Source organism: Dryobates pubescens, chromosome 42, assembly GCF_014839835.1.
Source record: "Dryobates pubescens isolate bDryPub1 chromosome 42, bDryPub1.pri, whole genome shotgun sequence".
Classification (NCBI taxonomy): domain Eukaryota; kingdom Metazoa; phylum Chordata; class Aves; order Piciformes; family Picidae; genus Dryobates; species Dryobates pubescens.
The window spans coordinates 1450587-1590672 of record NC_071653.1 but is presented as its reverse complement, the minus strand read 5'-3'; the positions used below and the strand labels follow the sequence as shown (position 1 = coordinate 1590672).

Here is a 140086-nt window from a genome sequence, read left to right as displayed (position 1 = left end):
CAGAGACATCACACAGACAGAAACTGAACTGATTGCTGTGGTGGTGTTCCAGAACTGTGACAAATATTGTGGTGCAGGCCCAGCTGGACAGAGCAGTTGTGTGCAGGATCACCGCTGCCAGGGGACTGTGAAAGGAGGGGGAGGGACTTGCTCTCTCTGGGCCTGGATCCTCAATGCCATCAAGAGACGACCTGCCCTGGGCCCCAGTTAGATGGGCAGCTATGGAACAGGGCATTGGGTATCTGAGACAGATGGCTGTGCTGGAAATAATTTATGGGGATGGCCAGCTCCCCTCGGACCCAGATGAGGTGCCCATGAGACTGCCCTTGGTAAAGAAACTCACCCAGAGTGCCCCTCACAAACATGCTCCCACATTAGGAGGGATACTCCTGACTGGACAGGATGGAAGTCCTAAAATTGTCTGTGAGTGTGCCAATGATTTAAGGGAATATGAGGACAGTGTCAATCAGAAACCCCTGATCTCAGCCATAGAAACTATGGCTAAAGACATTGTCAAAGAGATGAAGGCCTCCATGTCTGAACTGAGAAAGGGGAGCAATGCCTCCTTTGCCCCTTCTCCTTCAGAATGGGTCCAGGTTTCAGCAATCAGGAACAGGTGACATTCCCCCAGGAAATCAGCCCAAGCCAATCAGGGGATGTCAAGGGGGTCTCTGTGGAGGATTCTCTGTGACCATGGAGAAGACATGGACACCTGGCATGGCCAACCCACCTCTGCCCTCTGGAACAGGGTGCAGGAACTGCAAGGTGGGCACACTGGGGATAACTCATCCAGGAGAAGGGCTGCCCCAGTTTCCTGGAGGGGTCCCTCTCACTCAAGAGACACTTCCCCTAGCAACACAGGACCCTGTGACAAGTGTGGGCATCGCTGCCAGCATTAGCGGCGCCCTACCTCCAGCCAGGTGGAGGCCAGGGACAACAGAGTGTCCTGGGATGTCTATGTGAAATGGTCTGGCACTTCAGAAGCCCTGAAGTACCCAGCTCTGGTGGACACAGGGGCCCAATGCACCCTGATACCATCGAGCTACAAAGGGGCTGAGCCCATAAGGATTCAGGGAGTCACAGGGGGCTCACAAGACCTGACTGTACTGCAGGCTGAGAGAAGCCTGACTCGGAATGAATGGGGAAAGCACAACCTAGTGACTGGTCCAGATGCACCTTGCATTCTTGGCATTGACTTTATGCAGGAGGGATGCTTCAAGGACCTTAGGGGGCACAAATGGGCATTTGGGGTGGCAGCTGTGGAGACTGCAGGCAAAGAACAGCTGTCCACCATGCCTGAGCTGTCGGATGACACCTCTGTAGTGGGCAGCCATAAGAGGCAGGATTTGAAGTTCCCCCTTGCCTCTCACATAGTACATCACAGGCAATCCAGGACCAACAGAAACTCTCTGCACCCCATACACCAACTGATTGGATGACTGGAGAGCCAGAGGGTGATCAGCAAGGCTCACTCCCCCTCCAACAGCCCAATATGGCCAGTGTGGAAGGCAAATGGGGAGTGGAGACTGACCGTGGACTACCATGGCCTGAATGAAGTGACTCCTCCCATCAGTGCTGCCGTGCTGGACATGCTGGAGCTGCAGTACGAGCTGGAATTGAAGGCGGCCAAGTGGTATGCCACAAGTGACATTGCTAATGCCTTTTGCTCCATTCCCATTGCAGAAGAATGCAGGCCACAGTTTGCTTTCACCTGGAGGGGAGGACAGTACCAATGGAATGGGTTGCCTCAGGGCTGGGTCCATAGCTCAAGCATCTGCCATGAGGTGATCCAGACTGCCTTAGAGAAAGGTGGAGCCCCTGAGAACCTGCAGTTCATCGATGACATCATTGTATGGGGTGAGACAAAAGAGGAAGTTTACCAGATAGGTAGGAGGATAACTAATATCCTGTTGGAGGCTGGCTTTGCCATCAAGAGAAGCAAGGTGAAAGGGCCTGCCAGGGAGATCCAGTTCCTGGGTGTTCAATGGCAAGATGGCGGTTGGCACATCCCTCAGGAGGTGGTGAAGGGGAAGCCACTAGAGTGCAGCCTACGAACAAGAAAGAGACACAGTCCTTTTTGGGGCTTGTGGGCTTCTGGAAAATGCACATCCCTGGGTACAGTCAAATTGTGAAGCCTCTCTTCCCTGTAACAAGGAAGAGAAATGATTTTGTGTGGGGACCTGAGCAGCAGGTGGCATTCGAGCAGATCAAACAAGAGGTGGTCCAGGCTATGGCTCTGGGATCTGTTCCAACTGGAGCAGAGATCAAGAATATGCTGTACACTGCGGCCGGTGAGAATGGTCCTACGTGGAGCTTGTGGCAGAAGGCTCCTGGTGAAGCCAGGGGCAGGCCCCTAGGTTTCTGGAGGAAGGGCTACAAAGGCTCTGAGGCCAACTACACCATAACAGAGAAGGAAATCCTAGCTGCCTATGAGGGTGTCTGGGCTGCCTCTGAGGTAATTGGGACTGAGTCGCCTCTGTTTCTAGCTCCAAGGCTTCCAGTCCTGACCTGGATGTTCAAAGGGAGAAGCTCAACCCCACATCATGCCACAGATGCTACCTGGAGTAAGTGGATACATAGAATACATAGAATACATAGAATAAACCAGGTTGGAAGAGACCTTCAAGATCACCGCGTCCAACCCATCAACCTCCTCCCTTTCTCCTTATCCCCATTTCTTTCCTGTATTTTTCCCCTTCCCTTATCTCTCCCTATACTTTCCCCTTCCCTTATCTCTCCCTATACTTTCCCCTTGCCTTTTTCTCTCGATTGGGAAAGAGGAGGGGGAGAACAAGGGGAGGGATTCTCAGCCTTGCCCCCATCTGAGCTCTTCAATCCCAGTTAATACATAGAATACATAGAATACATAGAATAAACCAGGTTGGAAGAGACCTTCAAGATCATCGTGTCCAACCCATCAACCAATCCAACACCGCCCAAACAACTAACCCACGGCACCAAGCACCCTGTCAAGTCTTCTCCTAAAAACCTCCAGTGATGGCGACTCCACCACCTCCCCAGGCAGCCCATTCCAATGTGCAATCACTCTTTCTGTATAGAACTTTTTTCTAACATCCAGCCTGAACCTCCCCTGGCGCAGCCTGAGACTGTGTCCTCTTGTTCTGGTACTGGCCGCCTGGGAGAAGAGACCAACATCCGTCTGTCTACAACCTCCCTTCAGGTAGTTGTAGAGAGTAATAAGGTCACCCCTGAGTCTCCTCTTCTCCAGGCTAAGCAATCAGGATGGCCCTGATAACTCAGCGAGCGCGGATGGGGAGTTCAAATGCCCTGGCATAGTGGAAGTGTTCCCCAACTGGCCAGAGGGTGCTGACTTGGGAATGCCACCAGAGCAGACAGTGAGCCATGCTGAGGAGGCTCCCCCATATAATGATCTCCCTGACCATGAGAAGGGCTATGCTCTATTTACAGATGGGTCCTGCCGGCTTGTAGGCAGCAAGCGGAGATGGAAAGCAGCTGTCTGGAGCCCAACAAGGCAAGTGGCAGAAGCAACGGATGGAGAAGGTGAATCCAGTCAGTATGCAGAGGGAAAAGCTGTCCAGCTGGCCCTGGATGTGGCAGAAGGAAAGAACTGGCCAGTGCTGTACCTCTACACTGACTCCTGGATGGTAGCCAATGCCTTGTGGGGGTGGCTGAAGGAATGGAGGAGGAATGGGTGTCAGAGAAAAGGGAAGCCTGTTTGGGCTGCTCAGCTGTGGCAAGACATCGCTGCCCGCCTGGACAGGCTGCCAATAAAGGTATGGCACATGGATGCACACATCCCCAAGAGCAGAGCCACAGAGGAGCACCAGCACAACCACCAAGCAGATCTGGCTGCTAAAAGCTCCCAAATAGACTTGGCCTGGGAACACAAGGGTGAGCTGTTCTTAGCTCGCTGGGCCCAGGACACTTCTGTCCACCAAGGGAGAGATGCCACATCCCAGTGGGTCGGGGACAGATCAGTGGACATCTCTCTGGAGGCCATCTCACAGGTTATCCATGAGTGTGACATTGTGCTGCCATCAAGCAGGCCAAGCGCATGAAGCCTCTGTGGTACGGGGGGAGATGGTGGAAACAGAAGTACGGAGAGGCCTGGCAGGTCGACTCCATCACCCTTCCTGGGTCTCACAGTGGCAAACAGCACGGACTGACCATGGTAGAGGCAAGTACAGGGGGGGCTGGAAACCTAACCAGCACCTCATGTCACTGCTCGCAACACCATCCTGGGCCTAGAGAGACATGTCCTGTGGAGACACTGCATCCCTGGGAGGATTGAATCAGACAATGGAACCCACTTCAGGAACCATCTCCTAAGGGACTGGGCAAAGGAACATGGGTTTGAGTGGATTTACCACATCCCATACCAGCACCAGCTGCAGGGAAGGTCGAGCGCTACACTGGCTTGCTAAAGACCACCCTAAAAGCCATGGGGGGTGGAACCTTCAGGAACTGGGAAAAGCACCTAGCTCCAGCCACTTGGTTAGTGACCAGCAGAGGAGCTGTGAACCCAGCTGGTCCTGCCCAGTCTGACCTGCTGCCCACAGTGGATGGAGATGGAGCTCCTGTGATTGCTGAGAAGAACCTGCTGGGGAAGTCAGTCTGGGTTTTCCCTGCTGCTGGTGGGGGCAAACCAACCCCAGGGGTGGTCTCTGCTGAGGGGCCTGGTCACACCTCCTGGGTCATGTTAGAAACTGGGGACATTCAGTGTATCCCACAGCGGAACGTGACTGTGGCTGAGAGGGGATGGACTCATACACACAAATGTAACATAGTCACTGTGTAATAGTTACAAGCTGTTCTAAGTTTTTTCTCTCCTAGTTTAATACCAGCCTAGCATCCAGGACTCAACATGAACACACCACACACCAATCCAGAGAGCTCCTGTATCATCTCACCTGCACCTGTTCCTGATGCCCCACACGAAAGACTGTTCCTGTTTCCCTACAGCAATGGACTGTTCCCGAGTTTCCTTTCCCTTTCAAAGACAGACTGATTCCTGATTCTTCTCCACATTCCTGCCCAATTCAAGCACCACCTACACTGACCAACACCAGAGAGGGAGAGACTGCCCTGAGGGAGAGAGAGCCAGGATAACGAGGGACTTGCATTGAGGATTTGAGTACCACATGTCAGGATTGGATAAAGGGGCTGTGACAAGAGAGTGGAAGTGGAACAGAGGAGTGGACTGTGATGGGTTATGCCCATCCTGGAAGCAGGGAGGGGAGGTCTTGTGAGAGCCTTGCTCTCCCGGGGTAGGTGTTTTCCCTCTGGGAAACTGAGTTAGTCTATTCTACTCCCCCTCCCTGTCCAGCAAGCCTATAAACAGGAAGACACTGCAGCCATTTGCTCCCTTTTACTTCTGCCTCACAGGGATGAAAGAGAGTTGCTGCTGGCTTTCTGGTTTCGTGTGGTCAGGCCTGGTCCTCCTCCTCCCCCCTGCCATATCCACGCTTCTTCAAAGGACTTCAAAGGACTGGTTTTGTATATGTATTTTTTCCCCATCCATCCTTGTTCCTTACCCTTGTGAACCCTTCCTGTTATTGTTATATATATATGTATGTATATTGTTTAAAGAAAATTTTTACCTCTTTACTTCCAAACTGACTCCAAATTATTTCTCGCTGGATTTGCTCCTTCCCTTTTTTTTCTCTCTATTGGGAAAGTGGAGGGGGGGAGTGGGGGAGGAAATCTCAGCCTTGCCCCCCATCTGAGCTCTTAAATCCCAGTTAAGGCTCAAACCACCACACTGGTGCAAAACCAGCACACTTCCCATGCAGGAAGAAAGCTGACAGACACCAATGTCCTGTTCAAATGAAGGGAAATCTGTGGAATGCTTCTCTAAGACTATGTAGAGATAGGAGGAAGCAGGCCAGGGACAGCCCAGGTTGTTCCTGCAGGTGTGAGCAGAACAGGAAGAACAACCAAGAGAGCAGGTAAAAGGCAACTGAGAGGAAGAGCCTCCCAAGCCCACTGCCAGGGGACACTGTCAGGTATGGCTGGGAGAAGCCAGGCAGAGATGAGTAGGAACTAGCATGGATGTGGAGTAGCTAACTGCACAGGAACTGTGTAAAACTTGTGTTCAGATGCAGAGATTAGGAGGGGAAGCCTCTCCTGTGCCCAGCACTGTGCCCAGCACTGTACAGAAAGGATTAAAGAATACCTCCTGCACAGCCTTAGCTGCTGAGTGTTTCCAGTTCTCTGAATCACTTCTTCCTGTTGTTTTTTTGGAGCACTTTGAGTTCCTCCTTCCATCAGCTGGGCAGGAGATGTTCTCCTCACCTTTCACTACCTGTGCTGGAATCTCTTGGGTTTGTCACACGACATTGGTTTGGTCACCAGCTGTGTTGAGACTTTTCCCTTCACCTTCTAATCAACAGAGAGAGTTCAAGTGTGCAAACTGAGAACAAGTGAGAAAGAAAGGTTCTGGTACAGTTTGTTTGTCAGGAAATAAAGGTGGGTGAGAAAACCATCAAGGGTGTCCTTGGTGGCCATAAAAGGTAATTTGAGGAGGGGGATTGGGAGACCCCAGACTGTTTGCTCAGGCACAGACACACAAATCTCTCACTGAACCATGCCCCATGAAGATGTAACAGGGAGGAGGAATAATTGCATGAGGCAGGGGTGAGTTGGTCACAGCTCAGGTCCAAACAGCTATGAGAACTCTTCCCTGGGGCTCCTGGGTTCTGGAGCCATCCCCAGTGTGCCCAGTGCTGAGAACACAGAGATGCTGCTGCTTGTGCTCAGCGGTGACTAAGGAGTGATTCGATTACAGCATCCTCCTTACCCCTCCCAGTCAAACTGGGACTGGCTGATGATAAACTCAGTCCCCTGGGCCCCTCCCAGGACAGATTGGACCCTGTTCCAGTACAAGCTGGATTCCCTGGCCCCATTCCAATACAACCTGGTCCCCACCCAGCACACACTTGATCTTTGTGACTCTTCCCAGCACAGCCTGAGCCACCTGTCAGTACGACCTGGATCTCCTGAGCCTCCCAGCACAGATGTGGTCTCGACCCAGTACCAGCAGCATCATCTCAGCATCTCCCAGTGCAGTCTGGGTCTCATCCCTGTGCCAAGTGCATCCCCTAGAATCTCTGATTCCATTCCAGTAGCGCCTAGGCCCCATTCCAGTGCACACAGGACACCCTGCTGCTATCCCATTTCACACTGAGTTCTCCTCCCTACACAAACTGAATCTCTTTGAGCCCTCTCAGTACACACTGGGCTTTGTTCCAGCACAAAGTGAATCCCCAGGTACCCTCCCAGAACAGAAAAAGCCTCATTCCAGCACAAACTGGATCATCTTGCTCCACCCCAGGGGATGGGACCCTTTCCAGCACAAAGTGCATTCCCTGGTCCCCTCCCAGTACCTACTGTGTCCCTCCACCTGTGAACTGGACACTCTGACGCCATCTCAGCACAGACTGGGCCACATCCCAGTACAAACTGCATACCCTGAGTCCCTCCCAGTACAAATCAGGCTCCATCCAAATACTAACTGGGGTCCCTGATCCCATCCCAGTATCGACTGGGCTCCATTCCACTCCAAGCAGGGTGCCTTAAACACCTTTAAGTACAGCTTGGCCTTGTCCCAGTATAAAATGCTTCTCTTGATGCTACTCCAGTACAATTTTAGACCTGTTCCAGAATAAACTGCTTCCAATGGCATCACCAAGTACAGACAAGGGATTATCCCAGTGAAACCTGCATCTGCTGATTTCCTCCCAGCACAGAAATGGTTATGTCCTAGAGCAAAGTCAAAGCCTCGACACCCTCACAGTTCCAAATGCAGCGCTCCCAGTGCAAATCAGTGAACAGGACTCCTTCCTAGTACAGATTGTGCCCACTCCCAGGAAAGGCTACACCACCTGAAGCCCTCCAACCATTCATCAGGCAATCCTCCCAGTACAACCTGTATCCCCTTGCCCACTCCATGACAGACTGAGCCCCATGCCAGAACAAACTGGTTCCCTGTTGGTTTGGAACTGGAGGTTCAGGTGTGTCCCAGCCCCAGGCAGAAAGGCACCACAGGGTCTGGGAGGAACCACTCAAAATAAACTGGGATGGAGCAAACCCTCCACACAGTGAAGAAGGCCAACTGCAGCTGGGCTGTGGCAGGAGTGTGGCCACCGAGACACAGGAGTTGTCCTCCCTGTGGACTCAGCACTGCTGTGGTCACATCTGGATGCTTAGTGTCTGGATGCAGCATTCTCCAGTCCAGAAGAGCAGGGAGGAACTGGGGAGGAAGCAGAGGAGATCTGCCAGTATGGGGGTTGACACCTCTGTGGAGAGGCTGAGGGACCTGGGCTGCTTCAGCCTGCTGAATGGAGGCTGAGGGCACAGCCATAGCAGTGTGCACATGGCTGAAGGGTGGTTTCAGAGAGGATGGAGCTCTTCTGGGGAGAGGGAAGAGACCAAACCCTCCACCCAGTGCAGCTTGGAAGGTTCAGGCTGGAGATGAGGCCAAAGAAATGTCCCTCAAAAGGCAGAGCTGCTATGCATGAGGCCATCCAGAGGGGTCAGGAAATGGCAGGGAGAGCTGAGACAGCTCAGGGAAGGGATGGAAATGGCAGGGGGAGAGCTGGGAGGGGAAGCAAGATCTGTGTCAGCAGCCTGAAGGGAAAGAACTGCAGGCATGGGACAGTGTAGGAGAGACTGCAGTAGGGATGGCCAAGGGCTCTGGCAAGCCTAAGAGGACCAACAGGACCAAGGTCTTTGTGCCCTTGACTCTGGCAGTCGCCTCTGCCACCAAGGCCTGACAGGAGAAACTTGACTTTGAGGCTTTGAGGTTCTACTATTCCAAGGGCAGTGGTCAGGGCTTGGCCTTTCTGCTTCACAGACCAAAGGCACTTTGCCTTTGTCTCCCTGCAATCCTGGCCTCTAACAAGCTGCTCTAACGGGTCCCTGGGGAGCCTTTGTCAGTAACAAGCCTCAGTGAGGCCAATCAGTGCTTCAAGGTACTTTGGAGTTTGCTTCTGCCTTGGACTTCTTGAGAGGGTTCTTGGCAGTACCTTGGCAGAGTCTCCTGGCAGTACCTAAGGATGATGTAATCAGCCCCAAATACTCCATGGGGCTCATTAAATACTGTTGAGCCTCTCATTATTGCCAAGGTTTCTGCAGCTAATTGGAGAGGTTTTTATTGCACAAAGTATCTGATCAAAAGTATTTTTAAAGGTACATTTCATTCCTTTTCAGCAGGAGTTGTCTCTTTGCAAGCAAACCACAGCAATCCTGTCAAGGTCCTACCCTGGTCACTGCTCATCCTCACTCCCCACTGCCCCCAGCAGAGCCCAGAGCCACAGGTGAGGGACAGGCTCTGCCTTGCCAGGGGCTGGGGCTCAGGGCTTGGCCCTTTGGATCAGTGAAACCCCTCCAGGTATCCTCAGCAGCAGAGCCACCTTGAGCTGCTTGTCCTGACCTGTCAGCACTGCCTCAGTCCTCTGCTCTCACCACAGCCTGGAGATGCTTCAGTGCCTCCAGTGATGCTTCCCTTGCATCCACTGTCTCCTTCTGTTCTAACTAGACCCTGGGGACTCTTTCCCAGTATGCTTCACTGGGACCCATTAATTGTAGAAGAAACTTCAGAGTTCAAATCTGACTTTGAATTCTGGAGATGTTTCATCAGCTTCCTCTCAGTCCCTGAGGTTTACAGGGCACCTAAAGGTACCATAGGAGTTATTAAAAGGCCTTGGGCTGGTCCTCTGCTGCCCTATTGGGCCGGACTCCTGGGCTGGAAGTAGCTGCTGGCAAGCAGGCAGCACTTCAGAGAGACAGCTCTGGCCAGGAGCAGCTCCTCTGCACAGCACAGCAGGGCTGGGGACACTGCTAGAGGATCTCAGGGAGATGAGGAAGGCAGAGAGAGCTTCAAGGTGGGAAGGACTGGGAGGGTGACTGAAAGCTCACTAGAGAAGTCACTGCACTCACAGACATGGTGAGGCTGTGGGTGCAGGACACTGCAGCTGTAGCTCCTGGAGGCATCTCCATCTCAGCAGCTGATGCTCAGCTGAAGGCTCCTGGAGTGTGCACACAGAAGGAGGACCAAAGCCCTTAATTTCCATCCTGTGAGCAGCAGTCAGCAGAGCTGGGGAAGGAGAAGGCTTCACCCCCAGCCCCTCTGCCTTTCTCTCTTCCCTTCTCTCTCTGTGCAGCACTGCAGGCCTGCTCCCTGTTTCTCCACCTCTCCATGGGTGTGGTGGTTTTAGGCTATGCCTTTAAAATTCAGTTACAGATTTCGAGCAGAAAAGTAGAACCAAAATAAATAGATTACTCTTGGGTGTGAAAAGGAAAAGAAAATATTATTCTAAACAAATTCATTGGATAAATATCTGGAATCAGAGGAGCTGTACCATAACAATTCTCTCTCTTCTCTTCTGATCTCAGCTGTTTAGCTTTGCTCAGGATAGATCAACTTCTTTGGCTGCCCTTGGCTAAGTCTAACCCACTGCTTTTTTTCTCTCTCCTCTCCTCCTTTCTCTCTTGGAACAGGGGGATAGGGGTTAGGGGCAGTGAAACAGCAGTGAAACAGCTGTGAAACAGCTTCCCTGGGTCCCCTGGGGGACCAGGGGGATTTTGTATTGTTTCTTAATTGTAAATACCTGTCTAATATTGTCCCTCCTGTATGTTCTGTACCTGTTCATTGCATTCCATTGTAGAGTGTAGCTCTTGCTTGTCAATACAGCTTCATTTGCTTCTAACTGAGCTGCTCTGGCAAAGCTAATGCTTGGGGCGAAATTTCAACCCACCACAATGGGACTCTTGTTCCCTGGGATTGGGCTGTTGGTCACTTTCTGCTCTGACACAAGAGGAATCTTCATGGCAATTCTGGGTCCCTGCTGCATTTGAAGTTGTCATGAACTCTGCCGTGGGTTGGTAGTGATGGGCAATGAGCTGATCCAGTCCTTCTGCAGCTCAGGGAGGGAAGTTATGATGAAGCTGAGAGAAGTGTTCCCTAACTTCTCACTGCCTTTCCCTCCTTGGACAGGTCTCCATGGCCACAGGCAGCAGATGGCCAACAGCAGCTCCATCACCCACTTCCTCCTCCTGCCATTCCCAGGCACAACACAGCTGCAGCTTCTGCACTTCTGTCTCTTCCTGGCCATCTACCTGGCTGCCCTGCTGGGCAATGGCCTCATCATCACCACCATAGCCTGGGACCACCACCTCCACACCCCCATGTACTTCTTCCTCCTCAACCTCGCCCTCCTTGACCTGGGTGCCATCTCCACCACTGTGCCAAAATCCATGGACAATTCCCTTTGGGACACAAAGGACATCTCCTATGCAGGATGTGCAGCCCAGGTCTTCCTCTTTGCCTTTTTCTTTTCAGCAGAGTATTTTCTCCTCACCACCATGTCCTACGATCGCTATGTTGCCATCTGCAGACCCCTGCACTATGAGACCCTCCTGGGCAGCAGAGTTTGTGTCCACATGGCAGCAGCTGCCTGGGCCTGTGGGGTTATCACTGCTCTGCTGCACACAGCCAATACATTTTCCCTGCCCCTCTGCCAGGGCAATACTCTGCACCAGTTCTTCTGTGAAATCCCCCAGATCCTCAAGCTCTCCTGCTCCACATTCTACATCAGGGAACTTTGGCTTATTTTGTTCAGTGTCTGTTTATACTTTGTCTGTTTTGTGTTGATTGTGGTGTCCTATGTGCAGATCTTCAGGGCAGTGCTGAGGATCCCCTCTCAACAGGGACGCCACAAAGCTTTTGCCACCTGCCTCCCTCACCTGGCTGTGGTCTCCCTGGTTACAAGCACTGGCATGTTTGCCTACCTGAAACCTTCTTCTATCTCCTTCCCATCCCTAGATGTGGTAGTGTCAGTTCTGTACTCAGTGGTGCCTCCAGCAGTGAACCCTTTCATTTACAGCCTGAGGAACCAGGAGCTCAAGGCTGCCCTGAGCCAACTGATCCCTGGATGCCTTCAGAAGCAATAACCTCTTTGTCTTCTCCTGCAGAGCAGTTCTGATGTCACTCAGTGCAGGCCCAGACTGGCTGCTGGAATTCTGGCTGCTGCTGGGGCTGTTCCCCTCGTGAGAAAGTTGTTCCCACACAAATGTCTTTCTTCAGAGTATTTCTGATTCAGTGTTGTCCTTTCTGGTGTGACCCAGAGGCTGCAGACATAAGGAACTGTGCTCCCTGAGTGTTCAACAATAAAGTACCCTGATTCTCTGAGTTCCTTCTTCCTGAGTTGCTTCTCTGAGTTCCTTCCTCCAAGGCTTCTGTGGAGCTGCAGGGCAGTGCCTGTGAGCAGAGGTGGAGGGGCAGAGTCGTAGCAAAGCAGCAGTGCCAAGGAGTCCCAGAGCTTGGGCTGTCCTCAGCTGCTCTTTCTGCCCTTCCACCCTCTCCTGCTGGGGCAAGGCCTGAGTGCTCTGGCAGCTTGGGCACTGTGCTGCTGTGTGGCAGTGCTGGCACTGCAGGCAGGAACACGCCAGGGCAGCTTGTGGGAGAGAGCTGTGCTCCAGAGCAGCACTGCCATCAAAACAGGAGGTCTCCTCATGCCTTCATCCCCCAATCCCCTTCCATTACACACTGCACCTACTCAGAGTCCATACTGGATACTCTGACCCCCTTCCAGTATAGACTCTGTCCAAACATGCTTCCTTTAACCCCTCCCAGTACAGATACGGCCTCATCCCAGTACAAAGTGGATCCTACTGTCCTCTAGCTCTGCAGCCTGGGTCACATACCAGCACGGAATGTATCCCCTGGCTCCCTTCCCAGTACTGAATGCATCCATCCCAGTACAAACTGCATACCCTCATGCCCTCCCAGTACAGTCTGGGTCCTGTCCCAATCCAAACAGGATCCCTTTAATCCCTCCAGGTACACATTAGGCCTTGTCCCAATTAAATCTGGATCCCCTTGTGCACTGCCAGTACCTCCTGGACCCTGTTCCATTACAAGCAGAATTCTCGGGCCCCATTCCAGTACTATCTGGTCCCTGCACAGCACAACTTGGGATGCTTTTAATCCTTCCCAGTACAGACCTGCTCACATCTCAGTACAAACTGCATCTCCTGAACCCGTCCCAGGACAAACTACATCACTTTGCCATCTCCCAGAGAGTTTCCTATACCATTAAAAGTGCATCCCTTGCACCCCTTCCCAGTCCCAGGTACACCCAGCACAGCACAAAGTGGATATCCTGATCCCAGTGCAGCTGTGGCCTGATCCTGGTCCAAATGGGATCCCATTGCCATCTCCCCGCACAGTCTGAGTCTCATCCCATGTATTGGGTTGGACTGAGCTGGAGTTAATTTTCCTCACAGGTTTATTTCAGCAGTAGCTGATTTCACAGCAGTGTTTTGGCTACTGTTGAGCAAGTATCCAGGCTGTGTCCTTTCAACCTTTCCCTGCCCCAAGAGTACATTGAGGGGAGGGCAAGACCTTGGGAGGGGACACAGCTGAGCCAGCTGTCTCAGACTGGCCAAAGAGGTATTCCATAACATATGAGGTCAGCTCAGGTGTAAGAATGAAGTGAAAGAAGGAAGTGTGGGGATTCATCCATGGCGTTTATCCTCCCAAGGAACCACCAAGCTTAGAGAGCCCTCTGCCTGAGGCCAACCATCGTCCTGCTTCTGGGCAGTAGAGACTAACAGCTCTCTCTCTGCTTTGTGCTTCTGCACAGTCTATTGCTGTTTGCTTATCAGTGTTATTAAAATTGCTCCTGTCCTATTCCTGGCTTCTGGTATATTTTTTCCCCCTTTTCCCCCTGTGTACTTGTAGAAGTTTGGGCCAGGTGCCCCCTGCCATATTCACATGAGAAACACTTGCTGTGTCCCAAGGGAGTCCAGCCCAGTGGGTGGACACAGGAAGCCAGGTATTTAATTCCGTAATGCCCTGCTCCCCTATAAGACCTCAACGGGGGACCCTTTTTCATTTTTCAGTGACTGTCCAATTCCTTCCTGGTAGGCATAACACTTCCTTCCTGGGGCTTTCTAGACTACTCCCTCAGGAGGGAGCTGATCCCTTGAGGATTGAATTCAGCAGAGGAAAAGGGCCTGCACTATAATGTTTTGTGATGTGTGTAGCTTGTCTTCTTCCTTGACTTCCCTGGGAAGTGAGAGGAGTCCTTTCTCCCACTCTGAAAACCAATTTTCAGTTTCCTTGAAAGAAGTGGAGGAAAGTAGTCAAGGTCTGGCTGGGCCTTCCACAGAAAGATGCATGCTTGGAGAATCTCCTTTCTCCACTTAAGGCATCTTGTGAGTGTAGTGAACCCAGCCTCTGATAAGCCTTAATCTCATCCTATAAGACATTAAGGCTCTCTGTATGTCATGGAGTCTAATCCCATGCTCTGTGTTTCCTGAGCACACCATGCAAGGGATGAGCAGTCTCCAGCAGCCCAAGGTACCCAACAGCTGTTGTAATTCTTTCTGTTTGGCATTTGCCCTTTTCCAACAGCTGACAGTGTCTCATCAGCTACTGCAGCTGCACCAGATGTGCACCAGGCTCCAAGGGTGGTGAAGGCACATTATGCCCAGAGTTATGTCCCAGACATTGAAGCTTGTCCTAGAGTGTGTGGACACATTGCCCTCCTATCATGAGGGGAACCAAGGACAAGGCATTAGCCAGGCAGTGCAGCCCCTGCACACACCCATGGTGTGGGATGCTGGTGCTGATACATTGTGTTCTCTCTCCTTGCTTGAGACTGAGCTCATGCCATAACCTTTGTTATTAAGCCTGCAGCCCTGCAGGCCTGTTGAGCCTTAGCCCTGAGAGTATCTCCAGAGACCAGCACTGAGAGCCTGAGAAGCTACAGTATTGTGTTGCCTCAGCAGTCGGAAGAGAGGGATGTGCCTTCAAGAGGACTGGACCCCCGAGGGTAAGATCTGTGCAGTTGCCAGAGAAGGGACTTAGCTGAGTCCAGCAGTGCAAACATCTGCCTCAGCCTGAAGCAGTAGACTGAGGAGCTGCACAACTCTGCGTGCCAGCTCAGAAAGCAGGACCAGAGCTGCCCACGTGACCCTGCCATTTGCAGGATGAGTACAGGAGCTGCCACTTCTGCTGCTCCATGCCCTATGAACCCCAGGGGAATCCAGAGCACTGTTCATCCCCTGTGCTCCAGAACCAGGACCTCTCTCATAGGTTCCTGCCCACTCCTTTGAGACAAGCAAAGGGGAAGTCGCCGCTCCGCACAGCCACGTCTCTTCCCCGGGGCTGTCCTCACCGGCCCCAGTGGTCATTGCCATGAGGGCTGACCCCATCCCAGGACCAGCCCCACTGGCCCAGCCAGGCTGACCCTGCAGAACCACTCTGCTGTCCAGAGGGAGCTGCCTGAGTCCTGTGAAGGGAGCCTGCCTACCGGCAAGCCTACGTTCCATCCCCTCTCAGCTGTCATGGGAGGGAGAAGGTTTCCTCCACTGTCACTGTCCAGACCAACCCAGGAGCCAGCCCCAGAGACAGCAGCCTGCTGGAACCTAACCTTGCTACAAGCAAAGGACACAGTGTATCTTCCACCTGCTTTCCACTCACTGACGTTCAGTTCAAAGCACCTGTGTCTAGCAGCACATTTCTAGTTCCAGCCTCTGATACATTGTAATACCTCTGTATAGAGTTAAGCAGCTGCCAGAGTCTCATCAAGTCGCACCTGGTGGACTAGTGGCAGAACGCAGCCTGAGTTATATTAACAGAAATTAATTCTGTAAATCTCCTAATTGGGTCCAGATTGTAAATACTAAACCACTTCTGGGATGTATTTCACAATCATGCACTAGAATATGGATATAAAATAGTGATTCATTTGTTATTCATAATTTAAATAATAAAATTAGTATTTATGTAATTAATATTTCATACTCATAAATCAATAACCCCTTCATCACACAGGGCCACATTTGCTTCTGAGGAAAGAAGGTGTAAAAGAGGAGATTTCAGTTCAATCTGCTGGAAAAGGTACTCCTGGGGGTCACATTTGGCCTGACAGTGCTGGGGTCGGTGTATTGCTGTGTCCCCTGGTGTGGCAATCATAGCTATGAGCAGTGCGAGCAACCTGGCAGTGTAGGCTTAGAGCCTGACATGGTGGTAGCCCATGCTCAGCATAAGTGCAGAAGTAGCTAGCAGTGCAGCAAAACAGTGCTGTGCCTGCAGCATGTAACTAAAGCAGGGCACTGGTAGCTATAAACACAAAGAGTTATCTGGGAATAACAGGACACACACCTGCATCAACAACCTCACGTGGCATTAGTAGTGTGACCAATAATCTATAACAGTAGGATGTGTGGTCACTCGTGGGGAACCAATGAAGCTATGCCAACAATGCTCTCCCAGTCTATATAAGCTGTAGAGGTTCCCTTAATAAACAAACAATACTAGATCACATTGGTTGTTCGTGTTGACTCCATTCTCCATTGCCGACAAATCTCCTCCTGGTAACGTTGGCCATGGATCCAATCTGTCCAAGTCCCTCTGCAGAGCCTCCCTACCCTCATGCAGATCAACTCTGCCACCTAACTTGGTGTCATCTGCTGACTCACTGCTGATACACTCTGTGTCTTCATCAAGGTCATCAATAAAGATGTTCAACAGAAGTGCTCCCAACACTGAGCCCTGAGGAACACCACTTGTGACCTGCCACCAGCTGGACTGAACTCCACTGAGCACCACTCTTTGGGCCTTTCACCCAGCCAGGGCTGTATCCAGCAGAGCATTGCTCATCCAAGCCAGGAGCAGCCACTTTGCCCAGGAGAATTCTGTGCAGAGCAGTGCCAAAGTCTTTTGGAAAGTCTAGGGAGACAATACCCACAGCCTTGCCCTCATCCAACAGTCACTCATCCTGTCAGAGAAGGAGATCAGGTGGGTCAGGCAGGACCTGCCCTTCCTAAACCCATGCTGACTGGGCCTGATCCCCTGCTTGTCCTCTCCAGGTCATGTAATGGTGCTGGAGATGCTCTGCTCCATGCCCTGCCCTGCTACCCAGTTCGCACTGCCAGCTCTATAGTTTCCTGGATCCTCCTTTCTTCCTTTCTTGGAGCTGGGTGTCACATTTGCTCCTCTCCAATACCCTGGGACCACCCCAGTGAGCCAGGACTCCAGGTCAATAATTGTGGTGGTGAGAGAAGGTTCAGTCCTCCCTCCCCCACAAAGAAAGAAACCACAGCTGACTCAGTCGGAGAAGCAGAGATGAATGAAAGCTATACTTACAAGCTGGATGAAATGCAGTGAATATATACACAATATACAGTATTTACAATATGTACAGAAATACACAGCAAAGAAAGTAATACAGAACAAAACTCCATCCTCTAGACAGAGGAGGGTTCCTCCCCCATATCCCCTCTCTCCCCCTACCTCCCTTTTTTCCCAAAAGGGTTAGAGAGAAAAGGTCATTATTAAGGAGGAATTCTGTTAGCTCAAAGCACATGCAAGAATTAGTTTTTTTTTCTTACCTGTTATCAAGGTTAGCTCCCGCAGCTGTTGCTCAGAAGCAGACAGGCTGAAAAGGCAGAACAGACTGGAACTCAAACTGAACTAAAACTTGCATTTTACCAATGAAATTCATTTAGACCTATCTTTGTTTTCAAAATATTCAGCCAGAGTGTTCCAGCAACTGTCCCTTTCTTAAAGGCACAGCAGTGTGCCCAGGCAGCTAAGAGGGCCAATGGCATCCTGGCCTGCATCAGGAACACTGTGGCCAGCAGGAGCAGGGAGGTCATTCTGCCCCTGTACACTGCACTGGTTAGGCCGCACCTCGAGTACTGTGTCCAGTTCTGGGCCCCTCAGTTTAGGAAGGAGGTTGACTTGCTGGAACGAGTCCAGAGAAGAGCAACAAAGTTGGTGAGGGGTTTGGAACACAAGCCCTACGAGGAGAGGCTGAGGGAGCTGGGGTTGCTTAGCCTGGAGAAGAGGAGACTCAGGGGTGACCTTATTACTCTACAACTACCTGAAGGGGGGTTGTAGACAGACGGATGTTGGTCTCTTCTCCCAGGTGGCCAGTACCAGAACAAGAGGACACAGTCTCAGGCTGCGCCGGGGAGGTTCAGGCTAGATGTTAGGAAAAAGTTCTATACAGAAAGAGTGATTGCACATTGGAATGGGCTGCCTGGGGAGGTGGTGGAGTCGCCATCACTGGAGGTTTTCAGAAGACTTGATGGGGTGCTTGGTGCCGTGGGTTAGTTGTTTGGGCGGTGTTGGATTGGTTGATGGGTTGGACGCGATGATCTTGAAGGTCTCTTCCAACCTGGTTTATTCTATGTTATTCTGTTTATTCTGAAATGGTCACGGATATCCTCTGTGATGAGCAAGACTGGACAGCTGGTAACAATGGCTGGGGAGAAGGCTGAGCTACACAACCACAACCACATTTTGCTTCAGTCTTCACTGGCAGCTTCTCTCCTCACATTTCCTCAGCTGTCGGACCTCAAGATGGGCACCGTGGGTCAAAGCCTGTAGAATCCTGATCTAAATCCCTGCATTGATTGTAACCAGCTGTTGGGGTTTGACTTGTGAAGTGCTGCTAGGAAATCCCACAGCCTGAGTTCATGATTCACCAGAACTGGTGAAGGAATTTCAAACTCCTGCTGCTGCTGCTGCCTTCAAGCTCTACAGGAGCCACAGTGCCTTGGGAAAGCACTGCCCCTGAAATCCCTGCACCCAAACTCTGAGTCACAAACCAGGGACCAAGTCTGGCACTAGGATTGGATTTAACCCCAGACAGGCTTCCCTCTCAAGTTGTTGAGAGAGTGAGGGAGTCCATTCAGAGCCTTGTGAGTCAACAGAAGAGCTTCCTTGAGGCCTTTCTTGCCAGGCTCCATGTAAAATCCTTCCAGCCCCAAGGAGATTTTCCTTTCACAATCTTTCTAATCCTCCCCCAAACTGATTTTCCTCTGCAGGATTCTCCCATGGTGAACATGAGAGAGTGACCCTTGACACCAAACTGAACCTGCTGACATCTCTGTTCCCTTTGCTGAATTCCATCCAATTCATTCCAGTGTCTCAGATTCTCCTCCTGCCTCAGCAGAGCTCATTGCTGCTTTCCTCTTCTGAGGGAGGTGCCTTTGGGATCGGAGTGGATTTGCCCAAGCCATTGCCATTCATGGCCAGGAATGGCAACAATTTCCTTTGTGTGGGGGTGCAGGGGCCTAGGGGAGATGCAACCTCCCCCATGGTGTAGGGAGGTAGCTGCAGCCCTGTGGAGAAGGGGTTGGGGATATTGGAATCAAAGAATCCTGGAATGGTTTGGATTGGCAGGGATGGAACAGAGCATCGAGTCCAACAGCCTGACCATGGCCAGGGACATCTCCCACTAGGGTGGGTTGCTGAAATTCATGACTTTGGAGACTTCCAGGGATGGACATCCCCTTCTCTGGGCAACCTGTTCCAGTGCCCTGCCACCCTCCTTGCAAACCATTTCTTCCTTCTATCCAATCTCAGTCTCCTCTTTCAGTTCAAAACTACTGCCCCTTGTCCACCCACTAGACCACTTGGTCAAAAGTCTCTTTCTTGTCCTATGGCCACACATCTCCATCTGCAAAGACCTTGGAGAGTGCCCAGAGATCTCCCAAGATGTACTTGGGAGGCCTCAGGCACATGACCAGTAGAGAGAGACTGAAGGCCATGGGCTCAATGGTGTGAAGAGTGAGGAGAGGAGCAGAGTAGCCTGAGAGTGCTTGGGGAGTGGTTTGAGACATGGAGAAGCTTTTCTGCACAGTGACAAAGTGCAAGAGAAAGAAACAAAGCCACAAAGTGCAGCTGGGGAGGTCCAGACAGAACATGAGGAGAAAGAAATGTCACTGCAAGACATCTCCCAGCAGGAGCCTGGAGCACTCCAAGGCTTGGAGTTTCAAGGAACACCCAGGGAGGATGGAGAGAGAGCAGCACAGGAAGGGGCCAGCAAGGTGTAGCTGCTGGGTGGGTGACTACAGCCTGCAGGGAAAGAGGCTCAGCTGCTGCAGCAGCAGAGGACAGCCTGAGGGGCAGATGACAAAGGGCTGTGCAAGAGCTGAAAGGCTCCTGGCACAACCAAGCTCTTCCTGCCTTTGGTTCTGGCTGTGGTCTGTGCCAATGATGCCTCTGAGGAGACAACTCCTCCTTCCAGCCCTGGGGCCTCCTTGCCTCCTTGTCCATCCTCAGGAGCCTGGGAGGGGTTGTGCCATAGTCCTGCCCTTGATATTGGTCCTCTCCACATCTCACTGCTGCAGGAAGCATCCTGAGGGGTGAGTGAGGGACAGGATCTGCCTGTCCAGGAGCCAGGGCTCAGGGCTTGACCCTTTGCATTAATGAAACACCTCCAGGTTTGCTCAGCATCAGAGACATCTTCCTCTGCTTGTCCTGACCTCTCAGCACTGCCTCCAGTTCTCTGCTCCAACCACAGTCTGCAGACACTTTCCCAGCAGTGTCCTCACTGGGACCCATCAACAAGAGAAGAAACTTCAGAGTTTGAAAGTGACTTCAACTTCTGGAGAGGTTTCATCATCTCCTTCTCAGTCTCTGATGTTTACCTGGCACCAAAGCCACCAGAGGGTCATTAAAATGCCCTTGGGTTGGTCCTCTGCTGCTCAGCTGGGCTGAGCTCTGTGGCTGGATGGAGCTGCTGGAAAACAGGCAGCAGAGAAAAGAGACAGCTGTGCCCAGGAGCAGCTCCTCTGCTCTGCACAGCAGGGCTGAGGGCACTGCCAGTGTATCTCAGCAAGATGAGGAAGCCAGAGAGAGCTTCGAGGTGTCCAGGAGGGTGACTGAGAGCTGACAGGAGAAGTCACTGCAGTCACTGACATGGTGAGTCTGTGGGGGCAGGGCAGTGCAGGTGCAGCTCCTGGAGGCATCTCCTAAAGCTGGCAGAGCCACAGCTGGTGGGGGCTGGAAGGAAATCTTCCTGTGCAGAGGCTCTTTTCAGGCTTTTCTGAAGAGCTGTGGAGCCCTGGGGTGCAGGCAGGGATGGTCAGAGCAGTCCTTCAAAGCAGGGTCCCTGCAGCCCAGGGGCTGTGTGCTGGGGCAGGGACTGTGCTGCCTGCCAGGCTCAGCTCTCAGCCTGCCCAGGGAGCTCCACACACTGCTGTGGGGATGTTGCAGTTTGAGCTGGGTGCCCCCCTGGTGTGTTCACTTCCTGTGTCCAGAAGTCCAGCCCAGAGGGATGGACACAGGAAATTGTGTGTATTTCCTACCATAATTCTTTGCACCACTATAAGATCCAGTGCGGGGTCTAGCACGTTCTCTTTTCTTCCTCCTCCGCCAGCCGGTAACTGGGGGAGATGTCTCCTGGCTTTGGGCCTGGCTAGGCCCAAGGCCACGGGGGGATGGGCAGTCTCAGGCCTGGCCAGCTGAGACTAGCCCAGCAGAGGGAGGGGGAAGAAGGAGCCCTGAGGGTCTCGGGTGTACCCTCAGGTGGGAATGGGATGCCTCTGGGTTTGCTTTGGGATCTTTCTTTGTCACTGCGCTTTGGGTTTTCTGCAACATTCACTGCTTTCTATTTAAACTTTCATCACTTTTGCAATCTGTTTGTCTGAGTGTTTTTATTCCTGCCCGTGGTGGGGAGAGAGGGGGCTGCCTCAACCCAGCACATTCTTGGTAGCAGAAGATGGTTGTTGTGGAGAGGGGGTCTGCCTCTAAACCCACCACAGGGGAGAAGCTGTGACTGGCAGGGCAGGGCAGGGCAGGGCAGGGCAGGGTCCTTCTGCTGTGGGGAGGAAGCTGCATTGGCCAGAGCTGCTCACAGTCCTGGCTCATGCCTGGGCATTTCTGAGGAGGCTTTCCAGAAGAGCATCAAGGCAGCATTTTGCTGGAAGGGAAGGAGTCTTGGCTTTGAATGTTGATCCCCTTGGTGTGCTGGGAGGGCAGTGTGAGACTAGAGTTTATTTCAGTGCTGTTCATAAGACTCTGAGGTCTCATTAGCCTTTGTCTGAGTCCTGCACACCCAGAGCTGCCCCTGGGCAGTGTCCTGCTGCTGCAAGGGGTCTGCAGGGCAGATCTGAGCACACAGCAGGTGGGATGGGCTCTGTCAGCAGAGACAGGGAGTAGAGCTGGGCACAGAGAAGCAGCTCCTGACAGGGACAGCTGCAGGCATCAGGGACTTGGGCAGCTGGGGGAGAGGGATCTGCTGGCAGAGATGCCCTGGCAAGGGGGATCAGGCACCTCTGTGCCATTCTCTGCACTGCAGACGCATTTCCCAATGCAACTTTTTGCTCTCCTTGTGGTGAAGAGGGAGGTTATTAATTTATTAATTATGAAAATTATGAATTATGAAAATTATTATTTTTATTAATATTATAAAATTGTCAATAACTGATGAATCACCAACTTATATACATGTTCTAGTGCACGTTCGTGAAATATATCCCATAACTGGCTTAGTATTATGATTAGAACTTATTTGAGCTAATTACAAACTATTTCTGTATTTATATGCAAGAAGGGTGCAGTTCCGCCGCTTGGCCACTAGATGGCGACTCGACGGGACGTGCGCGGCTTCTGGTCAAGCTCAGACGGAGCTCTGTCCTGTGTGCCGCCGGTTCAAGACTGGGGTCTTGCAGAGCTGGCTCGCACGGAAGGACGGGCTAGCAGGGCCGGTCCGGAGACGAGCTGTTCCTTGGAATTGATCCGTACCACACGGCGGGACGGCGATCGCCGGCAGGCGTGCCCGGGGGACGCGGTGGTACGCGGGTCTGCAGGGGCGGCCCCGGGAGTGAGGAATGCCGGAGGGGCGGGCCTGACAGAGGTCGGCCCAGCTCGGCAAGTTCTCAGGCAGCGGTTTCTCGTCTGCTGGGCTTAAAGCAACAGCAGGATACCCGGAGCGGTCCGGGGGGGGGAGTTCAGTGCAGTGTAAGCACGAATGCTGCTGAGTAATCCCTGGAGTTTCAGGGCTCGGAGCAGCACGTCACACTCTTCTCTCCACTATAGTGGGGGTTAAGCAATTGAGCGGACGACCTGGCACGGTCAAGTCGCTTCTTCCCCGATAATTAGGCAGATCTTACCCTCGGGGGTTGATCCAGTCAATGCAGTAGTGACGGGGGGGGGGGGGTTCCTCTCCTGGTTGGTGTGACTGGCTGTAGCAACGCTGGCTCCTTAGCTCAGCGTGGTGTCCTTCCTCTTGTGGAAATAATTCCTCCAGTCACTTCTCACATGCAGGTGCTTTGATATTCGTGCATGTATGTAACAGAAGCTAAACAATAAACTCAATTGCAGAGGCAGCGGCTCGGACTTAACCCTCGAGCTAGCACAGAGACAGAAATGGAGGAGGAAGGCAGGAAGGCAGGAAAAGCACTTGTTTACTCACTGGGGTAATATTTATAGAATACCTCGAGGCCAGGTTTGACCAATGGGCATTCTCATAAACAACTGTCTTCAGCCTATGGGAAAGCATGAAGCTAGAATTCTTCCATATTTGGAGAATGCACGAGCACAGCATGCACCAGATGCGTGCTAGCCTGGCTTTTGTCTTCCTCCTGAGGGAGGGGAAGCTTGCCCACATGCTGGGGCAAGATTCAATGTCTCGGCACAATGTGCCTTCACCACACTCCTCTTCTACCCAGCAGAGACAGTGCCCTCAAAGCTATGGGCTCCAGGTCAGGAGTCACAACCTTGGCAGCTGACATTCAGCTGAAGGCTCCTGGAGTGTGCACACAGAAGGAGGACAAAAGCTCTTCAGTTCCATCCTGTAAGCTGCAGAGAGCAGAGCTGGGGAAGGAGAAGGCTTCACCCCAAGCCCCTCTGCCTTTCTCTGTTCCCTTCACTGTCTCTGCAGCACTGCAGGCCTGCTCCCTGTTGCTCCACCTCTCCATGGGACTCTCATTCCCTGGGATTGGGCTGTTGGTCACTTTCTGTTCTGACACCAGAGGAATCTTCATGGCAATTCTGGGTCCCTGCTGCAGTTGAAGCTGTGATGAACTCTACCATGGGTTGGTAGTGATGGGACTTAGCTGAAACAATCCTCATGCAGCTGAGGGAGGAAGGTTGCAATAAGGCTGAGGAAAGTGTGCCCTAACTTGTCATTGCCTTTCCCTTCTTGGACAGGTCTCCATGGCCACAGGCAGCAGATGGCCAACAGCAGCTCCATCACCCACTTCCTCCTCCTGCCATTCCCAGGCACAACACAGCTGCAGCTCCTGCACTTCTGCCTCTTCCTGGCCATCTACCTGGCTGCCCTGCTGGGCAATGGCCTCATCATCACCACCATAGCCTGGGACCACCACCTCCACACCCCCATGTACTTCTTCCTCCTCAACCTCTCCCTCCTTGACATGGGTACCATCTCCACCACTGTTCCCAAATCCATGGACAATTCCCTGAGGGACACCAGGGACATCTCCTATGCAGGATGTGCTCTCCAGGTCTTCTTTTTCATATTCCTAATGTCAGTAGAGTATTTTCTCCTCACCACCATGTCCTACGATCGCTACGTTGCCATCTGCAGACTCCTGCACTATGAGACCCTCCTGGGCAGCAGAGTTTGTCTCCACCTGGCAGCAGCTGCCTGGGCCTCTGGCGCTCTCAATGCTGTGCTGTACACAGCCGATACATTTTCCCTACCCCTGTGCCAGGGCAATGCTCTGGACCAGTTCTTCTGTGAAGTGCCCCAGATCCTCAAGCTCTCCTGCTCCACATCCTACCTCAGGGAACTTTGGCTTCTTGTGGTAGGTTCCTCTTTATTCTTTTTCTGCTTTGTGTTCATTGTGGTGTCCTATGTGCAGATCTTCAGGGCATTGCTGAGGATCCCCTCTCAGCAGGGACGCCACAAAGCCTTTGCCACCTGCCTCCCTCACCTGGCTGTGGTCTCCCTCTTTCTCAGCACTGCCTTCTTTGCCAACCTCAAACCCTCCTCCATCTCCTCCCCATCCCTAGATGTGGTAGTGTCAGTTCTGTACTCAGTGGTGCCTCCAGCAGTGAACCCTTTCATTTACAGCCTGAGGAACCAGGAGCTCAAGGCTGCCCTGAGCCAACTGATCCCTGGATGCCTTCAGAAGCAATAACCTCTTTGTCTTCTCCTGCAGAGCAGTTCTGAGGTCACTCAGTGCAGGCCCAGCCTGGCTGCTCGAGTTCTGGCTGCTGCTGGTGGTGTTTCCCTTGTGAGAATGTTGTTCCCACACAAATGTCTTTCTTCAGACCATTTCTGGTTCAGTGTTGTCCTGTCTGCTGTGACCCAGAGGCTGCAGACATGAGCAGCTGTGCTCCCTCTGTGTTCAACACAATAAAGGATCCTGCAGAGAGTTGTTTCTCTGAGTTCCTTCCTCCGAGGCTTCTGTGGAGCTGCAGGGCAGTGCCTGTGTGCAGAGGTGGAGGGGCAGAGTCCCAGCACAGCAGCAGTGCCAGGCAGCCTCAGAGCTTGGGCTGTCCTCCGCTGCTCTTTCTGCCTTTCCACCCTCTCCTGCTGAGCCTCTGTGCTGGGGCAAGGCCTGAGTGCTCTGGCAGCTTGGGCACTGTGCTGCTGTGTGGCAGTGCTGGGACTGCAGGCAGGGAGAGGCCAGGGCTGCTTGTGGGAGAGAGCTGTGCTCCAGAGCAGCACTGCCATCAGAACAGGAGTTCTCCTCATGCCTTTGAACCCCAACCCCTTCTCATAACAGACTGCACCTACTCAGAGTTCAAACTGGTTTCCCTGACCCGCTTCTACTAGACTCTCAGTCTTAATATTGTCCCTTTAACCCCTCCCAGTACAGATGTGGCCTCATCCCAGTCCAAGCTAGCACATATTGACTTCTCCCCCTACAGTCTGGATCCCTTCCTCTACAGTCAACCCACCACAGTCCTATCACAGCACAGAATGTATCCCCTGGCTCCCTTCCCAGTACCATCTGCATCCATTCCAGTACAAACTGCACACCCTCATGCCCTCCCAGTACAGTCTGGGCCCTGTCCCAGTGCAAACAGGATCCCTTTCATCCCTCCAGGTACATATTAGTCATTGTCTCAATAAAAACTTGATCCCCTTATGCCCTCCCAGTAGATGCTGGACCCTGTTCCAGTACAAGCTGCATTCTCTGACCACAGTCTAGGACATTCTGGGCCCTGTGCAGCACAATCTGGGTTCCTTTTAACCCTTCCCAGTACAGACCTGGTCACATCTCAGTACAAACTGCATCTCCTGAACCCTTCCAATCTCAGATGTGGTCTTATCCCAGGACAAACTGCATCACTTTGCCATCTCCCAGAGAGTTTCCTGTGCCAGTACAAAGTGCATCCCTTGGACCCCTTCCCAGTCCCAGCTGCACCCAGCACAGCACAAAGTGGATATCCTGATCCCAGTGCAGCTGTGGCCTGATCCTACTTCAAGTGGGATCCCACTGCCATCTCCCCACACAGTCTGAGTCTCATCCCATGTATTGGGTTGGACTGAGCTGGAGTTAATTTTCCTCACAGCATCTTTCTAGTGCTGTGGGGGTTTTTTTCAGCAGTAGTTGATAGCACAGCAGTGTTTTGGCTACTGTTGAGCAAGTATCCAGTCTGTGTCCTTTCAACCTTTCCCTGCCCCAAGAGTATATTGAGGGGAGGGCAAGACCTTGGGAGGGGACATGCCTGAGCCAGGTGACTCAGACTGGCCAAAGAGGTATTCCATACCATATGAGGTCAGCTCAGGTATAAGAATGAAGTGAAAGAAGGAGGTGTGGGGATTCATCCATGGCATTTATCCTCCCAAGTAACCACCAAGCTTAGTGAGCCCTGCTGCCTGAGGCTGACCATCGTCCTGCTGCTGGGCAGTAGAGACTAACAGCTCTCTCTCTGCTTTTTGCTTCTGCACAGTCTATTGCTGTTTGCTTATTAGTGTTATTAAAATTGCTCCTATCCTATTCCTGGCTTCTGGTATTTTTTTTTCCCCTTCTCCCCCTGTGTACTTGTAGCAGTTTGGGCCAGGTGTCCCCTGCCATATTCACATGAGAAACACTTCCTGTGTCCCAAGGGAGTCCAGCCCAGTGGGTGGACACAGGAAGCCAGGTATCTCATCCCATCATGCCCTGCTCCCCTATAAGACCTCAGTGAGGGTCCTGCACTTCCTCTTTTCTTCCCCTCACTGCTACCTGGTAATGTAGGGGAGGTTTGTCCCAGCCTTTTGGGCCCAAGGCTGGGGGGAAGGGCAATCTCAGATCTGGCCAGCTGAGATTAGCCTAACAGTGAAGGGAGGGGGGGAGAAAGAGCTCTGGGCGGTTTTGGGTGTGCCCTCAGGTGGGGATGGGATATTTCTGGGTGTGCTTTGGGATTTCTTTTGTCACTGTGCTTCTGGTTCTCTGTAAACATTCACTGCTTTTCCATTTAAACTTTCCACCACTTTTGCAATCCGTTTGTCTGATTCTCACTTTTGCCCATGGTGGGGAGGGGGTCTGCCTCAACCCATCACAGCACTTAAGAGGGGGAGTGATAGAGTGGCTTGGGTGGGCATCAGGTCTCCAGGCCAGGGCCAAACTACCAGTCTTTTAAATGGTATCAGAGGATGGTTGCTGCAGGTACTCTGCAGATCGGACTGGAGAAGATGGAAAAGTTAAAATGGAAATCTGGGCATTGTTGGTTTTGGTATTTGGGGCTGAAGTTTCCTTGCTGGGGCAACTGTGTGAGCTTCTTATGGATTGCAGGGGGGTACCTGGTGTGTAGCTGATGGCACAAAATCCTTCCTGTTGTTTTAGGCAGCAAGGGGTGGTTTCTGCAGCCATTGGCACAGGGGAAATGCTTAAGAATGCAGGACCTGCCCCTTCCCCCCTTTGCATTCTGCAGAGCGGCAGAAGCGGCAGGGAGTGAAGTGGGGGAGGGGCAGCAGCAAGCAGACCAGAGTCACAGAATCACAGAATCACCAAGGTTGGAAGAAACCTCAAAGACCATCAGGTCCAACCTGTCACCACAGACCTCATGAGTAAGCCATGGCACCAAGTGCCATGTCCAATCCCCTCTTGAACACCTCCAGGGATGGGGACTTGTGGTGGGTTGAAAGGAAAGGCTCTGCTTTCCCTCCGCCACTGAGAAAGAAATGGCGGCTAAAACTCAGTCAGAGAAAAAAAAAGCAGACACATATATTTACAAGCGTGTATAGGAAGCAGATTATATGTAACACCACAAATATGGGTATTTTGCAATATATACAGGAATATATAGCAAATGAACTCAACCAAAAACCAGACCCCCAACAGAGGGGGCTTCCCCCTGTGCCCCCTTCCCCCCCCACCTCCCTTCTCCCCCCAAAGAGGTAGAAAAGGAGACAAGGGCAGTTAGTAGGACAGGGAAAAAAACAGAGGCCTGGTACAGGAGAGTTAGTTCTTTTCTCTTAGTTGGCCAGAAGCCCAGAAGCAGTCCAGCTGAAAGGGACAGCGAAGAAAGGAAGACTGAGAGAAAGTCTCAGCTGTGCTGGGTCCAAGACCTTAATTAGCCAATGAAAGTCGTTTAGAATACCAAAATATTTTATAAACATTTAGCCAGTGTGCCCTTTCCTTAAAGGCACAGCCTCAAACGGTCACAGTCCACCCCTTCTAAACAATTTCATTGGTCGTTCGCACTGTCCATCCAATCGGAAACAATATTTACAGTTTGTGAGTAAAGTTCACAGTCCGTTCCGGCTATACTCAGATGTAGATGATTCAGGAGTCCAAAAAGTCAGGAAATAAGAAAATGGAAACAGCTTGTCTCTCTGCAGATGAAGTGAAGAAAAGGGAAACAGGAACACAAGGACTCTCAGTTGACTCAGGGCTCTCAGGGTTCTCAGGGTTCGTGCACTGTAGATTCCTCAGGGATTCTTCCTTTGGACGCGATGTAGCTGTACAACAGTCTGAAATTAAACTCTTTCAGCTAAAGTTAAATCTCTTTGTGGAATACACTGAATTTCACCATTCTCTTGCATTACCCAATAAGTGTGACCTGGACCTTCTGCTGAAACCACCCCTCAGACAGGTTTAGCCTCTCCTGAGGGCGAAAATACCCAAACAGTTTTACCTAACAGATTCTTTTCTCTAACAACAGGAACTCCATCACCTTCTACTTTCTGTAGCAGATCTGAATGTGCAGGTCCAGCTCGGTTCACTGAACCTCTACTATTCACCAGCCAGGTTGCTTGTGCTAAATGCTTTTCCCAGTTTTTCAAAGATCCACCTCCCATGGCTTTGAGAGTGGTCTTCAACAAACCGTTGTAGCGTTCAATCTTCCCTGCAGCTGGTGCATAGTAAGGAATATGGAATATCCACTCAATACCGTGCTCTTTTGCCCAGCTCTTTACAAAGTTGTTCTTGAAATGAGTTCCGTTGTCTAACTCAATCCTCTCTGGAGTTCTGTGTCTCCACAGGATCTGTCTCTCCAGACCCAGAATGGTGTTGCGTGCAGTTGCATGTGGAACTGCATAAGTTTCCAGCCATCCAGTGTTCGCCTCTACCATAGTAAGCACGTACTGCTTACCAGAACGAGAACGTGGTAGAGTGATGTAGTCAATCTGCCAGGCTTCACCATACCTGTACTTGGACCATCTGTCACCATACCACAAGGGCTTAATTTGCTTTGCCTGCTTAATAGCAGCACAAATGTCACAGTCATGGACAACTTGTGTGATGGCATCCATGGAAATGTCTATGGATCTGTCACGAGCCCTTTGGTAGGTTGCATATATGCCTTACAGTATACAGTATCACAGTATCACCAAGGTTGGAAGAAACCTCAAAGATCATTAAGTCCAACCTGTCACCACAGACCTCATGGCTAGACCATGGCACCAAGTGCCACATCCAATCTCCTCTTGAACACCTCCAGGGATGGTGACTCCACAACCTCCCTGGGCAGCACATTCCAATGACAAATGACTCTCTCAGTGAAGAACTTTCTCCTCACCTCGAGCTTAAACATCTCCTGATGCAGCTTGGGACTGTGTCCTCTTGTTCTGGTGCTGGTTGCTTGACATAAGAGACCAACTCCCTCCTGGCTACAATCCCCCTTCAGGTAGTTGTAGACAGCAATGAGGTCTCCCCTGAGCCTCCTCTTCTCCAGGCTAAGCAACCCCAGCTCCCTCAGCCTCTCTTCACAGGGCTGTGCTCAAGGCCTCTCCCCAGCCTTGTTGCCCTTCTCTGGACACGTTCAAGTGTCTCGATGTCCTTCTTAAACTGAGGGGCCCAGAACTGGACACAGGACTCAAGGTGTGGCCTAACCAGTGCAGAGTACAGGGACACAATAACTTCCCTGCTCCTGCTGGCCACACTATTCCTAATGCAGGCCAAGATGCCATTGGCCTTCTTGGCCACCTGGGCACACTGCTGGCTCATGTTTAGGCAGCTGTCAATCATCACGCCCAGTGCTCCTGTTTGGCAGCTCTCCAGCCACTCTGACCCCAGCCTGTAGCTCTGCATGGGGTTGCCATGGCCAAAGTGCAACACCTGGCACTTGGACTTGTTGAATGCCATCCTGTTGGATTCTGCCCACCTGTCCAGTTGGTCGAGGTCCCTCTGCAGAGCCTTTCCACCCTCTAGCTGACCAACATTTGCTCCCAACTTGGTGTCAGCTGCAAACTTGCTGATGACTGACTCAACCCCCTCATCCAGATCATCAGTGAAGATATTAAAGAGGATGGGGCCCAGCACTGATCCTTGGGGACGCCACTGGTGACTGGCCGCCAGCTGGATGTGGCACCATTCACCAGCACTCTCTGGGCTCAGCCCTCCAGCCAGTTCCTAACCCAGCACAGAGTGTTGCTGTCCAAGCCATGGGCTGACAGCTTGGCTGGGAGTTTGCTGTGGGGGACGGTGTCAAAGGCCTTGCTGAAGTCCAGGTAGACGACATCCACAGGCCTCCCCACATCCACCAGGCAGTCACCTGATCATAGAAGGAGATCAGGCTGTTCAGGCAGGACCTGCCCTTCCTAAATCCATGTTGGCTGGGCCTGAGCCCTTGGCCATCCTTCAGGTGCGCAGTTATTGCCACCAGGATAATCTGTTCCATCACTTTCCCTGGCACTGAGGTCAGGCTGACTGGCCTGGAGTTTCCAGGTTCCTCCATCCATCCCTTCTTGTGGATGGGGACCACACTGGCCAGTTTCCAGTCATCTGGGACCTCTCCAGTGAGCCAGAACTGGAGGAAAATGATGGAGAGCGGCTTGGCCAGCTCATCTGCCAGCTCTCTCAGCACCCTAGGATGGATCCCATCCGGTCCCATGGACTTGTGAGTGTCCAAGTGGCTCAGCAGGTCCCAAATTAATTCCTCATGGATTTAAAGGATGATGGGGTTCAGATTGCAGTATGGGAGGCTCCCTGTTCCAGTTGCTGCTTCTGGGTTCTGGGGTTTTTTGGGTGTTGGCTGCTCCGCTGGGATGGCAGAGGGACAGGGTGGGACAGGGGAGCAGCTCCCTGCTTTGGGCTTTTGCCTTGCTTGCTGCTGCTTGCTGCTGCTTTCCACTGTGCCTTTTCTGCAGACAGGCTGAGGTCACTGTACTTTTGTATTCTGATGATCTGATTTGCTCAGGAAACTCTTCTCTCATTTGTTTCTGTATCAACACAAAGAGGTTTTGTGTGGTGTTCTTTCCACTCAGTTCTGAGTGTGTACAGAGAGCCAGAAGAGCAGTGACAAAAGAGATCCCAAAACAAACCCAGGAATATCCCATCCCCATCTGAGGGTACACCCAGGACACCCAGGGCTCCTTCCCTACCCACTGCTAGGCTAGTCTCAGCTGGCCACATCTGAGACTGCCCATCCCCCCGTGGCCTTGGGTCTAGGCAGGCCCATGGCCGGGAGACATCTCCCGTAGTTACCAGGTGACAGCAAGGAAAGAAAGAGCAAGTGCCAGACCCCATGCTGGATCTTATAGCAGTGCAGAGAATTATGGTAGGGATACCTAGTTTCCTGTGTCCACCCCCTGGGCAGGACTGCTGCACACAGGAAGCAACCCACGTAGCAGAGGGCACCCAGCCCAAACTGCTACAGCCGGGCACCGACCAACCCCTCCCCCACTGCTGTTCCAATCAGTTTCCATTCTAAATCCTAGAACTCATTTGGTTCGTCTGAAGTGCCCAGGCACAAACGTTCTGTAGAGGTGGTTCCACCAACCCAATCCTGCTGCCTGTGAATGGAAACTGAATCCCCTGCTGCAGAGTTTGGATATCAATAGACTGCCAATATATCTATTCATTGATCTCCTTGCAGCTCATTCCTGAGGGCACATCTACAACACTCCTGTAGGGACAAAGAAGCCTACAAGGAAAGCAGCTGATCCTGCAAAGGACCAGGAGGGATCAGGGTCCCCATGGGAACAAGAGAAAGAGCCTGGGCTGCTGGCTTGGTTCTTATCTCTGGCTTTGGAAGATGGCCAAGGACAAACAGTGGATGAAGCAAACAGCAGGCCCCAGAAAGGCAAAGGAACTCTCTCCTCCTCTGTCCAAGCCTGTGTTTCAGCTCTGAAGGAACTGTCCCAGGAGTTCCATCAGCTCCAGAAGAAGCTTTTATTCCCCACCTGTACAGTCCTGTGTTTCAGCCATGAGGATCAGCTGCTCCCCTGTCCAAGGGAGAGCATCTGGGAGGCACACACCACAGCACACCCTCTGCTTTACTTGTGTGACCATGGGGAGGATGTGAGGAAGTGGAAGGGAAAACCCAATCCAGTCCTGGCTGCAGGAGTCTGTGACTTACAGGGAATTGTCCCCCCAGAGATGCTGCCTTAGTTTCCAGAGGGAAATGGCCTAAGAAGAGCAGGGAAGCTGAAACTGCTTCTGGTCCTGCTGAAGGGACTCCCAAAGCATCTTCACAAGATGCAAGGGACCCCAGGCAGAAGTAGAGGGACTCTGCCTCCAACCAGATGGAGTAGAGAGACAAATTGGTTTGTTGGACCACACAGAAGCAATGGCCTGGCAAGTTGAACCCATGAGAGGATAAAGCTTTAGTAGATACAGGTGCTCTGTGTGCTCTGACACCATCAAACCACGAGGGGTGGAACCCATCTCTGTTTCTGGTGTGGCAGGAGGATCCCCACACCTGGATGTGTTGGAAGCTGAGTACTGGGATGCAAGCCACAGGTTGCTTTCACTTGGAGTCATGGAAGGAGTCACTGGTCTCGATTGCCCCAGAGCTGGAAACACAGCCCCAGCATTTGCAGCATTTGGACTGGGCATGGACTGATCCAGACTGTGCTGGAACAGAGTGGAGCTGCAGAGCACCTGCAGTGAGCAGCCCTCTGGGTCCTGCAAAGCCACCTCCTGTGGAGTGAGAATGTGAGGTGTGCTGCTGATTGCTGCTGGGCATGGTGCAGATGGCACAGAATGAGGGCTTGGGAATACCAAAGGTTAAGTTGAAAATTTGCTGCCATTACTCCACACCATCCTTCCTCATGCCACCTTCACAGGGACAGTGCTGGCTGGAGCAAAGTACTACAGGGCCTGAAGTTCAGATTGCAACATGAGAGGCTTCCTGTTCTGCTTGCTGCTGTTGGGTTCTGGCTCTCAGGTGCTGGCTCTTTACTGAGGGGGAGGGCTGCAGGGGTTTAACTCCTGGCTGCTGCTGCTCACTGCTGTGCTGCTTTCTGCAAACAGCCTCAGGTCAGTGTGCATTATGGGATCTCCTTTGGATTCAACTCTTTTGATCTTATCTCAAGTCCTTATCTTGACCCAGAGGGTTTTTTGATTCCTGTGTGTGTTATTTTTCTCTCCCTTCTGTTTTTGGGGGGGAACAGGCAGCTTAACCTCTTCTCAGCTCTTCAACCTGTTCCAGCCCCAGAGTGGAAAGCCAACAGAAGCTTTTTGAGTTCTTCCAAAGTTCTCCATGAGCTTCCCCCTACACCCTCCAAAGATCCCAAAAGTCAGTCCTAGGACCATCCAAATAGCAAACACCTAAGATCACCTGAAAGCCCCTGAAGAATGCCTCTGAGATGCCCCTCAGGACTCCTCTGAGAACCTCATTTTCTCCTCCTTGAGCTGGGCACACAGCTCCACCCCATCCCTTGGGAGCAAATGCCCTCAAAATTTGGGCACTGAGGCAGGGATATCTGAAATAAAAGCAAACTGACAGGATTTGGGTAACTTTGGGGGTTTATTGACACAATTGGTCAATGGACAGAGGATTTCTTACCCCAGGGAGACACAAAGCATTGGGGAAGAACCGGACAGACCCTGGCAAAGCCCTGCCCATCTCCATTGGGAGCTCCAGCTGTGCTGACTCAGCAATGTAATTGTTCTCATTAGTAATAACTGGTGTTCAGAAGGGCAGGAGGTGTTGGTTGCTGCTGGGAAAAAGGGATGATTTTGGTGCTGGAAAGGCCCTCTCAGAAGGGTCATGATTACCCAACAGATTCTAGGTGGATGTGCACGCCCCCCCCCCCCAGTGCAGGCTGCTCTCTGGTGTGGGTGCAGTGGTGGTTGTTGAGGCCTCTTTTCTGGGTGAAGCTCTTACTGCAAGCAGCACAAGTTAAAGGCTTCTCACCGGTATGGGTGCGGCGGTGAGCAGTGAGATTGCCCCTCTGGCTGAAGCTCTTACCACAGTCAGCACAGGTGAAAGGTTTCTCACCGGTGTGGGTGTGGTGGTGGTCAATGAGAGTGCCCCTACGGCTGTAGGCCTTACCCCACACAGCACAGCGGAAAGACTTCTTGCCAGTGTGCCCGCGACGGTGCTCAGTGAGAGTGCTCTTGTTGGTGAAGCTCTTGCTGCAATCGGCACAGCTGTAGGGCTTCTCACCGCTGTGGATGAGCTGGTGCCAGATTAATTCAGTGCTCCTGGTTAAGGTCTTGCCTCACTCAGCACAGGGGTACAGCTGCTCTCCAGTGTGGATGCGGTGGTGGATTGTGAAATAGGAGCTGTGTTTGAAGCTCTTGCCGCAGTCCCTGCAGCTGAAGGCCTTCTCACTGGTGTGGGTGAGGTGGTGGTGCCTAAGATGAGAGAGCTCCCTGAACCGCTTGCCACAGCTGTCACAAAAGGGCCTCTCTCCAGTGTGGGTGAGGCAGTGCCGGGTGATACGATAGCGCTGGGTGAAGCTCTGGCCACAGTCAGCACAGGTGAATGGTTTGTCTCCAGTGTGGGTGCGGCGGTGCTGGATGAGCTTTGAGTTCCAGCTGAACCTCTTGCCACAGTCACCACAGACGAAGGGCCGGGTGCCAGGTTGGGGGCAGCGGTGCTTCACTGCCTCTGAGCTACCTGGGAAGCTCTGCCCATACTCAGGGCAATGATTCAGCTGTTTCGGTGACACTGAGGGACCTCCTCTGGCTTCATCCTCCTCCATACATTCCTCCCATTGGCCCTGGTCACCTTCATCATCATGGTTATCCTCCTCTACATAGTCATCATTCTTCACAACATCATCTGTTGCAGAATGGCTTGCAAAGGCATTGTTCTATGGAACAATGGTTTGAACAGAGTATGTAGGCCGGACTCCATCTTGTTATTTACTGCTCACAGTAAGCTAGTGTGTTGATGCAGCCAGGCCACCGTGGCCTTGTAGCTGTGCTTGCAGCTGCCTGCAAAGGATAACAGGATACCAAAGCAAGGTCACTACGCCCTTACAGGCGATAACAAGTAAAGAAGAATGTAAAACAGAATTCTTGTGATTATCTCATCAGGATGGGAAAGCAGGATGTTTAACTGCAGAAGGTGGGGTTGTCAGCTAGGCTACTGTATATAAGAAGTGTCTGATGCTCCATAAAGTTGGATTTCGTGGATCATATTGATCGTTGTCGACCCCTTCTTGCGGCAAGTGGCGCCTGAACAAGGGACCCCACAGAGAGGGTTCGACCCCACAGAGAGGGTCACGCAGACTCACAGAGAAGTCTGCAGAATCATTCCTTGAGGACGGAGTGTACGTTCGTGAGCGAGGAGGCAAGAAGTACCGGCCCGGGATAGCAGTACCGGAGGCTGCTCGTTGACCCACAGAGAGGCAGCGAGCTCGTTGACCCACAGAGAGGCAGCGAGAAGACAGCCTAGGAGCCGAAGACGTTGTAACCTGGAACTGCTTGGGAACTGTGCGCACAGGTACTAATGTATAATGGATAGGCAGGCAACGTATGATTTACTTAAGTGCTTTTTAGAAAAGCGAAATATTAAAGGCATTGATTTAGGGAAAGAATTGGAGCCTTTGTTGGAATGTGCTGAGAAGTTGGGGTATTTTAAAGATCCCAACGATGTTTTTGATAGACTACGGTGGAAGGAATTAGGACAAGATTTATGGATGAAAAGTGTAGATGATGATAAGGCTGCTAAGAAGAACAGTAAGCCATGGAGAGCGGTTATGGTAACACTCGATCAGCATGCTGCAGAACAAAAAGCTGCTATTCAGGCACGGCAAAAAATTACAACCAAATGGGGAAGAGGAGCAAGGGGCAGAGTCGGCAGGCCGACAGCAAACTCGGGCGGGCCGGCATCGGCGGCCCTGAGGAAAGGAGCGGCTGACACTGACGGGTAACAGCTCGCGGCAGTGAAGTTTGCGGACGTCGGTGAATACGGGAAAAGAGGCAGCGCTCTCCTTATTTCAATGCTTTTTAGAAAAGCGTAAGGCGCAGATATCGCCAGAAGTAATTCCTGGGCTTGTGGCCCATGGATCCGCTTTTAGGGTATTTCCCGAGCGGAGATAGTTATTTTGATGAAACTTGTTTGGACTATGGAAACAGACTGTGGGACTGGGTCACTATCAAGCTGCAAAAGCCGTGGCGAGAATGCATAAACTGTATTAAAAAACGAGATGCAGCCCTAGGTCTATCTGAGTTGCAGCCGGACGATGTGTTTCAAAGTATCGGCCGATCGACCGGGGCCGCCCCCGATACATCTTCGGCAGCCACACCGCGTTTTGCCAGCTGCCACCACATCGCGTTTGCACCCAGCGGGGAGGGAGCCGAGAGGGGGCAGCTCGGTGCGTTCGATCTCGTTCATCAACACCTTCCTCTGATATCGCCAGCGAGGGCTCGGATTCGGAGACAACAACACCGCCAGCGAGGAGTTCAAGCAGCGTCGACTTTGTTTTACGGCCCCTCTGAGAAACAGCAGAGCGCTTGGGGGCTCGCGGTGACGGCGTTCTTACCACCGCACCCCGCCCGCGATGGCTCCGACCAAGGCAGTACCGACTGACGCACCACTGATACCGGCACTGACAGCAGCGGCAGCCCAGCGGCGGCCGCTTGCCCGGCCCCCGCCCCTTTCCCCCGCAGAGGCTCGCACCAGCAACCCCCCTTCCCAGTGGCTTTAGCCGCAAGTCTGCTCTGATTTAAAGCGACAGTGCTTAATTTTCTCATTCCTGATTGTAATGTCTTTCAGAGATTTGCTATTTAGAGTTTTGCTAAGCTTTTGTAATAAGAATGGTGAACGGTACGCATTTGGTACTTGTGGGTGGTTAATACATAGCGATTGTGCTAAGGTATGAAGATTTGTTATTTAGAGTTTTGCTAAGTTTTGTAATAAGAATAATGAATAGTAAGCATTTGGTATTCACAGGTACTTAGTACATAGTAATTGTAGCAAGGTATACCTACTTAGTAATGAGTTCAAATTATAAGATTTCTTTTCGGTTCGAACCTTCTTAGTTGTGTGCCTTGGCATTTCAAAGGAGCTCCATGTAATATTGTAATAATGTTAAGGTTTGTAGTGAATAGGTATTCATTTTCTAAGGTATTCTTTAGCTAATGTAAGGTTTTTAGATTTCTTTCTTAGACATAGACTACAAAAAAAAAAAAGAAGGAAAAAAAAAGAAAAAAAAAGGGTGTGGAAAAAAAAAAGGTAACAAGTGCAAAGAAAAAAAAATTTTTTTTAAATGGTAAACAAAAGGGTGACAAGTGCAAAGAAAAAAGTTTGAACATACAAAATGTAACAAAGGTATAAGAACACTGGATACAAAAATAGAGTACTAAATAACAGAATAACAGAATAGAGTACTGAATAACAGAGTAATAAACAAGAGCAACAATAAAATTAAAATATTAAAACAAAATATGATAAACTAAAAAATCATAGGGATTGCTGACAAAATAGCTGTTAACAAAAATGTAAGAATTGCTAGTAATAAATAAAAGATAAGGATTATCAAGACTACTAGGTTAAAACAAAAACTCTGTAAAAAGAAGACGTCAAGAAAGTTAAAATGCACAATAATAATAAAAGGAATTAATAGAAAAGCAGGTTACAAATATAATAAAAAGGCAAAAATACAAATAAAAATAGAAAATAGATTAAATGAACTAAACATGCAAAAAAAAAACACCAACAATTGAAGAATATAAGATCAAACAAAACAAAGGATTAAATACTGGATTAGAAAAAAAAGGGGTTAAAAATTAAAGGTGATTAGAATAACAAATTAAAATGCAGATTAAAAACTGCAGCAAAATGCAAATAATAATTAGGAAGGTAAACAAGAAATAAATTTTAAAAACAGATGACAAGTAGGTCGCCTCAAGCCTTCTTTCCTGCTACCTGTGATCATCGCAATAAACAACAGCAGAGGAATCAAGACCGTGAGGACACAGCATTGCCCATGAAGCTGAACATCGATCATCTGGGATCACAAACGGCATTCAGAAGAATGTACCGTGGCATCATGTGAATTAGGACTGAATATTATGGTTGTTTGATAACTTTGTCTTCTCTCTTGTTAACTAAGTGTGCCCCTGAATGCAGACATCCTAGGGGATAAAGTTTCATCTTTACATTTCGCCAGACAAAAATTGAACCAAAACAAAATTAAAAAAAAAAAAAAAAAAAGGGGGGGGGGGAATAGAGAGAATCCCCCCATAGCAGAAAAAAAATTAGCTCATGGTAACCCTAGAGATGCTGTAACCCTAGAAACATCAACCCTAGAAGTGCTGTAACCCTCTCACCACAAGACACACAGCACAACTGTCATGAAAATGACAATCAGCAAACCTGCTTAGCACTGACCTCAACGACTGTCACGATGACCCAAGATGTCAACAGAAAGCATCTAACTTCTAACCGAGTGTTGTGACTGCTTAACTGTTGTGTGAATGTTGAGAGATCAGAATTACTAGGATGAGCAAAAACACATTATTTTGTATAATTTTATATTGGGCAAGCAATGAAGCTCTTTATGCTCTTGCTGTTTGTCTACAAGATTTCTGTCTGTGAAGCTAGAGCCTGGCCAGATCTACCTTTACAGATTAAAGAAATCTTGCTGCCATTAAGCAGTTGATGATTTTTGACCATCCTGGAGAAAATAAAAATGCAACATACCCCTAAAGCAGATTGCAAAAGATAGTGCTAAGGATTGCATTTGTGTCTTAATCTCTATGTGCAATGTGTTCAGGCATAATCAAGTCTTCTCTGTCTAAAAGTGAAATGTTAAGACTGGAACTATTAAGACCGAAGTTCTTCTTTACAATGTCTGTTATCTTTGACCATGTGTTATGCCAATGCTGTTAGAACATTCTAACTAGTTCAACTTAAGCACCGTGCCTTGTATGGGTGACATGGGCCAACGTGACAGGCAGTAACAAATTTTGTTTGAGCTTGTAGACAGTGGGTTATACAATTGATAAAAGAAGTTTTAAGGTTTTTAGGTTTTATTGTATTAATTTTGATTATTGTTAAGCCTGATTGTATTATGTAAAGTGTTCAAAGAATAACCCTTAAGGCCTTATTTGTAAAAAATAAAAATGGGGGAATTGTTGCAGAATGGCTTGCAAAGACATGGTTCTATGGAACAATGGTTTGAACAGAGTATCTAGGCTGGACTTCATCTTGTTATTTACTGCTCACAGTAAGCTAGTGTGTTGATGCAGCCAGGCCACCGTGGCCTTGTAGCTGTGCTTGCAGCTGCCTGCAAAGGATAACAGGACACCAAAGCAAGGTCACTACGCCCTTACAGGCGATAACAAGTAAAGAAGAATGTAAAACAGAATTCTTGTGATTATCTCATCAGGATGTGAAAGCAGGATGTTTAACTGCAGAAGGCGGGGTTGTCAGCTAGGCTACTGTATATAAGAAGTGTCTGATGCTCAATAAAGTTGGATTTCGTGGATCATATTGATCGTTGTCGACCCCTTCTTGCGGCAATCATCCTCCATCTTCTCCTCTTTTTCCTCCACTTCTGCCTTGGGACTGCACTTTGGCTGCTCCAACTTGTTCTCTGGGTGCCGCTTCTCCTCCCAGCTTTTGTCTGGGTCCTTCTGTGAGGCCATACTGTGGGAGGGAGGGGTCACAGCTCTGCAATAGGGAAGATGGAAGCACCTGAGCCCAGGACCTCAAACCCTCAGATCCTGCCTGAGTCATGACAGTCCCTGATTCCCAACACCCAGCTGGAGGAGAGAATGCAGAGGGGACTTCAAACCTTCAGTTTCTGCCACAGTCTGGGCACAGACCTCTAATACCTGTGCTGAGACCCCCAGGTTCCTGTGATCAGTACCCTAAGCTACCCTACAACTTACAAGTGGTCTTGTCCCACTCTCCTTGAGCCTGGTGGCATTGGCAGGGTGGTTCCTGGCCCAGGCCCTGTCCTTTGATCTCCCCTGGCTCAGGCAATGGAGTCAGCAGCACTGACCAAGGAACACCAAACCACCCCCAACCTTCTCCCACCACCCTCCAGATCCCAACCCCCAAACATCACCTCCTGCTCACAACTCACCCCCAGCAGCCTGGAGCATTCCTCAACTCCCACAACACCTGAAGTGCCTCAGAGCTCCTGGAGAGGTGAAATATGTTGGACAGGAGGAGGTGGAGGAGGTTGGGAGCTGCCCTGGGGACCTAGGATCCTGCTGTTAACCCACTCTGGGTTTCTTACCTGTTGGGCTGCTCCAAAGGACAGATCTGCAAACTGCTATTCAGCAAACAGGGGCAGGGATAATGCAGAGAGGACTCAGCCTCTCAGCTCAGAGGAGAGCACTGACCTGCAAGGGAGGGCTCAGCACTGCCCAGGACCAGGCAGCACAGCTCAGCCTTGCTGGGGGCAGCTCCCAAGCCCAGCAGCACAGCCACAGCACACAGCCAGGGCTGATCAAGATGCGAGGCCTCAACAACTGCAGACTCAGCTCCTTGCCCAGCACACAACCCCCAGCACACAGCTGCAGGTCAGCACCACAACACAGCTGCCTCCACACAGCCTCTCCCAGGCCTTGTCTAAAGCTTCCTCCCACTGCCTGCCCAGAGCTCTGCTGCCTGCAGCTGCATTTGCCAGCAGATCCTACTCCAGACCCAGCTCTCCTCCCTGGCTCTGCCCCCACCACACCCACTCTGTGCTCAGCTCTGCCCTGCACACACCTCTCTGCTGCCCACTCCCCAAAAGAAGATCACAGCAGCCCTCAGGACACACACAAAGGGAGCTTCATGATCTCTGGAGATGCAGCAAAGGGGGAAGGGACTTAACAGCTTCTTGCTAAACCTCTTCAGCCCTCACTGGGATGCTGGAGGAGTCTCTGGCTCCTGCCCAAATCTCACACCTCCAGCACCCTTCACACACCTGCAGCCAAGAGACTCAGTGGAGAGGGTTTTGATTCCTTCTCTCCCTGATCATTTCTCTCAGCTTGCTCTTTGCAGCTCTCCTGGAGCTGCCACTCCACATGCTCAAGAGAAAAGGTTTGATGGCAGGGCACAGTGCCCAGGGGCATCTGTTCATCTCCCAGCTGACCCATGCAGAGCTGCAGCACAATTCACTCCTTTCACCTCCTCAAATGCTGCCAGATTCTGCCATTCCCTGCACACACATTTGCCACCTGGAGCCTGGATTCTGTCCCCTTTTTGGGGGGACAAGGCCTAATTCCTGCCTGAACACTCCCAGGCCCTTCCCTCAGTCCCAGCCCATCCATGGCCCTGCTGCCTTGGCTGTCCCATGGCCCTGTGTCCCCCTCCTCCACTGCCACTGCCCCTGGAAGGGTGGAGTGGGAAATGCTGTGGCTGAGGAAGCCTCTAAGCAACTGGGCTGGAAGCAGCAGCACAAGGATGGAAGGGGCCTGAGACTAAAGGCTGGGATCAGCTGGAGGGCTGAAAGAACAGCAACAAGCCAAGGGTGGGGGTTACAGATGAGGGCTGGGGAGGGACCCTGCAGACACCTCAGGCAGCAACTGATGAGAGCAAGGGGGACAGAGAGGCAGTGAGACCTCAGATGTCTCCTGCTTGGGGGATGGCTGGGCTGTGTGGCTAGGAGCCCTGAGTGCCTGCTTGGGCTGTGCTGGATGTCAGGAGGGCTCAGGGGACTGTCCTGAGCCAGGCAGAGTTTGGGGCTGTCAGCTTCTGGGGTCAGCTGCTGCCAGCACCATTGTAGGCAGAAGCCAGGCAGAGCCTCACAGCTGCTGAACTAAGCCCTCCCACACCCTGCAGCCTTCACCCTCCATCTCTCCATCCAGTGCTCCATCTCCACTCACTTGCTGCCCTCTGAGAGTCCCCAGGGCCCCAGCAAGGCCCCAGGGCTGCTCTACAAAGCCATCAGGCCCCAACAGAAGCCCCTGGATGAGAGCATGGAGGAGAATCCCTGTGGTGGGTGTAAGGCACTGGGATGCCTTACGCCAGAGAGTAGAGACCTCCAGAAGGGACAGCAGAGTCCAGAGGTACACCACAAAGTGTCTTCAACTCCTTTGACAAGGCTCAGAGAGAGCCTCTCTGCCTCCTGAAACCTAAGGCAATCCCCTGCAGAACAAGCTGGAGGAGCTCAAGGGGACAAGCTGCAGAGGGGGCCCAGGGCAACCTCCTGAGCTTCAACAAGAGCAAGGGCAGGGTCCTGCCCCTGGCCTGGCACAATCCTCACAAGCAGCACAGGCTGGGGGAGGAGGGCATAGGAAGCAGCCCTGCACAAAAGGACTGCGGGGTGCTGCTGGACAAGAAGCTGCACAGGAACAGACAGGGGGAGCCTGCAGCCCAGAAGGCCAAGGGCAGCCTGGGCTGCGCCAAGGGCAGCCTGGGCTGCACCAACAGCAGCAGGGCCAGAGATGGACAGAGGCCATCCTGGCACTTGGCTCTGCTCTGCTGAGGCTTCACCTGCAGCACTGCAGCAAGCCCTGGAGCCCTCAGCACAGGAATGACAGGGACCTGATGGAGAGGGCCCAGAGGAGGGACACAAAAATGATCTGCTTGGAGCAGCTCTGCTACCAGGACAGGCTGAGGGAGCTGGGGGTGTTCAGCCTGCAGAGGAGAAGAGAAGGCTCTGGGGAGACCTAAGAGTGACCTTCTGGTACCTGAAGGGGGCTACAAGAAGGCTGCAGAGGTACTCCCAAGCCCAGAGCCTGACCCCCAAGCTCAAGAACCAGCAACTAAGGTCAGAACCACTTCCCAAGTTCAAGAACCAACCCCAAAGCTCAGTGCGAGCTCCCAAGCTCACACTCAAATCTAACATGCAGACTCAGCTCCTGGGCTCAGAGCCAGCAACCAAGCTCAGAACCACTCCCCAAGCTTGACAACCAGACCCCAAGTTCAGCACCAGTCCCTGAGCTTGCGAACCAGCAACTTAGGTCAGAAATCCTTCCCAAGTTCAGAGCCAGCTCCTGAGCTCAGCACCGCCAGCTAAGGTCACAACCACTTCCCAAGCTCAAGAACCAGAATCTGAGCTCAGTGGCAGCCCCAGAGATTAAGAACCAGCCCCCGAGCCCAGAGCCAGCCCCCAAGCCCAAGAAGCAGCCCTGAGCTCAGGGAACAAGCTCCTGAGCTCAGACCCAGACCCTGAGCCCAGAACTACTTCCTGAGCTCAGAGCCAGTCCCTGAGCTCTAGAGCCAACCCCCAGCAGCTAGGTCAGAGCCACTTCACAAGCTCAAGAACCAGCTCCCAAGCTCAGAGGCACTCCCCAAGCCCAGAGCCTGACCCCTGAGCCCAAGAACCAGCAACTAACATCAGAACCAACCCCTAAGCTCAGAACCAATTTCCTTAGCTCAAGAACCGCTTCCCAAGATCAGAGCCAGCCCTCAAGCCCAGCACCAGCCTGAGAGCTCAAGAGCCAGCAACTAATGTCAGAACCACTTCCCAAGCTCAAAAAAGCAGCCCCCGAGCTCAAGAGTCAGCCCCTGAGCCCAGAGCCAGCCCTGAACTCAACAACAAGCTCCTGAGCTCAGACCCAGACACTGAGCCCGGAACCACTTCCCGAGCTCAAGAACCAGCAGCTAGGTCAGAACCACTTCCCAAGCTCAAGAACCAGCTCCCAAGCCCAGAGCCTGAAACCTGAGACCAGAGCCTGAAACCTGAGACCAGAGCCAGCCACTAAGGTCAGTACCACTTCCCAAGCTCAGGAACCAGCACCCAAGAGCAGACCCAGACCCCAAGCCCAGAACCACTTCCCAAGCCCAGCGCCAGTACCCCTAGCTCAAGAAACAGCAACTAAGGTCAGAAGCCCCCAAGCTCACACTCAAATCAAAAGTGCAGACTCAGCTCCCAGGCTCAGAGCCAGCAACTAAGGTCAGAACCACTTCTCAAGCTTAACAACCAGACCCCAAGCTCACACTCAAATCAAAAGTGCAGACTCAGCTCCCAGGCTCAGAGCCAGCAACTAAGGTCAGAACCACTTCTCAAGCTTAACAACCAGACCCCAAGCTCACATTCAAATAAACAGCACAGACTCAGCTCCCAAGCTCAAGAATCATCAGCCAACATCACACCCAGCCCCCAAGCTCAGACCCACACCCAAGCTCAAGACCCAGCTCCCAAGCTCAACCTTCTGTCCCTCTTGGGGGCACCACAGCTGCACACAGCACTCCAGCTGCCAGCACAGAATGCTGCCAGCACAAAAACCATTGCAGCAAAAGCCTCAAGCTGTGCTCAGCTGCCAAACCAAAGGGAGCTGAACCTGGCCACAAGAGAAAGGACCAAACTGAGCCAAGAGACTGATCCAACACCCAAGGCTGCACAAAACAACCAGCAGCAAAAGCTCCTCCTGCCCTGAGCCTTTCTGTGCTCAGGAGGCCTGCAGAGAAACTGAGACTCACTCTGCAACCCCCCAGGGAATCTTTGTGCCCCAAGAGCTTGCAGAGCACAGAGGCCTGGGATGCCACCACCCCCAGCACAGCCAAACCACCCCACAGCTGAGCCCAGCCCAATGGCTCCTGCTGCAACACAGCAGCAACCAGAGGGGGTCTGCAGCTGCCCCTAGCAGGGGGAGGCAGCAGCACAAGGAACCCCACCGACCCCCCACCCCAACCCCACCCGCGGCCCCCCAACTGCACAGACCCCTCCCAGAACAGCACAGACGACGCTCACTGACCCTGCACACCTCTGCCCTACCCCACAGCGCCCCCCCGACCACCCCCACAGCCGCACAGAGGTCCCCACAATCACAGTGACCCCTCCCCAAACCGCACAGGCCCCAAGCGCCAAGCTTGCAGAGCTCCCCCGGACCTCACAGACCCACCCCCACCCCATGCCCCACGGATCTGCCCCGTACCCCACGGACTCCCCCCCACATATCCGCAGAAGCCCCCAACCAAACCCCACCAATTCCCCCTAGATCCCCGTAGAGGCTCTCCCCGCCCCAGCCCCACCAACCCCTGCCCCACAAACCCTTCCCCAACCCAAGCGACCCTTCCGACCCCTTGCAGCCCCCCACAGAGCATTCCCTCATCCCCGCCCCACCACCCCCAACTCAGCCCCACAGACTCCCTCACCCCACCTGCACCCTGGGACAAGAGCGAAGCAGAGCAGGAGGAGGAGGAGGAGGAGGAAGAGCTCAGCACACAGGGAGCCGCCGGCCCCGGCAGGCTGCTGCCGAGCAGAGAGCGCTGGGATGGAGACCCCGGCCCAGCCCCTCCGGCTGCTGCAGCCACGTGTGACGGGGAGTGGAAGCAGCTTGCAGTCCAGAGAGGAAGTCCCACCCACGATCGGGCAGCCTTAGCCAATGAGAGCCTCTGCGGGGATCTAGAGGGAATCGGTGGGGTTTGGTTGGGGGCGTCTGCGGATATGTGGTGGGAGGTACGTGGGGTACGGGTGAGATCCATGGGGTATGGGGTGGGGGTGGGTCTGTGAGGTCCGGGGGAGCTCTGCAAGCTTGGCGCTTGAGGCCTGTGCGGTTTGGGGAGGGGTCACTGTGATTGTTAGTGAAGCAATGTTTACAGAATGTTTGTGTATGGGCACTTGAATCAAACAATTCACAGAACTTAGAATCGAAACTAATTCAGAAAGCAGCGGGGGAGGGGGTTGGTCGGTGACCGGCAACCCTCCACCTGGAGCAATCCAAACGCTACCTTAACTGGAAACTCCATAAAGAAAGGTTTGACTTACAAGCTGAGGACTTCGTGAGGTCTCCCCTTAATAATATTTATAGTCCAGAAACGTGGCACGGATGTGCCATAAGACGGAGACAGGAAATGGTGCTGGCCGCGTGGCTGCACCGCGTGGCTGCTGCTCCTCCCAGGACACAAAGGTCTCCCACTCGAGGGGGGCTGTGGCAGGTCAGCGACGCTGGTTCACACGGGCTGCTGGCGTTCCTCCTGCAGCAATGGATCGCGCAGTGCTTGATCCCATGGGGTACTGTTCATGGCACCGCACACAGCTGGGTGATGGTGGCAAAGGAGCGTGAGGCCTCTTGGGGCACTGGCTTGAGTCCCGGGCAAGGTGGACCACGACAGCACTGGCACGCACACACTCACAGGCTCCAACACGATGTGGGGGGTCTCATGTACCAAACGATCCCTATTTACCATTTGCCCCAGTGAATACTGGCCCAATGAGCAGTCTGTTGCTAACACAAAGACTAACCAATGAACCAACACCTACCAAATACAGCATAAGTATATGCTATACCCAGGGAAACAAACATATAGCCTGGGCCTTGCATACCACAGGGGTGAGAGCATGCCCAGGCAGGCTGTTCACCTGGACTCAGTGGTGCCAGGATCCCCCCCTGCTGCCTCCAGAAAGGAGGGGGAACAAAGGAGGGTTAACACTCAGAGAAGTATATTCTAGAAATGTTTGGGGCACAATCCTGACCATAAGCATCCTTCACTACAAGGATGAAGTGAAGATGATTATATACACAGTATGCAGTATTTACAATATATACAGAAATAAACAGCAAAGAACATAATACAGCAAATCTTTCCCTCCTCCAGCCAGGAGGGTACCCCCAACTGTACCCTCTTCTCCCCCTACCTCCCTTCTTTCCCAAAAAGGGTTAGAGAGAGAAAAGGTAATTATGAAGGAGGGAATTCTGTTAGCTCAAAGCATATGCAAGAATTAGTTTCTTATCTGGTTAGCTCAGTTAATTCAAGGTCAACTCCGTACAGCACAAAGGAAAAACAGCATCTGCTCAGAGAGACTGAAACAGACAGACTGAACTGACTGAGAATCAAACGGAACTAAAGCTTTCTATTTCCTTCTTAGACATTGACTATTACAAAAAAGAGTAAAATACAAAAAAGAAAAAATATAACAAAACAAAAACAAACAAAAATTAGAAAAAAAAATACAATAAAAATAACAAAAAAATATAAAAAACAAAATAACAAAACAATAACCACAAAAAATAATATTTTTTAAAAACAACAAAATATTAATTTTTTAAAAAGAAACAAAAAACATAAGGACTATTAGCAAAAAAATAAGGATTATTAAGAGAGGGGCTACTAGATTTAATTTTTTTTTTATTAAAATGAAAAATACAAAAAAGAAACAAAAAGGTTAAAAAAGCAAATAAAGAAGCAAAAAAATTAAAAATAAAATAAAAAATAATTTTCAATAATTTTAAAAATGTAAAAATCATTAATAATAAAAACTGATTGAAAAATAAACTAAAAATAATATTTAAAGTAATATTAAAAAATTATTTTAAAAATAAAATTTAAAAAATTAACAAAAAATTTAAAACCCAATAAAAAGTATTAATTAAAGGTAAAAAATACATACAATGAAAAAAGAAATTTAAATTTAAAAGGTATAAAAATTGAATTTTAAAATTATATTTTTAAAATTTTTTTCAAAATAAAAATAATTAAAAATTAAAATTAAAAATGTAAAAATAATGAAAAATAAAATTAGATTTAAAAACCATTAAAATTAACATAAACCCCAAAATTTAAATAATTAAAAATTTATAAATAGAATAAATTTTTTAAAATAAAAATTTAAAATAACTTATATTTTTAAAAATTTAAAATTGATTAAATTTTTTAAAAAATTTGGAAATAAAAAATAAAAATAGATTAAATTAAACATACAAAACATTTTAATTAAAATAAAAATTGAAAAAATATAAAAAATAAAAATAATATTTTAAAAATAAATTTTAAAATTGATTAAAAAATAAAATAACTTCAAAAATAAATTATTTTTTAAAATTAAGCACAACTGTCATGAAGATGACAATCAGCAAACCTGCCTAGCACTGACCTCAATGACTGTCAGGATGATCCAAGATGTCATCAGAAAAAAACATCTAACTTATAACCGAGTGTCGTGACTGCTTAACTGTTGTGTGAATGTTAAGAGATTAGAATTACTAGGATGAGCAAAACCACATTATGATGTGTAATCTTATATTGGGCAAAGCAATGAAGCTTCTTTGCTCTTGCTGTTTGCCTGCAAGTCTTCTGTCTGTGAAGCTAGAGCCTGGCCAGATCTACTTTTACAGATCAAAGAAATCTTGCTGCCATTAAACAATTCATGATTTTTGACCATCCTAGAGAGAATAAAGATGCAACATACCCCTAAAGCAGTTTGTAAAAGACAGCGCTGAGGATTGGATCTGTGCCTTAATCTCTGTGTGCAATGTGTTCAGGCATAATCAAGTCTTCTCTGTCAATACGAGGAGTGAAATGTAAAGATCGGAACTATTAAGATCTAAGTTCTTCTTTACAATGTTTGTTATCTTTGACCATGGATTATGCCAGCTCTGTCAGAACGTTGTAACTAGCTCAGGTTAAGCACTCTGCCTTGTATGGGTTACATCAGTCTGTTAGACATGCTGCACTACAGAACTTTTGCTTTTGCTATACAGTTTAGCTTTACTTCGCTTGTTTCTGTGTTTCCAAAGAGTATCTTGTATGGGATGGGAACAACTCCCATGACCAGACTGCTCACAAAAACAAAAAGGGGGATTTGTGGCAATGGTGGCAGTAAGCAGTGTGAGCAATCTGGCAGTATGAGCTTAGAGCCTGACATGGTGGTAGGCCATGCTCAGCGTAAGTGCAGAAGAGGCTAGCAGTGTAGAGAGTTATCTGGGAATAACAGGAGGCACACCTGCATCAACAGCCTCGTGTGGTATTAGTAGTTTGACCAATAATCTATAACAGTACAATGTGTGGTCACTCGTGGGGACCAATGAAGCTATGCCAATGATGCTCTCCCAGTCTATATAAGCTGTAGAGGTTCCCTTAATAAATGAACAATTCTGGATCATATTGGTCATTTGTATTGACTTCATTCTCTGTCACCGACAGCTGGGAAGTTTCAGAGTGGAGATGAGGCCAAAGAAATGTCCCTCAAAAGGCAGAGCTGCTATTCATGAGGCCATCCAGAGGTGTCAGGAAATGGCAAGGGAGAGCTGAGATGGCTCAGGGAAGGGATGGAAATGGCAGGGGGAGAGCTGAATGGGGAAGCAAGATTGGTATCAGCAGCCTGCAGGGAAAGAGCTGCAGGCATCGGACAGTATAGGAGAGGCTGCTGTAGGGATGGCCAAGGGCTCTGGCAAGGCCAAGAGGCGCAACAGGACCAAGATCTTTGTGCCTTTGGCTCTGGCAGTTGCCTCTGCCACCAAGGCCTGTGAGGAGAAACTTGGCTTTGAGGCTTTGAGGTTCTTCTAGTCCAAGGGCAGTGGTCAGGGCTTGGCCTTTCTGCTTCCTAGACCAAAGGCAAGTTTTTATGTCCGGTACTTTACCTTTGTCTCCCTGCAATCCTGGCCTCTAACAAGCTACTCTAGTGAGTCCCTGGGGAGCCTTTGTCAGTAACAAGCCTCAGTGAGGCCAATCAGTGCTTCAAGTTACTTTGGAGTTTGCTTCTGACTTGGACTTCTTGAGAGTTTTCCTTGCAGTACCTTGGCAGAATCTCCTGGCAGTACCTAAGGATGATGTAATCAGCCCCAAATACTCCATGGGGCTCATTAAATACTGCTGAACCTCTACTTATTGCCAAGGTTTCTGCAGCTAATTGGAGAGGTTTTTATTGCACAAAGCATCTGACAAAAAGTACTTTTAGAGGTACAGTTCATTACTTTTCAGCAGCAAACCACAGCAAAACCTGTCAAGGTCCTACCCTGGTCACTGCACATCCTCACTCCCCACTGCCCCCAGCAGAGCCCTGAGCCACAGGTGAGGGACAGGATCTGCCTTGCCAGGGGCGGGTGGTCAGGGCTTGGCCCTTTGGATCACTGAAACCCCTCCAGGTTTGCTCAGCAGCAGAGCCACCTTGAGCTGCTTGTCCTGACCTGTCAGCACTGCCTCAGTTCTCTGCTCTCACCACAGCCTGGAGATGCTTCAGTGCCTCCAGTGATGCTTCCCTTGCATCCACTATGTCGTGCACTAAGGAGACGCTGGGGACACTTTCCCATTATGCTTCTCTGGGACCCATTAAGAGTAGAAGAAAATTGTTTGAAACTAGCTTTGACTTCTGGAGAGGTTTCATCAGCTTCTCAGTCTCTGAGGTTCATGGACTTGGCACCAAAGCCACCAGAGGGCTCCTTTAAAATACCTGTGCTGGTCCTGAGCAGCTGAGCCAGGCCAGGCTCCTGGGCTGGAAGGTACTGCTGGCAAGCAGGCAGTGCTGCAGGAGACAGCTCTGGCCAGGAGCATCTCCTCTGCACAGCACAGCAGGGCTGAGGGCACTGCCAGAGGATCTCAGGGAGATGAGGAAGGCAGAGAGAGCTTCAAGCTATCCAGGACTGGGACGGTGACTGAGAGCTCACTGGAGGAGAAGTCACTGCAGTCCCTGACACAGTGAGGCTGTGGGTGCAGGACACTGCAGCTGTAGCTCCTGGAGACATCTCCATCTCAGCAGCTGACGCTCAGCTGAAGGCTCCTGGCGTGTGCACACAGAAGGAGGACCAAAGCCGTTCAGTTCCATCCTGTGAGCAGCAGTGAGCAGAGCTGGGGGAGGAGAAGGCTTCACCCCCAGCCCCTCTGCCTTTCTCTCTTCCCTTCACTATCTCTGCCTGGTCCATGGGTGTGGTGGTTTTAGTCTATGCGGAAAAGTAGAAACAAAATAAATAGATCACTCTTGGGTGTGAAAAGGAAAAGAAAAGAATATTCTAAACAAATTCATTGCATAAGTATCTGGAATCAGAGGAGCTGTACCATAACAATTCTCTCTCTTCTCTTCTGATCTCAGCTGTTTGGCTTCACTCTCTCCACTCCTCCTTTATGTCTTGGAACAGCGGGGTAAGGGGTAGGGATCGAGGATCACCTGCTCAGGAGGGATCACCTGCTCAGGAGAGATCCCCTGCTTTGGCTGGCCTTGGCTAAGTCTAACCCACTGCTTTTTTCGTCTCTCCACTCCTCCTTACTCTCTTGGAACAGGGGAATTGGGGGTAGGGGCAGTGCAACAGCTTCCCTGGTCTCTGACAAGGTGGGGTCTTGTGTTGTTTGCTAATTGTAAATACCTGTCTAATATTGTCACTCCTGGATGTTCTGTACCTGTTCATTGCATTCCATTGTAGAGTGTAGCTCTTGCTTGTCAATACAAGATCTCCTTCTATGATCAGGTGGATGTGGGGCAGGCTGTGGATGTAGTCTACCTGGACCTCAGTAAGGCCTTTGACACCGTCCCCCACAGCAAACTCCTGGCCAAGCTGTCAGCCCATGGCTTGGATGGGAGCACACTGCGATGGGGTAGGAACTGGCTGGAGGGCCAAGCCCAGAGAGTGGTGGTGAATGGTGCCACAGCCAGCTGGCAGCCAGTCACTAGTGGTGTGCCCCAGGGATCGGTACTGGGCCCCATGCTCTTTAACATCTTTATTGATGATCCGGACGAGGGCATTGAGTCCATCATCAGTAAATTTGCTGACGACACCAAGCTGGGGGCAGGAGTTGATCTGCTGGAGGGTAGAGAGGCTCTGCAGAGGGACCTGGCCAGGCTGGACAGATGGGCAGAGTCCAACGGCATGAGATTTAACACATCCAAGTGCCGGGTTCTGCACATTGGCCACAACAACCCCATGCAAAGCTACAAGCTGGGGTCAGAGTGGCTGGAGAGCAGTCAGGTGGAAAGGGACCTGGGGGTGTTGGTTGATGGTAGACTGAACATGGGCCTGCAGTGTGCCCAGGCAACCAGGAGGGCCAATGGCATCCTGGCCTGCATTAGGAACAGTGTGGCCAGCAGGAGCAGGGAGGTCATTCTGCCCCTGTACACTGACTGCACTGGTTAGGCCACACCTTGAGTACTGTGTCCAGTTCTGGGCCCCTCAGTTTAGGAAAGATGTTGACTTGCTGGAGCGTGTCCAGAAAAGGGCAACAAGGTTGGTGAGGGGCTTGGAGCACAAGCCCTATGAGGAGAGATTGAGGGAGCTGGGGTTGCTTAGCCTGGAGAAGAGGAGACTCAGGGGTGACCTTATTGCTCTCTACAACTACCTGAAGGGGGGTTGTAGTGAGGTGGAGGTTGGTCTCTTCTCCCAGGCAACCAGTACCAGAACAAGAGGGCACAGTCTCAGGCTGCGCCAGGGGAGGTTTAGGCTGGAGGTTAGGAGGAAGTTTTACACAGAGAGAGTGATTGCCCACTGGAATGGGCTGCCTGAGGAGGTGGTGGGGTCACCGTCGCTGGGGGTGTTCAGGGCGAGGCTTGACAGGATGCTTGGTTCCATGGTTGAGTTGATTGGGTAGTGTTGGATGATAGGTTGGACATGATGATCTTGAAGGTCTCTTCCAACCTGGTTTATTCTATTCTATTCTACAGCTTCATTTGCTTCTAACTGAGCTGCTCTGGCAAAGATAAGGCTGGGGGAAATTTCAACCCACCACAATGGGACTCTTGTTCTCTGGGATTGGGCTGTTGGTCACTTTCTGTTCTGACACCAGAGGAATCTTCATGGCAATTCTGGGTCCCTGCTGCATTTGAAGCTGTGATGAACTCTGCCGTGGGTTGGTAGTGATGGGACTCAGCTGATCCATTCCTCATCCAGCTCAGGGAGGGAGGTCACAATGAGGCTGAGAGAAATGTGCCCTAACTTGTCACTGCCTTTCCCTCCTTGGACAGGTCTCCATGGCCAGAGGCAGCAGATGGCCAACAGCAGCTTCATCACCCACTTCCTCCTCCTGCCATTCCCAGGCACAAGGCAGCTGCAGCTCCTGCACTTCTGCCTCTTCCTGGCCATCTACCTGGCTGCCCTGCTGGGCAATGGCCTCATCATCACCACCATAGCCTGGGACCACCACCTCCACACCCCCATGTACTTCTTCCTCCTCAATCTCGCCCTCCTTGACCTGGGATCTATCTCCACCACTGTGCCCAAATCCATGGACAATTCCCTGAGGGACACCAGGGACATCTCCTATGCAGGATGTGCTGCTCAGGTCTTTCTCCTTCCCTTTTTCATTGCTGCAGAGTTTTCTCTCCTCACCACCATGTCCTATGATCGCTATGTTGCCATCTGCAGACCCCTGCACTATGAGACCCTCCTGGGCAGCAGAGTTTGTCTCCACCTGGCAGCAGCTGCCTGGGCCTGTGGGGCTCTCAATGCTCTACTGCACACAGCCAATACATTTTCCCTGCCCCTCTGCCAGGGCAATGCCCTGGACCAGTTCTTCTGTGAAATCCCCCAGATCCTCAAGCTCTCCTGCTCCACATCCTACCTGAGGGAACTTTGGCTTATTGTGGCCAGTGCCTGTTTATTCTTTATCTGTTTTGTGTTGATTGTGGTGTCCTATGTTCAGATCTTCAGGGCAGTGCTGAGGATCCCCTCTCAGCAGGGACGCCACAAAGCCTTTGCCACCTGCCTCCCTCACCTGGCTGTGGTCTCCCTGTTTATCACCACTGCCTTCTTTGCCTACCTGAAGTCTTCCTCCATCTCCTCCACATCCCTAGACCTGGTGGTGTCAGTTCTGTACTCAGTGGTGCCTCCAGCAGTGAACCCTCTCATCTACAGCCTGAGGAACCAGGAGCTGAAGGCTGCCCTGAGCAAACTGATCCCTGGATGCTTTCAGAAGCAATAAACTCTTTATCTTCTGCTGCAGACCAGTTCTGATGTCACTCAGTGCTTGCCCAGCCTGGCTGCTCAAGTTCTGGCTGCTGCTGGTGCTGTTCCCCAAACAAACAGGATCTCCTGAACTTCCCCCACCCCTGCAGAGATGTGGTCTTGTCCCATCAGTAACAGGATCATTTGAATATCTCCCAGTACAGTCTGAGGCCCATCCCAGTACAAATCACATCCATGACTCCATCCCAGTGTAGATTGGGCCCCATCTGGAACAGGCTGCCCAGGGAGGTTGTGGAGTCTCTTTCTCTGGACATATTCAAGGCCTACCTGGATGTAATCTTTGAGGTCCCTTCCAGCCCCTAACATTCTGTGATTCTGTGGTTGCCCTCCCTGTACAAACTGAATCTCTTTAATGTCTCCCCCTCCCAGTAAAGACTGGGTAAGACCTAGGATAAACTGAAGCCCCTGCTCCCCTCCCAGAACAGACATCCAGACATCCATCCTCATCCCAGCACACACTGGATCATCTTGCTCCAGCCCAGTACACATTGGGTCCTGCTGCAGTACAAACTACATTGCCCATCTGGAAAGCGGGGGGGTGGGGTGGGGTGGGGTGTGGGGTGTGGGGTGTGTGTGTGAGGGCTTGTGAAAATGACTAGAATAGAATAGAATAGAATAGAATAGAATAGAATAGAATAGAATAGAATAGAATAGAATAGAATAAACCAGGTTGAAAGAGACCTTCAAAATCATCAAGTCCAACCTATCATCCAACACCAGCTAATCAACTAAAGCATGCAACCAAGCATCCTTTCAAGTCTCCTCCTGAACACCTCTTGTGGCAGTTTGAGGCTGTGCCTTTAAGAAAGGGGCACACTGGCTAAATGTTTATAAAATATTTTGGTATTCTAAACAAATTTCATTGGTAGGAATTGTGGGAGGTGAGATTGTTAGACCCAGCGCGGCTGGGACTTTCTCTTAGTCTTCCTTCCTTCACTGTCCCTCTCGGCTGGATCTGTTTCTGGGATTCTGGCCAACTAAGATAAGATACTAACTCCCTGTGCCAGGCCTTTCTTCCTTTCCTGCCCTTTTAACCGTCCACATCTCTTTTCTACCTCTATTGGGGGAGAAAGGAGGTAGGGGGGTGAAGGGGGCACAGGGGGAAGCCCCCTCTGTGGGGGGTCTGGTTTCTGGTTGAGTTCATTTGCTGTATATTCCTGTATATATTGTAAAATACCTGTGTTTGTTGTGTTACATATAATCTGTTTCCTTGTAAAATATACTCTCATTTCTCCAACTGGGTTTAGCCGTGGTCTCTTTCTCATTGGGGGAGGGAAAGCAGAGCCTTTCCTTTCAAACCACTACACTCTTTTTTTTGGCTCACCAACGTGGGGCCTGGCAATTAAGTAATTAAGTTGATTTATTGCTTGGCTCAGCCAGAGAAACGAAATGAAGGCTCTCTGGGTTTTAGAACGTTTATTCTTCTCGGTCTGTGGCATGTTGGTCTACCGGTACTGCATCGGGTTGATGTTAGACCAGATAGGTAAATACTTAATGCGTAAAATCTATTTGTGGTTTATGCACAGGATCCAGCTGTTGTATGAACGCTGTTTGGGTTTTTTTCGGCTCACTAATTATGGCAATAGAACGTCTTCCACTTTGCCAATCGAGATAAGGGAGTTTAAGGCTTCGGGAGGTCAAAGAGTAACTTTAAGTGCTGGCTGGGATCCTAAGGTGATTTATTTGACGGGTGTAATCCTGCTGTTGCTGATAATTATTGTGTGTCTGCTGTGGGCTCTACATAGAGAGAAAAAGGTTTCTTGACCATGTTTTATGATTAAACAAAAATCTAGGAAGCGTAGGCGTTCCTCTAAATCTGCCCCAGAGTTCTCGAGTGACTAGGAAGGGGCTGCGTCAGTTAGAAAAATAGCAAAACCTATTGGAAAAGCATTTAGCACAAGCAACCTGGCTGGTGAATAGTAGAGGTTCAGTGAACAGAGCTGGACCGGCACATTCAGATCTGCTACAGAAAATAGAAGGTGATAGAGGTCCTGTTGTTAGAGAAAAGAACCTGTTAGGTAAAACTGTTTGGGTATTTTCGCCCTCAGGAGAGGCTAAACCTGTCCGAGGGGTGGTTTCAGCAGAAGGTCCAGGTCACACTTATTGGGTAATGCAGGAGAATGGTCAAATTCAGTGTATTCCACAAAGAAATTTAACTTTAGCTGAAAGAGTTTAATTTCAGACTGTTGTACAGCTACAACACGCCCAAAGGAAGAATCCCTGAGGAATCTACAGTGCACGAACCCTGAGAGCCCTGAGTCAACTGAGAGTCCCTGCATTCCTGTTTGCCTTTTCTTCACTTCGTCTGCAGAGAGACAAGCTGGTTTCCATTTTCTTATTTCCTGACTTTTTTGGACTTCTGAATTGTCTACATCTGAGTGTAGCTGGAACGGACTATGAACTTTACTCACAAACTGTAAATATTGTTTCCGATTGGATGGACAGTGCGAACGACCAATGAAATTGTTTAGAAGGGGTGGACTGTGGCCGTTTGAGGCTGTGCCTTTAAGAAAGGGGCACACTGGCTAAATGTTTGTAAAATATTTTGGTATTCTAAACGAATTTCATTGGCCAAGTATAGGCCAATGAGATTGGACCCAGGGGAGCTGGGAACTCTCTCTCAGTCTTCCTTCCTTCGCTGTCCCTTTTGGCTGGATCTGCTTCTGGGATTCTGGCCAACTAAGACAAAATAGTTAACTCCTGTGCCAGGCCTGCAGTGAGCAGCCCTCTGGGTACTGCAAAGTGACCTCCTGTGGAGTGAGAATGGACAGTGCCTGAGGTATGCTGCTGATTGCTGCTGGGCATGGTGCAGATGGCACAGAATGAGGGCTTGGGAATATCAAAGGTTAAGCTGAAAATTTGCTGCCATTACTCCACACCACCCCGCCTCATGCCACCTTCCCAGGGACAGTGCTGGCTGGAGCAAAGTACTACAGGGCCTGAAGTTCAGATGGCAACATCAGAGGCTTCCTGTTGTGGTTGCTGCTGTTGGGTTCTGGCTCTCAGGTGCTGGTTCTTTGCTGAGGGGGAGGGCTGCAGGGGTTTAACTCCTGGCTGCTGCTGCTCACTGCTGTGCTTCTTTCTGCAAACAGCCTCAGGTCAGTGTGCATTATGGGATCTCCTCTCCAACTCTTTTGAGCTTATCTCAAGTCCTTATCTCAACCCAGAGGGTTTTTTAGTTCCTGTGTGTCTTTTTTCCCTCCCTTCTGTTTTTTGGGGGAACAGGCAGCTTAACCTCTTCTCAGCTCTTCAACCTGTTCCAGCCCCAGAGTGGAAAGCCAACAGAAGCTTTCAGAGTTCTTCCAAAGACCTCCATGAGCTTCTCCCTACACCCTCCAAAGATCCCAAAAGTCAGTCCTAGGACCATCCAAATCCCAAACACCTAAGATCACCTGAAAGCCCCTACCTTGGAGATGCTCCTACCTTGGAGATGCCCCTCAAGACTCCTTTGAGAACCTCATTTTCCCCTCCCTGAACTGGGCACACATCTCCACCCCATCCCTTGGGAGCAAATGCCCCCAAAATTTGGGCATTGAGGTAGGTATGTCTGAAATAAAAGCAAACAGAGAGGATTCAGGTAACTTTTGGGTTTTATTAACACAATTGATCAATGTACAGGGAGGTTCTTACCCCAGGGAGAGACAAAGCACTGGGGAAGAACCAGACAGATGCTGGCAAAGCCCTGCCCAGCTCCAAAGGGAGCTCCAGCTGTGCCGACTCAGCACTGTAATTGTTCTCATTAGCAATAATTGGTGTTCAGAAGGGCAGGAGGTGTTTGCTGCTGGTGGTGTCCCCAGTCCCTGAGAACTGCAAAGGAAAAAGGGATGATTTTGGTGCTAGAAAGGCTCTCTCAGAGGGGTCACGATTACCCAACAGATTCTAGGTGGATTTATGCCCCACCTGCAGTGCAGGCTGCTCTCTGGTGTGGGTGCAGTGGTGTTTGTTGAGGTATCCCTTCTGGGTGAAGCTCTTATCGCAAGCAACACAAGTGAAGGGCTTCTCACCGGTGTGGGTGCAGCAGTGGCAAATGAGATTGGTCCTCTGGCTGTAGGCCTTCCCACAGTCAGCACAGATGAACGGCTTCTCACTGGTGTGGGTACGGCGGTGAGCAAGGAGATGGTGCCCCTGGCTGAAGCACTTCCCACAGTCAGCACAGGTGAAAGGTTTCTCACCGGAGTGGGTGCGGTGGTGAACAATGAGATTGCCTCTGTGGCTGAAGCTCTTGCCACAGTGAGAACAGGTGAAAGGTTTCTCACCGGAGTGGGTGCGGTGGTGGTGAATGAGAGTGCCACTACGTCTGAAGGCCTTGCCGCACTCACCACAGCTGAAAGACTTCTCGCCAGTGTGCACACGACGGTGCTCCATGAGGGCTCCCGTGTGGGTGAAACTCTTGCCGCAGTCGGCACAGCTGTAGGGCTTCTCACCGCTGTGGATGAGTTGGTGTTTGATGTATGAGGTGCTGGTGGCGAAGCTCTTGCCGCACTCAGCACAGGGGAACAGATGCTCTCCGGTGTGGATGCGGTGATGGACAGTGAGGTTGGAGCTATGTTTGAATTTCTTGCCACAGTCCCCGCAGGTGAAGGCCTTCTCAGTGCTGTGTACTATGTGGTGCTTGGTGAAGGAAGACTTGTGAGTGAAGGTCTTGCCACACTCAATGCAGCTGTATGGCCTCCCACCAGTGTGGGTGCAGCAATGCTGGATATGCTCTGAGCTCTTGCTGAACCTCTTGCCACAGTCACCACAGACAAAGGGCCGGGGGCCAGGCTGGGGGCAGTGGTGCTTCACCTGCTCTGAGCCAGGTGGGAAGCTCTGCCCACACTCAGGGCACTGATTCAGCTGCATGGGTGGCACTGAGGGACCTGCTCTGGCTTCATCCTCCTCTGCAAATTCCTTTTCCTCCTCATCCCGATCACCTTCATCTTCATGGTTATCCTCCTCTTCATACTCATCATCATCATAGTCATCATTCTCCTCAGCATCACCATCCTTCATCTTGTCCTCTTTCTCCTCCTTCTCCTCTCCCTTCAAACTGAACTTTGGCTACTCCAACTTGATCTCTGGGTGCTGCTTGTCCTCCCAGCTTTTGTCTGGGTCCTTCTGTGAGGCCATACTGTGGCAGGAAGGGGTCACAGCAGTGAGATTTGGAATATAGAAGCACCTGAGCCCAGGATCAGAAAACCTCAGATCCTGCCTGGGACATGACAGTCCCTGACTCCCAACACCCAGATGGAGAAGAGAATGCAGAGGGGAACTCAAACCTTCAGTTTTTGTCACAGTGTGGGCTCATACCTCTAATACCTGTGCTGAGACACCAGGTTCCTGTGATCAGTGCCCTGAGGTACCCTGGGGCTTACAAGTGGTCTTGTCCCACTCTCCTCAAGCCTGGGGGCATTGACAGGGTGGCTCCTGGCCCAGGCCCTGTCCTTTGATCTCTCCTGGCTCAGGCAATGGAGGCAGCAGCACTGATCAGCGAAGACCAAACCACCTTCAAACTTCTCCCACCACCCTCCAAATCCCAACCCCAAACACCACCTCCTGACACAAAGCTGACAAACCTAGGGAGTTTCCAGACTCCAACACCTGATGTGCCTCAGAGCCCCTGGAGAGGTGAAATGTGGTGGGTAGGAGGAGGTGGAGGTGGCTGAGAGGTGCCCTGGGAGTCTGGGATTCTAGGGGCTGGGGTCCTGCTGTTGCCTCACTCTGGGTTTCTTACCTACTGTGCTGCTCCAAGGGACAGATCTGCAAACTCTGCTCTTCCACAGCACACAGGGGCAGGGATGATGGAGAGAGAGGGACACAACTCCTGCCACAGAGAAGCAAAGGGCTCAGAGGAGAGCACTGACCTGCAAAGGGTGGCTCAGCACTGCCCACAACCTGGCAGCACAGCTCAGCCTTGCTGGGGGCAGCTCCCAAGCCCAGCAGTACAGCCACAGCACACAGCCAGGGCTGATCAAGATGGGAGGCCTCAACAAATGCAGACACAGCTCTTTGCCCAGCACACAGCCCCCAGAACACAGCTACAAGCCAGCACCACAACACAGCTGCCTCCATACAGCCTCTCCCAGCCCTTAGTGCCTGCCCAGGGCTCTGCTGCCTGCAGCTGCATTTGACAGCACATCTTGCTCTGGTCCCACCTCTCCTCCCTGGCTCTGCCCCCACCATAGCCACTCTGTGCTCACCTCTGCCCTGTACACACCAATCTGCTGCCCACTCCCCAAGAGAAGATCAGACCAGCCCTCAGGACACACACAAAGGGAGCTTCATGATCTCTGCAGATGCAGCAAAGGGGGAAGGGACTTGGGCAGCTTCTTGCCAAACCTCTTCAGCCCTCACTGGGATGCTGGAGGAGTCTCTGCCTCCTGCCCAAACCTCACACCTCCAGCACCCTTCACACACCTGCAGCCCAAAGACACTCACTGCAAAGAGTTTGGCTTCCTTCTCTCCCTGACCATTTCTCTCAGCTTGCTCTTTGCAGTTCTCCTGGAGCTGCCACTCCACAGCCCCAAGAGAAAATGAGGTTGGATGGGAGGGCACAGTACCCACGGGCTGCTGTTCATCTCCCAGCTGACACATGCAGAGCTGCAGCACAATTCACTCCTTTCACCTCCTCAAATGCTGCCAGATTCTACCATTCCCTGCACACACATTTGCCACCTGGGCCCTGCATCCTCTCCCCTTTTTGGGGGGACAAGGCCTAATTCCTGCCTGGCCATTCCCAGGCCCTTCCCTCAGTCCCAGCCCATCCATGTCCCTGCTGCCTTGGCTGTCCCATGGCCCTATGTCCCCCACCTCCACAGCCACTGCAGCTGGAAGGGTGAAGTGGGAAATGCTGTGGCTGAGGAAGCCTCTAAGCAACTGGGCTGGAAGCAGCAGCACAAGGATGGAAGGGGCCTGAGACTAAAGGCTGGGATCAGCTGGAGGGCTGAAAGAACAGAACCAAACCAAGGGTGGGGGTTACAGATGAGGGCTGGGGAGGGACCCTGCAGACACCTCAGGCAGCAACTGATGAGAGCAAGGGGGACAGAGAGGGAGTGAGACCTCAGGTGTCTCCTGCTTGGGGGATGGCTGGGCTGTGTGGCTAGGAGCCCTGAGTGCCTGCTTGGGCTGTGCTGGATGTCAGGAGGGCTCAGGGGACTGTCCTGAGCCAGGCAGAGTTTGGGGCTGTCAGCTTCTGGGGTCAGCTGCTGCCAGCACCATTGGAGGTAGGAGCCAGGCAGAGCCACACAGCTGCTGAACTAAGCCCTCCCACCCCCTGCTGCCTTCACCCTCCATCTCTCCACCCATTGCTCCTCCTGCACTCACTTGCTGCCCTCTGAGAGTCCCCAAGGCCCCTGCAAGGCCCCAGGGCTGATCTACACAGCCAGTAGGCCCCAACAGCAGCCCCTGGATGAGAGCATGGAGAAGAATCCCTGTGGTGGGTGGAAGGCACTGGGAGGTCTTACACCAGAGAGTAGAGACCTCCAGAAGGGACAGCACAGTCCAGCGGTACACCAAAAAGTGTCATCTCTCTTAGTTCATTCAAAGAGAGCATCTCTGCCTCCTGAAACCTAAGGCAATCCCCTGCAGAACAAGCTGGAGGAGCTCAAGGGGACAAGCTGCAGAGGGGGCCCAGGGCAACCTCCTGAGCTTCAACAAGAGCAAGGGCAGGGTCCTGCCCCTGGCCTGGCACAATCCTCACAAGCAGCACAGGCTGGGGGAGGAGGGGATAGGAAGCAGCCCTGCACAAAAGGACTGGGGGGTGCTGCTGGACAAGAAGCTGCACAGGAACAGACAGGGGGAGCCTGCAGCCCACAAGGCCAAGGGCAGCCTGGGCTGCACCAACAGCATCAGGGCCAGAGATGGACAGAGGCCATCCTGGCACTTGGCTCTGCTCAGACTTCACCTGCAGCACTGCAGCCAGCTCTGGAGCCCTCAACACAGGAAGGACAGGGACCTGATGGAGAGGGCCCAGAGGAGGGACACAAAAATGATCAGGGGCTTGGAGCAGCTCTGCTACCAGGACAGGCTGAGGGAGCTGGGGGGGTTCAGCCTGCAGAGGAGAAGAGAAGGCTCTGGGGAGACCTAAGAGTGACCTTCTGGTACCTGAAGGGGGCTACAAGAAGGCTGCAGAGGGACTCTTTGCAAAGCCTGCAGGGACAGCACCAGAGGCAATGGCTTCAAACCAGAGCAGAGCAGATTGAGAGTGGAGGTGAGGAACAAGTTCTGCACCAGGAGGCTGCTGGAACAGTGCAACAGGTTGCCCAGGGAGGGGCTTGAGGCCCCAGCCCTGCAGAGGTTCAAGCTCAGGCTGGGCAGGGCTCTGGGCAACCTGAGCTAGTGCAGGATGTCCCTGCTGACTGCAGAGGGGCTTGGACTGCATCACCTTTGCAGCTCCCTGACAACCCAAACCACTCCAGGAGTCTAGGAGTCTAAGGGCAGCCTCCAGGGAGAGCAGGAAAAAGATGAGGCAGAGGAGGACATGGAAGAGGACCAGGAGGAGGAGAACCAAAATCCCTTCCCAACTCCTCCACACCTCTGCCACATTCCTGGAAAGCTCTTCCAGCTATGCAGAGTTCATTCTGTAGAGAGCTGAGGGAGTTTCTAGGCTCAGGGATGTGTTGCACACTCTGCACCAATGCTCCAGAAGCTTTCCAAGTGCCCTCCAAACCAGCAGCACAGCTCTGCTGGCACACAATGCCAGGCTGCAAGGGACCCCAAGGCTCAGCTGCTCCAACCTTGCCAGCTGACACTGGGCTTGAAAGGAGCTGGCCCAGCCCCCTGCCAAGCTGAGCCTTCCAGCTCTGCCCTGCAGGGGAATCCACCACTGCCCTGGGGAGATGATTCCAAGGGCTGACTGGGAGGGAAAAGCTTTTGCCCCTGCAGGGCACTGCTCCACTTCAGCTCAGCTCTTGCAGCTCAGAGCGAGCCCCCAAGCTCAAGAACCAATTCCCAAGCCCAGAGCCTGACCCCTGAGCTGAAGAAGCAGCCCCCAAGTTCAGCACCAGGCCCTGAGCTTGAGAACCAGCAACTAAGGTCAGAAACTCTTCCCAAGTTCAGAGCCAGCTCCCAAGTTCAGTGCCACCAACTAAGGTCACAACTACTTCCCAAGCTCAAGAACCAGAATCTGAGCTCAGTGGCAGCCCCAGAGATTAAGAACCAGCCCAGCTTCACCACCAGCACGAGATCTATCCGGCACCAACTCATCCACAGTGGTGAGAAGCCCTACAGCTGTGCCGACTGCGGCAAGAGCTTCACCGAGAGGGGAAGTCTCAACGTGCACCGTCGTGTGCACACTGGCGTGTCATTCAGCTGTGCTGAGTGCGGCCAGGCCTTCAGACATAGGGGCACTCTCATTCACCACCGCCGCACCCACACCGGTGAGAAACCTTTCACCTGTTCTCACTGTGGCAAGAGCTTCAGCCACAGAGGCAATCTCATTGTTCACCACCGCACCCACCCAGGTGAGAAACCTTTCACCTGTGCCGACTGTGGGAAGCGCTTCAGCCAGGGGCACCATCTCCTTTCCTACCGCCGTACCCACACAATGAGAAGCCGTTCATCTGTGCTGACTGTGGGAAGGCCTTCAGCCAGAGGACCAATCTCATTCGCCACCGCCGCACCCACACTGGTGAGAAGCCTTTCACTTTTGTTGATTGCAGTAAGAGCTTCACCCAGAAGGGATCCCTGGGGTAAGAACCCCTCTCTACATTGACCAATTTTGTCAATAAAACCCCAAAGTTACCCAAATCCTCTGTTTGCTTTTATTTCAGACATACCTACCTCAATGCCCAAATTTTGGGGGCATTTGCTCCCAAGGGATGGGGTGGAGATGTGTGCCCAGTTCAGGGAGGGGAAAATGAGGGTCTCAAAGGAGTCTTGAGGGGCATCTCCAAGGTAGGAGCATCTCCAAGGTAGGGGCTTTCAGGTGATCTTAGGTGTTTGGGATTTGGATGGTCCTAGGACTGACTTTTGGGATCTTTGGAGGGTGTAGGGAGAAGCTCATGGAGGTCTTTGGAAGAACTCTGAAAGCTTCTGTTGGCTTTCCACTCTGGGGCTGGAACAGGTTGAAGAGCTGAGAAGAGGTTAAGCTGCCTGTTCCCCCAAAAAACAGAAGGGAGGGAAAAAAGACACACAGGAACTAAAAAACCCTCTGGGTTGAGATAAGGACTTGAGATAAGCTCAAAAGAGTTGAATCCAAAGGAGATCCCATAATGCACACTGACCTGAGGCTGTTTGCAGAAAGAAGCACAGCAGTGAGCAGCAGCAGCCAGGAGTTAAACCCCTGCAGCCCTCCCCCTCAGCAAAGAACCAGCACCTGAGAGCCAGAACCCAACAGCAGCAACCACAACAGGAAGCCTCTGATGTTGCCATCTGAACTTCAGGCCCTGTAGTACTTTGCTCCAGCCAGCACTGTCCCTGGGAAGGTGGCATGAGGCGGGGTGGTGTGGAGTAATGGCAGCAAATTTTCAGCTTAACCTTTGATATTCCCAAGCCCTCATTCTGTGCCATCTGCACCATGCCCAGCAGCAACCAGCAGCACACCTCAGGCACTGTCCATTCTCACTCCACAGGAGGTGGCTTTGCAGTACCCAGAGGGCTGCTCACTGCAGGGGCTCTGCAGCTGCACTCTGTTCCAGCACAGTCTGGATCAGTCCATGCCCATTCCAAATGCTGCAAATGCTGCGGCTGTGTTTCCAGCTCTGGGGCAATCTGAGTCCAGTGACTCCTTCCATGCCTCCAAGTGAAAGCAAACTGTGGCTTGCATCCCAGTACTCAGCTTCCAACACATCCAGGTGTGGGGATCCTCCTGTCACACCAGAAACCCAGATGGGTGCCACCCCTCGTTGTTTGATGGTGTCAGAGCACTCTGGGCATCTGCAGCTGCTAAAACTGTAGAGGTAGCTAGCAGCTTAGCAAAACAGTGCTGTGCCTGCAGCATGTAACTAAAGCAGGGCACTGGTAGCTATAAACACAGAGAGTTATCTGGGAATAACAGGACACACACCTACATCAATAACCTCACATGTCATTAGTAGTGTGACCAATAATCTATAACAGTACAATGTGTGGTCATTTGTGGGGACCACTGAATCTATGCCAACGATGCTCTCTGAGTCTATATAAGCTGTAGAGGTTCCCTTAATAAACAAACAATACTCAATCATATTGGTTGTCCGTATTGACTCCATTCTCCATCGCCGACATCTCACACCTGAACTCATGATGGGATCCTTGTACTACGATGCTGCTCAACTCAGCATAAGAGGTATGCTCCCAGAGGGACGGAAAGCTGCTCGAACCAGCACTGCCCCGGTGCTGACAAAATAAGCACCATGCACTCAGAAAAGGAAGTGAATCTCACCAGGATCAGGTGAAGTGGCCAGGGAGGGCATGGGGGAAGCACTCCGCAAAGAAGAAGAGGCTGTGCTGAAAGTTCTCCAAAGTATCCTCTCCATGAGAGGTATACACTTACGATTCTGGGACTCTAAAAGGGCTATTAGCCTGGGCCTGGGATTATCCCCATAGTAAATGAAGCTTTTACTTCTGAAGCATGGGACAAAATTGGAGCCCAGCTGTGGGATGAGGTGCCTAAAGGCTCAAAAGGGGCTTCTCGCTATAGCACCTTGTGGTGAACTGTCACAGACACTCTGCAGTCTCTGAAAGCAGAAAAACCTGCTCTCGATGCGTTCGCTGCGGCGTTGGTTGTAACCGGGATGAGAAAGGGAGATTCGGAAGGCTCCGCACCCTCCGCCCCCACCCCACATCATCCGCCGTGGCATCAGCCTCGTCGCCACAGTCACAATCTCAGTTACCTGCCACCTCTCCTCCTGCACGAATCACGACCCCTCTGTTACCATCCTAGTCCAAGAAAAAATCTCAGTAGCAACAGAGGCAAATTCTAACCTGACTGAGGGGATGCCCACAGGCAAGATGGAGGTCACTACGCATGAAGAATTAATGCAAGAAGACTCCACACCCACCATCTTGGTGACCACACCGCGTTCACCAGATGCCACCACTGCCCTTTGTCCCAAGCAGGCAAAAAGCCATAAAAAGGCAGCGAAACCTGTGGGTCAGTGTATTCAATCCCCACCATCAACATCTTCCTCTAATACTGACAGCGATGGCTCAGATTCAGAAGACGAAAAGACCGATGTTGAGAAACCAAACAGCGCCAACTCTGTTCTGCAGCTCCTCTTAGGAAAAACGGAGCGCTTGGAGGCTTGTGGTTATGGCATTTTTATGACTGCACCCCTCCCATGAGCCCCAGCAGGCCCCACAAGCTCCGGCAGCCCCGACCAACGCACCATCGACACCAGCAGGACCAACCCTAGCGGTGGCCCCAGTGGCTCCAGTGACAGCCCCCACGGCAGCAGCCCCAGCAGTGGCCCCAACAGCCCCAGCAGTGGCCCCCCTAGCGGCCCCACCCCCTGCCCCCAGCGGCTCCAGCTGCACTACCCACCCTGCCTCTCAGATGCCAGGCATTATCAGCAGATGATATCACGGAGGCTACAATCAAATTCCAAGGGGACGTGTAAAGGATCGGGAGGTGGGAGGGACAGGGAACTGTTCTGCTGTGCTGGTGGAAAGGTATTGTGAGAAATGCAGTAATAGATGGAGAATCTGTAGATTTTCCTGTACATGCATCTCCTGTGGTATTAGAAGGTCGACAAAGAATATGGCAATCTCTGGACTGGAAAATGTTAAAAGAAGCTAAACAAGCCATAGCTACCTATGGGTTAAAGTCAGGATACACAGCTGCTGTAATTGAGCATTTGTTTTCAGCACACTTGTTAACCCCATATGACACACATATGGTGGCAAATACTCTGTTAACACCACATCAGAGCTTGCCATTTCTAGGCTGCAAGTTGTTAAGACCCTAGTGCAGGAACAATTGCAATTAGGCCATACCTTACTGGCCACTTTCCCCTCTGCCCCCCCCTTTTCTGGTATGACTCTAGTCTACCAAAGCTCTGTTCTGATTTGAAGCAACAGTGCTGATTTCACCATTTCTGATTTTAATGTCTTTCAGAGATTTGTTATTTAGAGTTTTGCTAAGCTTTACTAGTAAGCATAATGAATAGTGTTTGGTATTTACAGGTACTTAGTACATAGTAGTTATAGTAAGGTGTAAGCACTTAGTAATGAGTTCACATTGTAAGATTTTCTTTTGGTTCAAACCTTCTTGGTTGTGTGCCTCAGCATTGCAAAGGAGCTCCAGGTAATATAGTTAAGGTTTGTAGAAAATAGGTATTAGGTTTTAAAAATATTCCTTAATTAATGTAACATCTTTCTATTTCCTTCTTAGACACTGATTAGGAAAAAAAATGGAAAAAATACAAAACAAGTAAAAAAAAGTATATAAAAAAAGTTAAAATGAAAAAAAAAACAAAACCCAAACAAAATTACAAATTAGATACAAAAATACAATAAAAATAACAAAAAACTTAAATAAAAAAATGAAGTACAAAATAACAAAATAATAATAATAAATTAAAACTAAAATAAAATAAAATAATATTTAAAATAAAAACCAATTTTAAAGAATAATAATTTTAAAAACCAAAAAAAACAAACCCCCATAAGGATAACTAAAAAAATCAAAACCGTAAGGATAATTAGCCAAAGAAAAAAAAAGATTATTCAGATATGGATTACTAGATTAAAACAACAACAATAATTTTATTTAAATTTAAAATTAAAATTAAGAACAAAAAATTTAATACAAAAAAGGTTAAAAAAACAAAAAGAAAGACAAAAAATAAAATAAAAACCAAAATATTTTTAAATGAAATAAAAAACATAATACATAAAATAGATTACAAAATAAAATGTCATAACAAATAATAAAACAATTAAATAAAAATCAATAAAATATTATAAATAAATAAATAAGTAATAAATAAAAATTCAGATTAAAAAAATAAAATTACCCCAAACATTGTTAAAAATTCTACACCAAAAAATAGCAAAAAAAGAAAAAATATTAAAAAGGCATATTTTAAAAATTAATTAAATTAAAAATTAGATTACAAATTTAACTTAAAAAATAATTTTAAAAAATTAACAATAACATTTAAAAATAAATAAAAATAATAAAAAATAAAAATAAAAATTACAATTAGATTAAAAAATAAAATAAAACTAATAAAACCAAACCAAAATAAAATAAAAAAATGAAAAAATAGATTAAAGAAAAAATTAAGAAATTTACAAAACTGATTATAATTCTTAAAAAATTGAAATAAAAATATTAGAAATTTTTAAAAATAGATTACATAAAACATACAAAAGATTAATTAAAATATTTTTTTAAAGTATAAGCTCAAAAATTTTAAAAAATGTATTTAAAAATAAATTAATTTTTAAAATATTTTTTAAAATTAACATAAGAAAAACTACTAAAAGACATTTTTAAAAAGTAATTAAAGTAAAAATTAAAATTAAAAAATAAAATTAAGAAATTAAAAATAATAAAATTCAATAAGAAAAAATAGTTAAAAATATATATCAAGAAAAAATCAACCAAAAAAACCAAGTGGTTAAAGCATATTGTGTGTTCTCAAATTGTCATTTTCTATGCACCTTGTATTATGCCAGCTCTGTTAGAACATTCTAACTAGCTCAACTTAAGCTTTGTGCCTTGTACGGGTTACATCAGTCTGTTAGACACGCTGCGCTACAGACCTTTTCCTTTTGCTATACAGCTTAGTTTTAACTTCCTTGCTTCTGTGTATGCAAAGAGTATCTTGTATGGGACGGGAACAACTCCCATGTCCAGACTGCTCACAAAAACAAAAAGGGGGATTTGTGGCAATGGTGGCAGTAAGCAGTGTGAGCAATCTGGCAGTGTAGGCTTAGAGCATGACATGGTGGTAGGCCATGCTCAGCATAAGTGCAGAAGTAGCTAGCAGTGTAGCAAAACAGTGCTGTGCCTGCAGCATGTAACTAAAGCAGGGCACTGGTAGCTATAAACACAGAGTTATCTGGGAATAACAGGACACACACCTACATCAACAAACTCGCGTGTCATTAGTAGTGTGACCAATAATCTATAACAGTACAATGTGTGGTCACTTGTGGGGAGCCAATGAAGCTATGCCAATGATGCTCTCCCAGTCTATATAAGCTGTAGAGGTTCCCTTAATATGCAATATTAATAGATCTCACTATATTATTAGCTCTCCCTATTAGCTCTAATTTAGCACAATACAATGCTATACTTGCACTATACTTGTACAACACTGGAACAATAAAGGAGCAATACTAGGTCATACCGGTCATCTGTATTGACTTCAATCTCCATCGCCAACAATCTGGAAGTGCTCCCAGTACAAACTGTATCACCTTACACATTCCCTGACAGACTGAAACCCTTCCGAGTACAAAATGGGTCCCTGTTAGTATGGAACTGCCCCAGGCAGAGAGGCACCACAGGGTCTGGGAGGAATCATTCCAAATAAAATGGAGTAAAGCCTGACCACAGTGAAGGAGGCCAACTGCAGCTGGCTGTGGTAGGAGGAATGTGTTCACACAGACACAGGAGTTTTCCTCACCCTGGACTCAGCATTGCTGTGGCCACATCTGGATGCTTGGTGTCTGGATGTGAGGCTCTGCAGTCTGAAGGAGAAGCAAGGAACTGCAGAAACTGCAGAGGAGATCTGCCAGGATGGGGGTAGACATCTCTGTGGAGAGGATGAGGGAACTGAGCTGCTTCAGCCTGGTGAATGGAGGCTCAGGGCACTTCCACAGCAGTGTGCACATGGCTGAAGGGTGGTTTCAGAGAGGATGGAGCTCTTCTGGGGAGTGGGAAGAGACCAAAACCTCCACACAGTGCAGCTTGGAAGGTTCAGAGCCAAAGAAATATCCCTCAAAGGGCAGAGCTGCTATGCGTGAGGCCATCCAGAGGTGTCAGGAAATGGCAGGGAGAGCTGAGACAGGTCAGGGAAGGGATGGAAATGGCAGGGGGAGAGCTGAGTGGGGAAGCAAGATTGGTGACAGCAGTCTGAAGGGAAAGAGCTGCAGGCATGGGACAGTGTAGGAGAGGCTGCAGTAGGGATGGCCAAGGGCTCTGGCAAGGCTGAGAGGCCCAACAGGACCAAGGGCTTTGTCCCCTTGGCTCTGGCACTTGCCTCTGTCAACAAGGCCTGTGAGGACAAACTTGGCTTTGAGGCTTTGAGGTTCTTGTATTCCAAGAGCAGTGGTCAGGGCTTGGCCTTTCTGCTTCCTAGACCAAAGGCAAGTTTTTCTGCCCTGCACTTTGCCTTTGTCTCCCTGCAATCCTGGCCTCTAACAAGCTGCTCTAAGGAGTCCCTGGGGAGCCTTTGTCAGTAACAAGCCTCAGTGAGGCCAATCAGTGCTTCAAGATACTTTGGAGTTTGCTTCTGCCTTGGACTTGTTGAGAGGCTTCTTGGCAGTACCTTGGCAGAGTCTCCCGGCAGTACCCAAGGATGATGTAATCAGCCCCAAATACTCCATGGGGCTCATTAAATACTGCTGAAACTCTAATTCTTGCCAAGGTTACTGCAGCTAATTGGAGAGGTTTTTATTGTACAAAGCATCTGATAAAAATGATTTCACAGGGTGAATTAGAGCCCTGAGCCACAGGGGAAGGACAGGATCTGCCTTGCTAGGGACCAGGGGTGAGGGCTTGGCCCTTTGGATCAATGAAACCCCTCCAGGTTTCCTCAGCAGCAGAGCCACCTTTAGCTGCTTGTCCTGACCTGTCAGCACTGCCTCAGTTCTCTGCTCTCACCACAGCCTGGAGATGCTTCAGTGCCTCCAGTGAAGGTTCCCTTGAACCCTCTGTGTCTTCCTGCTCTAACCAGACCCTGGAGACCCTTTCCCAGTATGCTTCTCTGGGACCCATTAACAGTAGAAGAAACTTCAGAGTTTGAATCTGATTTTGAACCAATTAACACTACAAGAAACTTCAGAGTTTGACTCTAACTTTGACTTCTGGAGAGGTTTCATCAGCTTCCTCTCAGTCCCTGTGGTTTACCTGTCACCAAAGCCACCAGAGGGCTCCTTTAAATGTCCTGGGCTGATCATCTGCTGCTGAGCTGGGCCAGGCTCCTGGGCTGCATGGAGCTCTGGCCAGGAGCAGCTCCTCTGCACAGCACAGCAGGGCCGAGGGCACTGCCAGGGCATCTCAGGGTGATGAGGAAAGCAGAAAGTGCTTCAAGGTGGCCAGGACTGGGAGTCTGCTGAGAGCTCACTGGAGGAGAAGTCATTGCAGTTCCAGACAGGGTGAGTCTGAGGTGCTCTTGAGCCTTTCCTGGCAGGGACAGCTCCAGGCAGGAGAGAGGTGGGCTGCCCTGGGGGAGGCTGTGTTCAGGTTGCCATCTCAGTACTTCTCTGCAGATGTCTCTGGGTGCTTTCTGCTGGGCAATGACTCTTTAGAACATCTCATCTCCAGGATCCCTGACTGCTCTGCCCCTCCTGCTGGGCTTGGAGCTGCCCCCAGGAAGGCCCAGATCTGCCATAGGCTACTGGGCAGTGCTGAGCCTTTCCTTGGGGGTCAGCACTCTGCTCCCAGAGTCCTTTGATTCTCTTCAGGAGAGGCTGTGTCCTGCTCTGTCTCTCATAGCTGCACCTCTGGGCTGGGACAGAGAAGAGTTCACAGAACTGTCCTTTGGAGCAGTGCTGCCCTGCTCTCCTCAGAGCACAGAGAGCTGGCGGGGTTCTAAAGGCCAATTTGGGCATAACATCTGCAAGGCAGCACAGGGGAAAGTGCAGAGCAGAGGCAACAGCCTGATGGGCACAGTAGCTCCAGTGTAGCATAGCCCAGATGAGTCCTTGGCAGCACATGGCCTGAGCTCCTGCTCCTCACAGCAGCCTCAGCCACAACAAAGCAGACAGCAAATCCATTTCACCTGGGGGATTGCTGTGCCCCCTGCAGTGCTTCTTCTCAGAGGAGTCTGTCATCAAGTTTTGCTTTCTTTTCTTTCTTAGGCATTCCCAGAGGCAGCAGATGGCCAACAGCAGCTCCATCACTCACTTCCTCCTCCTGCCATACACAGGCACAAGGCAGCTGCAGCTCCTGCACTTCTGGCTCTTCCTGACCATCTACCTGGCTGCCTTGCTGGGCAATGGCCTCATCATCACCACCATAGCCTGGGACCACCACCTCCACACCCCCAAGTACTTCTTCCTCCTCAACCTCTCCCTACTTGACCTGGGTGCCATTTCCACCACTGTGCCCAAATCCATGACTAATTCCCTGAGGGACACCAGGGACATCTCCTATGCAGGATGTGCTGCACAAGTCTTTTTTATCCTCTTTTTGCTTGGTGCAGAGTATTTCCTCCTCACCACCATGTCCTACGATCGCTATGTTGCCATCTGCAGACCCCTGCACTATGAGACCCTCCTGGGCAGCAGAGTTTGTCTCCACATAGCAGCAGCTGTCTGGGCGTGTGGCTTTCTCTATGCTCTGCTGCACACAGCCAATACATTTTCCCTGCCCCTGTGCCAGGGCAATGTTGTGTACCAGTTCTTCTGTGAAATCCCCCAGATCCTCAAGCTCTCCTGCTCCACATCCTACCTCAGGGAACTTTGGCTTATTGTGGCCAGTGCCTGTTTATTCTTTGTCTGTTTTGTGTTCATTGTGGTGTCCTATGTGGAGATCTTCAGGGCAGTGCTGAGGATCCCTTCTCAGCAGGGACGCCACAAAGCCTTTGCCACCTGCCTCCCTCACCTGGCTGTGGTCTCCCTGTTTGTCAGCACTGTAATCCCTGCCTATGTGAAGCCCTCTTCTATCTCCTCCCCATCGCTGGATCTGGTGCTTGCAGTTCTGTACTCAGTGGTGCCTCCAGCAGTGAACCCTCTGATCTACAGCCTGAGGAACCAGGAGCTCAAGGATGCCCTGAGGAAAAGTATCCCTCGATGCTTTCAGAAGCAATAAACTCTTTGCCTTCTCCTGCAGAGCAGTTCTGATGTCACTCTCAGTCTGGTTTCTCTCTGTTTGGCTGCTGCTGGTGCTGTTACCCTTGTGAGAAAGTTGTTTCCCCACCAGAGTCTTTCTTCAGACCATTTCTGATTCAGTGCTGGCCTGTCTGCTGTGACCCAGAGACTGCAGACAGGAGCAGCTGTGCTCCCTGGGTGTGCAACATGCAAGGAAGAATTCTTCCCATCTAGAAGTTCATAACAGAGACAGAGGAGTCTGGTAAAACTTTATTTGAATAAAGGCAGAGTCCACAGGACAACTCCCTGTGGGGTCTCTCTCATTGCTGAAGGCACAGCTCCCCTTTCATCCTAGATTTTTTCCCTTTCCCCACTGGCTCAGGGACTCAGGATTTAGTCTTTCCCGAAACCCCTGCTCCATGTCTCCCTTCACACGAACCCTCCCTGCTTCATACATCCTATGCTCATTTGAATTAGGTTCTCCACTTCTCTGGGTGGAGAAGTTAATATTCAGTAGTCTGTTAAGCCTGTGCTCTGGCCTAAAAGTTCAGCAGTTCAGGCTGTGTTCAGTGTCTGCTATCTTTGGACAGACCCCTACTGATTTACAGCAAGGTTCAAGGGAAGGGACTTAGCAGAGGCCCCTTTGTGATTTGCATACACATAGAGAAGGTGAACTGTCTGCGTCCTCCCTTTCTCTTCCAACTCCCTCTTAGCCAATTCTTCCTTTGTAAGGACACTCCCTCCTTTTGATCCCATCAATCCCTCCTCTTCTTGCTTTAATAATTGTCTTTACAAAATTCATTCCCCATTAACTTAATCCTTTCCTCTTGGCTCATTTCTGATGTTGGTCTTATTTGCAGATACATCAGACTGCTTTTTTGTAGCCTTTTCTGGCTCACTTGAGATGGCTACAACCTGCACCTGCCTGGCTGCAGGATGGATAAGCCATACAAAGCAGGGTATCAGACATGGTAGAAAGATTAGAGCTGCTGTTGCACAAAGAGAGAAAAATGACACTCGTTTGACCCATGGCCCACCAGGCAACCAAGGCAATGTGTCCCATTCCAGTCCTTGCCAGGTTTGGACTGGTCCATGAGCTATTTTCCTGCTGTTGGTGGCTCTATTTATTGCTGCCTCCCCATTGTCCTCAATCTTTAGGCACCAATCAGATGGATTAAACTTTGCACATCCACCTCCTTCCTCAGCTAACAGATAGTCTGGAGAAGCCATTTTGGTGCATTGCCTCTCACACCTGAGTTTGGTGTTTGGCTAATAGTACCAGGCCCAAGGCAGTTTCATTGCTGTTGAGTTCCACCACAGCCTGTAATGGAATTCTTCTGTTCAGCATAGATTGGAGTTCCATGTCCCCAGCTACCCTCTCGAGCCCAGGTTGCAGTTCCATAGGTCTCTGTTATTCTTTTGGTGCAGCCACTCATCATCACCTCACACCTGACCACCCCCAGTTTTGAAAGATCTTTCCTCTCCCTCCAAGTCTTCAAAAATGGGGATCCCCAATTCATTGCTTTCCAGAAGAGGTAACAAGAAAAATCCCAGCTGGATGATCCCTCATGTGCAACTCCCCCCTCAGTGTGCTGGTAGTTCTGGATAAGCTGTTTGTCCACAAAGCCAAAATAATCCATCTGGGGCTTTCCACCAATTTATAGATGCCACAGAATTTTGAGGCAATTCATATTCCATGAGGTGGATTTGTCCCTGAACCATTGAACATGTCACTGTTAGTGGTGTTCATACAGTTTTTAGCTTTCTCCCTGGACCAGTCCCATAAAGGGTCTTCAGGCCACCAAGCAGAGTGGGTACCATTGTATCTTAATGTCTGTTTGCAGGGGGTTTCTCCTACCCATTTACCAAAAGAGCTCCCCTTTTGCTCTGGGCATTCTGCTCCCATAGTGTCTGATGGCAGTGCCCATTCCTGAGGTCTTCCTTTTTTTACCTGGAATGACTGAGTGATTCCATTTAATTCTTTGGTAAGGATCTAAGCTGGTTCCTTTCCATGGAATAGAATAGAATAGAATAGAATAGAATAGAATAAACCATGTTGGAAGAGACCTTTGAGATCATTGAGTCCAGCCTATCACCCAACACTATCTAAACCATGGCACCAAGTGCCCCATCCAGTCTCTTCCTAAGCACCTCCAGTGATGGTGACTCCACCACCTCCCTGGGCAGCACATTCCAATGCCCAGTCACTCTTTTTGTGAAGAACTTTTTCCCAACCTCCAGCCTAAACCTCCCCTGGCACAGCTCAAGACTGTGTCCTCTTGTTCTGGTGCTGGCTGCCCGGGAGAAGTTACATTTAAGTTCTCTGTCACTTTCTCAGCTAGATCTACAAATCAATTCTTGCCTACAAAAGGGAGTCCCAGTTCCTTTGGTAACTTTTCCTTGAGCTCTCTCTGCAGTGTGCTCACCTCACTTCCAGTTCATGGTTTAGACACGAATGCCTTTAAGGCTTTGATCATATTCTGTGCCAGTTGTTCTTTGGCCTCACCCTGAAGCCCTCCATTGTCACTAAGGCCCCACTGGCCTAGCTTACTGAAGCAGATCCACGGGTCCCCTTTTGGGCAGGCCTGGCTTCTATTGGTGCCTCCTATGCCCAGAGTTAGGGCCATCCAATAGGTCTGCCCTGGTTCAGTACACTCCTTAGGCTTCTGACAGCAGCCTGAGTCAATGTGGGTGTGATAAATGAAGCTACAGTGTCTGTTCCTCCCAGTTCTGACCTGTTGATAACACTGTGTACAAGGGATGGCTTCAATGGCTGTGACAAAAGCCATTACAGGCCATAACAACTGGCAGCCAGCTTGAACCATCTTATGTCAAGGTGTGGTAGATGTTTGCACCACTCAATGCCTATTGGGTTGCAGCCAACAGCAGAGCAAGAAGTTCTTCTTGGTGGCAAACACAGTGAGCAACCCAGTCCTGCCCATGACTGGATAGGCAATGGATGTCAGTCCTCCTTTAATCCAGCCTGTGTCTGAGCTATCCTACTGCTCCCTGCACCAAATGTGGTCAATGAAAGCACAAAAATGCTTCTGTATCAAGCAGGCAGTGACAATCTGATGGCTAGCATCAGCCCCTCAGGCACTGCAGGATGCAAAGGAGGGAGACTCTGTCAGACTGATCTAGCGGAGTGTTGGTGGGTAAGCACCTGGCAATCCTCCCAGCCCTGACCTACTGCTCACTGCTCTGAGCCACTTCTGTGGGGAGTTAACCACAGTTTCCTGTCTCTTTCCTCCAGTTCAGGAGTCCAGTTGTCTGGGGCCTTGCAGGTCTTGACTCATGTGTGATGAGGCCACCTGTGCTCAGCTGTTTTGATGTGGGAAAGGAGAGACATGGATCTGTTGGAGCAGGGGCCTGAGAAGGCCACAGCAATGCTGGGAGGGCTGGAAGCCTTCTGCTGTGAGGCCAGGCTGAGAGAGTTTGCCTTGTTCAGCCTGAAGAAGGGAAGGCTCCAGCGAGACCTTCTGGTGGCCTTTCAGTGCTTAAAGAGGCCAATCACAAAGCTGGGGACAGATTTTAAGCAAGACCTCTTGTGACAGGACAAGGGGTGATGGCTTGAACTAAAGGAGAAGGATTCAGACTGCAGAGAAGGAAGAAATGTTTGACACTGAGGGTGGTGAGACCACCACCTCCCTGGGCAGCCCATTCCAATGACGAATGACTTGCTCAATGAAGAACTTTCTCTTCACCTCGAGCCTCAACATCCCCTGGTGCAGCTTGAGACTGTGTCCCCTTGTTCTGGTGCTGCTTGCCTGGGAGAAGAGACCAACCCCTTCCCTGGCTACAACCTCCCTTCAGGTAGTTGTAGAGAGCAATGAGGTCACCCCTGAGCCTTCTCTTCTCCAGGCTAAACAATCCCAGCTCCCTCAGCCTCTCCTCGCAGGGCTGTGCTCAAGGCCTCTCCCCAGCCTTGTCGCCCTTCTCTGGACACGTTCAAGTGTCTCGATGTCCTTCCTAAACTGAGGGGCCCAGAACTGGACACAGGACTCAAGGTGTGGCCTAACCAGTGCAGAGTACAGGGGTACAATGACTTCCCTGCTCCTGCTGGCCACACTATTCCTAATGCAGGCCAGGATGCCATTGGCCCTCTTGGCCACCTGGACACACTGCTGGCTCATGTTTAGGCGGGTGTCAATCAGCACCCCCAGGTCCCTCTCTGTTTGGCAACTCTCAGCCACTCTGACCCCAGCCTGTAGCTCTGCATGGGGTTGCCATGGCCAAAGTGCAGCACCTGGCACTTGGATTTGTTGAGTGCCATTCCATTGGACTCTGCCCATCTGTGCAGTCAGTCAAGGTCCCTCTGCAGAGCCCTTCTTCCCTCTAACTGATCAACATCTCTTCCCAACTTGGTGTCATCTGCAAACTTGCTGATGACTGACTCAACCCCCTCATCCAGATCATCAATGAAGATGTTAAAGAGGATGGGGCCCAGCACTGATCCCTGGGGGATGCCACTGGTGCCTGGCTGCCAGCTGGCTGTGGCACCATTCACCACCACTCTCTGGGCTCAGCCATCCAGTCAGTTCCTAACCCAGCTCAGAGTGTTGCTGTCCAAGCCACGAGCTGACAGCTTAGACAGCAATTTACTGTGGGAGATGGTGTCAAAGACCTTGCTGAAGTCCAGGTAGACCACATCCACAGGCCTCCCTACATCCACCAGGCAGTCACTTGATCATAGAAGGAGATCAGGTTGGAGAGACAGGACCTGCCCTTCCTAAATCCATGTTGGCTGGACCTGAGCCCTTGGCCCTCCTTCAGGTGCGCAGTTATTGCCGCCAGGATAATCTGCTCCATCACTTTCCCTGGCACTGAGGTCAGGCTGCCAGACCTGTAGTTTCCGGGTTCCTCCATCCCTCCCTTCTTGTGGATGGGGATCACATTGGCCAGTTTCAGTCATCTGGGACCTCTCCAGTGAGCCAGGACTGGAGGACAATGATGGAGAGCGGCTTGGCCAGCTCATCTGCCAGCTCTCTCAGCACCTGTGACTGTTTGAGGCTGTGCCTTTAAGGAAGGGGCACTCTGGCTGAATGTTTATAAATATTCTGTATTCTAAACAAATTTCATTGGTGAATTATTGGGGGAGTGAGATCGTAAGACCCAGAGTGACTGGAACTTTCGTTTAGTTTCGTTTCCTTTCACCTCCCTTCTAGCTGACAGCTTCTGGGGTTCTGGCCAAATAACAGATAAGATACTAACCCCCTGTACCTAGGCCTCTGTCTGCCTTGCTAACTACCCCTTTTCCTCTTTCTACTCCTTTTTGGGGAAGAAGGGAGGTAGGGCGTGTGAAGGGGACACAGGGGGAAGCCCCCTCTGTCGGGGGTCTGGTTTCTGATTTTGTTTCTTTGCTGTGTATTTCTGTACATATTGTAAAATTCTGTATATTTGTGTACATAATTTCCCTGCTGAGCATTGCTTTGTAAATACAGCATTCCCTTTCACTTTTCACAGGCTGGGCTAGGGTTTTTTTCCCTTCCTTCTTCTTAGTGGGGGAGGGAAAGTGGGGCCTTTCCTTTCAACCCACCACAGCACCCTAGGATGGATCCCATCTGGTCCCATGGACTTGTGAGTGTCCAAGTGGCTCAGCAGGTCCCAAACTAATTCCTCATGGATTTCCAGGGCATCACACTGCTCCCCGACTAAATTGAATTAATTCAAAAAATAAGGCTACTAACGCTTGATCAGCGGGATGATCAATTAACAGAAGGGATTAATTTATTAATAACAATTTTCCATGCCAAACGTTAATAAACTTATTTACAATGTGTTTAGGTTCGGGTATCCAGTGGGGAATCACTGACACAAAATGTTGGTAATTATAATGGTGTGAACATTTTAGTTGGATCTAGAGTAACGACACTCCTGATATCAAACTCACAATGGAAGGGAGAGCGAGGAGCCGCAATTCTTGATCCAGTAACAAACTTGGTCTCCTTTGCTCCGAAGCGATATTCAGTGTGGAGATTCCAAATCAGTCCAAAATGTGATGTTGAGAGCAGCAGTTAGAGAAGTTTGTAATCCAGAACTCTGTTCTCAGTATAATTTTGTAAAGCCAAGGAAAAGTAAAAAGAAAAAATAGGATCCAAGCACAGTTGCCCAACACTGAAAGCGAAACTGGAGTACACGTGGTGGATGCTGGTGGAGGGGAATGGGCGAGTAGCACACACCTCGAGGGCAGGAGACATGCCGGGCCAAAGGAAGGAAAAGGGTGACAGGTTACTGAAGAACCCCTCTATTTAACTGCTGTTTTGAAACAAAACTGACCACTGGCAGAAAAGTAATTTGAAACTTTGCCTATCAGCTTCTGGGCATCAGCACAGCGGTAAGTGGTCAGGATACTGGCCAAACAGGTTTGGCTGGCCTTTTATTGGTACATGTTTTCCTTTGTCTATCTCCCCCAGCTCCTAGTCATGTCCAACCAGGACAGCATGTGAGGAGAAACTTGGCTTTGAGGCTTTGAGGTTCTTCTATTGCAAGGGCAGTGGTCAGGGCTTGGCCTTTCTGCTTCCTAGACCAAAGGCAAGTTTTTCTGCCCTGTACTTTGCCTTTGTCTCCCTGCAATCCTGGCCTCTACCAAGCTGCTCTAACGAGTCCCTGGGGAGCCTTTGGCAGTAACAAGCCTCAGTGAGGCCAGTCAGTGCTTCAAGGTACTTTGGAGTTTGCTTCTGCCTTGGACTTGTTGAGAGGCTTCTTGGCAGTACCTTGGCAGAGTCTCCTGGCAGTACCTAAGGATGATGTAATCAGCCCCAAATACTCCATGGGGCTCATTAAATACTGCTGAACCTCTAATTATTGCTAAGGTTACTGCAGCTAATTGGAGAGGTTTTTATTGCACAAAGCATCTGATGAAAATTATTTTTAAAGTTACATTTCATTCCTTTTCAGCATTAAACCACAGCAAAACCTGGCAAAGGGTGATCAGGAGTACCACACTCCACAGCCATCTGCTCAGTACCAGATGTGGCTGATGGAGAAATGCTGCAAGCAAACCACAGCAAAACCTGACAAGTTCCTACCCTGGTCACCGCTCATCCCATTCCCCCCAGCAGAGCTCTGAGCCACAGGTGAGGGACAGGATCTGCGCTGCCAGGGGCTGGGGGTCAGGGCTTGGCCCTTTGGATCAATGAAACCCCTCCAGGTTTCCTCAGCAGCAGAGCCACCTTGAGCTGTTTGTCCTGACCTTTCAGCCATGCCTCAGTTCTCTGCTCTCACCAGACTCTGAGGACATTTTTCCTGTAGTGTGCCCTAGTGGAACCTATAAACGCTACAAGAAACTTTAGAGTTTGACTCGAACTTTAACTTCTGGAGAGGTTTCATCAGCTTCCTCTCAGTCCCTGAGGTTTACCTGGCACCAAAGCCACCAGAGGGCTCCTTTAAATGTCCTGGGCTGATCATCGGCTGCTGAGCTGGGCCAGGCTCCTGGGCTGCAAGGAGCTCTGGCCAGGAGCAGCTCCACTGCACAGCACAGCAGGGCTGAAGGCACTGCCAGGGCACCTCAGGGAGATGAGGAAGGCAGAAAGATCTTCAAGGTGGCCAGGACTGGGAGGATGCTGAGAGCTGACTGGAGGAGAAGTTGCTGCAGCTGCTGACATGGTGAGTCTGAGGTGCTCTCGAGCTTTTCCTGGCAGGGACAGCTCCAGGCAGAAGAGAGATGGGCTGGGGATGAGGGGAAGCTGCCAAGAAGCCCTGGGGGAGGCTGTGTTCAGTCTGCTCTCTCAGTACTTCTCTACAGATGTCTCTGGGTGCTGTCTGTTGGGCAATGACTCTTTAGAACATCTCATCTCCAGCATCCCTGACTGCTCTGCCCCTCCTGCTGGGCTTGGAGCTGCCCCCAGGAAGGCTCAGATCTGCCATAGGATGCTGGGCAGTGCTGAGCCTTTCCTTGGGAGTCAGCACTCAGCTCTCAGAGTCCTTTGGTGCTCTCCAGGAGAGACTGTGTCCTGCTCTCTCACAGCTGCACCTCAGGGCTGGGACAGAGAAGAGTTCACAGAGCTGCCCTTTGAAGCAGTGCTGCCCTGCTCTCCTCAGAGCACAGAGAGCTGAGGGGGTTCTAAAGGCCAATTTGGGCAGAACATCTGCAAGGCAGCACAGGGGAAAGTGCAGGGCAGAGGGAACAGCCTGATGGGCACAGTAGCTCCACTGTAGCAGAGCCCAGATGAGTCCTTGGCAGCACATGGCCTGAGCTCCTGCTCCTCACAGCAGCCTCAGCCACAACAAAGCAGACAGCAAATCCATTTCAGCTGGGGGATTGCTGTGCCCCCTGGAGTGCTGCTTCTCAGAGGAGTCTGTCATCAAGCTTTGCTTTCTTTTCTTTCTTAGACATTCCCACAGGCAGCAGATGTCCAACAGCAGCTCCATCACCCACTTCCTCCTCCTGCCATTCCCAGGCACAAGGCAGCTGCAGCTCCTGCACTTCTGGCTCTTCCTGGCCATCTACCTGGCTGCCCTGCTGGGCAATGGCCTCATCATCAGCACCATAGCCTGGGACCACCACCTTCACACCCCCATGTACTTCTTCCTCCTCAACCTTGCCCTCCTTGACCTGGGTGCCATCTCCACCACTGTGCCAAAATCCATGGCCAACTCCCTGAGGGACACCAGGGCCATCTCCTACACAGGATGTGTTCTCCAGGTCTTCTTTTATGTATTCCTAATTGCTACAGAGTATTTTCTCCTCACCACCATGTCCTACGATCGCTATGTTGCCGTCTGCAGACCCCTGCACTATGAGACCCTCCTGGGCAGCAGAGTTTGTCTCCACCTGGCAGCAGCTGTGGGGGCCTGTGGCTTTCTCTATGCTCTGCTGCACACAGCCAACACATTTTCCCTGCCCCTCTGCCAGGGGAATGCTGTGGACCAGTTCTTCTGTGAAATCCCCCAGATCCTCAAGCTCTCCTGCTCCACATCCTACCTCAGGGAAGTTTGGCTTATTGTGGCCAGTGCCTGTTTATTCTTTGTCTGTTTTGTGTTCCTTGTGGTGTCCTATGTGCAGATCTTCAGGGCAGTGCTGAGGATCCCCTCTCAGCAAGGACGTCACAAAGCCTTTGCCACCTGCCTCCCTCACCTGGCTGTGGTCTCTCTGTTTGTCAGCACTGTAATCCTTGCCCACCTGAAGCCCTCTTCTATCTCCTCCCCATCCCTGGATCTGGTGCTTGCAGTTCTATACTCCGTGGTGCCTCCAGCAATGAACCCTCTCATCTACAGCCTGAGGAACGAGGAGCTCAAGGATGCCCTGAGGAAAATGATCACTGGATGGTTTCAGAAGCAATAAACTCTTTGTCGTCTCCTGCAGAGCAGTTCTGATGTCACTCTCAGTCTGGTTTCTCTCTGTTTGGCTGCTGCTGGTTGTGTGACCCTTGAGAGAATGTTGTTTCCCCACCAGAGTCTTTCTTCAGACCACTTCTGATTCAGTGCTGTCATGTCTGCTGTGACCCAGAGGCTGCAGACAGGAGCAGCTGTGCTCCCTGGGTGTGCAACATGCAAGGAAAAATTCTTCCCATCTAGAAGTTCATAACAGAGACAGAGGAGTCTGGTAAACTTTATTTGAATAAAGGGAGAGTCCACAGGACAACTCCCTGTGGGGTCTCTCTCATTGCTGAAGGCACAGCTCCCCTTTCATCCTACATTTCTGGGTACAGATTTCCCTCTCCCTTTCCCCACTGGCTCAGGTACTCAGAATTTAGTCTTTCCCCAAACCCCTGCGCCATGTCCCCCTTCACACGAACCCTCCCTGCTTCATACATCCTATGCTCATTTAAATTAGGTTCTCCACTTCTCTGGGTGGAGAAGTTAATATTCAGCAGTCTGTTAAGCCTGTGCTCTGGCCTAAAAGTTCAGCAGTTCAGGCTGTGTTCAGTGTCGGCTGTCTTTGGACAGACCCCTACTTATTTACAACAAGGTTCAAGGGAAGTGACTTAGCAGAGGCCTCTTTGTGATTTGCATACACATAGAGAAGGTGAACTGTCTGGTTCCTCCCTTTCTCTTCCAACTCCCTCTTAGCCAATTCTTCCTCTGTAAAGACACTCCCTCCTTTTGATCCCATCAATCCCTCCTCTTCTTGCTTTAATAATTGTCTTTACAAAATTCATTCCCCATTAACTTAATCCTTTCCTCTTGGCTCATTTCTGATGTTGGTCTTATTTGCAGATACATCAGACTGCTCTTTTTTGTAGCCTTTTCTGGCTCACTTGAGATGGCTATGACCTGCACCTGCCTGACTGCAGGATGAATAAGCCATACAAAGCAGGGTATCAGACATGGTAGAAAGATTAGAGCTGCTGTTGCACAAAGAGAGAAGAATGACACTCGTTTGACCCATGGCCCACCAGGCAACCAAGACAATGTGTCCCATTCCAGTCCTTGCCAGGTTTGGACTGGTCCATGAGCTATTTTCCTGCTGTTGGTGGCTCTATTTATTGCTGCTTCCCCATTGTCCTCAATCTTTAGGCACCAATCAGATGGATTAAACTTTGCACATCCACCTCCTTCCTCAGTTAATAGACAGTCAGGAGAGTCCATTTTGGTGCATTGCCTCTCACACCTGAATTTGGTGTTTGGCTAATAGTACCTGTGGATGGAGTTTACTTGGACTTCAGCAAGGCCTTTGACACTGTCCCCCACAGCAAACTCCTGGCCAAGCTGTCAGCCCCTGGCTTGGACAGCAACACTCTGAGCTGGGTTAGGAACTGGCTGGAGGTCCGAGTCCAGAGAGTGGTGGTGAATGGTGCCACATCCAGCTGGCAGCCAGGCACTAGTGGTATGCCCCAAGGATCAGTGCTGGGCCCCATCCTCTTTAACATCTTTATTGATGATCTGGATGAGGGCATTGAGTCCATCACCAGTAAATTTGGGGATGACACCAAGCTGGGGGCAGGTGTTGATGTGTTAGAGGGTAGGAGAGCTCTGCAGAGGGACCTCGACAGACTGGACAAATGGGCAGAGTCCAAGGTCACGAGATTTAACACATCCAAGTGCTGGGTTCTGCACAATTGCCAAAACAAGTCCATGCAGAGCTACAGGCTGGGGTCAGAGTAGCTGGAGAGCAGCCAGGCAGAGAGGGACCTGGGGGTACTAGTCGATGGTCGGCTGAACATGAGCCTGCAGTGTGCCCAGGTGGCCAAGAAGGCAATGACATCCTGGCCTGTATCAGGAACAGTGTGGCCAGCAGGAGCAGGGAAGTCATTCTGCCCCTGTCCTCAGCACTGGTTAGGCCACACCTTGAGCACTATGTCCAGTTCAGGGCCCCTCAGGTTAGGAAAGATGCTGAGTTGATGGAACGTGTCCAGGGAAGGGCAATGAGGCTGGTGAGGGGTTTGGAGTACAAGCCCTATGAGGAGAGGCTGAGGGAGCTGGGGTTGTTTAGCCTGGAGAAGAGGAGGCTCAGGCGGGACCTTCTTGCTCTCTACAATTATCTGAAGGGAGGTTGTAGCCAGGTGGGGGTTGGTCTCTTCTCGCAGGCAACCAGCACCAGAACAAGAGGACACAGTCTCAAGCTGCACCAGGGGAGGTTTAGGATCGAGGTGAGGGGAACGTTCTTCACTGAGAGAGTTGTTAGCCATTGGAATGTGCTGCCCAGGGAGGTGGTGGAGTCACCATCCCTGAAAGTCTTCAAGAGCGGATTGGACGTGGCACTTGGTGCCATGGTTTAGTCATGAGGCCTGTGGTGACAGGTTGGACTTGATGATCTTTGAGGTCTCTTCCAACCTTGGTCATTCTGTGATTCCGTGATTCTGCAGGGCTGCAAAAGACTGCAAGAAATGGAGAGAGATAAGAGAGACAGAAGGAGGAGGAGGAGGGGAACTGGAAACAGACAGCAGGAACAAAACCACTCTTCTTCCATTATTTACAAGCTGTTATCTTCAGAAAGGTGCAGATTTTCAATCTTTAGAACTGAAGTTCTCACTGCATGAATGTGGCAATGGTGGCAATAAGCAGTGTGAGCAATCTGGCAGTATAGGCCTAGAGCCTGACATGGTGGTAGGCCATGCTCAGCATAAGTGCAGAAGTAGCTAGCAGTGTAGCAGTGTAGCAGTGTAGCAGTGTAGCAGTGTAGCTGTGCCTGCAGCATGTAACTAAAGCAGGACACTGGTAGCTATAAACACAGAGAGTTATCTGGGAATAACAGGACACACACCTGCATCAACAGCGGCGCGTGGCATTAGTAGTGTGACCAATAATCCATAACAGTACGATGTGTGGTCACTCGTGGGGAACCAATGAAGCTATGCCAACAATGCTCTCCCAGTCTATATAAGCTGTAGAGGTTCCCTTAATACGCACTTCTTCACTGCTTCACTTCTTCTTCACTTTACTTTGCTGTACTGTACTCACTATTCTCACACTATAGTCGTACAATACTGGAACAATAAAGGAGCAATACTTGATCATATTGGTTGTCTGTATTGACTTCAGTCTCCGTTGCCGACATCTGGCACCCGAACTTATGATGGGATCCTCAGACTACGATGCTGCTTGACTCAGCATGAGAGGTATGCTCTGAGAGATACGGAAAGCCGGTCGAACCAGCACTGCTGACAAAATAAGCAGTGCACGCTCAGAAAAGGAAGTGAATCTCACCTGGGCCTGGTGAGCAACCGGGGAGAGGCATAGGGGAAGCACTCTGCAAAAAAGAAGAGGCTGTGTTAAATGCCCTCCAAAGTATCCTCTCCATGAGAGCTATTGCTTACGATTCTGGGATTTTAAAAGGGCTATTAGCCTGGGCCTGGGATCATGATTTTATCCCCACAGCAACTGTAACTTTTACTTCTGAAGCATGGGACAAAATTGGAGCCCAGCTGTGGGATGAGGTGCCTAAAGGCTCAAAAAGAAGCTTTTCACTATAGCACTGTGTGGCACATTGTCACATACACTGCAATCTATAAAAGCAGAGCAGTCTACTCTCAATTCAGCTGCTGCGGCATTGGTTCTAACCTAGACGAAAAAGGGAGATTCAGAAGGCTCCACACCCTCCGCCATCCCTCCTCTCTCCCTACACATTGTCTGCTGCTCCGTCAGCATCCTTGTCACAATTTCCATTGCCCGCTATTCCTCCTCCTACACGAATCGCAGCTCTCTTCTTGCCGTTCTTTCCCATGAAAAAATCTGCTGCTGCTACGTCAGTAGCGACAGAAGCGAATCCTGATTGGACTGAAAAGATGTGCAAAACTGAAATGGAGGTCGGAACACATGAACACTCACTGCAAGAAGATGCCACACCTGCCATCTTGGCGAACACACTGCATTCAGCAGATGCCACCACTGCCATTTGCTCCAAGCACAGAAAAAGCCATAAAAGGGCAGCGAAGCCTGTGGTTCAGCAGATTCAATCCCGTTTGCCTGTATCTTCCTCTAATACCGACAGCAATGGCCTGGATAAGGAAGACAAAAACACCGATGTTGGGAAACCAAAATAGCGACTTTGGTCTACGGCTCCTCTTAGAAAAAGTGGAGCGCTTGGAGGCTCACAGCTGCAGCATTTCTACAGCTGTACCCCTCCCGCGAGCCCAAGCAGCCCCAGCGGTCCTGGCAGCACCGACCACAGTGGCGGTCCCTATCACAGTGGCCCCCCCCATGCCGGTGGCCTTGGCAGCGGTCCCCATGGTGGCGGCCCTGGCAGCAGCCACGGCAGCGGCCCTCACAACCCCAGTGGTACCCCCCCCCAGTGGTGCCCCTCCCCCCCGTGGCTTGAGCTGTGCAACCCTCCCTGCCTCTTAGATCCCAGACATTATCAGCAGACGATATCACTGCGATGGAGGATACACTCGAATTCCGAAGGGATGATAATGTAAGGGATCGGGAGGTGGGAGGACAGGGAACTGTTCTGCTGCACTGCTGCGCTGCTGCGCTGGTGGAAAGGGATTGTGAGAGATGCAGCAAGAGATGGAGAATCTGTAAATTTTTTCTGGATGTGAATTTCCTGTGGTATTAGAAGGTCAACAAAGAATATGGCAATCTCTGGATTGGAAAATGTTAAAAGAAGCTAAACAAGCCATAGCTACCTGTGGGTTAAAGTCAGGATACACAACTGCTATAAGTGATCATTTCTTAACCCCATATGACATTGTAATGGGTTGGGGCAGATCCCCTCCCCACCACAGGCAGAAGTAACGACTCAGGCAAATGGATTGCAGACGTGATGGAAAGTTTAAATAGGAAAACAATAACAAACAACAATGAAAGTTTTACAGAGACCCACAAGCAGCATGACAAAGAGAGAGAGATCCCAAAACATACCCAAGAACATCCCATCCCCACCTGGGGGTACACGCAAACCCCCCCCCCGGGCTCTTTCTTCCCCCCCCAACCCAGCCTTGGGCCTGAGCAGGCCCAAGGGAGGCAGCTCACACCATGTTACCTAGGCAGCAGCAGGGGACGAAAGAGGAAGTGAAGACCCTGCATGGCCTTTTTATAGGGGAGCAGGGCATTATGGGAATGGAATACCTGGTCCCTGTGACCACCCCCTGGGCTGGGCCCACCCCTTGGGACCTCCCAGGTGTGGCCTGCACAGTGGCATCTGGGCCAGCACCCAGCCTAAACCACCACAGACCACCCCATAATCCCTGCACCCAGAACATATCATCAAATTAGAACTCTTCTTATGACATGTGTAGCAACAGTCCATGTCTTCTTCTGGGCATCCTTCCACACAGTCTCTCATTCAGGCTCAAGCATCAGTCCATTCCAGTTGTTCTTCCTCATATGATGGAACCTCCCAGCGACGCAGTCCTTCTCCTGCAGTGTGAATTCCTTGTGGACTCCTTGGGACATCCTGGTCACCTGGAAACACCTCACAACTTCTCAGCCAAGCCTTTATCTGCATTTACTCAGCGGCTTTTTTCCACCCCTGGGGCAAGCCGGTCGGAGCAATCAGGCTCCACGACCGCTTTTTCCATCCCTCCAGGGAACCACAACCGACCGCTTCTGGCCAGTCCAAAGCTACACCAATGCACATCGCAGGCACCTCGCCCCCCCCACGGGGCGTTCGCATACCGAGGCATCACCGCATCCGGTTCACAGCCCTCCCCCGGAGGGGGCGGCTGCAGCACAGCTCGCTGAGAAGAGAGGAGGCGGAGCCAGGTGCTCGGCGCCGTTTTCAGAACATGTCCGAAAACACCAGGGAAAGATTTACAGCTGCCACCGCCGCCGCCTGAACCCAGCCTGGCTCGGGTGGTGCTGCCGCTTGAATGCAGCCTGGCCCGGCCCCCGCCGTCTCTGTCGCCGCGATGCAGAGTCCAAGTCACCTCCAGCAGTTGCTTGCCCGCTCGCCGCGGGTGTCCGCCCCCGCAGCGGCTGCGGGCCGACCCCGCTCTGCTTGCCGCTGCCCCTCCTCCGCTCCCTGCTGCTCCGCAGAGAACGAGGAGAAGGCAGGTCTCGCCTTCTTAGGCTACTCGAGCATTCTTAAGCCGCCCTGGGCAGAAAGTCACAGAAAGAACCACCCCTTGCTGTTCCCAAGCAACAGAAAGGACTTCCATGCCATCAGCCACGCACCAGGTGTCCTTCTGCAGTCCACAGGAGTTCACACAGTCACCCCGGTAACACAAAACCTGAGCCCCAGCTTCTCAAACCCAAACTGACACCCAGAACTAAATTTAAACTCTCCATCTTTTGCAATCCGAGCTGCAGTTGGCCCCACGTTGGGCGCCAAAATGTAATGGGTTGGGGCAGATCCCCTCCCCACCACAGGCAGAAATAACGACTCAGGCAAACGGATTGCAAAAGTGATGAAAGTTTAAATAGGAAAACAATAACAAACAACAATGAAAGTTTTACAGAGAGCCACAAGCAGCATGACAAAGAGAGAGAGATCCCAAAACATACCCAAGAACATCCCATCCCCACCTGGGGGTACACCCAAACCCCCCCCCCCAGGGCTCTTTCTTCCCCCCCAACCCAGCCTTGGGCCTGAGCAGGCCCAAGGGAGGCAGCTCACGCCATGTTACCTAGGCAGCAGCAGGGGACGAAAGAGGAAGTGAAGACCCTGCATGGCCTTTTTATAGGGGAGCAGGGCATTATGGGAATGGAATACCTGGTCCCTGTGACCACCTCCTGGGCTGGGCCCACCCCTTGGGACCTCCCAGGTGTGGCCTGCGCAGTGGCATCTGGGCCAGCACCCAGCCTAAACCACCACAGACATGTATGGTGGCAAATACTCTATTAATATCACATCAGAGCTTGCAATTCCTAGGCTGCAAGTGGTTAAGGCCCTAGTGCAGAAACAGTTGCGATTAGTGCATACCTTGCTAGCCAGCACCCCTCCCGAGCCCTCCCCACCTCTCTCCCTTTTCTGGTATGACTCTAGTCTACCAAAGCTCTGCTCTGATGTAAAGCAACAGTGCTAATTTCATCATTCCTGATTGTAATGCCTCTCAGAGATTTGTTATTTAGAGTTTTGCTAAGTTTTCCTACTAAGCATAATGAATAGTAAGTATTTGGTGTTTACAGGTACTCAGTACATAGTAGTTATAGTGAGGTATACCTACTTAGTAATGAGTTCACATTGTAAGATTTTCTTTTGCTTCGAACCCTCTTGGTTGTGTGCCTCGGCATTTCAAAGGAGCTCTAGGTAATATAGTTAAGGTTTGCAGTAAACAGGTATTCATTTTAAAAGTATTCCTTAGCTAATATAACATCTTTCTATTTCCTTCTTAGACATTGACTAGAAAAAAACCCACCTAAAAATACAAAAACATTTTTAAAAAATAAAAACATTTGTAAAATAAAAACAATACAAAAAAAGAAAAATAACTAAAAAACAAGAAAAATACATTAAAAAATTAAAAAGACATAAAAAAAATAATAATAATAAAATAAATTCAAATAAACATTAAAAACAATTTTAAAAAATTAAAGTTATAGCTCAAAATACATATAATGCAGAAGAAATTAAAAAATACATGAAAAAGGTATAAAAAAAAACCCAAAACACATACACACAAAAAATAAATAATTTTTAAAAATAATTTAAAATAACATTAAAAATTTAAAAATAAAAATTAGAAATAAAAAATATAATTTAAAAAAAATTAAAATTAGAATAATGAAATTAAATTATAAAAAATAATGAAAAAATAAATAAACAACAAATTAAATTAAAAAATAAAAATAATAACAATTAAAAATAAAGAAAATTAAAATGAAAAATTAATTTTAAAATAAAAATAATTGAAAAATAAACAAAAATAAAATTAAAAATATTTAAAAAATAATAAAAATTAAATTGTATTAAAATAAAAATTAAAAATAAAAATAAAATTATTGATTACAGATAGTTTAAATATATTTTTAAAAATTAAATTAAAAAGTAAAAAATTAAATTTAAAAAATATTAAAAAATGAAATACAAAATTTAAAATAAAATAAAAATATTTAAAACAGATTAGAAAAAAGTGAAATAAAATAACAAAAAAGATTAAAAAACTAAATTAAACAAATTAGATTTAAAAAAAAAATATATTAAATAATTAAAAAATAATTAAAATAAAAAATAAAAATAAAATCACAAAGTAAAAATAAAAACATAAAAATATTGATTGAAAAATATATATTTAAAAAAACCCCAAGCAAAATAAAAAGAAAAAAGATGTCTATTTTATAGCGAAGGGTTTTAGTGATACCAGCAAGAAATAACTCCCCCATGTCAACTGCAATCATTGCAGTAAATAACAGCAGAAGAATCAAGACTATGAAAGAGCAGCATTGCCCATGCAGTCGAACATCCATCACAGTAACTGTTATGATAATCTCAGATCAAAAGCATCAATCAGAAGAATGTACCAAAAAAACCCATCTTAATTGGGACTGACTGTTGTCATTCTTTGTTGTGTGATTAGAGAAAATGTTCCTATGGATTTGTGTGTTATCTCACCAGTTTGCCATAATTTTACACAGTTAAAGGGAAAGTCAAAATTAATTATAGCACAACATACATTTTCATTTTAGGTTAAAAACCGAACAAACAAAAACCAAACAAAAACAAACAAAAAAGGGGGGAATTTAGGTATGTCACATAAAAAAAGAATGATTAAAGCATATTGTGTTCTCCAATTGTCATTTTCTATGCACCTTTCCTCAGCAAAAACAAAGCATCATCATTAGGATGAGCAAAAATGCATTATTATGTTCATTTAATATTGGGCAAAGCAATGACGCTTCTTTGCTCTTGCTGTTTGCCTGCAAGTTTTCTGTCTGTGAAGCTAGAGCCTGGCCAGATCTACCTTTACAGATTAAAGAAATCTTGCTACCATTAAAAAATTCATGATTTTTCACCATCCTAGAGAAAATAAAGATGCAACATACCCCTAAAGCAGATTGTAAAAGACAGTGCTGAAGATTGGATTTGTGTCTTAATACATAGAATAGAATAGAATAGAATAGAATAGAATAGAATAGAATAGAATAAACCAGGTTGGAAGAGACCTTCAAGATCATCGCGTCCAATCCATCAACCAATCCAACACCACCTAAACAACTAACCCATGGCACCAAGCACCCCATCAAGTCTTCTCCTGAAAACCTCCAGTGATGGCGACTCCACCACCTCCCCGGGCAGCCCATTCCAATGGGCAATCACTCCCTCTGTGTAGAACTTTTTCCTAACATCCAGCCTGAACCTCCCCTGGCACAGCCTGAGACTGTGTCCTCTTAATCTCTGTGTGCAATGTGCTCAGGCATAATCAAGTCTTCTCTGTCAATAAGAAGAATGAAATGTAAAGATTGAAACTAGTAAGATCTAAGTTCTTCTTTACAAGGTTTGTTATCTTTGACCATGTATTATGCCAGCTCTGTCAGAACATTGTAACTAGTTCAACTTAAGCTTTGTGCCTTGTATGGGTGACATCAGTCTGTTAGACATGCTGTGCTACAGGACTTTTGTTTATGCTATACAGCTTAGTTTTACCTTGCTTGCTTCTGTGTACGCAGAGTATCCTGTATGGGATGAGAACAACTCCCATGACCAGATTGCTCACAAAAACAAAAAAAGGGAGATTTGTGGCAATGGTGGCAATAAGCGGTGTGAGCAATCTAGCAGTGTAAGCTTAGAGCCTGACATGGTGGTAGGCCGTGCTCAGCATAAGTGCAGAAGAGGCTAGCAGTGTAGCAAAACTGTGCTGTGCCTGCAGCATGCAACTAAAGCAGGGCACTGGTAGCTATAAACACAGAGAGTTATCTGGGAATAACAGGACACACACCTGCATCAATAAGCTCGCGTGGCATTAGTAGTGTGACCAATAATCTATACCAGTAGGATGTGTGGTCACTCGTGGGGAACCAATGAAGCTATGCCAACGATGCTCTCCCAGTCTATATAAGTTGTAGAGGTTCCCTTAATAAACAAACAATACTCGATCATATTGGTCATTTGTATTGTCTCTGTTCTCCATCGCCAACACAAACTGTGCTGTGCATGGCACAGAATATCCTAGAATGTGGTCAGGGAGTGCAACTTGTACTGGGACAGACTGGGACTGCTGCTGGCAGTGCCTAAGGGGATCCAGATTTTATTGAGACAAGGCTTAAGGTATACTTGGAGGGAGAAAAGGGATGCTTTGGGACTGAGACAGGGCCCAGACCGTACTGGGAGGGCATGAGGGTGTGCAGTTTGTACTGGGATGGATGCAGATGGTACTGGGAAGGGAGCCAGGGGATACATTCTATGCTGGGATAGGACTGCGGTGGGTTGACTGCAGAGGAAGGGACCCAGGGATCCAGACTGCAGGGGAAGAAGATAATATGTGCTAGCTTGTACTGGGATGAGGCCACATCTGTACTGGGAGGGGTTAAAGAGACAATATTTAGACTGAGTCTATACTGGAAGCTGGTCAGGGTATCCAGTTTGGATTCTGAGGAGGTGCAGTCTGTAATGGGAGGGGGTTGGGGTATGAAGGCATGAGGAGACCTCCTGTTCTGATGGCAGTGCTGCTCTGGAGCACAGCTCTGTCCCACAAGCAGCCCTGGCCTGTCCCTGCCTGCAGTCCCAGCACTGCCACACAGCAGCACAGTGCCCAAGCTACCAGAGCACTCAGGCCTTGCACAGAGGCTCAGCAGGAGAGGGTGGAAGGGCAGAAAGAGCAGCTGAGGACAGCCCAAGCTCTGGGGCTCCCTGGCACTGCTGCTGTGCTGGGACTCAGCCCCTCCACCTCTGCACACAGGCACTGCCCTGCAGCTCCACAGAAGCCTTGGAGGAAGGAACTCAGAGAAACAACTCCCTGCAGGGTCCTTTATTGTGTTGAACACCCAGGGAGCACAGCTCCTCATGTCTGCAGCCTCTGGGTCACAGCAGACAGGACAACACTGAACCAGAAATGGTCTGAAGGAAGACATTTGTGTGGGAACAACATTCTCACAAGGGGAACAGCCCCAGCAGCAGCCAGAACTCGAGCAGCCAAGCCGGTCCCGCACTGAGTGACATCAGAACTGCTCTGCAGGAGAAGACAATGAGTTTATTGTTTCTGAAAGCATCCAGGGATCAGTTTGCTCAGGGCAGCCTTGAGCTCCAGGTTCCTCAGGCTGTAGATGAGAGGGTTGATGGCTGGAGGCACCACTGAGTACAGAACTGACACCACCAGGTCCAGGGATGGGGAGGAGTTTGGCTCGGTAGCCGGTCAGAACCGCTCCTTCGGGACAGCTCCGTTCGCTTTGTGAGTTTCTGCTCGGCTTTTTGCCTTGCTTTCGGGGTTTAGCGGGGCGGGAGGACTCCTCGGGAGCAGGGATTGAGGCGGGCTCGTGCTCTCACGAGCGTGCACGGGAGCTAGTGCCTGACGTCAGCCGCGGGAGATTTAAATCCCGGGCGGGCTGTGCGCGCGGCGCCAGTTCGGCTCGGTAGCCATGGTCATTACTCGGACCAAGGGTAGAAAAACAGCATCTACCCAGACAGAGTTGTTTCTCCAGCATGCTGGAGTCCAGGCTGCCAGCTGCAGAGAGTGCTTCAACCTGGCAGTTGGAATAGAGGAAGAGGGAGAGGGTGAGGACACCTGTGTCAGGTGTGAACAGGTGAACTTTCTCCTCAGCCTGGTGGCTGAGCTGAAGGATGAAGTGGCCGAGCTGAAGGAGGAGGTGTCTAGGCCAAGGTCAATAAGGGAAAGCGAAAGGGAGTTAGACTTGTGGGAGAAGGCTCTGCAGATCCCTTACCTGCGCCCCTCTCTACCTGGGGCGCAGGTAAGGGACATTGCAAGGGGAATCCCCAAGCTCATCAGTCCCTCTGACTATTACCCTCTGCTGGTAACACAGGCTGGGAGTGATGAGATCGACAGGAAGGGCACCAGGGCAATTAAGAAGGAGTTCAGGGCCCTTGGACAATTGATTGATGGGGCAGGCGCACAAGTGGTGTTCTGCTCAGTTCCCTCAGTGGCAGGGGAGTACATTGAGAGGAACGGGAGAACCCACACCATCAACAAGTGGCTCAGGGAATGGTGCCAGCGGAGGAACTTTGGTTTCTTTGATCATGGGGCTACTTTTACGGCACCCGACCTGCTGGGTCCTGATGGGGTGCATTTATCTAGAAGGGGCAAGAGAGTCCTAGCACTAGAGTTGGCAGGGCTCATTAGGAGGGCTTTAAACTAGGTCTGAAGGGGGTGGGTGAAGACATTGGTCCCTCTGCAGAGGTAAGAGTAGGGCACAAGGTAGGGTCAATTGAGAGGTCAGGAGCCCAGCTGCAGTGCATGTACACCAATGCACGCAGCCTGGGCAATAAGCAAGATGAGCTGGAGGTCCTAATCCACCAGGGCAACTATGATATAGTTGCCATCTCAGAAACATGGTGGGACAACAGGCACGATTGGAGTGCTACACTGGGGGGCTACAGGCTCTTTAGGAGGGATAGGCGAGGGAGGAGAGGAGGAGGGGTGGCTTTGTATATTAGGGAGACACTTTCTGCCTCAGAACTTGAGGTGGAAGACGAGGGAATTGAGAGCCTGTGGGTTAAAATCAGAGGGCAGCCCAACAAATCTGACATCCTGGTTGGAGTCTGTTATAGACCATCCAACCAGGATGAGGAGGCTGATGAATTATTCTATAAACAACTGGAGACTGTTTCAAGATCATCAGATCTTGTCCTCGTGGGGGACTTCAACCTGCCGGATATCTGCTGGGAACTTAATTCAGCAGAGAGAAGGCAGTCCAGAAGATTCCTGGAGCGGATAGAGGATTCCTTCCTGACGCAGCTGTTAAGTGAGCCTACCAGGGGACAGGCTCTGCTTGACTTGCTGCTCTCCAATAGGGAAGGGCTAGTGGGAGATGTGACCGTGGGAGGCTGCCTAGGGTGCAGTGACCACGAGATAGTGAAGTTTTCAATATGCAGGGAGATAGGGAGGAGCACCAACAGAACCTTCACCTTGGACTTCCGGAGGGCAAACTTCAGCCTCTTTAAGAAACTTATTTGTAAAGTTCCCTGGGTACCAACCCTCATGAACCGAGGGGTCCAGGAGGGTTGGACCTACTTCAAACAGGAGCTCTTGAAGGCACAGGAACTGGCGGTCCCCATGTGCCGAAAGATGAGCCGGCGGGGAAGGCGACCGGCCTGGATGGACAGGCAGCTCCTGAAGGATTTAAGGGAAAAAAAGAGGCTGTATCACCTTTGGAAGGAGGGGAAGGCTTCTCGAGGTATGTTTAAGGAAGTGGTTAGATTATGTAGGAATAAAATTAGAGAGGCAAAGGCCCAGTTGGAACTGAAGCTGGCCACCTCTGTGAAAGATAATAAAAAGCAATTTTACAAATATATCAACGCTAAAAAGAAGGGCAAGAAGAACCTGCACTCCTTACTGGACCTGGAGGGGAACATGGTGACCGAAGATGAGGAAAAGGCTGAGGTCCTGAACGCCTTCTTTGCCTCAATGTTTAACAGCAAGGTAGGAGTCCAGGATGAGTGGCCTCCTGAGCTGGGTAATAGGGTCGGGGAGCAGTGTAATGCCCCAGAAATCCATGAGGAATTAGTCCAGGACCTGCTGAGCCACTTGGACACCCATAAGTCCGTGGGACCGGATGGGATCCATCCTAGGGTGCTGAGAGAGCTGGCACATGAGCTGGCCAAGCTGCTCTCCATCATTTTCCTCCAGTCCTGGCTCACTGGAGAGGTCCCAGATGACTGGAAACTGGCCAATGTGGTCCCATCCACAAGAAGGGACGGATGGAGGAACCTGGAAACTACAGACCAGTCAGCCTGACCTCAGTGCCAGGGAAAGTGATGGAGCAGATTATCCTGGCGGCAATAACTGCTCACCTGAAGGATGGCCAAGGGCTCAGGTCCAGCCAACATGGGTTTAGGAAGGGCAGGTCCTGCCTCTCCAACCTGATCTCCTTCTATGATCAGGTGACCCGTCTGGTGGATGTGGGGAGGCCTGTGGATGTAGTCTATCTGGACTTCAGCAAGGCCTTTGACACCGTCCCCCACAGTAAACTGCTGGCTAAGCTGTCAGCTCGTGGTTTGGACCACAACACTCTGTGCTGGGTTAGGAACTGGCTGGAGGGCCGAGCCCAGAGAGTGGTGGTGAATGGTGCCACATCCAGCTGGCAGCCAGTCACCAGTGGCGTCCCCCAGGGATCAGTGCTGGGCCCCATCCTCTTTAACATCTTCATTGATGATCTGGATGAGGGGGTTGAGTCAGTCATCAGCAAGTTTGCAGATGACACCAAGTTGGGAACAGATGTTAGTCAGTTAGAGGGTAGAAAGGCTCTGCAGAGGGACCTTGACCGACTGGACAGAAGGGCAGAGTCCAATGGGATGGAATTTAATAAGTCCAAGTGCCGGGTGCTGCACTTTGGCCACGGCAACCCCATGCAGAGCTACAGGCTGGGGTCAGAGTGGCTGGAGAGCTGCCAAACAGAGAGGGACCTGGGGGTGCTGATTGACACCCGCCTAAACATGAGCCAGCAGTGTGCCCAGGTGACCAAGAAGGCCAATGGCATCCTGGCCTGTATTAGGAATAGTGTGGCCAGCAGGAGCAGGGAGGTCATTGTGCCCCTGGACTCTGCATTGGTTAGGCCACACCTTGAGTCCTGTGTCCAGTTCTGGGCCCCTCAGTTTAGGAAGGACATCGAGACACTTGAACGTGTCCAGAGAAGGGCAACAAGGCTGGTGAGAGGCCTTGAGCACAAGCCCTATGAGGAGAGGCTGAGGGAGCTGGGATTGTTTAGCCTGGAGAAGAGAAGGATCAGAGGTGACCTCATTGCCCTCTACAACTACCTGAAAGGTGGTTGTAGACAGGAGGGGGTTGGTCTCTTCTCCCAGGCAACCAGCACCAGAACAAGGGGACACAGTCTCAAGTTGTGCCAGGGGAAGGTTTAGACTCGAGGTGAGGAAAAAGTTCTTCACTGAGCGAGTCATTCGTCATTGGAATGGGCTGCCCAGGGAGGTGGTGGAGTCGCCGTCCCTGGAGGTGTTCAAGGGGAGATTGGATGTGGCACTTAGTGCCATGATCTAGTTATGAGGTCTGTTGGAACAGGTTGGACTTGATGATCCTTGGGGTCTCTTCCAACCTTAGTTACTGTGATACTGTGATACTGGAGATGGAGGAAGGCTTCAGGTAGGCAATGGAGCCAGTGCTGAAAAACAGGGAGACCACAGCCAGGTGAGGGAGGCAGGTGGCAAAGGCTTTGTGGCGTCTCTGCTGAGAGGAGATCCTCAGCACTGCCCTGAAGATCTGCACATAGGACAACACAAAACAGACAAAGTATAAACAGACACCAACCATAAGAAGCCAAAACTCCTTGAGGTAGGATGTGGAGCAGGAGAGCTTGAGGATTGAGGGAATTTCACAGAAGAACTGGTCCACAGCATTGCCCTGGCAGAGGGGCAGGGAAAATGTATTGGCTGTGTGCATCACAGCATAGAGAACCCCACAGGCCCAGACGGCGAGGTGGAGACAAACTCTGCTGCCCAGGAGGGTCTCATAGTGCAGGGGTCTGCAGATGGCAACGTAGCGATCGTAGGACATGGTGGTAAGGAGAAAATACTCTGCTGAAAGGAAAAAGAAAAGTAGAAATACTTGTGCAGCACATCCTGCATAGGAGATGGCCCTGGTGTCCCACAGGAAATTTTCCATGGATTTTGGCACAGAGGTGGAGATGGTGCCCAGGTCAGTGAGGGCAAGGATGAGGAGGAAGAAGTACATGGGGGTGTGGAGGTGGTGGTCCCAGGCTATGGTGGTGATGATGAGGCCATTGGCCAGCAGGGCAGCCAGGTAGATGGCCAGGAAGACGCAGAAGTGCAGGAGCTGCAGCTGCCTTGTGCCTGGGAATGGCAGGAGGAAGAAGTGGGTGATGGAGCTGCTGTCGGCCATCTGCTGCCTCTGGCCATGGAGACCTGTCCAAGGAGGTAACGGCAGTGACAAGTTAGGGCACACTTCTCTCAGTCTGATTGTAACCCCTGTCCCTGAGCTGCAGGAGGGCACAGTTCCCTCAGGCTCATCATAATCTCCCTCTATGAGCTGCATGAGGAATGAATCAGATGACTCCCATGACTACCAACTCATGTCACATTCAGAACCTCTGCCTCTGGTGTCAGAACAGAAAGTGACCAGCAGCGTAATGCCAGAGAACAAGAGTCCCATGGAGAGGTGGAGAAACAGGGACCAAGCCTGCAATGCTGCAGAGACAGTGAAGGGAAGAGAGAAAGGCAGTGTGGTGAAGGCACATTGTGCCGAGACATTGAATCTTGCCCCAGCATGTGGGTAAGCTCCCCCTCCCTCAGGAGGAAGACAAAAGCCAGGCTAGCACGCTGCTGGTGCACGCTGTGCTCGTGCATTCCCCAAATATGGAAGAATTCTAGCTTCATGCTTTCTCATAGGCTGAAGCCAGTTGTTTATGAGAATGCCCATTGGTCAAACCCAGCCTCGAGATCTTTTATAAGTATTACCCCAGTGAGTAAACAAGTGCTTTTCCTGCCTTCCTGCCTTCCTCCTCCATTTCTGTCTCTGTGCTAGCTCGAGAGTTAAGTCCGAGCCACTGCCTCTGCAACTGAGTTTATTGTTGAGCTTCTGTTACATACATGCACGCATATCAAGGCATCTGCATGTGAGAAGCGACTGGAGGAATTATTTCCATAGAGGAAGGATACCACGCTGAGCTGAGAAGCTAGCGTTGCCACAGCCAGTCACACTGACCGGGAGAGGAACCCCCCCGTCGCTACTGCATGGACTGGATCAACCCCCGAGGGTAAGATCTGCCTAATTATCGGGGAGAAGGGACTTGACCGTGCCAGGTCCCCGCACAATTGCTTAACCCCACTACAGTGGAGAGAAGAGCGCCACGTGCCGCTCCGAGCCCTGTTAACTCCAGGGATTCCTCAGCAGCATTCGTGCTTACACTGCACTGAACTCCCCCCCGGACCGCTCCGGGTATCCTGCTGTTGCTTTGAGCCCAGCAAACGAGAAGCTGCTGCCTGAGAGAACTTGCCGAGCCGGGTCCGCCCCGCCGATATTCCTCGTTCCCGGGGCCGCCCCTGCAGATCCGCGTACCGCCGCGTCCCCCAGGCAAGTCTGCCGGCGATCGCCGTCCCGCCGTGTGGTGCGGATCAACTCTGAGGGCCAGCTCGTCTCCGGACCAGCCCTACCAGCCCGTCCTCTCGTGCACGCCAGCTCTGCGAGACCCCAGTCTCGAACCGGCGGCACACAGGACAAAGCTCCGTCTGAGCTCGACCAGAAGCTGCGCACGTCCCGTCGAGTCGCCATCTAGTGGCCAAGCGGCGGAACTGCACCCTTCTTGCATATAAATACAGAAATAGCTTGTAATTAGCTCAAATAAGTTCTAATCATAATACTAAGCCAGTTATGGGATATATTTCACGAACGTGCACTAGAACATGTATATAAGTTGGTGATTCATCGGTTATTGACAATTTTATAATTATAATAAAAAATTAATTTTCATAAATCATAAGTCATAAGTAATAAAGCAATAACCTCCCTCTTCACTACAGGCAGAGGGAATGGGGGTGAAGCCTTCTCCTTCCCCAGCTCTGCTCACTGCTGCTCACAGGATGGAACTGAAGGGCTTTGGTCCTCCTTCTGTGTCCACACTCCAGGAGCCTTCAGCAGAGCATCAGCTGCTGAGATGGAGATGCCTGCAGGAGCTAGAGCTGCAGTGTCCTGCACCCACAGCCTCACTCTGTCAGTGACCTTAGTGACTTCTGCTCCAGTGAGCTCTCAGTCACCCTCCCAGTCCCGGACACCTTGAAGCTCTCTCTGCCTTCCTCATCTCCCTGAGATCCTCTGTCAGTGTCCTCAGCCCTGCTGTGCTGTGCAGAGGAGCTGCTCCTGGCCAGAGCTGTCTCCTGCAGCACTGCCTGCTTGCCAGCCGCTCCTTCCAGACCAGGAGCCTGGCCTGGCTCAGAACAACAGAACCAGCCCAGGTATTTTAAAGGCGCACTCTGGTGGCTGTGCTGCCAAGTCCATGAACCTCAGAGATTGAGAAGCTGATGAAACCTCTCCAGAAGTCAAAGTCAGATTCAAACTCTGAAGTTTCTTCTACAATTAATGGGTCCCAGTGAAGCATACTGGGATAGGGTCCCCAGGGTCTGGTTAGAGAAGAAGGAGACAGTGGATGCAAGGGAAGCATCACTGGAGACACTGAAGCATCTCCAGGCCCTGGTGAGAGCAGAGAACTGAGGCAGTGCTGACAGGTCAGGACAAGCAGCTCAAGGTGGCTCTGCTGCTGAGGAAACCTGGAGGGGTTTCATTGATCCAAAGGGCCAAGCCCTGAGCCCCAGTCCCTGGCAAGGTAGATCCTCTCCCTCACCTGTGGCTCTGGGCTCTGCTGGGGGCAGTGAGGAGTGAGGATGAGCAGTGACCAGGGTAGGACCTTGACAGGGTTTGCTGTGGTTTGCTTGCAAAGAGACAGCTCCTGCTGAAAAGGAATGAACTGTACCTTTAAAAATACTTTTTATCAGATGCTTTGTGCAATAAAAACCTCTCCAATTAGCTGCAGAAACCTTGGCAATAATGAGAGGTTCAGCAGTATTTAATGAGCCCCATGGAGTATTTGGGGCTGATTACATCATCCTTAGGTACTGCCAGGAGACTCTGCCAAGGTACTGCCAAGAAGCCTCTCAACAAGTCCAAGGCAGAGGCAAACTCCAAAGTACCTTGAAGCACTGATTGGCCTCACTGAGGCTTGTTACTGACAAAGGCTCCCCAGGGACTCGTTAGAGCAGCTTGTTAGAGGCTAGGATTGCAGGGAGACAAAGGCAAAGTGCAGGGGAGAAAAACTTGCCTTTGGTCTAGGAAGCAGAAAGGCCAAGCCCTGACCACTGCCCTTGCAATAGAAGAACCTGAAAGCCTCAAAGCCAAGTTTCTCCTCACAGGCCTTGGTGGCAGAGGCAACTGCCAGAGCCAAGGGGACAAAGCTCTTGGGCCTGTTGGACCTCTCAGCCTTGCCAGAGCCCTTCGCCATCCCTACTGCAGCCTCTCCTACACTGTCCTATTGTCGTAGTTTGGGCTGGGTGCCCTCTGCTACAGGGGTGTTTCCTGTGTCCAGAAGTCCATCCCAGTGGGTGGACTCAGGAAATTAGGTATTTCTACCATAATCCCTTGCACCACTATAAATTTTGCGGTGGGGTCTGGCACTTCCTCTTTCCTTCCCTCTCCGAGACTTGGTAACTGGGGGAGAGATCTCCCGGCCATGGGCCTGATTGGGCCCAAGGCCACAGGGGGATGGGCAGTCTCAGGCCTGGCCAGCTGAGACTAGCCCAGCAGAAGGAGGGGGAAGAAGGAGCCCTGGGGGTTTTGGATGCACTCTCAGGTGGGGATGGGATCTTTCTTTGTCACTGCGCTTTGGGTTTTCTGTAACATTCACTGCTTTCTATTTAAACTTTCATCACTTTTGCAATCCGTTTGTCTGAGTCGTTATTTCTGCCTGTGGTGGGGAGGGGATCTGCCCCAACCCATTACACCTATGCCTGCAGTTCTTTCCCTTCAAGAGCTGGGATGAATGCCCAAACAGATTTTAGAAGACAAATTAAGTCTACACAGCCTCTGAAGTGCAAAACAAGAACCCTGGCTGACTGAACAGAAGATGAAGTTTCAGCAAGTGAGGCATATGCAAGATGCCATCTACCAGCACAGGGACAATAAACTACAGGCTAAAGACAGCAAATAGAATCACTAAGAATCTTAGAAATTGGTAGAAGTGTCACAGAACCACAGAATCATTCAGGTTGTGAAAGATGCTCAGGATCACCAAGTCCAACCCAGAACCCTACTCTCCAAGGGTCACCCATGAATCGTATCTCCAAGCACCACATCCAAACCACCTTTATAATACAACCAGGGTTGGAGACTTCACCACCTCCCTGGGCAGCACATTCCAGTCCCTGACCACTCTTCCAGTGACAAAAAATATTTCATACTGTCCAGTCCAAGCCTCCCCTGTTGCAGCTTAAGGCTGTTCCCTCTTGTTTTGTTGCTAATTACCTGTGAGAAGAGACCAACATCAAGGTTTCTCCACAATGTCCTTTCAGGCACCTGTAGAGAGCCACGAGGTATTCCCTCAGCCTCCATCAGTCACTCTTCATCAGAATTTATTGTCCAGGCCCTACCCCAGCTTCCCTGCCCTCCTCTTCACTGGCTCCAGCATCTCCACATCTCTCTTGGATTGAGGTGCCCAAAACTGGACACAACACTTGAGCTGTGGCCTCACCAGAGCAGAGTACCAGGGGACAATCAGAATACAGTAAATCACATTACTCCTGAGATTCCAGTCACAGTCTTAGACTACTATCCAGCAAGGATGTTTTAAACCAGGATGACACAGGGCTATCAGTCAATACCTAACAGGCAATATACATCTGCACATTGGCCACATGATCTTTATTGATGATCTGGATGAGAGCATTGAGTGCATCATCAGTAAATTTGCAGATGACACCAAGCTGGGGGCAGGAGTTGATCTGCTGGAGGGTAGAGAGGCTCTGCAGAGGGACCTCGACAGGCTGGACAGATGGGCAGAGTCCAACAGCATGAGATTGAACACATCCAAGTGCCAGGTTCTGCACATTGGCCACAAGCAACCCCATGCAGTGCTACAGGCTGGGGTCAGAGTGGCTGGAGAGCAGCCAGGCAGAGAGGGACCTGGGGGTGCTGGTTGATGGTAGGCTGAACATGAGCCTGCAGTGTGCCCAGGCAGCCAAGAGGGCCAATGGCATCCTGGCCTGTATAGGAACGGTGTGGCCAGCAGGAGCAGGGAAGTCATTCTGCCCCTGTACACTGCACTGGTTAGGCCACACCTTGAGTCCTGTGTCCAGTTCTGGGCCCCTCAGGTTAGGAAAGATGTTGACTTACTGGAGTGTGTCCAGAGAAGGGCAGCAAAGCTGTTTGGAACACAGCCCTGTGAGGAGAGGCTGAGGGAGCTGGGGTTGCTTAGCCTGGAGAAGAGGAGACTCAGGGGTGACCTTATTGCTCTCTACAGCTGCCTTTAGGGAGGTTGTAGACAGGTAGAGGTTGATCTCTTCTCCTAGGGAACCAGCACCAGAAGAAGAGGACACAGTCTCAAGCTGCACCAGGGGAGGTTTAGGCTGGAGGTTTGGAAGATGTTCTATACAGAGAGAGTGACTGGCCATTGGAATGGGCTGCCCGAGGAGGTGGTGGAGTCACCATCACTGGAGGTATTCAGGAGGAGACTTGATGGGGTGCTTGGTTGCATGGATTAGTTGGTTCGGTGGTGTTGGATGATAGGTTGGACACGATGATCTTGAAGGTCTCTTCCAATCTGGTCTATTCTATTCTATTCTATTCTATTCTATTCTATTCTATTCTATTCTAAAGAGAGCAATGTCTGCAATTCTCCTCCCTCTTATACCCCTGCTGGACAAGGAGTGGAGGAAGTGGAACAGACCAAGTCAGTTTCCCAGGGGAGGAAACACTCCCTCCAGGGAGGGAAAAACCCCTCTCATGAGCCCTCCCCTCCCTGTTTTTTTCCCAGGATGGGCACAGCCCACCACAGGCAGACAATAGGTCAAAACAACAAACCAATATTGTAACACATCCCACCAAACGCTGCTCAGCTTCTCTCAGAGTCAAAGACAAAACATAGCTCTCTCTAATTCCAGCAAAGGCAAATCTTCCCTGGAGTCTTCTCAAGCTATCCGAAACCAACTCTCTTCCCACAACCAACCCTTTGTTCCCTGCACTTCTTTTTTCTCAGGCACCAACCCATTTTTTCTCTGTGCTTTTTTCTCTCAGGCATCAACCATTTTTTCTCCTGCAAGTCTTTTTCCTCGGGCACCAACCCTTTGATTCTCTGCTCTTGTTTTCTTACGGGCACCAGCACATTTTTCTCTGTACTTCTTTATTCTCAGGCACCAACCATTTTTTCCTCTGTGCTTCTTTTCCCTTGGGCACCAACCATTTTGCTCTCTGCTCTTGCTATCTTTCGAGCACCAACACATTTTTCTCTGTACTTCTTTTTTCTTGGGCACCAACCATTTTCCCTCTGCACTTCTTTTCTCTCAGGCACCAACTCTTTTATTCTCTGTGCTCCCTTTTCTCTCGTTCACCAACTCTTTTATTCCCTGTGATTCTATTCTCTCAGGCACCGACTGGTTTTTCCTCTGTGCATCTTTTTTCTCTCACACCAAACATTTTTTCCTCTACTATCTTTTTTCTCAGGCAGCAACCCTTTTTCCTCTGTGCCTCCTTTTTCTCCAGCACCAACCCCTTTATTCCCTGCACTTCTTGTTTCTCAGGCACCCATTGTTTTTATTCTTTCTGTTTCTTTTGCTCAGCCACCAACCCTTCTTTCCTCTACGCTTCTCTTTTTCTGGGCACCTCCCCTTTTATTCCCTGCACTTCTTTTTTCTCAGGCACCAACACTTTTTTCTCTATGCTTGTTTTTCTTGGGCACCAACCCTTCTTTCCTCTGGCCTTCTTTTTCCTTGGGCACCAGCCCTTTGTTTCTCTGATCTTGTTTTTTATGGGAACCACCCTGGTTTTACTCTGTGCTTCTTTTCTTCTGGGTACCAACCTTTATTTTCTGTGCTTCTTTGTTCTTGGGCACCAACCCTTTGTTCCTCTGATCTTCTTTTTCCTCTGGCACCAACATTTTTTTCCTCTGCACTTCTTTTCCCTTGGGCACCAGCCTTTTCTCCTCTGTGCTTCTTTTTTCTTGGCCACCAATCATTTTTTTTTCTCTAGGGCACCAACCCTTTTTTCCCCTTTGCTTTTTTTTTTCCTCCAGCACCAACACTTATTTCCTCAGCACTTCTTTTCTCTCGGGTGCCAACCCTTTCCTTCTCTGAGCTTCTTTTTCCTTGGGCACAGACCCTTTTCAACTCTGCTCCTCTTTTCTCTTGGGCACCAACACCTTTTTTCTCTGACCTTCTTTTTTCTTTGTGCACCAACCATTTTTTTTTCTCTGGGCTTCTTCTCTCTCAGGCACCAACCCTTTTATTCCCTGCACTTCTTTCTTCTCAGGCAGCAACACTTTTTTCTCTGTGCTTATTTTTTGTTGGGCACCAAACCTTTTGTCCTCTGCCCTTCTTTTTCCTCAGGCACCAACCCTTTTTTCCTCTGCTCTCCTTCTCACTTGTGCACCAACCCTTTGTTTCTCTTTGCTTTTTATCTCTTGGGCATGAACACATTTTTTCTCAGCACTTCTTTTCTCTCAGGCACCAACACTTTTATTCCCTGCGCTTCTCATTTCTTGGGCACCAACAATTTTGTTCTCTCTCTTGTTTTCTCTCAGGTACCATCACATTTTTCTCTGCACTTCTTTTCTCTCAGGCACCAACATTATTTTTCCCTGCGCTTCTTTTTTCTCGGCCACCGACTCTTTTTTTCTCTGAGCTTCTTATTTGTCAGGCACAAACTAGTTTATTCTCTGCTCCTTTTTTCTTGGGCACCAACCATTTTTTTCCTTTGTACTTCTTTTTTTCTCACACAGCAATGTTTTTTTCTCTGCACTTCTTTTTTCTTGGACACCAAGCCTTTCTTTCCCTGCACTTCTCTTTTCTTGGGCACTGACCCTATCATTCTCTGCACTTCCTTTTTCTTGGACACCAGCCCTTTTTTTCCTCTATGCTTCTTTTTTATCCAGCACTAACCCTTTTTCCCCCTGGGCTGCTTTTTCTCGGGCACCAACCCTTTTTATCTCTGAGAGTCTTATTTTTGTGCACCAACCCTTTTTTGCTCTGGGCTTCTTATTCCTTGGGCACAAACAATTTCATTCTCTGCTCTTGTTTTCTTTCGGCACCAACACATTTTTCTCTGTACTTCTTTTTTCTCGGGCACCAAACATTTTTTCCTCAGCAATTCTTTTCTCTCAGGCACCAACCCTTTTTTTCTCTGCACTTCTTATTTCTTGGGCACCAACTATTTTATTCCCTGCTCTATTTTCCTCGGGCACTCACACTCTTATTCCCTGCACTTCTCTTTTCTCAGTCACCAACCCTTTTATTCTCTGTGCTTCTTTCTTCTCAGGCACCAAATATTTATTTGCTTCATTTCTTTTTACTCAGGCATCAACCTTTTTTCCTCTTCACCTTCTATCTCTGGGGCACCAAGACGTTTTTCTTCTGCTCTTCTTTTTTCTCAGGCACCAACCCTATTTCCCCCTGCACTTCTTTTTTCTTGGGCACCAACCCTGTTATTCTGTGTACTTCTTTCTTCTCTGGCACAGACCCTTTTCTTGTCTGCTCCCCTTTTCTCTCAGGCACCATCCCTTTTTTTCTCTGGGCTTCTTTTATCTCAGGCACCAACCCTTTTATGCTCTGGGCTTCTTTATTCTTGGGCACCAAATCTTTTATTCCCTGCACTTCTTTTTTTCTCAGGCACCAACCCTTTTTTTCTCTGAGATTCTTTTCTTTTTTGTGTACCAACCCTTTATTTCTCTGGGCTTCTTTTCTCTCAGGCACCAACCCTTTTGGTCTGTCCACAGAATAGAATAGAATAGAATAGAATAGAATAGAATAGAATAGAATAGAATAGAATAGAATAGAATAGAATAGAATAGAATAGAATAGACCAGGTTGGAAGAGACCTTCAAGATCATCACGTCCAACCCATCATCCAACACCATCTAATCAACTCAACCATTGCACCAAGCAACCCATCAAGTCTCCTCCTAACAGCCCCAATGATGGCAACTCCACCACCTCTACAGGCAGCACATTCCAATGGGCAATCACTCCCTCTATGAAGAACTTCTTCCCAACATCCAGGCTAAAGCTCCCCTGGTGCAGCTTGAGACTGTGTCCTCTTGTTCTGGTGCTGGTTGCCTGGGAGAAGAGACCTACAACTTCCCTTCAGGTAGTTGCAGACAGCAATAAGGTCTCTCCTGAGCCTCCCCTTCTCCAGACTAAGCAACCTCATCTCCCTCAGCCTCTCCTCATAGGACTTGTACTCCAGACCCCTCCCCAGCTTTGTTGCCCTTCTCTGGACACCTTCCAACAAGTCAACATTCTTCCTAAATTGTGGGGCCCAGAAGTGGACACAGGACTCAAGGTGTGGCCTAAAAAGTGCAGTGTACAGGGGCAGAATGACCTCCCTGCTCCTGCTGGCCACACTGTTCCTGATACAGGCCAGCATGCCATTGGCCTTCTTGGCCACCTGGGCACACTGCTGGCTCATGTTCAGCCTACTACCAGCCAGTACCACCAAGGTCACTTTCTGTCTGTCTGCTCTCCAGCCACTCTGACACCAGCCTGTAGTACTGCATGGGGTTGTTGCGGCCAACAAGCAGCAGCCGGCACTTAGAGGGGCTCTGCCTCCAACCAGATGGAGGGGAGACACAAATTGGTTTGTTGGACTGTACAGAAGCAATGGCCTGGCAAGTTGAACCCATGAGAGGATAAAGCTTTAGTAGATACAGGTGCCCAGAGTGCTCTGACACCATCAAACCCTGAGGGGTGGAACCCATCTGTGTTTCTGGTGTGACAGCAGGATCCCCACACCTGGATGTGTTGGAAGCTGAGTACTGGGATGCAAGCCACAGTTTGCTTTCACTTGGAGGCATGGAAGGAGTCACTGGACTCAGATTGCCCCAGAGGTGGAAACACAGCCCCAGAATTTGCAGCATTTGGACTGGGCATGGACTGATGCAGACTGTGCTGGAACAGAGTGGAGCTGCAGAGCACCTGCAGTGAGCAGCCCTCTGGGTCCTGCAAAGCCACCTCCTGTGGAGTGAGAATGGACAGTGCCTGAGGTGTGCTGCTGATTGCTGCTGGGCATGGTGCAGATGGCACAGAATGAGGGCCTGGGAATATCAAAGGTTAAGTTGAAAATTTACTGCCATTACTCCACCCTGCCTCATGCCACCTTCACAGGGGCAGTGCTGGCTGGAGCAAAGTACTACAGGGCTTGAAGTTCAGATTGCAACATGAGAGGCTTCCTGTTCTGCTTGCTGCTGTTGGGTTCTGGCTCTCAGGTGCTGGCTCTTTGCTGAGGGGGAGGGCTGCAGGGGTTTAACTCCTGGCTGCTGCTGCTCACTGCTGTGCTTCTTTCTGCAAACAGCCTCAGGTCAGTGTGCATTATGGGATCTCCTTTGGATTCAGCTCTGTTGATGCTGTCTCAAGTCCTTATCTCAACCCAGAGGGTTTTTTGATTCGTGTGTGTGTTATTTTTCTCTCCTTTCTGTTTTGGGGGGAACAGGCAGCTTAACCTCTTCTCAGCTCTGCAACCTGTTCCAGCCCCAGAGTGGAAAGCCAACAGAAGCTTTCTGAGTTCTTCCAAAGATCTCCATGAGCTTCCCCCTGCACCCTCCAAAGATCCCAAAAGTCAGTCCTAGGACCATCCAAATCCCAAACACCTAAGATCACCTGAAAGCCCCTGAAGAATGCCTCCGAGATGCCACTCAGGACTCCTCTGAGAACCTCATTTTCTCCTCCTTGAGCTGGACACACAGCTCCACCCCATCCCTTGGGAGCAAATGCCCCCAAAATTTGGGCACTGAGGCAGGGATATCTGAAATAAAAGCAAACAGAGAGGATTTGGGTAACTTTGGGGGTTTATTGACACAATTGGTCAATGGACAGAGGATTTCTTCCCCCAGGGAGACACAAAGCATTGGGGAAGGACCAGACAGACCCTGGCAAAGCCCTGCCCAGCTCCACTGGGAGCTCCAGCTGTGCCGACTCAGCACTGTAATTGTTCTCATTAGCAATAATTGGTGTTCAGAAGGGCAGGAGGTGTTTGCTGCTGCTGGTGCCCCCTGTCCCTGAGAAGTGCAAAGGAAAAAGGGATGATTTTGGTGCTGGAAAGGCTCTCTCAGAGGGGTCACGATTACCCAACAGATTCTAGGTGGATGTGTGCCCCCCCCACCCCCCCAGTGCAGGCTGCTCTCTGGTGTGGGTGCAGCGGTGGTTGTTGAGGCCTGTTTTCTGGGTGAAGCTCTTACCGCAAGCAGCACAAGTGAAAGGCTTCTCACCGGTGTGGGTGCGGCGGTGACCAATGAGATTGCCCCTCTGGCTGAAGCGCTTAACACAGTCAGCACAGGTGAAAGGTTTCTCACCGGTGTGGGTGCGGTGGTGGTCAACGAGAGTGCCCCTACGGCTGTAGGCCTTACCGCACTCAGCACAGCTGAAAGACTTCTCACCAGTGTGCCCACGACGGTGCTCAGTGAGAGTGCCCTTGGTGGTGAAGCTCTTGCCGCAGTCGGCACAGCTGTAGGGCTTCTCACCGCTGTGGATGAGTTGTTGCTGGATTAATGCACTCAGCACAGGGGAACAGATGCTCTCTGGTGTGGATGCGGCGATGGATGGTGAGAGTGGAGCTGTGTTTGAAGCTCTTGCCGCAGTCCCTGCAGCTGAAGGCCTTCTCAGTGGTGTGGGTGAGGTTGTGTTGCCTAAGACGAGAGATCTCCCTGAAGCGCTTGCCACAGCTGTCACAAGAGAAGGGCTTCTCGCCAGTGTGGGTGAGGCAGTGCTGGGTGAGGTGGTAGCGCTGGGTGAAGCTCTGGCCGCAGTCAGCACAGGTGACTGGTTTCTCTCTAGTGTGGGTGCGGCGGTGCTGGATGAGCTTTGAGTTCCAGCTGAACCTCTTGCCACAGTCACCACAGACGAAGGGCCGGGTGCCAGGTTGGGGGCAGCGGTGCTTCACTGGCTCTGAGCTACCTGGGAAGCTCTGCCCACACTCAAGGCACTGATTCAGCTGTTTCAGTAACACTGAGGGACCTCCTCTGGCTTCATCCTCCTCCATACATTCCTCCCCCTCATCGTGGTCACCTTCATCATCATCATCATCCTCCTCTTCATAGTCATCATTCTTCACAACATCATCCTCCATCTTCTCCTCTTTTTCCTCCTCCTCTGCCTTGGGACTGCACTTGGGCTTCTCCAACTTGATCTCTGGGTGGTGCTGCTTCTCCTCCCAGCTTTTGTCTGGGTCCTTCTGTGAGGCCATACTGTGGCAGGAAGGGGTCACAGCTCTGCAATAGGAAAGATGGAAGCACCTGAGTCCAGGACCTCAAACTCTCAGATCCTGCCTGGGTCAAGACAGTCCCTGAATCCCCAAACCTCCCAACACCCAGCTGGAGGAGAGAATGCAGAGGGGACCTCAAACCTTCAGTTTCTGCCACAGTGTGGGCACAGACCTCTAATACCTGTGCTGAGACCCCAGGTTCCTCTGATCAGTGCCCTAAGCTACCCTACAACTTACAAGTGGTCTTGTCCCACTCTCCTTGAGCCTGGTGGCATAGGCAGAGTAGTTCCTGGCCCAGGCCCTGTCCTTTGATCTCCCCTGGCTCAGACAATGAAGGCAGCAGCACTGACCAAGGAACACCAAACCACCTTTAACCTTCTCCCACCACCCTCCAGATCCCAACCCCCAAACATCACCTCCTGCTCACAACTGACCCCCAGCAGCCTGGAGCATTCCTCAACTCCCACAACACCTGATGTGCTTCAGAGCTCCTGGAGAGATGAAATATGCTGGACAGGAGGAGGTGGAGGAGGTTGGGAGCTGCCCTGGGGACCTAGGATCCTGCTGTTAACCCACTCTGGGTTTCTTACCTGTTGGGCTGCTCCAAGGGACAGATCTGCAAACTGCTATTCAGCAAACAGGGGAGATAGGACTCAGCCCCTGCAAGAGAGCAGCAAAGGGCTCAGAGAGCACTGACCTGCAAGGGATGGCTCAGCACTGCCCAGGACCACACAGCACAGCTCAGCCTTGCTGGGGGCAGCTCCCAAGCCCAGCAGCACAGCCACAGCACACAGCCAGGGCTGATCAAGATGGGAGGCCTCAACAACTGCAGACTCAGCTCCTTGCCCAGCACACAACCCCCAGCACACAGCTGCAGGTCAGCACCACAACACAGCTGCCTCCACACAGCCTCTCCCAGGCCTTGCCTAAAGCTTCCTCCCACTGCCTGACCAGGGCTCTGCTGCCTGCAGCTGCATTTGCCAGCACATCTTGCTCTGGTCCCAACTCTCCTCCCTGGCCCTGCCCCCACCACACCCACTCTGTGCTCAGCTCTGCCCTGCACACACCTCTGCTGCCCACTCCCCAAGAGAAGATCAACAAGCCTTGCGACAGGCAACAAGTGGTGCCGAAAACCCCGGAATCCGCCTGGATTCGGGTGAACGGCGGCCGGAGCGGCTGGACCAGCCCAGCGGGGAGGACGCTCCAATGGAACTCCAAGGGGGAGGGGACCCCTTGTGAAGAGTCGTATCAAAATTCCCCAGGACCCGCAAGGAATAGAGGATACAAGTTCTGAAGGACCCACAGGGGCAGGGGAACCCTTGTGATGGTCGCGTTGTGAAGAGTCAGATTCCCCAGGACCCGTGGAGAGCATGGAAGCTCTCATGAAGGTCGTATCACAATTACATAAGCAGTGGGGTATTGATTGTAAGCCTAAAGATTTTACTCTCACTGTTGCAAGGCTTGTACAACTTGGGGTCATTGACCAGCCGGTGGATGTTCTCCACCCGGAGGTGCGGGAGAAGTGCACTAAAGCGTTATCCGAGGAGACAAAGTCCTCGGGCTGTGGGAAACATCTTAAGTCGTGGGGGAGAGTTGGGCAGGCTCTGCCGAAAGCTATGCAGCAGCAGCAAACCTGGAAGGCAGCAAGAGAATATTTACTGGCTGCTCCAAAACTGGGAGTCAGGGCGGCCACGCAGACTCAGCTCCTCCCAGACAGTGATGGTTCTGCGGAGTTTAAACAACCATGGGAGAGCTGCACACCCCCTCCGTCCCTAAAACCCCCACCCCCTCAACCCCCGAGCCCCAGCCCCCCTAAGGAGGAACAGAGCTGCGCCCTGCCCTCTTGGGGTGAGCTGCTTGAGGAAGCCAGGGGAGCCAAAGCGAGGTCGAGGCCACCACCCTACACACCCAAAGATGGCAACGACAAACAAAGGGAAGGGCGGGGCGAGGATGCTCGGGGCGGGAGCAGGGAGGAGGCGCTGCAACTAACGTGCGCTCGCAAGCAGGAAGGGGAGTGAGAAGGACAAAGGCTGTGGAGACAAGCGGGGAGGGGAGGTGGGTGTGAGCGAGGGGCGGAGAGCCAATCAGAGTGACCATCTGGAAAACACCCCGCCGAGTGGAAGGCGGGACGAGCCAAGGAGGAGGGAGCAACCCGCCCACAAGGGGAGCGGGAGGGACCAGACTCCGAGCAGGAGGTGGGATGAGCCAATGGGGAGGGAACAGCCCACCCGCAAGGGAAGCGGGCAGGGCCAAAGCACAACAAAACAGTACAGGGACCCAGAAGTAAGCAGTCAGTCGAGCTCTGACTCCGGCTCAGACACTAGCTGGGACGAGCGGCTCTGTGACCGTTTGAGGTTGTGCCTTTAAGAGAGAGACAGTGTTGGGAACACTCTGGCTGAATGTTTTGGTACCAAAACAAAAACACTGAGATATTCTAAACTAATTTCATTGGTAGATGGGCAGAATGCAACTTTAAGTTGTAGGGCAGTTGGAATTTTTGGGAGTTTCAGCCTGTTCTGCCGTGCCAGCCTGATCTGCTGCTCTGCCTGCCTGCTTCTCAGCAAACTAAGTGAAGCTGACCTTGAGATAAGCAAAACTAATTCTGCATGTGCTTTTTCAAGCCTAATAACATCTCCTTTCCTTACTAACTGCCTTTCTTTCTCTCTCTAACCCCTTTTTGGGAAAAAAGGGAGGTAGGGGGGGAGAGAGAGGGTTACAGGGAGGGAAACCCTCCTTGAGAAGGGAATTTTGTTGTGTTATTTTTCTTTGCTGTATATTTCTGTATATATTTTGTAAATACCTGTATAGATTGTGTTATATATAACCTGCTTTCTATATGTGCTTGTAAATATAGCTTTGCTTCTCCGACTGAGTTTAGCTGTGGTCTCTTTCTTTGTGGGGGAGGGAGAGCTAGGCCCTCTCTCAACCTACCACAGGCTCCCATCTGATTACAGCTCAGAGGAGGAGGAAATGGGGGTAGAATCGTGAAGGGAAAAAATCCCTCTGACAGATTGGAGGAAAATAAATGACAGGCTCCCATTTGATATAAAGCAAACTTGTAGATCGATTTTTGACGGGGCTGTGAGTTTCTGTTCACAGGACTGGATCATCAGACACCCCCTTGACCAGTATACCCCGGTGGCAAGAGAACTCAACAAGTCAGCAAGCACCCTATCCAAGCCTGGGAGCCCCACACTGGAAGAACATAGACAACAGCAAAATAGCCTCCGCGGAGGGGAGCTACAATGCCTTTGTGTGATCTTGATTCTAGGACCTATTGCTGTGGGACGGGCAGAATCAGATTACCGCAGTCACCAGGCCCATCAACCATTCAAATGGACATTGTCTCAAGGGGAACGATCCACGGTCGTGAGAACTATAATAACAACAGGAGCCCCCAGTTTTAAGGTTACAATGTGTGTTAGTGAACGCGAAGGGAGTGTGTGAGAGGGAAGCCCCACCGTTTTACATGTGCCCTAGATCCAACCCTGGAAAACCGTATTGCAATCGGCCAGGACACTACTTTTGTGCATACTGGGGTTGTGAGACAATTGCCCCCATGTGGATCAGAAAGCCCCTCGACCCCTACTTAAATGTATCCTGGAACCCTGTTGTATGCAGACCGGAGGTGGGGCTTGCTATAGACGCTCAGGGAACGCTTCACGTTTCTAGGTGTAACTGTAACAAATGGAGCCTGAATGTCACCCAATTTCAGGACCCCAGTTGGCTTGTAGGGAGGTGTTGGGGATTTCAGTATGATGAAACAGGAAAGGACAGAGGTGGGTTGATTACTATGAAGAAGGAGCAGATTCAGAATGATCCAGTGCCAGTAGGTCCTCACCAAGCCTTGAAGGTAAAATCTGAGAGTAACACTAAAAGCACCAGTCTAAGCCTAGCCATAAGCACTCTAAACGAGAACATTCACTTAAGATTCCAGCAAACCCTGGAATTAGAGATACTCAAACTGAACTAACACTGGAATAGAATTGTTTAGGATTGTTATATTTTAGTTAATTTAGTTATATATATAGGGATCATTATATTTTAAGTACTCTAGTTATGTATAGAGAGGGGGGAATTGTGGATAGCCAGGGTCCGGCGGCCGGAAGATCACACACTGTACGGATAGATAAGGTCTCCCCTAATAGCCAATAGTGCCCAGGTCATGATGCAAGCAGATGGAAATGGCATTGTAAACCCAGGTTATAACATGTGATGACACCTGGCAATAAATGCCTTTTGCCATCCACCACATTGGTGTCTGCATGCTGATGGACCGAGTGACCTGGGGTGTGGTCACCATGTCGCTCCTGAACCAGGTTGCCGCACCTCCCACAGGCAATTAGCCTCGTGACAGGCAACAGACAGCACTGCTAGCAAGAATCCCAGGCAATCCCAAGGGCAGACTAGGAGCCCAGAGGGCAAACCCAAACCTTTCCCCTCCCCACAGGACTCTCTCCCATCTCCCATTCTTGCCAGCACCTCCAGCACCTAAGATGCATTGGCTCTGGGGCAGCTTCCTCACACAGCCACACAATTGCCTGGCCTGGGAAAGACCTCTCTGAGCACTGAGGCCAACTGCCAGCCCCAACACCACCAGGGACACCAAACCATGGCCCCATGGCCACCCCTTGCTGCAACACCTCCAGGCATGGCCACTCCACTGCCTCCCTGGGCAGCCTCTGCCAGGCCCTGACCACTCTGGCACCAAACTCATTCCTCCTCCTCTCCAACCTAAGCCTCCCCTGCCACAATTTCAGGACACTTCCTCTCCTGCTAGCACCTGAGACTAGGCACAAGAGCCCAACCCCCACCTCACTGCAGCCTCCTTGCAGGCAGCTCCAGAGGCCAAGGAGGTCTCCCCTCAGCCTCTTCTCCACACTAAACACCCACAGCTCCCTCACCTGCTCCTCTCTGCCCTGCTCTCCAGACCCTGCCCCACCTTTCTTGCCCTTCTCTGCACCTGCTCCAGACCCTCAAAGTCCTTGGAATCAAGGGCCCAAAACTGACCTCAGCATTCCAGGGGTGGACTCCCCAGGGCCCAGGACAGGACAATCCCAGCCCTGTCCCTGCTGGACACAGCAGTGCTGAGACTTGCAGAGTGCAGGGTTGGGCTTTGAGGTAGAGCTAGGCCTAAAGTGTCCAAATTCTGGCACCTTGAGGGCCTAAAATGGCCAAACTGGGGTAAAACTTGACTTAGACTTGGCCTAAAGTGGCCAAATTGGGGCAAGTCTGACCTAATTGGGCCATTCTAGGCCCAGATTAGGGTAAAGATGGGCTTAATCTGGGTCTAAAATGGCCAAAGTGGGGCAGTTCTGACTTAATCTAGGCCTAAAATGGCCAAACTGGGGCAATTCTGACTTAATCTGAGCCTAAAATGGCCAAGTTATGGCAATTCTGATTTAATTTGCCCACTTTAGGCCCAGTTTAGGGCAGCTTTGAGTCCATTCCACCACTTTAAGCCCACTTTAGGGCACCTTCCAGCCCATTCCACCACTTTAGGCCCAGTTTAGGGCAACCTTGAGTTCATTCCACCACTTTAAGCCCAGCTCCTGGCCACTCAGCCTTACTTGAGCCACCTCAGTCCCACTTTAGGCCACCTCCCATTACCCTTCCAAGCCCTCTGGGGTGGCTTTCAGGCCACTCCCAGGCCTGCTCGGGCAGCTTAAACCACGCTCAGGCAGCTTAAACCCAGCTCAGGCAGCTACTGTGAGGGGCTTGGGCTGGGCAGGGTCCTAGCGCCGCCTGCTTAGGCTCACGGGGGCTAGGAGGGGCTTGAATTGGGCAGGGTCTGGGGGGCTAGGAGGGGCTTAAGGCCGCGCAGGGTCCTAGCACCGCCCACCGAGGGGCTTAAGGGGGATGGCTAGGAAAGCCCCCCTCGGAGCCTCTCTGCCCTCCCCCCCCAGGACCTCTTTGCCCTCCCCTTGGGGGTCCCTTCTGCTCCCCCCGGCGCTGAAGCCCCCCCGGAGCTTCCTCACCCTCCCTCCAGGACCTCTTCGCCCTCCCCCCGGGGCTGAAGCCCTCTCGGAGCCCCCCCTGGGACCTCTTTGCCCTCCCCCCCGGGGGCTGAAGCCCTCTCGGAGCCTCTCTGCCCTCCCCCCCGGGGCAGCCTCTTGACAGCCCTCAGCGAGCCCCGGGACCGAGCTCGGGGGAGAGGGTTCGGACTCCCCCTAGGGACCACACCGAGGCCTTAAGGGAGCCTCCGCTGCCCCTCGGAGCCTCCCCGGGGGCCGGTAGGGACCGAGTCAGCCCCAGCCCGGCCCCGCCGCGGCCCCGGCCCGGCCCCGCCGCAGCCCCGGCCCGGCCCCGCCGCAGCCCCGGCCCGGCCCCGGCCCGGCCCCGCCGCAGCCCCGGCCCGGCCCCGGCCCGGCCCCGCCGCAGCCCCGGCCCCAGCCCAGCTCCGCCGCAGCCCCGGCCCCGGCCCGGCCCCGCCGCAGCCCCGGCCCGGCCCCGCCGCAGCCCCGGCCCGGCCCCGGCCCGGCCCCGCCGCAGCCCCGGCCCGGCCCGGCCCCGCCGCAGCCCCGGCCCGGCCCCGGCCCGGCCCCGCCGCAGCCCCGGCCCGGCCCCGGCCCGGCCCCGCCGCAGCCCCGGCCCGGCCCCGGCCCGGCCCCGCCGCAGCCCCGGCCCGGCCCGGCCCCGCCGCAGCCCCGGCCCGGCCCCGCCGCAGCCCCGGCCCCTGCCCGGCCCCGCCGCAGCCCCGGCCCGGTCCCGCCGCAGCCCCGGCCCCGGCCCGGCCCCGCCGCAGCCCCGGCCCCAGCCCGGCCCCGCCGCAGCCCCGGCCCCGGCCCGGTCCCGCCGCAGCCCCGGCCCCGGCCCGGCCCCGCCGCAGCCCCGGCCCGGTCCCGCCGCAGCCACTTCCGGTCGCGGCCGGAGCCGCGGAGGGAGGCCCCGGGAGGGAGCCGGGGGGAGAGGCTGAGCCCTACGGCAGCTATGGAGCCGCGGCCGGAGGCGAGGGAGGAGGACGAGGAGGAGGAGGAGGAGGAGGAAGAGGAGGAAGGGCAGCGGCGGTGGCTGGAGCCGGCGGCTGCGGGTGAGGAGGGAGGGGAAGGTGCAGGCCGCGCCGGATCCCCGGCCTCGCGTAGGCGCCGCGGCCGGGCAAGGGAGGGGGGGGGGGGGGCGGGTAGGGGGAGGAGGGAAGGTGGGGATGGAAGGAGGAGGGGGAGAGGGGAAGGGGGAGGTGGAAAAGAGGAGAGGGGGAATGGGGAGAGAAGGATGAGAGGAAGGAGGAGGGTGGGGGTAGGGGTGGGAAGGGAGGCTTGAAGGGGGTGGAAGGGGTTGGGAGAGAGCTTGGAAGGGGCTGGAAGAGGCCCTCAAGGGCATGAAAGAGGTTGGGAGAGGCCTTGAAGGGCATGGAAGAGGCCTTGGAGAGCATGGAATGGGTTGGAAGGGACCTTGAAGGGCATGGAAGAGGTCTTGAAGGTCCTGGAATGGGTTGGAAGGGAATGGGCATGGAAGAGGTTGGAAGAGAGCTTGGAAGGGGTTGGAAGAGGTCTTGGAGGGCATGGAATGGGTTGGAAGGGAGCTTGGAGGCCATGGAAGAGGTTGGGATGGAGCTTGAAGGTCTTGGGCTGGCTTGGAAGAGGTCTTGGAGTGGGTTGGGAGAGGGCTTCAAGAGCATGGAATGGGTTGGAAGCCATCTGGGGGAGATCAGAGTGTGGGGTGGAAGCCATCTTGGGGAGGTCAGTGGGATGCAAGAGGTTGGGAGAGGTCTTGGGATGGGTTGGAAGAGGTCTTGGAAGTCCTGGGGTGGGTTGGGAGAGGTCCTCAAGGTCATGGAAGAGGTCTTGGAGATCTTGGGTTGGGTTGGAAGAGGTCTTGGAGGTCCTGGAAGGGGTTGGGAGAGGTCTTGGAATGGGTTGGAAGCCATCTTGGGGAGGTCACCTTGGGCTGGAAGCCATCTTGGGGAGGTCTTTGAGGTCCTGGAATGGGTTGGAAAAGGTCTTTGAGGGCATGGCAAGGGTTGGGAGAGGGTGTGAAGGCCCTGGAGTGGGTTGGGTCCTCTCCCTGAGCAGGTCCAAGCAGGCCTGGCCGGGTCAGGGTCATTGTCCACCTGGACCTGGATTGCTTCTACGCCCAAGTGGAGATGCTTCGAGATCCCAGGCTGAGAGGAAGGCCTCTGGGTAGGAAGCTCTCCGGGGGCTTGGGGGTCATGGGAGAGGCCTTGGAGGACCTCCAAGGCGAGCTGCAGGCCCTCTGCTGGTGGCCCAGCCCTGCCCCACCCCTCGCAGGGGTCCAGCAGAAGGCCTTGGTGGTGACCTCCAACTATGAGGCCAGGGAGCAGGGGGTGACGAAGCTGCTGAGCCTGCAGGAGGCCTGCAGGAGATGTCCTGACCTCACCCTGGTCAGGGGAGAAGACCTCAGGCCCTACAGGGAGATGGCCTCCAAGGTCACAGGTGGGGGGAAAGGCCAGCAGGAGGGGGAGGGGAAGGGTAGAGGGCCTCAAGTGGAGGCTCCCTCCCCCCTCCCTCCCCCCTCCCTCCCCCCTCCCTCCCCCCCCCCTCCCCCCTCCCTCCCCCCTCCCCCCTCCCCCTCCCCTCCCCCTCCCCTCCCTCTCCCCTCCCCCTCCCCTCCCCCTCCCCTCCCCCTCCCCTCCCCCTCCCCTCCCCCTCCCCTCCCCCTCCCCTCCCCCCTCCCCTCCCCCTCCCCTCCCCCTCCCCCTTCCCCTTCCTCCCCCCTTCATCCCCCTCCCTCCCCAGATCTCCTGCTGACCTTCTGCCCCCTGGTGGAGCGCCGGGGCCTGGACGAGGCCTTTCTGGACGTCACCCAGCTGGTGGAGAGGAGGCTCCAGGAGCTCCTCCAGGCCCCAGGGCCTCTCCACCTCCCTGTCCCAGGCCACATCTACAACCACCAAGGTGAGGCTCCCCTCCCTCCAGGCCCCTCCAGGGCCTTCTCCCCACCCTCCCCTCAGGTCGTCTTCTCCTTCCAGGTCTGCAGGTGGTTCGGGGAGGTCAGGGAGGAGGAGGTCAAGGAGGAGGTCAGGGAGGAGGAGGAGGTCAGGGAGGAGGAGGTCAAGGAGGACCTAAGAGAGAAGGAGAACCTCATGGAGGACCTTGAGGCTCCTCAGTCCTGGGCCAGATCCTCCTGGAGCTCCTCCTTGATCCCCTCTGGAGCCCTGCAAGGACCTTTTGGAGGCCACCACCTGCCAGCCTCTCGACCCTGAGAGCCTCCTCCAAGGCCCTCCCTAGAGGGCGGTTGGAGCTCTGAGGTCCTCCCTTCCCTCCCTCCCTCCTCTTCCTCCTCCTCAGCTCTCAACCTCTTGGACCTCAACCACCTGAGGTTGCTCCTGGGCTCCCAGCTGGCAGAAGACTTCAGGAGGGCCTTGGCCTCCACCTTGGGCCTCACAGCCTCTGCTGGGGTGGCCACCAGCAAGGTCCTCTCCAAGCTGGTCTCTGGCACCTTCAGGCCCAACCAGCAAACCCTCCTCCTGCCTGAGAGCTCTGCAGCCCTCCTGGAGGGCCTGGAGGACCTCCAGAAGGTTCCTGGTGAGGCCTTGGGGGGCAGGGGGGGGGGGAGGGAGAGAGGGGGAGGACCTCCCAGGAGGTCCTCCAGGAGGAGGAGGTCCTGACTGGGTGGTTCCTCCCCAAAGGGCCACCAGAGGTGGAGGTTGCTCCAAGCTGGTGGCCTCCAGGCCCTGGAGGAGGCCCTTGGCTGAGGTCCTCCTTGGCCTCCAACCCCACCTGGAAGGACCTGAGGAGGAGGAGGTCCTGGCTGGGTGCTCCCTCCCTGAAGGCCTTCTCCCTTGGCCTCCTGCAGGGATTGGCCCCAAGACCTCCCAAGGCCTCCAGAGGCTGGGGGTGAGGACCATCTCTGAGCTCCAGGAGGTTCCCCTTGGACTCCTGGAGAGGGCCTTTGGCCCTTCTGCAGCTCAGAAGCTCCAGAGGCTGAGCCATGGAGAGGATGAAGCTCCTGTGACCCCTTCAGGGCCACCTCAGGTGAGGAGGAGGAGGTCCAGAGGTGGTGGTGGAAAGCTTGGAGGCCAGCTCCAGGTCCACCTCAGGGGTGGTGAAGGCTGCAGGGGCCCTGAGGCTCTGGGAGAGCTTCCAGGGGCTCCTTGGCCACCACCTCCTGTGGGTGGCTTGGAGCAGCTCCAAGGCTTCCACCTGGAGGCCCAGCAGGGTTGGGTTTCTCCTTCCCAGTCTCTGAGTGAGGAAGACTCCTTCAGGAGCTGCTCCTCAGTGCAGGAGGTGAAGAGGAAGGTGGAGGAGCTGCTCCCAGACCTCTTGGCCAGGTGAGGAGGGCCTGGGTTGGGTGGGGAGAGGGCTTGGACGGCATGGAAGAGGTTGGGAGAGGTCTTGGAGGTCATGGGAGAGGTCTTGGGTTGGGTTGGGAGAGGTCTTGGAGGTCATGGGAGAGGTCTTGGAGGTCTTGGGTTGGGTTGGGAGAGGTCTTGGTGGAGTCTTCTCCTTTGGGCCACCCCAAGGGTGAAGAAGGATGGGAGGAGACCCCAGACCATGAGGTTGACCATCAGGAAGGTGACCAAGGAGAAGAGGTCCCCCAGGGAGAGCAGGCAGTGTCCTGTCCCCCCCCAGCTCCTCCAGGGGCTTGAAAGAGGTAGGAGATGGGGCTGGAGGCATCTAGAACCTGGAAGGGACCTCCAGGAGGTTGGAACCATCTAGAACTTGACCCTTCCTGGTCCTGGCCCTTCTCCTAGGTAGCTCCAAGCTCCTCCAGGCCTTGGTGGAGGCCCTGCTGAAGCTCTTCCAGAAGCTGGTTGACCTCTCCCACCCTTTCCAGCTGAGCCTCCTCAGCATCACCTTCTGCAACTTCCAAGAGGCCCCCAAGAAGGACAAAGAGTCCATTGGGTTCTACCTCCAGGAGAGGGCCTGGGGAGGAGGAGGGCCTGGGAAGGGCCTGAGGGTAAGGAGGTTGGGGTGGGAGAGGCCTTGGAGGGCGTGGGAGAGGGCTTGGAGGTCCTGGGTTGAGTTGGGAGAGGTCCTGGAGGGCATGGAAGAGCTCTTGGAGGGCATGGAGGAGGTTGGGAGAGGTCTTGGAGAGCATGGAAGAGATCTTGGAGGGCATGGGTTGGGTTGGGAGAGGTCCTGGAGGGCATGGAAGAGATCTTGGAGGGCATGGGTTGGGTTGGGAGAGGTCCTGGAGGGCATGGAAGAGATCTTGGAGGGCATGGGTTGGGTTGGGAGAGGTCCTGGAGGGCATGGAAGAGGTCTTGGAGGTCATGAAGGAGGTAGGGAGAGGTCTTGGAGGGCATGGAAGAGATCTTGGAGGTCCTGGAAGGGGCTGGGAGAGGTCTTCTCCACGGTCTCTCTTTTGTTGGCCCAGGATGATGTCTCAGCTGGTGGAGAGGAGGAGAGCTCCAGGCAGGAGACCTTCTCCAGGCCTCCAAGCCCCAAAGGCAGGAAGCTTGGGGAGGAGAAGCTGGGAGGTCTTGAGGTCCAGAGCTGGCCAGAGGATCAGGTGGCACCTCCCGGAGGTCCTCTCCTGGCTGGAGGAGGTCCTGAGCCCCCTGGCAGGCAAGAACTTCCTCCTGAGGTGGACCTGGAGACCTTCTCTGAGCTCCCTCCAGAGCTCCAGGAGGAGCTGCTGGTGGAATGGAAGAGGCCAGGAGGGCAGAGGCCAACTGGAGGAGCTCCAAGGAGCCCTGGGGGGCGAAGAGGAGCTCCAAGGAGCCCTGGGGGGCGAAGAGGAGCTCCAGGCTCAAGCCAGGCCAACACTTTGTGGAGGTACTTCCAAGCTGGGGGGCAAGGAGAAGACAACTCCAAGGAGGGACACCTTGGGAGGTAGCTTTGGAGAGGAGGAGGAGGAGGAAGGAGAGGACTCCCAAAGGCGGCTGGGCCCTCCAAGGGCTTGGGGAAGGAGGGCGTGGGATGGGGTGGGAGAGGTTCTCGGGGTCATGGAAGAGGTCCTGGAGGTCATGGGTTGGGTTGGAAGAGTTCTTGGAGGTCCTGGAAGGGGGTGGGAGAGGTCTTGGAATGGGCTGGAAGCCATCTTGGGGAGGTCATTATGGGCTGGAAGCCATCTTGGGGAGGTCATTATGGGCTGGAAGCCATCTTGGGGAGGTCACTGTGGGGGAGAAACCACCTTGAGAAGACCACTTTGACTCCTGCCCCCCTTTTGCCGCCTCCTGCCCCCCTTTGGCCGCCACCCCAACCCCTCCCCCCCAATAAACCTCTCCTTGCAGCCTCTCCTGGACCTCCTTCAACCTCAGCGAAACCTCCCCCGGGGCCTAATGGAGGGCGGGGCGCGGGGGGGGAAGGGTTCTGAAGCCTCCAGTTAGGAACTGGGAGGACTGGGACGGACTGGGAGCGACTGGGGGGAGTCAGGGGATCGCCTTCAGCCCGGCGATGCCCGCGGGAAGCCTTACTGGCAGCCAGGAAGCAGCCGGAGCTCAAAGCCCGCCCAAAGCGGAGCCCCCCCCAGGCTCCCGGCCGCCATCTTGGGGTCGGGCCGGGGTCGCTCCGGGCCGGGGGGGGGGTCGGCGCTCCGAGGCCCGGAGGCTTAAATCGGGGAGGCGAAAAGCGGCGAAAAAGGCGCAAAAAGCTGCGAGAGGGAAGCCCAAACTCTTCCGAAGCGCCCTGCGAAGGGAGGGAAGCTGAAGGGGCCGCCGGCCGCTTTCCCGCCGCCGGCGCCCCGAGGGGAGCTCCGCGGCCGCCATCTTGGGGGGGAGCGGCGGCGACCTCCGGGCCTGGGGCCGCGGCAGAAAGCAGCTCCCGGAGGTAAGGGAGGGAGGGAAGGGGCTCGGGGGGGAGGAAGGGGAGACGCCGGGGGAGGTGCTGAGGGGGTTTGGGGAGGGGGGCGAAGGAGAAAGGTGGGGGGGAGGGGGGGGGTTGCTAGGCCTTGGGTTGGGCCCGGGGGGGGAGGTCCGGGGGGGGTCCAGGGGGGTTCAAAGGGGTCCAGGGGGGTTCAAAGGGGTTCAAAGGGGTCCAGGAACGATCCAGGGGGGTCCGGGGGGGGTTCAAAGGGGTTCAGGGGGGGTCTGAGGGGTCCGGGGGGGTCTAGAGGGGTTCAAGGGAGGTCCTAAGGGGTCTAGAGGGGGTCCAGAGGGGTTCCAAGGGGTCCAGGAAGGGTCCTAAGGGATCCAGGAGGGGTCTAGGGGGGGTTCAAAGGTGTCTAGGGGCAGTCCTGAGGGGTCCAGGGGGGGTCAGGAGGGGTCCACAGGGGTCTATGGGGGACCTAAGGGGTCCAGGGGCAGTCCAGAGGGAACTTAAGGGGTCTAGGAGAGGTTCAAAGGGGTCCAGGGGGGGTCTAGAGGGGTTCAGGGGGGGTTCAGAAGGGTTCAAAGGGGTTCGGGGTGGGTCCAGAGGGGTTCAAAGGGGTCTAGGAGGGGTCCAGAGGGGTCCAGGGCGGGTTCAAAGGGGTTCAGGGGGGGTCCAGAGGGGCTCAGGAGGGGTCTGGGGGGGTCCAGAGTGGTCGGGGGGGGTTCAAAGGGATCCAGGAGGGGTCTAGGGGGGTTGAAAGGGGTCCAGGGCGGGTCCAGGTGAGTTCAAAGGGGCCCGGGGGGGGGGGCAGAGGGGTCCTAATAGGTCCAGGGGGGGTTCAAAGGAGTCTAGGAGGGGTTCAAAGGGGTCCAGGTGGGGTCCAGAGGGGACCAGGGGGGTTCAGAGGGGTTCAGGAGGGGTCTTAAAGGGTCCAGGGGGGGTTCAAAGGGGTCCAGGGGGGTCTAGGGGGATCCGGGGTGGGGGGGGGCCAAGGGGGGTCCAGAAGAGTTCAAAGGGGTCTAGAGGAAAAGGAGGAGGAAGAGGAGGCCTTGGAGGCTTCTTTTCTGGGCTCCAAGGTGGAAATGCTGCGGAAGTTCCTGGAGGATTGCTGGGAAGTAAGAAAGGGGGAGGGGGAAAAGGGGGGAGGGGGTGGGGAAGAGGAAAAGGATGGGGGAGGAAGGGGAGGGGGGGGGAAAGGGGGGAAAGAGGGAAAGGAAAGGGAAAGAGGGAAGGAAAAGGGAAAGGAAGGGAAAAGAGAGCAGGAAAAGGAGGAAAAAGAAGGGGAAGGGGGGGAAGGAGGGCAGGAACAAGGAAGGGGAAGGGGGGGAAGGAGGAGAGGGGAAGGGGGGGAGGGAAAGGAAGGGGAAGGGGGGAAGGGAAAGGAAGGGGAGCCTTTCTGGAGTGGTTTTCTTCCCTAGAGCTCTGCAGCCCAGCTGCAGGTCTGCTGTTGCTTGAAGCTCTTGCTGGTTGTTTTGTGCAGCCTTGGGTGTTGGATCAGTCTCTTGGCTCAGTTTGGTCCTTTCTCTTGGGGCCAGGTTCAGCTCCCTTGGGTTTGGCAGCTGAGCACAGCTTGAGGCTTTTGCTGCAATGGTTTCTGTGCTGGCAGCATTCTGTGCTGCCAGCTGGAGTGCTGTGTGCAGCTCTGGTGCCCCCAGGAGGGGCAGGAGGTTGAGCTTGGGAGCTGGGTCTTGAGCTTGGGTGTGGGTCTGAGCTTGGGGGCTGAGTCTGTGCTTTTTATTTGAGTGTGAGCTCGGGGTCTGGTTGTTAAGCTTGAGAAGTGGTTCTGACCTTAGTTGCTGGCTCTTGGGCTTGGGGGCTGGCTCTGGGCTAGGGAAGTGGTCCTGGGCTTGGGGGCTGCTTTTTGAGCCTGGGGCAGGCTCTGACCTTGGGAATGGGTTCTGACCTTGCTGCTTCTCAAGCTCAGGGGCTGGGCTCAGGGATTGGGGCTGGGCTCAGGGGCTGGGTCTGAGCTTGGGAGGAGGTTCTGAGCTTAGTTGCTGGCACTGAGCTGGGGGCTGGGGGCTGCTGTTTGTGCTTGGGGGCTGGGTCTGACCTTGGGGAGTGGTTCTGACCTTAGTGGCAGGCTCTCGGGCTCGGGGGCTGGGTCTCTTATTCTTGAGCTTGGGGGCTGCTTCTGAGCATGGGAGCTGATTCTTGAGCTTGGGAAGTGGTTCTGACCTTAGTGGCTGGCTCTGAGCCTGGCAGCTGAGTCTGCACTTTTGATGTGAGTGTGAGCTTGGGGGCTTCTGACCTTAGTTGCTGGTTCTTGAGCTAGAGGTACTGGTGCTGGGCTCGGGAAGTGGTTCTGGGCTTGGGGTCTGAATCTGATCTTGGGTGCTGGTTCTTGAGCTTGCAGTGTGGTTCTCATCTTAGTTTCTGGCTCTGTGCTCAGGTTCTGGGCTTGGGAGCTGGTTCCTGAGTTCAGGGGCTGGCTCTGGGCTTGGGGACTGGGTCTGAGCTTGGTGGATGGCTCTTGAGCTTGGGAAGGTGTTCTGACCATGCGGCCTGGCTCTTGGGCTCAGGGCCTGGCTCTTGAGCTCAGGGGCTGGGTCTGAGCTTGGGGGCTGGTTCTTGAGCTTTTGAAATGGTTCACAGTATCACCAAGGCTGGAAGAGATCTCAAAGATCATCAAGTCCAACCTGTCACCCAAGACCTCATGGCTAGACCATAGCACCAAGTGCCATGTCCAATCCCCTCTTGAACACCTCCAGGGATGGTTCTCACCTTAATTGCTGGCTCTGGGCTCAGGGGTCAGGCTGGGGGTCAGACTGTGGGCTTGGGGGGCTGCCTCTGAGCTTGGGAGCTGGTTCTTGATCTTGGGAAGTGGTTCCGACCTTAGTTGCTGGTTCTAGAGCTTTAGGGTCTGGCTCTGGGCCTCAGGGGCTGGCTTTTGAGCCCAGGGGCTGGTGCTGAGCTCGGGGGCTGGCTCTGAGCTTGGGAAGTGTTTCTGACCTTAGCTGCTGGTTCTCGAACTTGGGGACTGGGTCTGAGCTTAGGGGCTGGCTCTTGGGCTTGGGAAGTGGTTCTGGGCTTGGGGCTTGGTTCTTGAGCTTGGGACATGGTTCTGACCTTAGTTGCTGGTTCTAGAGCTCAAGGTTGGCTCTTCAGCTCAGGAAGTGGTTCTGGGCTCAGTGTCTGGGTCTGAGCTCAGGAGCTTGTTGTTGAGTTCAGGGCTGGCTCTTGGCTCAGGGGCTGGCTCTTGAGCTCGGGGGCTGCTTTTTTGAGCTTGGGAAGTGGTTCTGACCTTAGTTGCTGGCTGTAGAGCTCAGGGGCTGGCTCTGAGCTTGGGAAGTGGATCTGAGCTTAGTTGCTGGCTCTGAGCCCAGGAGCTGAGTGCATGTTAGATTTGAGTGTGAGCTTGGGGGCTGGTGGGCTGGTTCTTGATCTTGAGAAGTTGTTCTGAGCTTAGTTGCTGGTTCTTGAGCTTAGGAGCTGGCTCTGAGCTTGGGGGCTGCTTCTTGAGCTCAGGGGTCAGGCTCTGGGCTCAGGGCCTGGCACTGAGCTCAGGGGCTGGTTCTGGAGCTGGGAAGTGGTTCTGACCTTAGTTGCTGGCTCTTGAGCTCGCAGGCTGGTGCTGGGCTTGAGGGCTGGCTCTGGGCTTGGGAAGTGGTTCTTGAGCTAAGGGAATTGGTTCTGAGCTTGGGGGTTGGTTCTGACCTTAGTTGCTGGTTCCTGGGCTTGGGCACTGCCTCTGAGCTCAGGAAGTGGTTCTGGGCTTGGGGGTTGAGCTGCTGGGCCCCGGCGCTGCGCGGGGCGTGCAGAGCTCAGGCTTGAGGTTTTCCTTCCTCCCTTGGTGTTTGAGTCCCCAGGTTCCCACCGCCTGCTGCGGAACATCTTGGGGCTGCCTCCAGCCCTCGCAGCAGCCTCTCTCAGGTTGCAATCAGCTTGGGTTGGGCTCAGGTCGGCTTTGAGCTTTTTCCCTTCGGCTGTGAGCTGAAAGCAGCTCAGGAAGAAAGTTCTGACTGCAGGTGCAGAGAGAGGACTTGGGGCCGCAGGAGGAAGCTTGAGGAGGGGTTTGGAGGAGCCCAGAGCGCTTGTGCAGGGCAGAGACACAAAGAGGTCCCTGAGCCGTAGCCGCCGCCCCCGGCGCTCCCCGGCCCCCGCAGCCCCTCCCACCCCGCCGCACCTCACGACCCCGCAGCTCTGTCGCGACAGCGCTGTCCGCGCGCACAGCCCAGGCACTGCTCCAGCGCTCCGCAGCCTCTGGCCGGGAGGCGGGAGGCAGCCCCAATGGTGCCCGCGGCCGGCAGGGGCGGTTCCCTGCTGAGACTTGGGGGCGTGGCTGGGCTGTTTCGGCGGCTCTGATTGGCTGCGGCTGCCCGGCCGTGGGGGCAGCAATGGCGGCCGCGGCCGGCAGCGGCAGCTCCTCGCTGTGCCTCGGCAGCGCCCAGGGGGAGGAGCTGCCGCGCTCCCGCCGGCTCTGATTGGCTGAGGCTGCCCGCCCGTGGGCGGGACTTCCTCTGCGGCCCCAGCCCTGCAGACGCTGCCAGTGCCACGTGGACGCCGGGGGCGGAGGGGCCGGGCCGGGGCCTCCCTCGCAGCGCTCTGTGCTCGGCAGCAGCCTGCCGGGGCCGGCGGTCGGCAGCTTGGTGTGCGCTGAGCTCTGGGTCGGCCTGGTGCTGTGCGTGGCCTTTGTGCGGGCTGCAGGTGGGGTGAGGGAACGTGTGGGGCTTGGGAGGGGCTGGTGAGGTGGGTGTGGGAAGGGTTGGGGTGTGAGGGTCGTGTGGTGGAGTTGGGGAGGGGTGTGTGGGGCTTTGGGGGGAGGTGTTGGGGGTTGTGGGGTGCGGGAGGGTGGTCGGGGTGTAGCGGGGTGCTTAGGGTTGTGGTAGGGTTTGTGTGTTGGGAGCTGTTGGTGCTGGGGGAGGCTGTGTGTGGCTGTGGGGTGGGTCGGGGTGGGGAGGCTTGGAGTGGGGAGCGCTGGGGTGCTGCGAGGGGGTGGGTGCGGGTGTGGGGAGCTGTGTGTGTCTGTCTGGGGTGTGTGGGGTAGGGCAGAGGTGTTGGGGGGTGGGTGGGTGTCGTGGGTGGGGCTGCGGGAGGGGTGTGTGGGGTCGGGGTGGGTGTGTTTGGGGGCTCCTGGTGGTGCTGTGCTGCTGCCTCCCCCTGCTTGGGGCAGCTGCAGGCCCCCTTTGGCTGCTGCTGTGCTGCAGGCGGAGCCATGGGTGGGCTGCAGGGGCTGGCCCTGGCCCTGTGTCCCTGTGCTGGGGGCTGGGCTGGCAGCAGAGCTGAGCTGGCAGCGGCGCTGTGGGGGCTGCTGTGTGCAGGAGAGGTGGTGGTGAGCGTGGGGGGTGGCTGGCAGCAGAGGCTGCTGTGGGGGGGTGTGGGGGAGCCCTGGGGGGTCGGAGGCTTTGTGCCGGCAGCTGCCGGGCGGCTGCTGTGCTGAAGGGCAGCGGCTGGGCTGAGGGCCAGGCGCGGGGGGCAGCTGTGGGCAGGCTGTGTGCTGGGTGCCGTGGGGGTGTCAGGCGTGGGGGCTGTGCTGAGCCTGAGCTGAGGAGCGCCTGGGGCTGGGCTCAGCTGGGTTTGGCTGTGCTGGGGGCGGTGGCATCCGAGGCCTCTGTGCTCTGCAAGCTCTGGAGGCACAAAGATTCCCTGGGGGGGTTGCAGACTGATTCTCAGCTTCTCTGCAGGCCTCCTGAGCACAGAAAGGCTCAGGGCAGGAGGAGCTTTTGCTGTGTGGCTGCAGGCTGAGAGCTGTGCAGAGCTTTTGTCAGTTCTGCTGGCAGGAAGCATGGTCAGAAGCAGACTGCTCTGCTGCAGCTGCTCTGCCCCTGGGGAAATGCTGGCTAGCAGGCAGCCAAATGAGGCTGAGCTGTTGAGTGTCTGCTTGTGGCTGAGGAGCTGCATTGACTTGGACTGAAAGGTTTGGCTTGGGCTGGGGGCAGCCTGTTCTGGATGGCTTTGGTGGTGAGAAGTCCTGCAGCTTCCTTGGAGGAGCTTCAGCAGAAGACAAAGCAATTCCCTTGCTGCTCTGTGCTGTGCAGTGAGCTGGGAAGGGAAGGAAATGATTGCTGCAAGTGAGCAAAGCAATTGCAGTGCTCTGCAAGTCCTGCTGCCAGCCAAGGGCTTGAAGGAGGCTGAAAGTCAAGTGGTGTGCAGGGATTGGTGTGGGGAAGTGTTTGGCCTCTTGTGGCCAAGTCAAGCTTTCCTTGTGCAGGAGGAGAGTGACAGCCTGGGCTGTGCAATCCCTGGGGCCCTGGAGCCCTTCTGACCTTAGTTGCTGGTTCTAGAGCTCAAGGTTGGCTCTGAGCTCGGGAAGTGGTTCTGGGCTCAGTGTCTGGGTCTGAGCTCAGGAGCTTGTTGTTGAGTTCAGGGCTGGCTCTTGGCTCAGGGGCTGGCTCTTGAGCTCGGGGGCTGCTTTTTTGAGCTTGGGAAGTGGTTCTGACCTTAGTTGCTGGCTGTAGAGCTCAGGGGCTGGCTCTGAGCTTGGGAAGTGGATCTGAGCTTAGTTGCTGGCTCTGAGCCCAGGAGCTGAGTGCATGTTAGATTTGAGTGTGAGCTTGGGGGCTGGTGGGCTGGTTCTTGATCTTGAGAAGTTGTTCTGAGCTTAGTTGCTGGTTCTTGAGCTTAGGAGCTGGCTCTGAGCTTGGGGGCTGCTTCTTGAGCTCAGGGGTCAGGCTCTGGGCTCAGGGCCTGGCACTGAGCTCAGGGGCTGGTTCTGGAGCTGGGAAGTGGTTCTGACCTTAGTTGCTGGCTCTTGAGCTCGCAGGCTGGTGCTGGGCTTGAGGGCTGGCTCTGGGCTTGGGAAGTGGTTCTTGAGCTAAGGGAATTGGTTCTGAGCTTGGGGGTTGGTTCTGACCTTAGTTGCTGGTTCCTGGGCTTGGGGGTCAGGTTCTGGGCTTGGGCACTGCCTCTGAGCTCAGGAAGTGGTTCTGGGCTTGGGGGTTCTTGAGCTTGGGAAGTAGTTCTGACTTTGGTTGATGCTTCTAGAGCTCAGGGGCTGGCTCTGAGCTCAGGAAGTAGTTATGGGCTCAGGGTCTGGGTCTGAGCTCAGGAGCCTGTTCCCTGAGCTCAGGGCTGCTTCTTGGGCTTGGGGGCTGGCTCTGGGCTCGGGGGCTGGTTCTTAATCTCTGGGGCTGCCACTGAGCTCAGATTCTGGTTCTTGAGCTTGGGAAGTGGTTGTGACCTTAGCTGGTGGCACTGAGCTTGGGAGCTGGCTCTGAACTTGGGAAGGGTTTCTGACCTAAGTTGCTGGTTCTCAAGCTCAGGGGCTGGTGCTGAGCTTGGGGTCTGGCTGTCAAGCTTGGGAAGTGGTTCTGAGCTTAACTGCTGGCTCTGAGCCCAGGAGCTGCATCTGCATGTTAGATTTGAGTGTGAGCTTGGGGGCTGGCACTGAGCTTTGGGCTTGGTTCTTGAACTTGGGAAGTGGTTCTGACCTTAGTTGCTGGTTCTTCAGCTCAGGGGTCAGGCTCTGGGCTTGGGAGTTGGTTCCTGAGCTTGGGGGCTCGCTCTGAGCTGCAAGAGTTGAGCTGAAGTGGAGCAGTGCCCTGCAGAGGCAAAAGCTTTTCCCTCCCAATCAGCCCTTGGAATCATCTCCCCAGGGCAGTGGTGGATTCCCCTGCAGGGCAGAGTTGGAAGGTTCAGCTTGGCAGGGGGCTGGGCCAGCTCCTTTCAAGGCCAGTGTCAGCTGGCAAGGTTGGAGCAGCTGAGCCTTGGGGTCCCTTGCAGCCTGGCACTGTGTGCCAGCAGAGCTGTGCTGCTGGTTTGGAGGGCACTTGGAAAGCTTCTGGAGCATTGGTGCAGAGTGTGCAACACATCCCTGAGCCTAGAAACTCCCTCAGCTCTCTGCAGAATGAACTCTGCAGAGCTGGAAGAGCTTTCCAGGAATGTGGCAGAGGTGTGGAGGAGTTGGGAAGGGATTTTGGTTCTCCTTCTCCTTGTCCTCTTCCTTGTCCTCCTCTGCCTCATCTTTTTCCTGCTCTCCCTGGAGGCTGCCCTTAGACTCCTAGACTCCTGGAGTGGTTTGGGTTGTCAGGGAGCTGCAAAGGTGATGCAGTCCAAGCCCCTCTGCAGTCAGCAGGGACATCCTGCACTAGCTCAGGTTGCCCAGAGCCCTGTCCAGCCTGAGCTTGAACCTCTGCAGGGCTGGGGCCTCAAGCCCCTCCCTGGGCAACCTGTTGCAGTGTTCCAGCAGCCTCCTGGTGCAGAACTTGTTCCTCCCCTCCACTCTCAATCTGCTCTGCTCTGGTTTGAAGCCATTGCCTCTGGTGCTGTCCCTGCAGGCTTTGCAAAGAGTCCCTCTGCAGCCTTCTTGTAGCCCCCTTCAGGTACCAGAAGGTCACTCTTAGGTCTCCCCAGAGCCTTCTCTTCCCCTCTGCAGGCTGAACCCCCCCAGCTCCCTCAGCCTGTCCTGGTAGCAGAGCTGCTCCAAGCCCCTGATCATTTTTGTGTCCCTCCTCTGGGCCCTCTCCATCAGGTCCCTGTCCTTCCTGTGTTGAGGGCTCCAGAGCTGGCTGCAGTGCTGCAGGTGAAGTCTGAGCAGAGCAGAGCCAAGTGCCAGGATGGCCTCTGTCCATCTCTGGCCCTGCTGCTGTTGGTGCAGCCCAGGCTGCCCTTGGCCTTCTGGGCTGCAGGCTCCCCCTGTCTGTTCCTGTGCAGCTTCTTGTCCAGCAGCACCCCCCAGTCCTTTTGTGCAGGGCTGCTTCCTATCCCCTCCTCCCCCAGCCTGTGCTGCTTGTGAGGATTGTGCCAGGCCAGGGGCAGGACCCTGCCCTTGCTCTTGTTGAAGCTCAGGAGGTTGCCCTGGGCCCCCTCTGCAGCTTGTCCCCTTGAGCTCCTCCAGCTTGTTCTGCAGGGGATTGCCTTAGGTTTCAGGAGGCAGAGAGGCTCTCTTTGAGCCTTGTGAAAGGAGTTGCTGCCAAGCTGTGCCCAGAGGCTTGGATGGAATTGGGCAGTTCCCATGGCTGTGCTGTTCAGAGCTGCATCCTACAGTGCAAAGCATCAACCCCACAACAATCCATAGTGCGCCTGGGCCATGGCACCCAAACAACCTCCCTAGGCCAAAGCTGCCTCCAGAGCTCCACCAAACCAGGCCAGAGCCCCAGGCCCCAAATGCCTTCCCCCTCCCCATGCCTCTCTGCCCCTCCTCCCCCATCCTCAAGAGCTGCAGTTACAGCTGCTGGTAGGCAGCTCCCAGGTGAACCAGGCCGCTCCAGGCCGCAGTTGGCAGCACTGCCAAGGCCTCAAAGCTCCTCTGCAGAGAGAGATCCCAGAAGATGTTGCTGGGAGCAGAGAGGAAGGGCAAAGGAGGTTGGAGAGCCTGTGCTGTTCCTTTGTAGAGAGTGGGTGCAGGCCTTCTGGGGATGAACTGAGATAGATGACACTTTCTGGTGGACCTGGGTAAGAGGGAGGTGAAGCTTTTAGGCTCCCTGACTCGTGATGCCAGCCTGGACAAAGAGTTACCCAGACTCGATGGCACACACACTCACTGGGCCCGGATCCTCAATGCCATCAAGAGCTGGCACCGCTCAAGGGATGAGCTGCCCTGGGCCCCAGCTAGATGGACAGCTGTGGAACAGGGCATTGGGTATCTGAGACAGATGGCTGTGCTGGAAATAATTTATGGGGATGGCCAGCTCCCCTGGGACCCAGATGAGGTGCCCATGAGACAGCCCTTCGTAAAGAAACTCACCCAGGGTGCCCCTCACAAACATGCTCCCACATTAGGAGGGATGCTCCTGAGTGGGCAGGATGGAAGTGCTGAAACTGTGAGTTTGCCAATGACTTAAGGGAATATGAGGACAGTGTAAATCAGAAACCCCTGATCTCAGCCATAGAAACTATGGCTAAAGACATTGTCAAAGAGATGAAGGCCTCCATGTCTGAACTGAGAAAGGGGAGCGATGCCTCCTTTCCCCCTTCCCCTTCAGAGTGGGTCCAGGTTTCTCTCTGGGGAACTGAGTTAGTCTGTTCCACTCCCGCTCCCTGTCCAGCAAGCCTATGAAAAGGAAGACTGCAGCCATTTCTCTCTCTTTGGCTCCTGCCTTGCCAGGACGAGAGGACTGCTGCTGGCTTCCTGCTTCTCTGCCACATGCTCAGGCCTGGTCCTCATCCCTGCTACATCCACGCCTCTTCAAAGGATTCCCAAGGACTAGTTTTGTACATGTACTTTCCCCATCCATCCTTGTTCCTTACCCTTGTGAACCCTTCCTGTCCACCCCCTCGTCCCAACACCCCAGGGCCCAGCTTAGGATTGCCTCACCCTCCTTCTGTGTGTAACCCAGATGAGTTTGCCTTAATTCCTTTATGTGCAGAGATGTAGCAGTTATTGTTTCCTGGTCTGAGTCATCCTCATCCACCGCTGGGTTCTGCGAGGTGCTGGGCCCTGCCGACGTGCCTTCCTCACCATCCCTGCTGGGAGGTGATTTTTGCCTCCTTTTCACAGTATCACAGAATCACCAAGGTTAGAAGAGACCTCAAAGATCATCAAGTCCAACCTGTCCCCACAGACCTCATGACTAACCCATGGCACCAAGTGCCACATCCAGTCCCCTCTTGAACACCTCCAGGGATGGTGACTCCACCACCTCCCTGGGCAGCACATCCCAATGGTGAATGACTCTCAGTGAAGAGCTTTCTCCTCACCTCCAGCCTAAACTTCCCCTGATGCAGATTGAGACTGTGTCCTCTTGTTCTGGTGCTGGTTGCTTGAGAGAGGAGACCAACTCCCTCCTGGTTACAGCCACCTTTCAGGTAGTTGTAGAGAGCAATGAGGTCTCCCCTGAGCCTCCAGGCTAAACAACCCCAGCTCCTTCAGCCTCTCCTCACAGGGCTGTGCTCAAGGCCTCTCCCCAGCCTTGTTGCCCTTCTCTGGACACCTTCCAGCAGCTCAATCTCTTTCCTAACCTGAGGAGCCCAGAGCTGGACACAGGACTCAAGGTGTGGCCTCAGCAGTGCTGAGCACAGGGCAGGATGAGCTCCCTGCTGCTGGCCACACTGTTCCTGATGCAGGCCAGGATGCCCTTGGCCTTCTTGGCCACCTGGGCACACTGCTGGCTCCTGTTCAACCAGCACACCCAGGTCCCTCTCTGCCTGGCTGCTCTCAGCCCCTCTGCCCCCAGCCTGTGGCACTGCCTGGGGTTGCTGTGGCCAAAGTGCAGCCCCTGGCCCTGGGCTGTGTTCAATCTCCTGCCCTTGGCCTCTGCCCATCTGCCCAGCCTGGCAAGGTCCCTCTGCAGAGATCTCCTGCCCTCTGACAGATCAACTCCTGCCCCCAGCTGGCTGTCAGCTGCAAACTTGCTGATGATGGACTCAATCCCCTTCTCCAGATCATCAATAAAGATACTGATCAGGCTGGGGCCCAGCACTGATCCTTGGGGCACACCACTGGTGCCTGGCTGCCAGCTGGCTGTGGCTCCATTCACCATCACTCTTTGGGCTCAGCCTCCAGCCAGTTCCTAACCCAGCACAGAGAGCTGCTGTCCAAGCCAGGGGCTGACAGCTTGGCCAGGAGTTTGCTGTGGGGGATGGTGTCAAAGGCCTTGCTGAGGTCCAGGTAGACTACATCCACAGCCTGCCCCACAACCACCAGGCAGTCACTGGGCATGGAAGGACATCAGGTTGGAGAGGCAGGACCTGCCCTTCCTAAACCCATGTTGGCTGGACCTGAGCCCTTGGCCATCCTTCAGGTGCGCAGTTATTGCCCCCAGGATAATCTGCTCCATCACTTTCCCTGGCACTGAGGTCAGGCTGCCAGGCTTGGAGTTTCCAGGTTCCTCCATCTGACCCTTCTTGTGGATGGGGACCACCTTGGCCAGTTTCAGTCATCTGGGACCTCTCCAGTGAGCCAGGACTGGAGGAAAATGGCCAGCTTGTCTACCAGCTCTCTCAGCACCCTAGGATGGATCCCATCTGGTCCTATGGACTTGTGAGTGTCCAAGTGGCTCAGCAGGTCCCCAACTAACTCCTCATGGATTTCCAGGCCATCACACTGCTCCCTGACCCTATTGCCCAGCTCAGGAGGCCACTGCTGCTGAACTCCTCCTGCCTTACTTTCCCGCATGTGGTGACAGCTGCTAGAGAGACTGCGTGGGCAGGAGCATCAGGGGTTAAGTGTGGGACTGCTGGGGGTGTGGCAAACCCTTTTGCCTGGGGCTCAGGCTGAGATCTGGCACACTCACTACAACCTGAACCTAGCCCAGTTTCTTAGAGGCTTCCTCAGCCACAGCATTTCCCACTCCACCCTTCCAGCTGCAGTTGCAGTGGAGGAGGGGGACACAGGGCCAGGGGACAGCCAAGGCATCAGGGCCATGGATGGGCTGGGAATGAGGGAAGGGCCTGGGTGTGCTCAGGCAGGAATTAGGCCTTGTCCCCCCAAAAAGGGGAGAGGATCCAGGGCCCAGGTGGCAAATGTGTGTGCAGGGAATGGCAGAATCTGGCAGCATTTGAGGAGGTGAAAGGAGTGAATTGTGCTGCAGCTCTGCATGTGTTAGCTGGGAGATGAACAGCAGCCCATGGGCACTGTGCCCTCCCATCCAACCTCATTTTGTGTTGGGGCTGTGGAGTGGCAGCTCCAGAAGAACTGCAAAGAGCAAGCTGAGAGAAATGGTCAGGGAGAGAAGGAAGCCAAACCCTTTGCAGTGAGTCTCTTTGGGCTGCAGGTGTGTGAAGGGTGCTGGAGGTGTGAGGTTTGGGCAGGAGGCAGAGACTCCTCCAGCATCCCAGTGAGGGCTGAAGAGGTTGAGCAAGAAGCTGCCCAAGTCCCTTCCCCCTTTGCTGCATCTGCAGAGATCATGAAGCTCCCTTTGTGTCCTGAGGGCTCCTCTGATGTTGTCTTGGGGAGTGGGCAGCAGAGGTGTGTGCAGGGCAGAGCTGAGCACAGAGTGGGTGTGGTGGGGGCAGAGCCAGGGAGGAGAGCTGGGTTCAGAGCAAGATCTGCTGTCAAATGCATCTGCAGGGAGCAGAGCCCTGGTCAGGCAGTGGGAGGAAGCTTTAGGCAAGGCCTGGGAGAGGCTATGTGGAGGCAGCTGTGTTGTGGTGCTGGCCTGCAGCTGTGTGCTGGGGGCTGTGTGCTGGGCAAGGAGCTGAGTCTGCACTTCCTGAGGCCTCCCATCTTGATCAGCCCTGGCTGTGTGCTGTGGCTGTGCTGCTGGGCTTGGGAGCTGCCCCCAGCAAGGCTGAGCTGTGCTGTGTGGTCCTGGGCAGTGCTGAGCCATCCTTGGGCCAGGAACCACCCTGCCAGTGCTGCCAGCCTCGAGGAAAGTGGGTCAAGACCACTTGTAAGCCCCAGCATACTTCCAGGAACTGATCACAGGAACCTGGGGTCTCAGCCACAGGTATTAGAGGTTAGAGCCCTCACTGTGCCAAAAAGTGGAGCTTTGAGGTCTCCTCTGCATTCTTTCCTCCAGCTGGGTGTTGGGAGGTGTTGGGACTCGGGGACAGTCATCACCCAGGCAGGATATGAGGGTTTGAGGTCCTGGGCTCAGGTGCTACCATCTTCCCTATTGCAGAGCTGTGACCCCTTCCTTCTGCAGTATGGCCTCACAGAAGGACCCAGACAAGAGCTGGGAGGAGAAGAAGCACCCAGAGATCAAGTTGGAGCAGCCCAAGTGCAGCCCCACGGGAGCGGAGGAGAAGGAAAAAGAGGACGAGATGGAAGATGATGATGCTGAGGAGAATGGTGACTACGTGTATGAAGAGGAGGATAATGATGATGATGAAGGTGACCAGGATGAGGAGAAGGGATGTATGGAGGAGGATGAAGCCAGAGCAGGTCCCTCAGTGCCACCCAAGCAGCTGAATCAGTGCCCTGAGTGTGGGCAGAGCTTCCCACCTGGCTCAGAGCTGGTGAAGCACCACTGCCCCCAGCCTGGCCCCCGGCGCTTTGTCTGTGGGGACTGTGGCAAGAGGTTCAGACAGGGCTCTCAGCTCATCCGGCACTGCCGCACCCACTCTGGAGAGAAGCTGTTCCCCTGTGCTGAGTGCAGCAAGAGCTTTACTACTAGCTCCAGACTCTTTCAGCATCAACTCATCCACAGAGGGGACAAACCATACAGCTGTGCAGACTGTGGCAGGAGCTTCACCCTGAAGGGGAAGCTAAGCCATCACCGTTGTGTGCACACCAGAGAGAAGTCTTTCACCTGCACTGACTGTGGCAAGAGGTTTTGCAGGCACTCTGGCCTCATGAAGCACCGCCTTACCCACACTGCACCCAAACAGTTCACCTGTGCTATCTGTGGGCGGAGCTTCACCCGGAGCTCAACCCTCACCATCCACCGCCGCACCCACACTGGTGAGAAGCCATACAGCTGTGCTGTCTGCGGCAAGAGTTTCTCTCAGAAGGCTAACCTCAGCCAGCACCGCAGTGTGCACAGCACTGAGAAGTCCACCTGCAGGGACTGCGGCAAGAGCTTCAAACGCAGTTACTACCTTACTATCCACCGCCGCATCCACAGCGGAGAGGGGTTCCCCTGTGCTGATTGTGGCAAGAGCTTCACCACGAGCACGGCATTCATCCAGCACCAACTCATCCACAGCGGCGAGAAACCATACAGCTGTGCCGACTGTGGCAAGAGCTTCAGACAGAGCTTCACCCTCACCCTCCACCGCCGTACCCACACAGGTGAGAAGCTGTACAACTGCGCTGTCTGTGGCAAGAGTTTCACTACAAAGTCTTCCCTCACCCAGCACCACAGTGTGCACACTACCGAGAAGCCCTTCACCTGCAGGGACTGCGGCAAGAGCTTTAGCCACAGCACCACCCTCGCCATCCACCGCCGTGTCCACACCGGAGAGAAGCTGTTCCCCTGTGCTGAGTGCAGAAAGAGCTTCACCATAAGCACCAGACTCATCCAGCACCAACTCACCCACAGTGGTGACAAACCATACAGCTGTGGTATGTGCAGCAAGAGTTTCACCACAAGCACCAGACTCAGACAGCATCAACTCATCCACAGTGGTGAGAGACCATACATCTGTGCTGACTGCGGCAAGAGCTTCACCTGCACCTCTAGCCTCACCCAACACCGTCGTCTGCACACCGCTGAGAAGGCTTTCACCTGTTCTGAGTGCGGCAAGAGCTTCACCCATAGGAGCATTCTCATTTGCCACCTCCGCAGCCACACTGGTGAGAGGCCTTTCACCTGCCCCGACCGCGGCAAGAGCTTCAGCCGCAGCTCCTATCTCACCAAGCATCGCTATAGTCACACTGTTGATCAGCCCACAGTGCAGGGGATGTGAGATAGACCCAACCAAGGTCTATTGGGGTAATCGTGACCCCCTGAAAGGGCCTTTTCAGCAGTTTGAACCAAAATACTTCTTTTTCACCTGCATTTCTCAGAGGCTGGGGGGGTCTGGCCATAACAAACACCTCTTGCCTTTCTGAACACCAATTAGTGATGATGAGAACAATTACAGTGCTGAGTCAGCACAGCAAGGACTGCCATTGGAGCTGGGCAGAGCTTTGCCAGGGTCTGCCTGATTCTTCCCCAATGCTTTGTGTCCCCCTGGAGTAAGAACCCCTCTGTCCATTGCCCAATTGTGTCATTAAAACCTGAAAGTTACCCAAATTCTGTCTGTCTGCTTTTATTTCAGGCATCCCTGGCACAATGCCTAAATTTTGGGGGCATTTGTTCCCAAGTATCACAGTCTCACAGTATCACTAAGGTTGGAAGAGACCTTGAGGATCATCGAGTCCAACCTGTCACCACAAACCCCATGACTAGACCATGGCACCAAGTGCCACGTCCAGTCCCCTCTTGAACACCTCCAGGGACGGTGACTCCACCGCCTTCCTGGGCAGCCCATCCCAATGATGAATTACTCTCTCAGTGAAGAACTTACTCCTCACCTCGAGTCTAAACCTCCCCTGGCGTACAGCTTGAGACTGTGTCCCCTTGTTCTGGTGCTGGTTGCCTGGGAGAAGAGACCAACCCCCTCCTGTCTACAACCACCTTTCAGGTAGTTGTAGAGGGCAATGAGGTCACCCCTGATCCTCCTCTTCTCCAGGCTAAACAATCCCAGCTCCCTCAGCCTCTCCTCACAGGGCTGTGCTCAAGGCTTCTCCCCAGCCTTGTTGCCCTTCTCTGGGCACATTCAAGTGTCTTGATGTCCTTCTTAAACTGCCCAGAACTGGACACAGGACTCAAGGTGTGGCCTAACCAATGCTGAGCACAGGGCAGGATGAGCTCCCTGCTCCTGCTGGCCACACTGTTCCTGATGCAGGCCAGGATGCCCTTGGCCTTCTTGGCCACCTGGGCACACTGCTGGCTCATATTCAGCTTCTGTCAATCAGCACCCCCAGGTCCCTCTCTGTTTGGCAGCTCTCAGCCACTCTGACCCCAGCCTGTAGCTCTGCCTGGGGTTGCTGTGGCCAAAGTGCAGCACCTGGCACTTGGACTTGTTGAATGCCATCCTGTTGGACTCTGCCCATCTGTTCAGTCGGTTGAGGTCCCTCTGCAGAGCCCTTCTGTCCTCTGACTGACCAACATCTGTTCCCAACTTGGTGTCATCTGCAAACTTGCTGATGACTGACTCACCCCGCTCATCCATATCATCAATGAAGATGTTGAAGAGGACGGGGCCCAGCACTGATCCCTGGGGCACACCACTGGTGCCTGGCTGCCAGCTGGCTGTGGCACCATTCACCACCACTCTCTGGGCTCAGCCTCCAGCCAGTTCCTAACCCAGCTCAGAGAGCTGCTGTCCAAGCCACGAGCTGACAGCTTAGCCAGCAGTTTACTGTCGGGGACGGTGTCAAAGGCCTTGCTGAAGTCCAGGTAGACCACATCCACAGGCCTCCCCACGTCCACCAGACAGGTCACCTGATCACAGAAGGAGATCAGGTTGGAGAGGCAGGACCTGCCCTTCCTAAATCCATGCTGGCTGGACCTGAGCCCTTGGCCATCCTTCAGGTGCAGTTATTGCCGCCAGGATAATCTGTTCCATCACTTTCCCTGGCACTGAGGTCAGGCTGCCAGGCCTGGAGCTTCCAGGTTCCTCCATCCAACCCTTCTTGTGGATGGTGTGGTGAAGGCCCAGATACTGAATCTTGCCCCAGCATGTGGGCGAGCTCCCCCCCCCCCTCAGGAGGAAGACAAAAGCCAGGCTAGCACGCATCTGGTGCATGCTGTGCTCGTGCATTCACCAAGTATGGAAGAATTCTAGCTTCATGCTTTCTCATAGGTTGAAGCCAGTTGTTTATGAGAATGCCCACTGGTCAAACCCAGCCTCAAGGGATTCTATAAGTATTACCCCAGTGAGTAAACAAGGGCCCTCCTCCTCCATTCTGTCTCTGTGCTCGCTTGCGAGTGTAAGTCCGAGCCTCAGCCTCTGCAATTGAATTTATTGTTCACAGTCTCACAGTATAACTACGGTTGGAAGAGACCCCAAGGATCA

At 52.3% G+C, this 140086-nt stretch overlaps 6 protein-coding genes and 1 pseudogene across 6 annotated transcripts in view; 6 read left to right on the top strand and 1 right to left on the bottom strand.

Annotated features, from left to right (window-relative positions):
* The first annotated feature begins 10978 nt into the window (after positions 1 to 10978).
* On the top strand, positions 10979 to 11934 carry LOC128899283 (olfactory receptor 14A16-like). Its single transcript, XM_054177666.1, has one exon. It carries the CDS (start codon positions 11002 to 11004, stop codon positions 11932 to 11934), a length of 933 nt encoding a protein of 310 aa, XP_054033641.1. The 5' UTR covers positions 10979 to 11001.
* Positions 11935 to 24201: 12267 nt separating this feature from the next.
* Positions 24202 to 24867, top strand: LOC128899284 (olfactory receptor 14J1-like; the record flags this gene model as incomplete). Its single annotated transcript, XM_054177667.1, has 1 exon — positions 24202 to 24867. A coding segment is annotated over exon 1 (666 nt), but the record flags the coding sequence as incomplete, so codon positions are not given.
* Positions 24868 to 34133: 9266 nt separating this feature from the next.
* Positions 34134 to 117508, bottom strand: LOC128899279 (zinc finger protein 271-like; annotated as a pseudogene).
* On the top strand, positions 71825 to 72757 carry LOC128899254 (olfactory receptor 14A16-like). Its single transcript, XM_054177636.1, has one exon. It carries the CDS (start codon positions 71825 to 71827, stop codon positions 72755 to 72757), a length of 933 nt encoding a protein of 310 aa, XP_054033611.1.
* LOC128899261 (olfactory receptor 14J1-like) lies at positions 81095 to 82039 on the top strand. The gene has a single exon (XM_054177644.1). The coding sequence runs from the start codon at positions 81107 to 81109 to the stop codon at positions 82037 to 82039; it is 933 nt and encodes a 310-aa protein (XP_054033619.1). The 5' UTR covers positions 81095 to 81106.
* A 369-nt stretch (positions 117509 to 117877) lies between the features above and the next one.
* On the top strand, positions 117878 to 122290 carry POLI (DNA polymerase iota). The gene is made up of 11 exons (XM_054177661.1): positions 117878 to 117902; positions 118118 to 118225; positions 118334 to 118498; positions 118802 to 118957; positions 119351 to 119587; positions 119859 to 120037; positions 120242 to 120333; positions 120526 to 120656; positions 120757 to 120962; positions 121383 to 121783; positions 122242 to 122290. Exons 1-11 carry the CDS (start codon positions 117878 to 117880, stop codon positions 122288 to 122290), a joined length of 1749 nt encoding a protein of 582 aa, XP_054033636.1.
* A 13935-nt stretch (positions 122291 to 136225) lies between these two features.
* LOC128899278 (gastrula zinc finger protein XlCGF26.1-like) overlaps positions 136226 to 140086 on the top strand; it is a 155854-nt gene continuing 151993 nt past the window's right edge. Inside the window, exons 1-2 of the mRNA XM_054177660.1 lie at positions 136226 to 136412; positions 136650 to 137888. Coding sequence (XP_054033635.1) covers positions 136226 to 136412; positions 136650 to 137888 — 1426 coding nt within the window. The remainder of the gene's footprint in view (positions 136413 to 136649; positions 137889 to 140086) is intronic.

Excerpts from the sequence above, each read along its gene's own strand:
- LOC128899283 (XM_054177666.1), top strand. The coding sequence starts at position 11,002 with ATGGCCAACAGCAGCTCCATCACCCACTTCCTCCTCCTGCCATTCCCA.
- LOC128899254 (XM_054177636.1), top strand. The coding sequence starts at position 71,825 with ATGGCCAACAGCAGCTCCATCACTCACTTCCTCCTCCTGCCATACACA.
- LOC128899261 (XM_054177644.1), top strand. The coding sequence starts at position 81,107 with ATGTCCAACAGCAGCTCCATCACCCACTTCCTCCTCCTGCCATTCCCA.
- POLI (XM_054177661.1), top strand. The coding sequence starts at position 117,878 with ATGGAAGAGGTCTTGGAGATCTTGG. Across the intron at positions 120,657-120,756 it reads CCTCCAGGGGCTTGAAAGAG|GTAGCTCCAAGCTCCTCCAG; the intron begins GTAGGAGATGGG and ends CCCTTCTCCTAG. Across the intron at positions 121,784-122,241 it reads CAGGCCAACACTTTGTGGAG|CCTCTCCTGGACCTCCTTCA; the intron begins GTACTTCCAAGC and ends CTCTCCTTGCAG.